The sequence below is a fragment of the Neoarius graeffei genome, chromosome 17 (genome assembly GCF_027579695.1).
Source record: "Neoarius graeffei isolate fNeoGra1 chromosome 17, fNeoGra1.pri, whole genome shotgun sequence".
NCBI classification, from domain to species: domain Eukaryota; kingdom Metazoa; phylum Chordata; class Actinopteri; order Siluriformes; family Ariidae; genus Neoarius; species Neoarius graeffei.
Window position 1 is genome coordinate 2,487,681 of NC_083585.1, and position 113,446 is coordinate 2,601,126.

Genomic DNA, 113,446 nt, shown 5'->3' on the forward strand with positions numbered 1-113,446 from the left:
TCTGCTGAGTCAGTCATGACAGAGTCTTTCTGTTAGGGTTTTGCTGGGATTCAAACCTGGTTCGCTGGTGTGATAATCCAGCAAAACCCCACTAGGCCACCAGGGGAATGACTCAAGTGCAGAGGCATGAGGCGGAAGTAGAAAAGTATCAAAAGGTTTATTTACAATATTTATAGTCCAAAAAAATATAATCCAAAAAACAGTCAGAAGATGAAGGGAAAAATAAAATATCCAAAAGTTCAAAGTCAAATACAAAACCCAAAAAACTAGAAACGAAAAGGCAAAAATACCAACGCTCAGAAGATCCAAAAAACAGTAAATACAAAGTCCAAAAAGAAAAGCAAAGTGCAAAACCAAAAAGACAAAGGCAAGGAACACGGAACAGAGGTAACTGGAGCTAAACATAACAGCACAAAGACTCCGTGACAAGAGGACTGAACTCAGGGGTATAAATACACAAACTAATTAAGGAAAGGGCGGGGCAGGAAACAGGCAATAAGACAAAAACAAAACACAGAACACAGTGGTGACCTCTAGAGGCCCAAAACAAACATGACCAGAAAAGGAAATAACAGTAGCCTCTAGAGGCCAAAACAGTCCCAGTCCTAACACCGTGGCCGGTGAGGGCCTTTCTGTGCGGCGTTTGCATGTCCTGTCTGTGTGGGTTTCCTCCGGGTGCTCCGGTTTCCCACACAGTCCAAAGACATGTAGGTTAGGTTAACTGGTGACTCTAAATTGACCGTAGGTGTGAATGATTGTTTGTCTTTATGTGTCAGCCCTGTGATGACCTAGCTACTTGTCCAGGGTGTACCCCGCCTTTTGCCCGTAGTCAGCTGGGATAGGCTCCAGCTTGCCTGTGACCCTGTAGAACAGGATAAAGTGGATAGAGATAATGAGATGAGATGAATTTAAGCTGTTCACAAGCCACAGTCCTTGATACTGAAACCTGGGATTGAACCACAGGTTTTAGATTTTTACTCTAACACTCTCCCTACTGAGCTATTTCAGCAACTCCTGGGGCAAGTACATCACGGCTCTATCCAAACAGTTGGATATAAAATTTGTCCCTTGTCACATACATACAGCAAGCCGAAATTTTGTTTTGAGATTACATTACAGGCAGTTAGCAGACACTCTTAATATGGGGCTGTGGTTACAGCATTGCTTTTTCCGGGTCACTCTTGAATGCTGGATCGGTGGAAAATATCGATGGAGAAAGAGTGCTTGGCCATCAATTGGGCAGTCCTCACTCTCCGGTACTACCTGCTCAGACACCCGTTCACCCTCTGTTCCAACCAGTGGGACCACCACGTGGATCACTCTGGGTATTGCCCATCAGCACTTTAAATTTGATTTGGCCCACAGGCCGAGGGCTGCATATGGTGGTGGCGGATTGCCTCTCCTGCCAGCAGTGGGGAGTTTTATAGATAAAATTAAGGCTGTTGAAGTTAATGCAAATTCCTTTTAACGCCACCATTTTTTCCCCACGTGTGATTAACGCATGCATTTTCTGTGCCCCTCCCCTGTTGTTTCAGAAATCAGGAAGTGACGTAGAGAGAGCGAGCAATGTAGTGAGTGGCTGGTCGGCATAAGTCGTGATAAAGTGCACTTATGTACAGAATCAACTTGTATCGTTGCATTCTGACTGTTTATATAAAATGTGTGTATTTTTATATGCTTTTGATGGTCCAATGGGGAGAAAAGATGTGTTAAGGTGTGTGTGTGTTTGTACAGTGGTGCTTGAAAGTTTGTGAACCCTTTAGAATTTTCTATATTTCTGCATAAATAGAACCTAAAACAGCATCAGATTTTCACACAAGTCCTAAAAGTAGATAAAGAGAACCCAGTTAAACAAATGAAACAAAAATATTATACTTGTTAATTTATTTATAGAGGAAAATGATCCAATATTACATATCTGTGAGTGGCAAAAATATGTGAACCTTTGCTTTCAGTATCTGGTGTGACCCCCTTGTGCAGCAATAACTGCAACTAAACATTTGCGGTAACTGTTGATCAGTCCTGCACACCGGCTTGGAGGAATTTTAGCCCGTTCCTCTGTACAGAACAGCTTCAACTCTGGGATGTTGGTGGGTTTCCTCACATGAACTGCTCACTTCAGGTCCTTCCACAACATTTCCATTGGATTAAGGTCAGGACTTTGACTTGGCCATTCCAAAACATTAACTTTACTCTTCTTTAACCATTCTTTGGTAGAACAACTTGTGTGCTTAGGGTCGTTGTCTTGCTGCATGACCCACCTTCTCTTGAGATTCAGTTCATGGACAGATGTCCTGTCATTTTCCTTTAGAATTCGCTGGTATAATGGCCCAGATGCAGCAAAACAGGCCCAAACCATGATACTACCACCATGTTTCACAGAGGGGATAAGGTTCTTATGTTGGAATGCAGTGTTTTCCTTTCTCCAAACATAACACTTTGCATTTAAACCAAAAAGTTCTATTTTGGTTTCATCCATCCACAAAACATTTTTCCAGTAGCCTTCTGGCTTGCCCACATGATCTTTAGCAAACTGCAGACGAGCAGCAATGTTCTTTTTGGAGAGCAGTGGCTTTCTCCTTGCAACCCTGCCATGTACACCATTGTTGTTCAGTGTTCTCCTGATGGTGGACTCATGAACATTAACATTAGCCAATGTGAGAGAGGCCTTTGGTTGCTTAGAAGTTACCCTGGGGTCCATTGTGACCTCGCCTACTATTACATGCCTTACTCTTGGAGTGATCTTTGTTGGTCGACCACTCCTGGGGAGGGTAACAATGGTCTTGAATTTCCTCCATTTGTACACAATTTGTCTGACTGTGGATTGGTGGAGTCCAAACTCTTTAGAGGTGGTTTTGTAACCTTTTCCAGCTCGATGAGCATCAACAATACTTTTTCTGAGGTCCTCAGAAATCTCCTTTGTTCGTGCCATGATACACTTCCACAAACATGTTTTGTGAAGATCAGACTTTGATAGATCCCTGTTCTTTAAATAAAACAGGGTGCCCACTCACACCTGATTGTCATCCCATTGATTGAAAACACCTGACTCTAATTTCACCTTCAAATTAACTGCTAATCCTAGAGGTTCACATACTTTTCCCACTCACAGATATGTAATATTGGATCATTTTCCTCAATAAATAAATGACCAAGTAGATTATTTTTGTCTCATTTGTTTAACTGGGTTCTCTTTATCTACTTTTAGGACGTGTGTGAAAATCTGATGATGTTTTAGGTCATATTTATGCAGAAATATAGAAAATTCTAAAGGTTTCACAAACTTTCAAGCACCACTGTAAGTGCGCAGGCTGCACACTGGAGTGAGAGTGTGTTTTATTCTGAGAAATTTGTGAGTTATTTAAAACTGTTTATAAATGCAGTTTTTGCTCATGAATGTTCTGTATATTTACCAGTTATTGCATTTTACTAGAAAACATCTTTATGAGCTGTGTGGTTTAACAAATGCATTGATTTGGGTTTTGTATTTTTATTTTCTTTATTTAAAGATTTCCAATATTGTTGTCCAGAGTCCACATCACATAGTTTCTTTAGTTTATTTTATTGCATAGTTTGAGGTTGGAAGCTAAATAGAGAACTCCAGGAAAATACTATATTGTTTTGTTCACACTGAATTGTGCTCAACCCTCAAAATTAACACTGCTTTGTTTTTTTCAAATCTCCGACAGGCAGAGTTGCAACGCGAGTCACTTTCTATCACGCACCACGTCTGAACGAACCCACATTTACCAGAACTCTACTGGTTATAAGTACAAACTGAAATATAAACAAACTTGAAGCTGAAGAAACCCAAAACGTTAACAGAAAAGAGCCACGAATCTGAGTGACAGACAGCGAGCTGTTCTCTGTGTGAGTGAGCAGAGCGCTGTGTAGGGGAGGGGTGCTGTGATGCTGTGTGAGGATTTTCATTCAGTCCGAGCACAGATATTGACTAGTATTACTCATATAATGCTCGTACTCGGCAAAAGTGCTTTATCCATACCGGATACTCGTTTCAGCTGAGTGTCCAGCTCAACTCTAACATTTAGTAATTCTTCCTCTGTTATTGGTGATAGCTTTATTAGCTTTATTTGTGATAAGTGCAGATTACTTAGCTCTCTGATGGAGAAGATTACAGTGCTAGAAGCGCGTGTCCAGGCTTTAGAGAAGGTCAGTGAGTGTGAGAACAGTGTAGTTTCTGTAGGGGAAAGTCTGGATGCCCTAGGTTGAGTTAGTAATCCCCCAACTCCGGCATTAGAGCCCTTACAGCGGGGGCAAATGGGTGACGACTCGGCGGCATAAGCGTAGAGCCAAAGCTACCACTGAGGCTCGCCCATGGGAGCACCACTCCTCTCCGCGTCACGTGTCGAACAGGTTTGCTCTCCTTAGTGATGCACCCACTGAGAAACCTGAAAGAGCTCTGGTTATAGGGGACTATCATACGGCACGTGAAATTAGCTCAGCCTTTAGGGGCACCAGCAGCTTTAGTCAGGTGTATGCCGGGAGCCAGGGTGCCGGACATAGCAGGTAATCTTAGGGTCCTAGGCAAGCACAGGTTCTCAAAGATAGTTATCCATGCAGGAGCTAATGATATATGCCTTCATCAGTCTGAGGTTACTAAGAGTAACTTTGTAGAAGTGTTTAAATTAGCAAAGGCGATGTCCGATGCTGTAGTATGCTCTGGCCCCATCCCAATGCGGCGTGGCAATATAGCTTACAGCAGGTTATGGTCGCTGAACTGCTGGCTGTCCAGGTGGTGCTCTGAAAACAGTGTGGGCTTTATAGATAATTGGGCTAATTTTGAGGGCACTGCTGGCCTGTTAGGGCAGGACGGTATCCATCCCACTCGGGAAGGTGTTGCTCTCATTTCCTGCAGCATAGGTCATAGTCTCAGGACAGGCCTAGTTAATTCCTGACAATCCAGAGCCAAGGCCAGGGAGAAGACGAACAGGCTAAACTGACTGTTTGCTAGCTGCACAGAGTCGTCACTCAGGGTCCACTACATTGAGATGGTGTCTGTTCCCCAAGCTCAACAAAAAGATAGAAATTTTCAGAGAGTTTGCTCCAGTAACCTAATCAATATAAAATTAGATCATACTGACTGTACAGCTGCTGCCAGCACCTTTGATCTAAAGGTGGGGCTATTAAATATTAGATCTCTTGCATCTAAAGCGCTAATGGTTAATGAGCTCATTACTGATCAGGAGTTTAATGTAATTTGTTTAACTGAAACATGGATTAAGCCAAATGAATATATAGCATTAAATGAAGTGAGTCCTCCTGGATACAGTTATATACACCAGCCTCGTCTAACTGGCAGAGGAGGAGGCGTTGTGGTTATTTATAATGATTATCTAGGTGTAACACAAAAACCTGGTTATAAATTTAATATATTTGAAGTTCTTCATACTCATATAATGTATGTAGCCTTGAAAAATAAGTCTACCCAGTTAATTCCATTGCTTATTATTTACAGGCTCCCGGGGCCATATTCTGAGTTTCTTTCTGAATTTGCAGATTTTATCTCAGATCTGGTTATTTCCTTAGACAAAGCTTTAGTTGTCAGAGATTTTAATATTCACTTCGATAACCCAGAAGACCCTTTAAAAACAGCATTTGTGTCCATTTTAGATTCAGTAGGGATTAATCAGAATGTCATAGGACTGACCCATAATGGTGGTCACACCCTTGATCTAATACTAACATTCAGGTTAAACATAGACAATATAGTCATACTTCCACAGTCTGAAGTTATCTCAGATCATTATCTCATCCCATTCAAACTATGTCTGAGTAATAATATATGCACTAGAGCCCTGCACTCCCGCGGGAGTCCCACGGGACTTGCGGGACCCGCCGCAAAGCAGTGCGGCGCGGGACAAATTTTGAAAGCTCATTGCAGGCGCGGGCGGGACCGGAAGTGCACATATGCACGCGCGGGCGGGAGCGGGAGTGCACATATGTAGCGCGGGCGGGACCGGTGATAAGCTGCAGTCCCGCTAACTAAAAATGTGTTTGAAATAAAATGTATAAATTATTAATTTATGTCTATCATATATAATTTGTGCTGGATATTTTATTTGGCATTAATAAAAACATTTTAAGATGCCTAAATTTGCAGAGAGAGTTAGAGTGCCAGAGGAATGGCATCTTAGGCTACATCCACATGACAACGGCAACGAGATGTTATTTAAAAATATATCACGTCCAAATGGGCAACAATCAGTAAAATATCAGGTCCATATGGCAACGCAACGCTTGCTGAAAACGATGCAATACACATGCCACACCTCTAGGGGCGCTGTAAGACGGTCCCTTCGGAGACACCAGAACAATAGAAGAAGTAACGACGCATGAGCATAAACTATTATGCGCGAGACTTCATATTAGCCACAAAGTCAGGAAAATCTGTTTGTAAAATTACATTATAATGACCAAATACAATGAAAAGTATTTTTCCAGTCTCACCTGTGAAAGGTAATCCCATGTGATCTTGTTTGGACAGAAAACCTGTTGGTACAGTTAAACGCAGCTAATCTTTATTCTCCGCTTTGACCTATCCAAAATGGCGGCAAGGATGACGTATGATTCTACGCGGAAGGCGGCGTCTTCAATGGTCCGGAATAAAGTGAATGATACACGTTGATGGAATTAATTTGTTGTTTCTCACCTGTGAAAGGTAATCCCATATGATCTCGTTTGGACAGTAAACCTGTTGGTACAGTTAAATGCAGCTAATCTTTATTCTCCGCTTTGACCTCTCCAATATGGCGGCGAGGATGACGTTTGATTCTACGCGGAAGGCGGCGTCTTTAATGGTCCAGAATAAATTGGATTAATTTGCTCCTCTACGCCCTTTTTAAGGAATGTATTGTCGGACTTAAATCAACATCTGAAGAGGTGAGATCGCTCCTTTTTTCCCCTACTTTTGCTGGCGAGATTGCACCATTACACAATAAATATTCACAGTGAAAATATTTTGTAAGCGCGTTTCATGAACCAAGTTATAGGATTTGTTGACAACTCGCATCGCAATGAGATCATTGGCACTACTGGTGTTAAGAATCAGACCATTTCATAAATGAATATTTTGCTGTAGAGCTGCAGTGTTTGTACAATTGCATGTTTTTGCTTCACTATTACTGTCACTATTCTGCTTCTTGCATTACTACTGTGAACTAACACTTAACATAATAATAATAATAATAATATCCAAGCTCGTGTTTCACTCTCACTAGTGCTCTGGAAGGCTTTTTCCTGGTGATATTCATTACACTTCTACCCGGAGTGTAGCACTCACAGTCATGTGGTTGTGACGTCATCGTAAACAAATCCGTTCTACTCATCCAGATGACTTCACAACGGCAACATTGCCAGATCTTTCCACTCTGGAACCCGTTCTCAAAAAGATTGCGTTTTGGGCACCCAAAACGCCGGTGCCGTGTGGACGCCAGGGCTAAACGATAAGCAATTTTATCGGAGTCACCTGAATCCGTTGCCGTGTGGACAGGGCCTTAAATTTGCCATTGATCACCCTAACGTGAAAGCCTTTGATCACTCTAATGACTTGCAGTTCACACCCAGCTAGCAAGAGAACCATGAGTGAAGTGGTTTACAGCTTGCGTTAGTCTACAACTTTAATCAGAGAGACATGTTACACAGTGACGGTAGGCTTGACTCAATGCTATCCCAGAAATCCTTCCTGTAATATACAAATTTGGCTGTCCAATCAGAGGCGGCCAAATTTGCATATTACAGGAAGGATTTCTGGGATAGCATTGAGTCAAGCCTACCGTCACTGTGTAACATGTCTCTCTGACTAAAGTTGTAGACTAACTCAAGCAGTAAAGCAATTCATTTCTCTTACTAGCTCTGCTTTGCAATAAAAAAAAACCACACCCACCATTGATACAACGCAAGCGCATTCACTTTTTTATGCTGATCAGAGAATTACAATGGTTTCTCATATGATAAAAATGTGTGATTCATGATTAAATATTTTAATCGTTTGACAGCACTAATTATTATTATTATTAGAGATAGTACATGCTGAATTCCGAAGCAAGGTAAATAATAACAACGTGAGCTGTAGATATTTATACTGAAATCCACTCAAAGTAGGGGGCGGGGAACCATCACGCTGTGTCAAGACAAGAACTTTCCTGAGAAATAACGCAAACGTCTGCATCATGCGGGATTTGCGGGCGGGAGCAGGACTGAAAATCATAATTTTTTTGTGGGCGAGGGTGGGAGCGGGACTGAAAATCATAATTCTTTGCGGGCGCGGGCGGGAGTGGGACTGCACAATGCGGGCACGGGCGGGAGCGGGACTGAAAAATCCGACCCGCGCAGACCTCTAATATGCACCTCACCATGCTACTGTATTAAATGTACATTCGCGTCAACTACTGCACAGAGCTTTATAAATGACCTCCCAGAGTTATCAACTTTGACTGGGTCACTGTCAGCACCTGCAGAACTTGATCAGGCAACTGAATGCTTAGAGTTAACATTCCGCCATACCTTAGATAATGTAGCTCCTCTATAAAGGAAAATGGTCAGAGACAAAAAATTAGCACCCTGGTATAATGATGACACTCACACTTTAAAACAGACCACTCGAAAATTGGAACGTAAATGGCATCAAACAAAACTGGTAGTGTTCAAATTAGTGTGGAAGGAGAGCTTCCTGAAGTATAGAAAAGCTCTTAGTGCTGCAAGATCAACATACTGTATCTCTCCTCCCTAATAGAAGATAACAAAAATAATCCTAGATTCCTATTTAATACTGTTGCAAAATTAACCAGGAATAAGTCCATTATAGACACATGCACACCTGCAGTATATAATAGTAACAATTTCATGATTTTTTTAATGACAAAATTGAGAATATCCGACAAAAAATTCAAACTACTAATTTAAGGTCAGACAATGAAAGTGACCCTGTAGTTAACAATATAACTGTATCAGATCATCAATTAGAATGTTTTACTCCCCTTAAAGAAACTGAATTACTTTCATTAATATCAGCATCAAAAGCCTCAACTTGCATACTAGATCCAATACCTACATGTCTATTCAAACAGATAATCCCTGAAGTAATTTAACCACTTCTAAAAATAATAAATTCTTCTCTCACAATTGGCTATGTACCCAAATCCTTTAAACTAGCAGTTATCAAACCCCTGATTAAAAAACCTGACCTTGATCCCTGTCAGCTGTCCAATTATAGGCCAACATCAAACCTCCCCTTTATCTCCAAGATCCTTGAAAAAGCTGTGGCACAGCAGTTATGCTCATATTTACATAGGAATAACATCCATGAAATGTATCAGTCAGGATTTAGACCTAATCATAGCACAGAGGCAGCTTTGGTTAAAGTAGTAAATGACCTACTGTTGGCGTCTGATCAGGGCTGTGTCTCGCTGCTTGTGTTGCTTGACCTTAATGCAGCATTTGATATCATTGATCATTCCATTCTTCTGGATAGACTAGAAAACGTTGTGGGAGTTAAGGGAACGGCCCTCTCCTGGCTCAGCTCTTATTTAATTGATCGTTATCAGTATGTTGATATAAATGGTGATAATTCTAGACATACTGAGGTAAAGTTCAGTGTTCCACAAGGTTCTGTCTTGGGTCCACTGCTTTTTTCTTTATATATGTTACCTCTGGGTGATATTATTAATAAACATTGTACAACCCCGATTCCAAAAAAGTTGGGACAAAGTACAAATTGTAAGTGAAAACGAAATGCAATAATTTACAAATCTCAAAAACTGATATTGTATTCACAATAGAACATAGACAACATATCAAATGTCGAAAGTGAGACATTTTGAAATTTCATGCCAAATACTGGCTCCTTTGAAATTTCATGACAGCAACACATCTCAAAAAAGTTGGGACAGGGGCAATAAGAGGCTGGAAAAGTTATAGTTACAAAAAAGGAAGAGCTGGAGGACCAAATTGCAACTCATTAGGTCAATTGCCAATAGGTCATTAACATGACTGGGTATAAAAAGAACATCTTCGAGTGGCAGCGGCTCTCAGAAGTAAAGATGGGAAGAGGATCACCAATCCCCCTAATTCTGTGCCAACAAATAGTGGAGCAATATCAGAAAGGAGTTCGACAGTGTAAAATTGCAAAGAGTTTGAACATATCATCATCTACAGTGCATAATATCATCAAAAGATTCAGAGAATCTGGAAGAATCTCTGTGCGTAAGGGTCAAGGCCGGAAAACCATACCAGGTGCCCGTGATCTTCGGGCCCTTAGACGGCACTGTTTCACATACCGGCATGCTTTTGTATTGGAAATCACAAAATGGGCTAAGGAATATTTCCAGAGAACATTATCTGTGAACACAATTCACCGTGCCATCCGCCGTTGCCAGCCAAAACTCTATAGTTCAAAGAAGAAGCCATATCTAAATATGATCCAGAAGCGCAGACGTCTTCTCTGGGCCAAGGCTCATTTAAAATGGACTGTGGCAAAGTAGAAAACTGTTCTGTGGTCAGACGAATCAAAATTTGAAGTTCTTTATGGAAATCAGGGACGCCATGTCATTCGGACTAAAGAGGAGAAGGACGACCCAAGTTGTTATTAGCGCTCAGTTCAGAAGCCTGCATCTCTGATGGTATGGGGTTGCATTAGTGCATGTGGCATGGGCAGCTTACACATCTGGAAAGACACCATCAATGCTGAAAGGTATATCCAGGTTCTAGAGCAACATATGCTCCCATCCAGACGACGTCTCTTTCAGGGAAGACCTTGCATTTTCCAATCTGACAATGGCAAACCACATACTGCATCAATTACAGCATCATGGCTGCATAGAAGAAGGGTCTGGGTACTGAACTGGCCAGCCTGCAGTCCAGATCTTTCACCCATAGAAAACATTTGGCGCATCATAAAATGGAAGATATGACAAAAAAGACCTAAGACAGTTGAGCAACTAGAATCCTACATTAGACAAGAATGGGTTAACATTCCTATCCCTAAACTTGAGCAACTTGTTTCCTCAGTCTCCAGACATTTACAGACTGTTGTAAAGAGAAAAGGGGATGTCTCACAGTGGTAAACATGGCCTTGTCCCAACTTTTTTGAGATGTGGTGTTGTCATGAAATTTAAAATCACCTAATTTTTCTCTTTAAATGATACATTTTCTCAATTTAAAACATTTGATATGTCATCTATGTTCTATTCTGAATAAAATATGGAATTTTGAAACTTCCACATCATTGCATCCCGTTTTTATTTACAATTTGTACTTTGTCCCAAATTTTTTGGAATCGGGGTTGTATTAGTTTCCACTGTTATGCTGATGACACATAATTGTATGTTTCTGCAAAACCTGATGAGAGACACCAGCTTAATAGAATTGAGGAATGTGTTAAGGATGTTAGACACTGGATGCTTATTAATTTCCTTCTGCTTAACTCTGACAAAACTGAAGTACTTGTACTAGGACCACATACAGCTCGAAGTAAGTTTTCTGATTACACAGTGACTCTGGATGGCCTTTCTGTTTCTTCACGTGCTGCAGTAAAAGACCTCGGGGTGATTATCGACCCCAGTCTTTCATTCGAAACTCACATTGATAACATTACCCAGATAGCTTTCTTTCATCTCAGAAATATTGCTAAGATAAGAAATTTAATGTCACTACATGACGCAGAAAAACTAGTTCATGCTTTTGTTACCTCCAGGTTGGATTATTGTAATGCTTTACTGTCTGGATGTTCCAATAAGTGCATAATCAAGCTCCAGTGAGTTCAAAATGCAGCTGCAAGAGTCCTTACTAGAACTAGAAAATATGACCACATCACCCCTGTCTTATCCACACTGTATTAGCTCCCAATCAAATTCCGTATTGATTATAAAATACTACTATTGACCTTTAAAGCACTAAATGGTCTCGCACCACAGTACCTGAGTGAACTTCTGTTCCTCTATGACCTGCCACGCCTACTTAGATCAAAAGGTGCAGGCTATCTGCTGGTACCTCATATAGTGAAGGCAACATTAGGGGGCAGAGCCTTTTCTTACAAAGCCCCACGGTTATGGAACAGCCTTCCAAGTAGTGTTTGGGAATCAGACACAGTCTCAGCGTTTAAGTCTCGGCTGAAAACATATCTGTTTAGTCAAGCCTTTTGTTAATAGTGTTTATGAGGTAAAGGTGTAGATCTGGATGGTCCTCAGACAGAATGTTTTGGTAAACTGGGATGTATGGATGCTGTCAGTCCCCCACTCGCTTGCTCACTTGAGTTTGTTGACGGTGTAATGGCTGGCTGCTTTATGTCTCGGGGCTCCCTCATGCCTGTGTTACCTTCTGGCTCTCCCCTTTTAGTTATGCTGTTATAGTTAGTTGCCGGAGTCCCTGCTTGTACTCAGTGCAATATGTATACTGTTCCTACTTATTCAGGTGACATTGGGCATACCTAGCAACCTGTGTTTTCTCTCCCTCTCTCTCTTCCCCCCTCCCCCCAAATCTGTCCCTCTGAGTTACATGCAGGGTTCCCGCAGGTCCTTAAAAAGTCTTAAAAAGCCTTAAATACAACTTTCGGTTTTCAAGGCCTAAAAACATCTTAAATTGTTTGGAATGACTGGAATTTTTGAAAGGGAGGTATTAAATTTAATATTGGACCGAACGAGTGAAATGTCTCCATCCAGTTTGGGGTATTTTTTTAACCGTAATTTTAAAAGTGACCAGCGTACCTTTTGGGGGCAGCATTGGTTCTGTGCGTTCTGTGCATTCCGTAGATCAAGAACTAACGTTAGGAGGCTACTGGAGGCAGTGTGGTGTGGTGTGGTGGTTGTGAAGAGTGAGAGATGCGCAGGTAGCTTACGTGGGCACTAGAAAGCGTTGATAATTATGGGAAGATGTCTGTTTAACGACAAGTGGTTGGGGGATGACAAATACCCCCACAATAAGGAGAAGAATCGTTTGCAATAAAAAGCGCTCGATCGCACAAATGTGTTTAAAGACGATAACGCAGTGCTGGGGACACGGCGGGAGGACTGGGAAACTGTTTTTTCACGGACACGAGGCGCGCGCCTGTGTGTTAGAAGTCAAGCGCTCCGGAGTGAAACGCAGGGGGGTTCGCACATGCGCACAAGAGTCAGGTGGAAAATGGGACTTATAGGACATAATACTACTAATAATAATGATTAGCATCATTTTTTACATAATTAACATTGTTCATTGTACTAAGTTTAATATAAATATATAAACAACCTTTATTTCAAAACTCAAAAAGAACTCCAGAAAATTCAATAATTCTAAATATAGTGCAATATAAATAATTTGTACAAAAAGTTTTTTAGTTTTATTACTTATCGTCTACAAGTGTTTTTAATATAATAAGAATAATATTAACAACCACTAATAATAATTAGTAGTAATAGTAATTATTATAGGCGGCACGGTGGTGTAGTGGTTAGCGCTGTCGCCTCACAGCAAGAAGGTCTGGGTTCGAGCCCGTGGCCGGCGAGGGCCTTTCTGTGTGGAGTTTGCATGTTCTCCCCATGTCCGCGTGGGTTTCCTCCGGGTGCTCCGGTTTCCCCCACAGTCCAAAGACATGCAGGTTAGGTTAACTGGTGACTCTAAATTGACCGTAGGTGTGAATGTGAGTGTGAATGGTTGTCTGTGTCTATGTGTCAGCCCTGTGATGACCTGGCGACTTGTCCAGGGTGTACCCCGCCTTTCGCCTGTAGTCAGCTGGGATAGGCTCCAGCTTGCCTGCGACCCTGTAGAACAGGATAAAGCAAATAGAGATAATGAGATGAGTAATTATTATTGACTACTAATCATTACTACTTACGAATTAGTGATTAATAAGTACTAGGGATTATTAAATGTTATAAAATTAAGTTATTACAAATTATTACAAATAATTATTAAAAAGTAGTAATTGGTAGAATAGAAACAAATACTCATGGATTATAGATAATTTTTTATGAATAATTGTATCAATTATTTTCATGAATAATTGTATCACTACGGCTACTACTACTACTACTAATAATAATAATAATAATAATAATTACTACTTTTTAATAATTATTTTAACTAATCTTATAACTCAATTTTATAGCATTTTAATAATCACTACTTATTATGTATTAGTATAATTTAGTAGTTGATAATAATTACTACTTATTATTAAATTACATTTTGATAATCACTGCTTATTAATTAACTAGTAATTAATAATACTGAATTATAATAATTGCTACTCTATTAATTATTAATTAATACAGCTAATAAGTAGTGATTATTTAAATGTTATAAAATTGAGTTAATTTTTTTATTATTAAAAAAGTAGTTATTATTATTATTAGTAGTAGTAGTAGTAGTAGTCGTAATACAAACAATATTCATGGATTATAGATAATTAATAATTATTTTTGAATAATGAACATTTATATAACAATTGCACTGATGATAATTAGTTTACAGTTATTACAACACATTGATTAATATTGATAATGGTTATGAAAGGTGACAGTTGTTTTTCTGTGTTTAACGTAACGCTCTGATGATTGTATGACTGCAGAAACAGGTTTATGCTATTACCGTACCTGCTATAATGTAGAAGATACTAGAGAACTTCCTCAGCCAGCTGTATACTGTACGACACTCAGACTGATTTTGCTGTCGGACACAAAAGCCTAGGTCACAACTGGGCGTACGATTTTTTTGGCTGTGCGATTTTTGGCATTTCCCAAATCGCTGCGTTTTTTTTTTTTTTTTGTTCGTGGAGAAAGACGCACGTTGGCCGTAAGTTTGTCTTGCAACCTGAAAAAATGTAAATGCCCGTAGAGTTTGTTTGACATGACAAAGAACCTCTGCAGCCGGTCTGCGGCCAGTCTACAGCTTGAAAATCAGCATGTCACACGTGCACCCTCCATGCGTTTCTTGCGTTTTTTGCACGTCGACCGGCCATAGGAGCACGTACAGCCGGTTGTGACCGAGGCTAAAATCACACATCATCAAAGATAATCTTTGGGAATTGAAATAATGCTGGCTAAGGTTGCTCAGCTGGTTCTACTTGCCGTTTATTGTTTTCGTTTTTGAAATGATTCATGGTGTTTTCTCCAGTAAACACGAGTCTTCTCCTTGCTGCTACAGTAGTTCTGCAGGCCCAAAACACACGACTTTGCTTCAGCTGTTTGCATGTCTAACAGTTGCCATTGATGCACCCTGTTGTTCACCAATTGTGTGCATTCTTCTTAAAGTTAGTAAAAAAAAATCTATTGCAGAAAACAGTTTTAAGTTGTCATATTTATCATTTTCTTTGCCATGGTACAGTCTTAATTTTTCCATTTAGAGGTCTTGAAAAGGTCTTAAAGGTCTTAAAAAAGGTCTTAAAAGTTACATGTTGGTCCTGGGATCGAGATGCTGAACCTCTTCTGCTCTTCTGACCTGCTTGATCCATCCTGGTGCCCTGGGTCTGGTTGGAGTCTCATCACATCGCTCCTGTGGAGGATGGCCCCATGAGGACAGTTGAAAGTCACACTTGGAGGATGCTCTGGACTCTTACAGTAATGCTTTTATGGCTGAGGACTACAGTTGACTCGCTAACTTTAGGACTGCAGTTGTCATGAACAGTTTTGCACTCAAGTTTCCATCAATGAAGAGTTTATAACATCAACGAAACTGACGTCATGTTAAAACTGTTAATATTATAGTTATGCTGTCTGTTGTTGCCCAAATGAGGATGGGTTCCCTTTCGTATCTGGTTCCTCTCGAGGTTTCTTCCTCATGTCGTCTGAGGGAGTTTTTCCTTGCCACCGTTGCCACAGGCTTGGTCATTGGGGATAGATTAGGGATAAAATTAGCTCATGTTTTAAGTCGTTCAAATTCTGTAAAGCTGCTTTGCGACAATGTTTATTGTTAAAAGCTCTATACAAATAAACGTGACTTGACTATTATGATATAAACAATTCCAATTTTGTTTATTTATTAATGAACAACACATTGCACTTTTTTTGTCTCATTAACTTACATTTGAGGCATTTAGCAGACAATCGTATCCAGAGTGGCAGACAACATACCCAGAGCAGCCTGGTGTTAGGTGCCTTACTCAAGGGCACTTCAGCCATTCCTGTTGGTGCAGGAAATTGAACCACCAACCTTTTGATCCCAAAGCTGCTTCTCTAATCATTTGGCCACAGCTTCACCCATGGCCTAAAGATTCGAGAGAAATGGTTACTTCAGGAGAAAGGGAAAAAAGAGAAGCTGGTAAGGGAATGATTGAAGCTACAGCTGAAATATTTCAAAAGGTGTATCCTAAACTATAGTGCCCACTATCCAGAATGCAAGGTGATTCTGAAGACCAGTTTTCTGAAAGTAATTCATTCCAAAAATAACAAATATTTTCAAATTGATACTTTGGGCGTTCAGTGAAGTCTCTTAAATGGTACACATGTAATTCTTTCTGCACTTGTCGTTGAAATTCACAGAGTTTGTAGAAAACCTGTAATCTCCCATAGAATTATATCTGTTTGATGTTACATCTATAATGCAAAAAAAGTGATGTATTTTTAGGATGTCCATAATGATATGAATTTTGAGGATTTATCTGTATTCATTAAAAGTTATGGAGATTAATCCACTAATGCTGAACTTGTCTAAGCTCTGAAGCATTTTGTTTTCCAATATGAGTGGAAATGTCACATCTATGACACTGAAAACACCCCAGAATGTAAAACTGGAAAACTTTCAATTGTGAAACTGACATGTTACCGACTGTACAACATCCAAATGTCATTGCTTGTTGATTTTTTTCTTGACATTTATATGACTAAATATGTACAGAGCCCGTCAAGGGACGTGTGAAAAAAGTGGAAAGTTTCTCATGTTCACGGTATACAGGGTGAATTATTTACAATTGTATTTAAAGTTGCTGTGGCAGCAGGGGCGTGGTCAAGCATCGGTCTGTGACCGGAGTGCGGAGTCGGGGAACATAAGTGGCAGAATCACTGCACCTGATGTTAATTAATGTGTTTGTGTGTCTTCTCCAGTGACCGCGCCCTATTTAAGGAGAGAGAGCGAGAGCAGAGGGAGCTCTCTCCCCAACCAGACGACTTGTGTGTGTGTGTGCGTGCGGGCGTGGCTGGGAGAGTTAGTGTTTGCACTGAAAAGTGAAAATAAAAAGAGCTTTGTGAACTCAGTTCTGGCCTGCTGTCCTTCTGTGCTCCACCCACCCATACAAACTGTCACAGTGGTGCCGAAACCCGGGATGAGCACAGAAGGACGGCAGGCCAGAACTGAGTTCACAAAGCTCTTTTTATTTTCACTTTTCAGTGCAAACACTAACTCTCCCAGCCACGCCCGCACGCACACACACACAAGTCGTCTGGTTGGGGAGAGAGCTCCCTCTGCTCTCGCTCTCTCTCCTTAAATAGGGCACGGTCACTGGGGAAGACACACAAACACATTAATTAACATCAGGTGCAGTGATTCTGCCACTTACCTTCCCCAACTCCGCCCTCCGGTCACAGACCGATGCTTGACCACGCCTCCGCTGCCACAGTTGCATTTTCTCACACACCAGTCTGCATATTCCAAAAGGAACCTCTTGCCTTGTAAAGGCTCAAAGGTCAAACAAATGCTCAAAATGTTCAGTAAATCACACAGTAAATAACAGACAGGACATCTATAGCCAATTCCTGAACAGAATCTGAAAATGGTCATTGATGGAACTCCTGAATTGTTGGTGTTGCCTGTATTTCACATCATTGCCCAAGGCAGCATATAAATAAAATTAAACAAAAGTGAACTTTTGAAAGATGGACACATCACCAGGTCATTGCAGGGCTGATACAGAGACAAACAACCATTCACACTCACAGGCAATTTAGAGCCATGAATTAATGTAACCTACATTTATTTGGACTGTGGGGGAAACAAGAGCACCCTGAGAAAACCCACCCAGACACTGGGAGAACATGCAAACTCCACACAGAAAGACCCTCACCAGGCTTGAACCCAGGACCTTCTTGCTGTGAAGCAACAGGGCTAACCACTACACCACCATAGCAAATGCAAGCATGACTAAATAAAAAATTCACTTTTCTCATGACACCAGGACAAACGTGGTCCTGTTCGTCCCACGCCACATCTAGCAGCTGAGTTTCTGTCAGAGTGAGGGTGTACTCTGCCTGTGGAGTGTCGTGATCATTTAGTGGTTAGTATTCTGTATTGTGGTCACAACAGCCCCAGCTTGAATCTATATCACAGCACTGCTTCTTCCATGTCACTCTTGAATAATGGATCAGTGGAAGATATGGGTGGAGAAAGAGTGTTTGCCCATCAAGTGGGCAGTCCTCACTCTCCCATACTACCTGCTTGGACACCTGTTCACTCTCTGTTCTGGCCAGTGGGACCAACGTGTGGATCCCTCTGGGTATTGCCCTTCAGCACTTTAAATCTGAGGTGGTCCACAGGCCAGGGGTTGCATATGGTGGTGGTGGACTACCTCCCCTGCCAGAAGGGGTGAGTGAGAAGTTTTATATATAAAATTGTGGCTGTTGAAGTTAATGCAATAATGTGTTCATGCAAATTCCTTTTAACACCACAAATTTTTTCCACGTGATTAATGCATGCATGTTCCGTGCCCCTCCCTCAGAGTTTAGGAAATCAGGAAGTGACATAGAGAGAGTGAGCAATGTAGTGAGTGGCTGGTCAGTGTAAGTCGTGATAAAGTGCACTTATGTACAGAATCAACTTATATTGTTGCATTCTGACAGTTTACATAAAATGTATTTTTTTATATGCTTTTGATGGCCCAGAGGGGAGAAAAGATGTGTTAAGGCCCAGGTGTGTGTGTGTGTGTCTACAGTAAGTGTACATGCTACATGCTGTAGTGAGAGAGTGTTTTATTCTGAGAAATTTGTGAGTTTTGTAAAAGTGTTTATAAATGCAGTTTTTGCTCATGAATGTTCCGTATATTTACCAGTGAGTGACTGCATTTTGCTTGAAACCATCTTTATGAGCTGTGTGGCTTAACTAATGTTATGGGTTTTGGATATGGATATGGGTTTTGTATTTTTATTTTCTTGATTTAAAGATTGCCAATACTTTTTTCCAGAGTCCATATCACATAGTTTGTTTAGTTTATTGCATATTTTGAGGCTGGAAGTTAAGGACAGAACTCGAGGAAAATATGAGATTGTTTTGTTCACAATTAATTGTGCTAAACTCTCAGAATTATAAAGTTAACCCAGTATCTGTGGGAGAGGTGGCTGAGCGGTTAAGGTGATGGACTGCTAATCCTTTGTGTGTTTGAATCCCACCCTTGTTGCAAGGTGAATCCTGAAGAGGCTGTGCATGACTCCTCATGTTTGAACAACACAATAGAACACTCAAGCAGATCTGTCTATTTAACAATAGGAGCATTTATTTGATTTTTTTTTTAAATTCGAGTCCAGTACTTGAGTGCACTTGAATTTCATTGTATGTTTTCTGTACAATGACAATAAAGAATCTTATTTTGTATACACAGGATGTCAATCTTTCTCTTCTCCATCAAATCAGCCAGTTCTCTTCCAATACCAGTCATTGTGCCAACATTTCAATTTCCAATTCCACTCTCCTGCCTTTTCTATTCTCACATTTTTTCCAAATTCACCTTCCACCTCTCTTTCTCCTCCTTTCCCCACCAGAAGCATCATTTCCATTGGTACCCTGCTGGGAAACAGTTTCAGTGGCGGTCTTGTTAAACCAGGCCTCGACCGATCCAGGATGAAAGCCCTCGTCATCTTCCGCATAGTTGATTTGGCATGAGTTTTATGCCAGATATTCTTCCTGACACAACCCTCCTCATTTCTCTGGGCTTGGGACCGGCACTAAGAATACACTGGTTTGTGCACCTCAGTGGCTGGATTGATTGCTGCTTGAACATAAATTGAATCAAATGTTATTCTTTGATATTAATTTGAATTACTTTGAGAATAATGACAAAAATTTGAATTACTTCCTGATTCTACCACACTTGTTTGAATTACTTCCTGGTTATTTGACACTAATTTGAATTACTTTGTAATTCAGTGACTTGAATTCAAATTATGTTCTTCATGTATGACTTCAGAGCCTTCATGGATGACATGACTATTACAACAAAGTCTGCTCCTGAAGGAAGATGGATGCTGGAGGACATTGGCAGACTGATGACATGGTCGAAGATGAACAAGCCATCCAAGTCTAGAAGCCTGGTTTTCAAGAAAGGCAAAGTTCAGGACAGCTTCAAATTCAGGATAGATGGTGAAGACATTCTGACAGTTTCTGAGAAGCCAGTCAAGAGCCTTGGCAAGTGGTTCAACAGCACACTGACAGACAAGGAGAGTATCTTTCAGATGAGACAACAAGCTGAAGAATGGATGTGCACTGTTGATAAGAGCAGTCTACCCAGGAAGTGCAAGGCTTGGTGTTACCAGCATGGGGTGCTTCCAAGACTCCCCTGGCCATTACTGGTGTATAACAACTCCACATCTTCTGTAGAAACTATGGAGAGGATGATCAACAGATACATCAGACGATGGCTGGGACTTCCCAGAAGTTTTTCCATCATTGGGCTTTACAGTACCAGTAGTAAGCTTCAATTACCACTATCATCACAGAGGAATTCAAGGTGACCAAGGTACATCAGGTGATGATGCTGAGGGAAAGCACAGACGAGAAAGTTAGGAAAGCAGGAATAGAGGTGCCCACTGGTCATAAGTGGCGAGCAGACCAAGATGTGAAGGATGCTGAAGAATGTCTCTGATATAGCAACATCATTGGTACAGTCAGGAGAGGACAGCTTGGGCTTGGATGTGTTACTAGGCCAAGCTGGAAGACAGTAACACCAACCCAGAGCAGAGAGATGGTCCAAAAAGAGGTTCACCAAGTAGAAGAGGAGGCACGTCAGACAAGAGCAGTTGCAAAAGAAACAGGGAGGTCGGTTATGTTGGAAGGTACACGTAATCAGATGCTTTCATGGAGCATCCTTTGGCATATGGAAGACAGTTGTATAGCCTTCTTGTTGAGGTCCACTTATGACACGCTTCCAACTCCAACTAACTTGAAGACATGGGGTCTGACAGATAACCCCACCTGCAAGTTATGTGGTGAACCTGCGAGCCTGGAACATATCCTGTGCTCCTGCAGCACGGCACTACTGAGTGAAATAGTCACAGTCATTGAAATAGCCAGAAGGAAGGTCCACTACAGAACCAAGGGGCCCACCTTTATTAAGTTTATAAAAGAGGGGGCTAATCCAGTGACTAGTGTCACCAAAGGAACTGGGATCCTTCCAACAGCACAAGACTGGGAGTTGAAGGTGGATCTGAAAGAACAACTGAAGTTTCTTTGAGACATTGCCACAACAAGGTGAAGACCAGATGCGCTGCTGTTTTCAAGGTCAACAAAGCAGCTTATGGTGCTTGAACTGACTGTACCATGGGAAGAAAGCACTGAAGAGGTGCACGAGAGGAAGTGGGGTAAATACCAGCTGCTACTAGAAGAGTGCCAGCAGAAAGGATGGAAGATGTGGAACCTGCCGGTAGAAGTAGGGTGCAGAGGATTTGTTGGTCAATCTTTGTGGAAAGCACTCAGCATCCTGGGCATCACAGGATCAACCCGCAGGAAAGTCGTATCTGACATCAGTAGACAGACTGAGTCAGCCCAGGGGCGTAGCACCAAATTTGGGGCCCCAGGAACCACCAGTTCCGTGGACCCCCCCTCCCTCCCCCACTGCAATTGCATTGATTCCTCAGAAAATATTGCACATGCACAGTTTTTTTTTTTTCATCACATTCTGTGACATTTTCTGAAACTGAGTGGGATTCATTTTATAAATTAGCTTTCCTAATATTTGGACAACATTTTGAACCAACATCGACCCTATGTTAGGCTTTTGGGACACACACTGTATCTACAATAGTAATTATGAAAATAAATTTAAGACAACCTGGCGACTTGTCCAGGGTGTACCCCGCCTTTCGCCTGTAGTCAGCTGGGATAGGCTCCAGCTTGCCTGCAACCCTGTAGAAGGATAAAGCGGCTAGAGATAATGAGATGAGATGAGATGAGATGAGATGAGATGAGATGAGATGAATTTAAGACAAGAATAGGGCTTCTATCACAATTATGTGGTAGCCTACAAAATGACAGATTATTTCATTTCGAATTATTTGATTTAGGCTACTATCACGGTGGTATGCAACTGAATGGGATAACCAGTTAGCTGTTGTTAATTTTCACATTTGGGTTCACCTTTCTTGGGAAAGAAATCAGTAAGCAGTTGCTTTCCTTCATCTTGTTTCCTCTGCCTTTCTTGCCTTTCTTTTCTTTTCTGAAAGCCTGATTTCTTCTTTGACGACATGATCCTTGTTGGCTAAGAACTGTCTGCTGCGTTTCATGCCGAAGCATAAAAAAATCCATTGCCCATACAATCAAAAGTCTGCGAGAGGGAGGACTAAACCAATGTGCATTGATAATGGGGGTGTCTGATATAGGTACTATTTGCAGGCTGGGACATACATTTCAACCGATGTATTCCCAGAGAACATTGAATTTGCATGAAATACCAACATATATTGACATTATTGAGAAAAAAAAATGAAAGGGGAAAAAATAGACTCCTTTTGGGGACCTCCCAGCCAGGGGCCCTCCCTGTAGTCAGGACCCTGTGAATCAGTCCTACTTTACCCCCCTCTACGACGTCCCTGAGTCAGCCTCTCACTGGTTGTGGGTTAAGAGAAAACAGTGATGGGACAGCTCACAGTTCCAGGTTGAGTAAACTAACTCAGTTTGTTCACCTCTGGAGGATGTAGTGGGTAGCGCCAAAATGTCTGATGAAGTAGATACCCACCTGATGATGGAACTGACTGCAGTGCCTCACCACTGTTTGGCTCTTTTCTGATTATACACATTAATTTGAATTACTTTCAGATTAATTTGAATTAATTGTGATCCTAAGATATTTATTTGAATTACTTCCTAGGTTTCTAATATTTATTTGAATTTATGATTGCTGCTGGAACATAAATTTGAATTAATAGTCATTTTATTATTTCAATTTGAATAATTTCCAGATTAATGACACTAATTTAAATCACTTCGTGACTCTGTCACATTCATTTGAATTACTTCTTGGTCATTTGACATGGATTTGAATTACAGGACTTAAACAGAAAACTCTATGGTTCAAACAGGACTTAAACAGAAAACCCTATGGTTCAAACATTCCGAATCTAGGGCATTATTCAAGAAGCCCACTGAAATGGGCTTCTTGAATAATGCCTGATCTAATACTAACATTTGGGTTAAACGTAGAAAATATAGTCACACTTCCACAGTCTGAAGTTATCTTCACAGTATGAAGTTATCATTCAAACTATGTCTGAGTAATAATATATGCACCTCACCACACCACTGTATTAAACGTACATTCACTTCAACTACTGCACAGAGCTTTATAAATGATCTCCCAGACTTATCAACTTTGATTCGGTCACTGTCAGCCCCTGCAGAACTTGATCAGGCAACTGAATGCTTAGAGTCAACATTCCGCCATACTTTAGATAATGTAGCTCCTCTTAAAAGGAAAATGGTCAGAGACAAAAAATTAGCACCTGGTTTAATGATGGCACTCACACATTAAAACAGACCACTCGAAAATTGGAACGTAAATGGCGTCAAACAAAATTGGTAGTGTTCAAATTAGCGTGGAAGGAGAGCTTCCTGAAGTATAGAAAAGCTCTTAGTGCTGCAAGATCAACATACTGTATCTCTCCTCCCTAATAGAAGATAACAAAAATAATCCTAGATTCCTATTTAATACTGTTGCAAAATTAACCAGGAATAAGTCCACTATAGACACATGCACACCTGCAGTATGTAATAGCAATGATTTCATTAATTTTTTTAATGACAAAATTAAGAATATCTGACAAAAAATTCAAACTACTAATTTAAGGTCAGACAATGAAAGTGACCTTATAGTTAACCATATAACTCTATCAGATCATCAATTAGAATGTTTTACTCTCCTTAAAGAAACTGAATTACTTTCATTAATCTCGGCATCAAAAGCCTCAACTTGCGTACTAGATCCCTTACCTACACGTCTATTCAAACAGATAATACCTGAAGTAATTGAACCGCTTCTAAAAATAATAAATTCTTCTCTCACGATTGGCTATGTACCCAAATCCTTTAAACTAGCAGTTATCAAACCCCTGATTAAAAAACCTGACCTTGATCCCTGTCAGCTGTCCAATTATCGGCCGATATCAAACCTCCCCTTTATCTCCAAGATCCTTGAAAAAGCTGTGGCACAGCAGTTATGCTCATATTTACATAGGAATAACATCCATGAAATGTATCAGTCAGGATTTAGACCTAATCACAGCACAGAAACAGCTTTGGTTAAAGTAGTAAACAACCTACTGTTGGCGTCTGATCAGGGCTGTGTCTCGCTGCTTGTGTTGCTTGACCTTAATGCAGCATTTGATACCATTGATCATTCCATTCTTCTGGATAGACTAGAAAATGTTGTGGGAGTTAAGGGAACGGCCCTCTCCTAGCTCAGCTCTTATTTAACTGATTGTTATTAGTATGTTGATATAAATGGTGATATTTCTAGATGTACTGAGGTAAAGTTTGGTATTCCACAAGGTTCTGTCTTGGGTCCACTGCTTTTTTCTTTATATATGTTACCTCTGGTGATATTATTCGTAAACATTGTATTAGTTTCCGCTGTTATGCTGATGACACACAGTTGTATGTTTCTGCAAAACCTGATGAGAGACACCAGCTTTATAGAATTGAGGAATGTGTTAAGGACATTAGACACTGGATGCTTATTAACTTCCTCCTGCAACCCGCTGGAAATGCACAATGGGCTCTGCACTCAGCACTTGACTTTTACGGACTGTCCACTGAAGATGGTGTCTGAGGAACACCAAATTCAGGTAAGGTCACTGCCTTTATATTTACTATTCTACACACTCTATTCGTGCACTTTTAGAGCTAGAAACACCTCGTTTTGTTTGTAGGAACCCTCTACTCACTTCCACAGAACTGTCATGTTGTTTTGAGCTTTGCAATGGTTTTAAAACTAGTGTTTTGTATCAGCAAAAAGACATGCCCCGTGCACTGCCGTGTTAGCACTTTCCGGTTGAAATCACAAAAAACTAATTTTCTCAAAACACATCCGATTGATGTGATTGTGATAGCAACTCAACGTATGCACTCCCAATAATGCGAGAATAGACCTAAAAAGCATTTCACTCCGGAGTTTTCCTTTAAAGTAGTAAATTACCTTCTGTTGGCGTCTGATCAGGGCTGTGTCTCGCTGCTTGTGTTGCTTGACCTCAGTGCAGCATTTGATACCATTGACCATTCCATTCTTCTGGATAGACTAGAAAATGTTGTGGGAATTAAGGGAACAGCTCTCTCCTGGCTCAGGTCTTATTTAAGTGATCGCTATCAGTATGTTGATATAAATGGTGATATTTCTAGACGTACTGAGGTAAAGTTTGGTATTCCATAAGGTTCTGTCTTGGGTCCACTGCTTTTTTCTTTATATATGTTATCTCTGGGTAATATTATTCATGAACATTGTATTAGTTTCCACTGTTATGCTGATGAGACACAGTTGTATGTTTCTGCAAAACCTGATGAGAGACACCAGCTTAATAGAACTGAGGAATGTGTGAAGGACATTAGACACTGGATGCTTATTAACTTCCTTCTGTTTAACTCTGACAAGACTGAAGTACTTGTACTCGGACCACATGCAGCTAGAAGTAAGTTTTCTGATTGCACAGTAACTCTGGATGGCCTTTCTGTTTCTTCAGGTGCAGTAGTAAAAGACCTCAGAGTTATTGACCCCAGTCTTTCATTCGAAACTCACATTGATAACATTACCCAGATAGCCTTCTTTCATCCCAGAAATACTGCTAAGATAAGAAATTTAATGTCACTACATGATGTGGAAAAAACTAGTTCATACTTTTGTTACCTCCAGGTTGGATTATTGTAATGCCTTACTGTCTGGATGTTCCAAGAAGTGCATAAACAATTTCCAGTTAGTTCAAAATGCAGCAGCAAGAGTCCTTACTAGAACTAGAAAATATGACCACATCACCCCTGTCTTATCCACACTGCATTGGCTCCTAATCAAATTTCGTATTGATTATAAAATACTACTATTGACCTTTAAAGCACTGAATGGTCTCATCACAGTACCTGAGTGAACTTCTGCTCCTCTATGTCCCGCCACGCCTACTTAGATCAAAAGGTGCAGGCTATCTGCTGGTACCTCCCATAGTGAAGGCTACATCAGGGGGCAGAGTTTTTTCATATAAAGCCTCACAGTTATGGAACAGCCTTCCAAGTAATGTTCAGGAATCAGACACAGTCTCAGTGTTTAAGTCTAGGCTGAAAACATATCTGTTTAGTCAAGCCTTTTGTTAATGGTGTTTATGAGGTAAAGGTGTAGATCTGGAGGGTCCTCAGACAGAGTGTTTTGGTAAACTGGGATGTATGGATGCTGTCAGTCCCTACTCGCTTGCTCACTTGAGTTTGTTGACAGTGTAGTGGCTGGCTGCTTTATGTTCTGGGACTCCCTCATGCCTGTGTTACTTTCAGGCTCTCCCCTTTTAGTTATGCTGTCATAGTTAGTTGCCAGAGTCCCTGCTTGTACTCAGTGCAATATGTATACTGTTCCTACTTATTCAGGTGACATTGGGCATACCCAACAACCTGTGTTTTTATCTCAGTTGTCTCCCTCCCCCAAAATCTGTCCCTCTGAGTTACATGTCGGTCCTGGGATCGAGATGCTGAACCTCTTCTGCTCCTCAGACCTGCCTGATCCATCCTGGTGCCCTGTGTCTGGTTGGAGTCTCATTGCATCGCTCCTGTGGAGGGCGGCCCCATGTGGACAGTTGGGGGTCACACCTGGAGGACGCTCTGGACTCTTGCAGTGGTGCTTTTGTGGCTGGGGACTGCAGTTGACTTGTTGACTTTGGGACTGTGGTTGTTGTGAACGGTTTTGCTCTCGGGTCTCCATCGGTGGGGGTTTATAGCATCAACAAAGCTGACTTTATGTTAGGACTGTTAATTTTATAGTCATGTTGTCTGTTGTTGCCCGGATGGGGATGGGTTCCCTTTTGAGTCTGGTTCCTCTCGAGGTTTCTTCCTCATGTCGTCTGAGGGAGTTTTTCCTTGCCATCGTCGCAACAGGCATGCTCGTTGGGGATAGATTAGAGATAAAATTAGCTCATATTTTAAGTCATTCAAATTCTGTAAAGCTGCTTTGCGACAACGTTTATTGTTAAAAGCGCTATACAAATAAACTTGATTTGACTTTCAGGAAATGCACCTTCCAAGAGCAATCCTATTCAGCCATGTACCAGAAGAGGGAAATTGGAGGGTCTTGGATGCAGATCACGAATGCAAAATTCCAAGTTCCTTCTACTTAATACTGGCTTCCTTTGCATTCTTTGTCTCATCCTGGGACTTGAGCATATCTCAGTAAAATAAACAAATTAATAAATAAGTAAATAAATGAATGACTGATAAACTTAAAGTCTTCTGGGCAAATGCTGATCTCATCTCATTATCTGTAGCCACTTTATCCTGTTCTACAGGGTCGCAGGCAAGCTGGAGCCTATCCCAGCTGACTACGGGCAAAAGGCGGGGTACACCCTGGACAAGTCGCCAGGTCATCACAGGGCTGACACACAGACACAGACAACCATTCACACTCATACCTATGGTCAATTTAGAGTCACCAGTTAACCTAACCTGCATGTCTTTGGACTGTGGGGGAAACCGGAGCACCCGGCGGAAACCCACGCGGACACGGGGAGAACATGCAAACTCCGCACAGAAAGGCCCTCGCCGGCCACGGGGCTCAAATCCGGACCTTCTTGCTGTGAGGCGACAGCGCTAACCACTACACCACCGTGCCGCCCCGCAAATGCTGATATTTTTTTCAATATTTCCTTTTATTGTGAAGGATAATGTTTATGTCCAATTTATCATAGAATAACTGAGATGAGACTGAACTGGCTGCATCAACTGCTAAACTGACCGTATTGCAGGCCTCAGATCTGTAAAGTTCTTCTCAAGCACCCTCAGATGGCATGAACTATCTCAAAAGGGAAAAATGGAAATGGCAATCCAACAACGTCTTAAATCCTATAGTGAAGGAATACAATCTGTGATTCTGGAAGCCAACAAAACAAATCAGTGCGATGAAGGGATCATTTCAATCTAATGACCCACAATTACCAGATGTGCAAAGAAAGGAAATGGAACAGTGGTCTGAGGCTGCCTCAAAGCAGTGGGACAATCCCAATGAGCAACAGCAAGAAACCAATACTATGGGAACATTATAACAAATTTGTTGCCAGCCAACAATGGCACCAATGGAGGGTGAGCAGAGGCAATTCTCATATCAGCAAATTGGTCAATATTCATCTAGTGACCTCCTTACCATCATGCACAGACAAAATGACTGCATCTTGAGTGTGACAACAGTACATTGTCCCTGCCACCCCAAGAAATTCCCATATTTGAAAGGAATCCACTCCAGTAAAGGGCATTTATCAAAGCCTTTGAACAAGGAATGGAGCAAAAGGCAAGAAAGGCAGACTGCTTGTACCATTTGGAGCAGTTTACAAGAGGACGACCACAAGAACTAGCGCACAGCTGACAGCAGATAGCTCCTGAGCGAGGCTACAGTGCTCAGCTTAAATGAGTACACCCCCTTTGAAAAGTAACATTTTAAACAATATCTCAATGAACACAATTTCCAAAATGTTGAAAAGATAAAGTTTAGTATAACATCTGTTTAACTTATAACGGGAAAGTAAGGTTAATAATATAACTTAGATTACACATTTTTCAGTTTTACTCAAATTAGGGTGGTGCAAAAATGAGTACACCCCACAACAAAAACTACTACATCTAGTACTTTGTATGGCCTCCATGATTTTTAATGACATCACAAAGTCTTAATAATGTCTCTGACAATTAATTTGTTGTCTAAAGATACAACCAGGTTTGAGAAATTCCGCAAATTCAGAAACAACTTCAGAATTTAAACCACGGGTCTGTAAATAATTAGTTGAATCAACTGCGTAGATTTTTTTTTTTTTAGCGACATACATTAGGATAAAGAACTTCAAGCATACTGAATTTTTGTTCAGGGTTTTGTACAATTCCTAGATTATAAACAACTTTGATGCCTTGTCCTCAACCAGTGAGACGAGGTGGATGCATATAGTTGGACGAGCTTCATTTAAGTGCTCCGTACTCATTTGGTTTGATTGACATTTCCATTAAACATTAAAATCCTGATCAGTAATAATTCCATGAACAATTAGTCTCATGCTGCAGTACTACACTGATGTTACAGTTAATTCATTAATTGTATGGTGGTAAGTAATGACTACTTACGAGCAAAAGAAAACATTAACAGTCTCATTTTAAACATCACTATAAGGTTACATATTTTAAAACAGTCATAGAACACAGATCTACAGCCAAAATGCTTCTGAAATAAATATAGTCAAACTTTACTAATTCTGGATCGCTGAGAACGAAAATGAAACTTAAAATTGTTCATTGGCTTGTTTTCAAGATTGGCTCTATGAATAAATCTGAGTGGGTTTGGATAGAACTTACTTTTTTGGCAAAACAATGAATGATGCAATCTGAAGCCGGTATTGCATCATACATGACATTAGGTTATTCTTAGAAGTCACTGATGATGCAATCATACGTCAACTGACATCACTCTGCTGAACAAACTGGTCTTATATCAGCTCAAAAAAAAAAAAAAAATTCATACAGTGCTAGGCACTCGAGATCAAGTCTTTGCTTGACAAGAGATGCTCCGTTTCATGAATACAAGAGACAAGCTGCCAATAAATAAATAAAAACCCACTGTGTACACACAGAATAAGGACGAAACCTATAGAGTACTTATACATAATTGGTTTTTGCAATTTGGTTCATAATACATTTTATTTATATGAACCTTTTGCTGATTTTCTAGTGTTACATAAAGAGAACAGGTGAAACATGTAAACGGACCATAAACACATGAAGAGACCTAGTTTTACAATTTGTATTTAAAACATTATGATCCACACAATGTACATAAGTATAAAATTTAAAATCTTAAATATCTTGGAAGCCATAGCCAATCAGCTGATTAACTGTCACTTCTAATTCAACACACCAAATTTCATAATAGCCAATTTAATCTCTGAAGCAGACAACTTCTGAAAAATTGCTGACCAGTGTAACATGAACAATAAAGTTCAAAGTACAGGCCATTTTCAGTCAAAACTGGAACAACCATATTTAATTTGACAATTTTAAATCATGCAATGTCTCTGAGTTAGTGCACTTGAAGGTCTTAAATGTAACTAAACAAGCAAAAACATCTTTCCACACTGTGAGCAGTGATACGGCATCTCTCCTGAGTGAATGTGCTGGTGTTGCTGGAGATTACTCTGATGAGTAAAACTCTTCCCACACTGTAAGCAGTGATACAGTTTCTATCCTGTGTGAATGCGCTGGTGTGTTTGGAGATTACTCTGCTGAGTAAAACACTTCCAACACTGTGAGCAGTGAAACGGCTTCTCCCGTGTGAATGCGCTGGTGTGTTTGGAGATGACTCTAATGAGTAAAACTCTTCCCACACTGTGAGCAGTGATACGGTTTCTATCCTGTGTGAATGTACTGGTGTGTTTGGAGATGACTATGCTGAGTAAAACTCTTCCCACACTGTGAGCAGTGATATGGCTTCTCCCCTGTGTGAATGCGCTGGTGTGTTTGGAGATTACTCTGACGAGTAAAACTCTTTCCACACTGTGAGCAGTGAAACGGCATCTCCCCTGTGTGAATGCGCTGGTGTCGGTGGAGATGACTCTGCTGAGTAAAACTCTTCCCACACTGTGAGCAGTGAAACGGCATCTCCCATGTGAATGCGCTGGTGTGTTTGGAGAGCACTCTGATGAGTAAAACTCTTTCCACACTGTGAGCAGTGATGCGGCTTCTCTCCTGTGTGAATGCGCTGGTGTTGCTGGAGATTACTCTGACGAGTAAAACTCTTTCCACACTGTGAGCAGTGATGCGGCATCTCTCCTGTGTGAATGAGCTGGTGTTGTCGGAGATGACTCTGATGAGTAAAACTCTTTCCACACTGTGAGCAGTGATAAGGCTTCTCTCCTGTGTGAATGCGCTGGTGTGTTTGGAGATTACTCTGATGAGTAAAACTCTTCCCACACTGTGAGCAGTGAAATGGCTTCTCTCCTGTGTGAATGCGCTGGTGTCGTTGGAGATTACTCTGCTGAGTAAAACTCTTCCCACACTGTGAGCAGTGAAACGGCATCTCCCATGTGAATGCGCTGGTGTGTTTGGAGATTACTCTGATGAGTAAAAATCTTCCCACACTGTGAGCAGTGATATGGCTTCTCCCCTGTGTGAATGCGCTGGTGTTGCTGGAGATTACTTTGCTGAGTAAAACTCTTCCCACACTGTGAGCAGTGAAACGGCTTCTCCCCTGTGTGAATGCGCTGGTGTCTTTGGAGATTACTCTGATGAGGAAAACTCTTCCCACACTGTGAGCAGTGAAACGGCATCTCACCTGTGTGAATGCGCTGGTGTGTTTGGACATTAGTCTGAGGAGTAAAACTCTTCCCACACTGTGAGCAGTGATACGGCTTCTCTCCTGTGTGAATGCGCTGGTGTGTTTGGAGAGCACTCTGACGAGTAAAACTCTTTCCACACTGTGAGCAGTGATACGGCTTCTCTCCTGTGTGAATGCGCTGGTGTGTTTGGAGAGCACTCTGACGAGTAAAACTCTTTCCACACTGTGAGCAGTGATGCGGCTTCTCTCCTGTGTGAATGAGCTGGTGTTGTCGGAGATGACTCTGATGAGTAAAACTCTTCCCACACTGTGAGCAGTGATACGGCTTATCTCCTGTGTGAATGCGCTGGTGTCGTTGAAGATGACTCTGCTGAGTAAAACTCTTTCCAAACTGTGAGCAGTGATGCGGCTTCTCTCCTGTGTGAATGCGCTGGTGTCGTTGGAGATGACTCTGCTGAGTAAAACTCTTTCCACACTGTGAGCAGTGATACGGCTTCTCTCCTGTGTGAATGCGCTGGTGTCGTTGGAGATGACTCTGCTGAGAAAAACTCTTCCCACACTGTGAGCAGTGATGAGGCTTCTCTCCAGTGTGAATGCGCTGGTGCTGTTGGAGATGACTCTACTGAGTAAAACTCTTCCCACACTGTGAGCAGTGATAAGGCTTCTCTCCTGTGTGAATGTGCTGGTGTTGTTGGAGATGACTCTACTGAGTAAAACTCTTCCCACACTGTGAGCAGTGAAACGGCATCTCCCATGTGAAGGCGCTGGTGTGTTTGGAGATTACTCTGATGAGTAAAACTCTTTCCACACTGTGAGCAGTGATACGGCTTCTCTCCTGTGTGAATGCGCTGGTGTTGCTGGAGATTACTCTGACGAGTAAAACTCTTTCCACACTGTGAGCAGTGATGCGGCTTCTCTCCTGTGTGAATGCGCTGGTGTTGCTGGAGATTACTCTGACGAGTAAAACTCTTTCCACACTGTGAGCAGTGATGCGGCTACACTCCTGTGTGAATGCGCTGGTGTTGCTGGAGATTACTCTGACGAGTAAAACTCTTTCCACACTGTGAGCAGTGAAATGGCTTCTCTCCTGTGTGAATGCGCTGGTGTCGTTGGAGATTACTCTGATGAGTAAAACTCTTTCCACACTGTGAGCAGTGATATGGCTTCTCTCCTGTGTGAAAGCGCTGGTGTCGTTGGAGATGACTCTGCTGAGTAAAACTCTTCCCACACTGTGAGCAGTGAAACGGCATCTCCCATGTGAAGGCGCTGGTGTGTTTGGAGATTACTCTGATGAGTAAAACTCTTTCCACACTGTGAGCAGTGATACGGCTTCTCTCCTGTGTGAATGCGCTGGTTTAGTTGGAGATGACTCTGATGAGTAAAACTCTTCCCACACTGAGCAGTGAAACGGCTTCTCTCCTGTGTGAATGCGCTGGTGTCGTTGGAGATTACGCTGATGAGTAAAACTATTCCCACACTGTGAGCAGGGAAACGGCTTCTCTCCTGTGTGAATGCGCTGGTGTCGTTGGAGATGACTCTGCTGAGTAAAACTCTTCCCACACTGTGAGCAGTGAAACAGTGTCTCCCATGTGTGAATGCGCTGGTGTGTTTGGAGAGCACTCTGACGAGTAAAACTCTTTCCACACTGTGAGCAGTGATGCGGCTTCTCTCCTGTGTGAATGCGCTGGTGTTGCTGGAGATTACTCTGACGAGTAAAACTCTTTCCACACTGTGAGCAGTGATGCGGCTACTCTCCTGTGTGAATGCGCTGGTGTTGCTGGAGATTACTCTGACGAGTAAAATTCTTTCCACACTGTGAGCAGTGATGCGGCTTCTCCCGTGTGAATGCGCTGGTGTGTTTGGAGTTTACTCTGATGAGGAAAACTCTTCCCAGACTGTGAGCAGTGATGCGGCTTCTCTCCTGTGTGAATACGCTGGTGTTGCTGGAGATTACTTTGCTGAGTAAAACTCTTCCCACACTGTGAGCAGTGAAACGGCTTCTCCCGTGTGAATGCGCTGGTGTCTTTGGAGATTACTCTGATGAGTAAAACTCGTTCCACACTGTGAGCAGTGATGCGGCTTCTCTCCTGTGTGAATGAGCTGGTGTTGTCGGAGATGACTCTGTTGAGTAAAACTCGTCCCACACTGTGAGCAGTGATACGGCTTATCTCCTGTGTGAATGCGCTGGTGTCGTTGAAGATGACTCTGCTGAGTAAAACTCTTTCCACACTGTGAGCAGTGATGCGGCTTCTCTCCTGTGTGAATGCGCTGGTGTTGTTGGAGATGACTCTGCTGAGTAAAACTCTTTCCACACTGTGAGCAGTGATACGGCTTCTCTCCTGTGTGAATGCGCTGGTGTCGTTGGAGATGACTCTGCTGAGTAAAACTCTTCCCACACTGTGAGCAGTGATGCGGCGTCGCTCCTCTGTGAATGCGCTGGTGTGTTTGGAGAGCACTCTGCTGAGTAAAACTCTTTCCACACTGTGAGCAGTGATGTGGCTTCTCTCCTGTGTGAAAGCGCTGGTGTCGTTGGAGATGACTCTGCTGAGTAAAACTCTTTCCACACTGTGAGCAGTGATAAGGCTTCTCTCCTGTGTGAATGTGCTGGTGTTGTTGGAGATGACTCTACTGAGTAAAACTCTTCCCACACTGTGAGCAGTGAAACGGCATCTCCCATGTGAAGGCGCTGGTGTGTTTGGAGATTACTCTGATGAGTAAAACTCTTTCCACACTGTGAGCAGTGATACGGCTTCTCTCCTGTGTGAATGCGCTGGTGCTGTTGGAGATGACTCTGCTGAGTAAAACTCTTCCCACAGTGAGCAGTGAAACGGCTTCTCTCCTGTGTGAATGCGCTGGTGTCGATGGAGATTACGCTGATGAGTAAAACTATTCCCACACTGTGAGCAGTGAAACGGCTTCTCTCCTGTGTGAATGCGCTGGTGTCGTTGGAGATGACTCTGCTGAGTAAAACTCTTCCCACATTGTGAGCAGTGATATGGCTTCTCTCCTGTGTGAAAGCGCTGGTGTCGTTGGAGATGACTCTGCTGAGTAAAACTCTTCCCAGACTGTGAGCAGTGAAACGGCATCTCTCCTGTGTGAATGCGCTGGTGTCGCTGGAGATGACTCTGATGAGTAAAAATCTTCCCAGACTGTGAGCAGTGAAACGGCATCTCTCCTGTGTGAATGCGCTGGTGTTGCTGGAGATTACTTTGCTGAGTAAAACTCTTCCCACACTGTGAGCAGTGAAACGGCTTCTCCCCTGTGTGAATGCGCTGGTGTCTTTGGAGATTACTCTGATGAGTAAAACTCTTTCCACACTGTGAGCAGTGATACGGCTTCTCTCCTGTGTGAATGCGCTGGTGCTGTTGGAGATGACTCTGCTGAGTAAAACTCTTCCCACACTGAGCAGTGAAACGGCTTCTCTCCTGTGTGAATGCGCTGGTGTCGATGGAGATTACTCTGACGAGTAAAACTCTTTCCACACTGTGAGCAGTGATGCGGCTTCTCTCCTGTGTGAATGAGCTGGTGTTGTCGGAGATGACTCTGACGAGTAAAACTCTTTCCACACTGTGAGCAGTGATAAGGCTTCTCTCCTGTGTGAATGCGCTGGTGTGTTTGGAGATTACTCTGATGAGTAAAACTCTTCCCACACTGTGAGCAGGGAAATGGCTTCTCTCCTGTGTGAATGCGCTGGTGTCGTTGGAGATTACTCTGATGAGTAAAACTCTTTCCACACTGTGAGCAGTGATATGGCTTCTCTCCTGTGTGAAAGCGCTGGTGTCGTTGGAGATGACTCTGCTGAGTAAAACTCTTCCCACACTGTGAGCAGTGAAACGGCATCTCCCATGTGAATGCGCTGGTGTGATTGGAGATTACTCTGATGAGTAAAAATCTTCCCACACTGTGAGCAGTGAAACGGCTTCTCCCCTGTGTGAATACGCTGGTGTGTTTGGAGATTACTCTGATGAGGAAAACTCTTCCCAGACTGTGAGCAGTGAAACGGCATCTCTCCTGTGTGAATGCGCTGGTGTCGCTGGAGATTACTCTGATGAGTAAAAATCTTCCCACACTGTGAGCAGTGAAACGGCTTCACCCCTGTGTGAATGCGCTGGAGTGTTTGGAGATTACTCTGATGAGGAAAACTCTTCCCAGACTGTGAGCAGTGAAACGGCATCTCTCCTGTGTGAATGCGCTGGTGTTGCTGGAGATTACTTTGCTGAGTAAAACTCTTCCCACACTGTGAGCAGTGAAACGGCTTCTTCCCTGTGTGAATGCGCTGGTGTCTTTGGAGATTACTCTGATGAGTAAAACTCTTTCCACACTGTGAGCAGTGATGCGGCTTCTCTCCTGTGTGAATGAGCTGGTGTTGTCGGAAATGACTCTGTTGAGTAAAACTCTTCCCACACTGTGAGCAGTGATGCGGCTTCTCTCCTGTGTGAATGCGCTGGTGTCGTTGGAGATGACTCTGCTGAGTAAAACTCTTTCCACACTGTGAGCAGTGATGCGGCTTCTCTCCTGTGTGAATGCGCTGGTGTCGTTGGAGATGACTCTGCTGAGTAAAACTCTTTCCACACTGTGAGCAGTGATGCGGCTTCTCTCCTGTGTGAATGCGCTGGTGTCGTTGGAGATGACTCTGCTGAGTAAAACTCTTCCCACACTGTGAGCAGTGATACGGCTTCTCTCCTGTGTGAATGCGCTGGTGTCGTTGGAGATGACTCTGCTGAGTAAAACTCTTTCCACACTGTGAGCAGTGATGCGGCTTCTCTCCTGTGTGAATGCGCTGGTGTGTTTGGAGATTACTCTGCTGAGTAAAACTCTTCCCACACTGTGAGCAGTGATACGGCTTCTCCCGTGTGAATCCGCTGGTGTTGCTGGAGATTACTTTGCTGAGTAAAACTCTTCCCAGACTGTGAGCAGTGATACGGCTTCACCCCTGTGTGAATGCGCTGGTGCTGTTGGACATGACTCTGCTGAGTAAAACACTTCCCACACTGTGAGCAGTGAAACGGCTTCTCTCCTGTGTGAATGAGCTGGTGTCGTCGGAGATTACTCTGATGAGTAAAACTCTTTCCACACTGTGAGCAGTGATAAGGCTCCTCTCTTGTGTGAATGCGCTGGTGTCGTTGGAGATGACTCTGCTGAGTAAAACTCTTCCCACACTGTGAGCAGTGATACGGCTTCTCTCCTGTGTGAATGCGCTGGTGTCGTTGGAGATTACGCTGATGAGTAAAACTATTCCCACACTGTGAGCAGTGAAACGGCTTCTCTCCTGTGTGAATGCGCTGGTGTCGTTGGAGATGACTCTGCTGAGTAAAACTCTTCCCACACTGTGAGCAGTGAAACAGTGTCTCCCATGTGTGAATGCGCTGGTGTGTTTGGAGAGCACTCTGACGAGTAAAACTCTTTCCACACTGTGAGCAGTGATGCGGCTTCTCTCCTGTGTGAATGCGCTGGTGTTGCTGGAGATTACTCTGACGAGTAAAACTCTTTCCACACTGTGAGCAGTGATGCGGCTTCTCTCCTGTGTGAATGCGCTGGTGTCGTTGGAGATGACTCTGCTGAGTAAAATTCTTCCCACACTGTGAGCAGTGATGCGGCTTCGCTCCTCTGTGAATGCGCTGGTGAGTTTGGAGAGCACTCTGCTGAGTAAAACTCTTTCCACACTGTGAGCAGTGAAACGGCTTCTCTCCTGTGTGAATGCGCTGGTGTCGTGGGAGATGACTCTGCTGAGTAAAATTCTTCCCACACTGTGAGCAGTGATGCGGCTTCGCTCCTCTGTGAATGCGCTGGTGAGTTTGGAGAGCACTCTGCTGAGTAAAACTCTTTCCACACTGTGAGCAGTGATACGGCTTCTCTCCAGTGTGAATGCGCTGGTGTCGTTGGAGATGACTCTGCTGAGTAAAACTCTTTCCACACTGTGAGCAGTGATACGGCTTCTCTCCTGTGTGAATGCGCTGGTGTCGTTGGAGATGACTCTGCTGAGTAAAACTCTTCCCACACTGTGAGCAGTGATACGGCTTCTCCCCTGTGTGAATCCGCTGGTGTTGCTGGAGATTACTTTGCTGAGTAAAACTCTTCCCAGACTGTGAGCAGTGATACGGCTTCTCCCCTGTGTGAATGCGCTGGTGTGTTTGGAGATTACTCTGATGAGGAAAACTCTTCCCAGACTGTGAGAAGTGAAACGGCATCTCACCTGTGTGAATGCGCTGGTGTGTTTGGAGATTACTCTGATGAGTAAAACTCTTCCCACACTGTGAGCATTGATACGGCTTCTCCCGTGTGAATGCGCTGGTGTGTTTGGAGAGCACTCTGACGAGTAAAACTTTCCACACTGTGAGCAGTGATGCGGCTTCTCTCCTGTGTGAATGCGCTGGTGTGTTTGGAGAGCACTCTGACGAGTAAAACTTTCCACACTGTGAGCAGTGATGCGGCTTCTCTCCTGTGTGAATGAGCTGGTGTTGTCGGAGATGACTCTGATGAGTACAACTCTTCCCACACTGTGAGCAGTGATACGGCTTCTCTCCTGTGTGAATGCGCTGGTGTGTTTGGAGATTACTCTGATGAGTAAAACTCTTCCCACACTGTGAGCAGTGAAACGGCTTCTCTCCTGTGTGAATGCGCTGGTGTGTTTGGAGAGCACTCTGACGAGTAAAACTTTCCACACTGTGAGCAGTGATGCGGCTTCTCTCCTGTGTGAATGAGCTGGTGTTGTCGGAGATGACTCTGATGAGTAAAACTCTTCCCACACTGTGAGCAGTGATACGGCTTCTCTCCTGTGTGAATGCGCTGGTGTCGTTGGAGATGACTCTGCTGAGTAAAAATCTTCCCACTCCTGTGAGCAGTGATACGGCTTCTCTCCTGTGTGAATGCGCTGGTGTCGTTGGAGATGACTCTGCTGAGTAAAACTCTTCCCACACTGTGAGCAGTGATACGGCTTCTCCCGTGTGAATGCGCTGGTGTCGTTGGAGATGAGACTGCTGAGTAAAACCCTTCCCACACTGTGAGCAGTGAAACGGCTTCTCCCGTGTGAATGTGCTGGTGTGTTTGGAGATTACTCTGATGAGTAAAACTCTTCCCACACTGTGAGCAGTGAAACGGCTTCTCTCCTGTGTGAATGCGCTGGTGTCGTTGGAGATTAGTCTGATGAGTAAAACTCTTTCCACACTGTGAGCAGTGATACGGCTTCTCTCCTGTGTGAATGCGCTGGTGTCGTTGGAGATGACTCTGATGAGTAAAACTATTCCCACACTGTGAGCAGTGATACGGCTTCTCTCCTGTGTGAATGCGCTGGTGTGTTTGGAGATTACTCTGATGAGGAAAACTCTTCCCAGACTGTGAGAAGTGAAACGGCATCTCACCTGTGTGAATGCGCTGGTGTCTTTGGAGATTACTCTGATGAGTAAAACTCTTCCCACACTGTGAGCAGTGATACGGCTTCTCCCCTGTGTGAATGCGCTGGTGTGTTTGAAGATTACTCGGATGAGTAAAACTCTTTCCACATTGTGAGCAGTGATACGGCTTCTCTCCTGTGTGAATGAGCTGGTGTGTTTGGAGATTACTCTGATGAGGAAAACTCTTCCCACACTGTGAGCAGTGATACGGCTTCTCCCGTGTGAATGCGCTGGTGTGTTTGGAGATTACTCTGATGAGGAAAACTCTTCCCAGACTGTGAGAAGTGAAACGGCATCTCACCTGTGTGAATGCGCTGGTGTGTTTGGAGATTACTCTGATGAGTAAAATTCTTCCCACACTGTGAGCAGTGATACGGCTTCTCCACTGTGTGAATGCGCTGGTGTGTTTGGAGATTACTCTGACGAGTAAAACTTTCCACACTGTGAGCAGTGATGCGGCTTCTCTCCTGTGTGAATGAGCTGGTGTTGTCGGAGATGACTCTGATGAGTACAACTCTTCCCACACTGTGAGCAGTGATACGGCTTCTCTCCTGTGTGAATGCGCTGGTGTGTTTGGAGATTACTCTGATGAGTAAAACTCTTCCCACACTGTGAGCAGTGATGCGGCTTCTCTCCTCTGTGAATGCGCTGGTGTGTTTGGAGAGCACTCTGCTGAGTAAAACTCCTTCCACACTGTGAGCAGTGAAACGGCTTCTCTCCTGTGTGAATGCGCTGGTGTCGTTGGAGAGGACTCTGCTGAGTAAAACTCTTTCCCCACTGTTAGCAGTGATACGGCTTCTCTCCTGTGTGAATGCGCTGGTGTCGTGGGAGATGACTCTGCTGAGTAAAAATCTTCCCACACTGTGAGCAGTGATGCGGCTTCTCTCCTCTGTGAATGCGCTGGTGTGTTTGGAGAGCACTCTGCTGAGTAAAACTCCTTCCACACTGTGAGCAGTGATACGGCTTCTCTCCTGTGTGAATGCGCTGGTGTCGTTGGAGATGACTCTGCTGAGTAAAACTCTTTCCACACTGTGAGCATTGATACGGCATCTCTCCTGTGTGAATGCGCTGGTGTCGTTGGAGATGATTCTGCTGAGTAAAACTCTTTCCACACTGTGAGAAGTGATACGGCTTCTCTCCTGTGTGAATGCTCTGGTGTGTTTGGAGAGCACTCTGCTGAGTAAAACTCTTTCCACACTGTGAGCAGTGATACGGCTTCTCTCCTGTGTGAATGCGCTGGTGTCGTTGGAGATGACTCTGCTGAGTAAATCTCTTCCCACACTGTGAGCAGTGATGCGGCTTCTCACCTGTGTGAATGCGCTGGTGTCGTTGGAGATGAGACTGCTGAGTAAAACCCTTCCCACACTGTGAGCAGTGAAACGGCTTCTCCCGTGTGAATGTGCTGGTGTGTTTGGAGATTACTCTGATGAGTAAAACTCTTCCCACACTGTGAGCAGTGAAACGGCTTCTCTCCTGTGTGAATGCGCTGGTGTCGTTGGAGATGAGACTGCTGAGTAAAACCCTTCCCACACTGTGAGCAGTGAAACGGCTTCTCCCGTGTGAATGTGCTGGTGTGTTTGGAGATTACTCTGATGAGTAAAACTCTTCCCACACTGTGAGCAGTGAAACGGCTTCTCTCCTGTGTGAATGCACTGGTGTCGTTGGAGATGACTCTGATGAGTAAAACTATTCCCACACTGTGAGCAGTGATACGGCTTCTCTCCTGTGTGAATGCGCTGGTGTGTTTGGAGAGTACTCTGATGAGTAAAACTCTTTCCACACTGTGAGCAGTGAAACGGCTTCTCTCCTGTGTGAATGCGCTGGTGTGTTTGGAGAGCACTCTGACGAGTAAAACTTTCCACACTGTGAGCAGTTATGCGGCTTCTCTCCTGTGTGAATGAGCTGGTGTTGTTGGAGATGACTCTGATGAGTAAAACTCATCCCACATTGTGAGCAGTGATACGGCTTCTCTCCTGTGTGAATGCGCTGGTGTGTTTGGAGATGACTCTGATGAGTAAAACTCATCCCACATTGTGAGCAGTGATACGGCTTCTCTCCTGTGTGAATGCGCTGGTGTGTTTGGAGATGACTCTGATGAGTAAAACTCATCCCACATTGTGAGCAGTGATACGGCTTCTCTCCTGTGTGAATGCGCTGGTGTTATTGGAGATCACTCTGATGAGTAAAACTCTTCCCACACTGTGAGCAGTGATACAGCTTCTCTCCTGTGTGAATGCGCTGGTGTCGTCGAAGATAACTCTGACTGGTAAAACCCATCCCACACTGTGAGCAGTGAAACGGCTTCTCTCCTGTGTGAATGCGCTGGTGTCGTTGGAGATGACTCTGCTGAGTAAAACTCTTCCCACACTGTGAGCAGTGAAATGTCTTCTCTCCTGTGTGAATGCGCTGGTGTGTTTGGAGATGACTCTGATGATTAAAACTCATCCCACATTGTGAGCAGTGATACGGCTTCTCTCCTGTGCGAATGCGCTGGTGTGTTTGGAGATTACTCTGATGAGTAAAACTCTTCCCATACTGTGAGCAGTGAAATGGCTTCTCTCCTGTGTGAATGCGCTGGTGTGTTTGGAGATGACTCTGATGAGGAAAACTCTTCCCACACTGTGAGCAGTGATACGGCTTCTCCCCTGTGTGAATGCGCTGGTGTGTTTGGAGATTACTCTGATGAGGAAAACTCTTCCCAGACTGTGAGAAGTGAAACGGCATCTCACCTGTGTGAATGCGCTGGTGTGTTTGGAGATTACTCTGATGAGTAAAACTCTTCCCACACTGTGAGCAGTGATACGGCTTCTCTCCTGTGTGAATGCGCTGGTGTGTTTGGAGAGCACTCTGACGAGTAAAACTTTCCACACTGTGAGCAGTGATGCGGCTTCTCTCCTGTGTGAATGAGCTGGTGTTGTCGGAGATGACTCTGATGAGTAAAACTCTTCCCACACTGTGAGCAGTGATACGGCTTCTCTCCAGTGTGAATGCGCTGGTGTGTTTGGAGATTACTCTGATGAGTAAAACTCTTCCCACACTGTGAGCAGTGAAACGGCTTCTCTCCTGTGTGAATGCGCTGGTGTATTTGGAGATAACTCTGATGAGTAAAACTCTTTCCCCACTGTTAGCAGTGATACGGCTTCTCTCCTGTGTGAATGCGCTGGTGTCGTTGGAGATGACTCTGCTGAGTAAAAATCTTCCCACACTGTGAGCAGTGATGCGGCTTCTCTCCTCTGTGAATGCGCTGGTGTGTTTGGAGAGCACTCTGCTGAGTAAAACTCCTTCCACACTGTGAGCAGTGATACGGCTTCTCTCCTGTGTGAATGCGCTGGTGTCGTTGGAGATGACTCTGCTGAGTAAAAATCTTTCCACACTGTGAGCATTGATACGGCTTCTCTCCTGTGTGAATGCGCTGGTGTCGTTGGAGATGACTCTGCTGAGTAAAACTCTTCCCACACTGTGAGAAGTGATACGGCTTCTCTCCTGTGTGAATGCGCTGGTGTTGTTGGAGATGACTCTGCTGAGTAAAACTCTTTCCACACTGTGAGCAGTGATACGGCTTCTCTCCTGTGTGAATGCGCTGGTGTCGTTGGAGATGACTCTGCTGAGTAAATCTCTTCCCACACTGTGAGCAGTGATGCGGCTTCTCTCCTGTGTGAATGCGCTGGTGTTGTTGGAGATGACTCTGCTGAGTAAAACTCTTTCCACACTGTGAGCAGTGATACGGCTTCTCTCCTGTGTGAATGCGCTGGTGTCGTTGGAGATGACTCTGCTGAGTAAAACTCTTTCCACACTGTGAGCAGTGATACGGCTTCTCTCCTGTGTGAATGCGCTGGTGTCATTGGAGATGACTCTGCTGAGTAAAACTCTTCCCACACTGTGAGCAGTGATACGGCTTCTCCCGTGTGAATGCGCTGGTGTCGTTGGAGATGAGACTGCTGAGTAAAACCCTTCCCACACTGTGAGCAGTGATACAGCATCTCTCCTGTGTGAATGCGCTGGTGTCATTGGAGATGACTCTGCTGAGTAAAACCCTTCCCACACTGTGAGCAGTGATACAGCATCTCTCCTGTGTGAATGCGCTGGTGTCGTTGGAGATGACTCTGCTGAGTAAAACTCTTCCCACACTGTGAGCAGTGAAACGGCTTCTCCCGTGTGAATGTGCTGGTGTGTTTGGAGATTACTCTGATGAGTAAAACTCTTCCCACACTGTGAGCAGTGAAACGGCTTCTCTCCTGTGTCAATGCGCTGGTGTCGTTGGAGATTAGTCTGATGAGTAAAACTCTTTCCACACTGTGAGCAGTGATACAGCATCTCTCCTGTGTGAATGCGCCGGTGTCGTTGGAGATGACTCTGATGAGTAAAACTATTCCCACACTGTGAGCAGTGATACGGCTTCTCCCCTGTGTGAATGCGCTGGTGTGTTTGAAGATTACTCGGATGAGTAAAACTCTTCCCACACTGTGAGCAGTGATACGGCTTCTCTCCTGTGTGAATGCGCTGGTGTCGTTGGAGATGACTCTGCTGAGTAAATCTCTTCCCACACTGTGAGCAGTGATGCGGCTTCTCTCCTCTGTGAATGCTCTGGTGTGTTTGGAGAGCACTCTGCTGAGTAAAACTCTTTCCACACTGTGAGCAGTGATACGGCTTCTCTCCTGTGTGAATGCGCTGGTGTCGTTGGAGATGACTCTGCTGAGTAAAACTCTTTCCACACTGTGAGCAGTGATACGGCTTCTCTCCTGTGTGAATGCGCTGGTGTCGTTGGAGATGACTCTGCTGAGTAAAACTCTTCCCACACTGTGAGCAGTGATACGGCTTCTCCCCTGTGTGAATGCGCTGGTGTCGTTGGAGATGAGACTGCTGAGTAAAACCCTTCCCACACTGTGAGCAGTGAAACGGCTTCTCCCGTTTGAATGTGCTGGTGTGTTTGGAGATTACTCTGATGAGTAAAACTCTTCCCACACTGTGAGCAGTGAAACGGCTTCTCTCCTGTGTGAATGCGCTGGTGTCGTTGGAGATTAGTCTGATGAGTAAAACTCTTTCCACACTGTGAGCAGTGATACAGCTTCTCTCCTGTGTGAATGCGCTGGTGTGTTTGGAGATTACTCTGATGAGGAAAACTCTTCCCAGACTGTGAGAAGTGAAACGGCATCTCACCTGTGTGAATGCGCTGGTGTCTTTGGAGATTACTCTGATGAGTAAAACTCTTCCCACACTGTGAGCAGTGATACGGCTTCTCCCCTGTGTGAATGCGCTGGTGTGTTTGAAGATTACTCGGATGAGTAAAACTCTTTCCACATTGTGAGCAGTGATACGGCTTCTCTCCTGTGTGAATGAGCTGGTGTGTTTGGAGATTACTCTGATGAGGAAAACTCTTCCCACACTGTGAGCAGTGATACGGCTTCTCCCCTGTGTGAATGCGCTGGTGTTTGGAGATTACTCTGATGAGGAAAACTCTTCCCACACTGTGAGCAGTGATACGGCTTCTCTCCTGTGTGAATGCGCTGGTGTGTTTGGAGAGCACTCTGACGAGTAAAACTTTCCACACTGTGAGCAGTGATGCGGCTTCTCTCCTGTGTGAATGAGCTGGTGTTGTCGGAGATGACTCTGATGAGTAAAACTCTTCCCACACTGTGAGCAGTGATACGGCTTCTCCCCTGTGTGAATGCGCTGGTGTGTTTGGAGATTACTCTGATGAGTAAAACTCTTCCCACACTGTGAGCAGTGAAACGGCATCTCTCCTGTGTGAATGCGCTGGTGTCGTTGGAGAGGACTCTGCTGAGTAAAACTCTTTCCCCACTGTTAGCAGTGATACGGCTTCTCTCCTGTGTGAATGCGCTGGTGTCGTGGGAGATGACTCTGCTGAGTAAAAATCTTCCCACACTGTTAGCAGTGATGCGGCTTCTCTCCTCTGTGAATGCGCTGGTGTGTTTGGAGAGCACTCTGCTGAGTAAAACTCCTTCCACACTGTGAGCAGTGATACGGCTTCTCTCCTGTGTGAATGCGCTGGTGTCGTTGGAGATGACTCTGCTGAGTAAAACTCTTTCCACACTGTGAGCAGTGATACGGCATCTCTCCTGTGTGAATGCGCTGGTGTCGTTGGAGATGATTCTGCTGAGTAAAACTCTTTCCACACTGTGAGCAGTGATACGGCTTCTCTCCTGTGTGAATGCGCTGGTGTCGTTGGAGATGACTCTGCTGAGTAAAACTCTTCCCACACTGAGAGAAGTGATACGGCTTCTCTCCTGTGTGAATGCGCTGGTGTTGTTGGAGATGACTCTGCTGAGTAAAACTCTTTCCACACTGTGAGCAGTGATACGGCTTCTCTCCTGTGTGAATGCGCTGGTGTCGTTGGAGATGACTCTGCTGAGTAAATCTCTTCCCACACTGTGAGCAGTGATGCGGCTTCTCTCCTCTGTGAATGCTCTGGTGTGTTTGGAGAGCACTCTGCTGAGTAAAACTCTTTCCACACTGTGAGCAGTGATACGGCTTCTCTCCTGTGTGAATGCGCTGGTGTCGTTGGAGATGACTCTGCTGAGTAAAACTCTTTCCACACTGTGAGCAGTGATACGGCTTCTCTCCTGTGTGAATGCGCTGGTGTCGTTGGAGATGACTCTGCTGAGTAAAACTCTTCCCACACTGTGAGCAGTGATACGGCTTCTCCCCTGTGTGAATGCGCTGGTGTCGTTGGAGATGAGACTGCTGAGTAAAACCCTTCCCACACTGTGAGCAGTGAAACGGCTTCTCCCGTTTGAATGTGCTGGTGTGTTTGGAGATTACTCTGATGAGTAAAACTCTTCCCACACTGTGAGCAGTGAAACGGCTTCTCTCCTGTGTGAATGCGCTGGTGTCGTTGGAGATTAGTCTGATGAGTAAAACTCTTTCCACACTGTGAGCAGTGATACAGCTTCTCTCCTGTGTGAATGCGCTGGTGTCGTTGGAGATGACTCTGATGAGTAAAACTATTCCCACACTGTGAGCAGTGATACGGCTTCTCTCCTGTGTGAATGCGCTGGTGTGTTTGGAGAGTACTCTGATGAGTAAAACTCTTTCCACACTGTGAGCAGTGAAACGGCTTCTCTCCTGTGTGAATGCGCTGGTGTGTTTGGAGAGCACTCTGACGAGTAAAACTTTCCACACTGTGAGCAGTGATGCGGCTTCTCTCCTGTGTGAATGAGTTGGTGTTGTTGGAGATGACTCTGATGAGTAAAACTCATCCCACATTGTGAGCAGTGATACGGCTTCTCTCCTGTGTGAATGCGCTGGTGTGTTTGGAGATGACTCTGATGAGTAAAACTCATCCCACATTGTGAGCAGTGATACGGCTTCTCTCCTGTGTGAATGCGCTGGTGTGTTTGGAGATTACTCTGATGAGTAAAACTCTTCCCACACTGTGAGCAGTGAAATGGCTTCTCTCCTGTGTGAATGCGCTGGTGTGTTTGGAGATGACTCTGATGAGTAAAACTCATCCCACATTGTGAGCAGTGATACGGCTTCTCTCCTGTGTGAATGCGCTGGTGTGTTTGGAGATTACTCTGATGAGTAAAACTCTTCCCACACTGTGAGCAGTGAAACGGCTTTTCTCCTGTGTGAATGCGCTGGTGTGTTTGGAGATGACTCTGCTGAGTAAAACTCTTTCCACTCTGTGAGCAGTGATACGGCTTCTCTCCTGTGTGAATGTGCTGGTGTTGTCGGAGATGACTCTGCCGAGTAAAACTCTTCCCACACTGTGAGCAGTGATACGGCTTCTCTCCTGTGTGAATGCGCTGGTGTCGTTGGAGATTACTCTGATGAGTAAAACTCTTCTCACACTGTGATGAGTGATGCGGTTTCTTTCCTAAGTGAATGCGCTGGTGTGTTTGGAGATCAATCTGTTGAGTAAAACTCTTTCCACACTGTGAGCAGTGATACGGCTTCTCTCCTGTGTGAACGCGCTGGTGTCGTTGGAGAGTACTCTGCTGAGTAAAACTCTTCCCACACTGTGAGCAGTGAAACGGCTTCTCTCCTGTGTGAATGCGCTGGTGTGTTTGGAGAGCACTCTGACGAGTAAAACTCTTCCCACACTGTGAGCAGTGAAACGGCTTCTCTCCTGTGTGAATGCGCTGGTGTGTTTGGAGATGACTCTGCTGAGTAAAACTCTTTCCACTCTGTGAGCAGTGATACGGCTTCTCTCCTGTGTGAATGCGCTGGTGTTGCTGGAGATTACTCTGATGAGTAAAACTCTGCCCACACTCTGAGCAGTGAAACGGCTTCTCTCCTGTGTGAATGCGCTGGTGTCGTTGGAGATTACTCTGATGAGTAAAACTCTTCCCACACTCTGAGCAGTGATACGGCTTCTCTCCTGTGTGAATGCGCTGGTGTTGCTGGAGATTACTCTGATGAGTAAAACTCTTCCCACACTGTGAGCAGTGATACGGCTTCTCTCCTGTGTGAATGCGCTGGTGTCGTTGGAGATGACTCTGATGAGTAAAACTCTTCCCACACTGTGAGCAGTGATACGGCTTCTCTCCTGTGTGAATGCGCTGGTGTCGTTGGAGATTACTCTGATGAGTAAAACTCTTCTCACACTGTGATGAGTGATGCGGTTTCTTTCCTAAGTGAATGCGCTGGTGTGTTTGGAGATCAATCTGTTGTGTAAAACTCTTTCCACACTGTGAGCAGTGATACGGCTTCCCTCCTGTGTGAACGCGCTGGTGTCGTTGGAGAGTACTCTGCTGAGTAAAACTCTTCCCACACTGTGAGCAGTGAAACGGCTTCTCTCCTGTGTGAATGCGCTGGTGTCGTCGGAGATGACTCTGATGAGTAAAACTCTTCCCACACTGTGAGCAGTGATACGACTTCTCTCCTGTGTGAATGCGCTGGTGTCGTCGGAGATGACTCTGATGAGTAAAACTCTTCCCACACTGTGAGCAGTGATACGGCTTCTCTCCTCTGTGAATGTGCTGGTGTTGTCGGAGATGACTCTGCCGAGTAAAACTCTTCCCACACTGTGAGCAGTGAAACGGCTTCTCTCCTGTGTGAATGCACTGGTGTGTTTGGAGAGTACTCTGACGAGTAAAACTCTTTCCACACTGTGAGCAGTGAAACGGCTTCTCTCCTGTGTGAATGCGCTGGTGTCGTCGGAGAGTACTCTGCTGAGTAAAACTCTTCCCACACTGTGAGCAGTGAAACGGCTTCTCTCCTGTGTGAATGCGCTGGTGTTGCTGGAGATTACTCTGCTGAGTAAAACTCTTCCCACACTGTGATCAGTGATACGGTTTCTCTCCTGTGTGAATCCGCTGGTGTGTTTGGAGATTACTCTGCTGAGTAAAACTCTTCCCACACTGTGAGCAGTGATACGGCTTCTCTCCTGTGTGAATGCGCTGGTGTCGTCGGAGAGTACTCTGCTGAGTAAAACTCTTCCCACACTGTGAGCAGTGAAACGGCTTCTCTCCTGTGTGAATGCGCTGGTGTTGCTGGCGATTACTCTGCTGAGTAAAACTCTTCCCACACTGATCAGTGATACGGTTTCTCTCCTGTGTGAATCCGCTGGTGTGTTTGGAGATTACTCTGCTGAGTAAAACTCTTCCCACACTGTGGGCAGTGATACGGCTTCTCTCCTGTGTGAATGCGCTGGTGTGTTTGGAGAGTACTCTGACGAGTAAAACTCTTTCCACACTGTGAGCAGTGATACGGCTTCTCTCCTGTGTGAATGCGCTGGTGTCGTCGGAGATGACTCTGATGAGTAAAACTCTTCCCACACTGTGAGCAGTGATACGGCTTCTCTCCTGTGTGAATCCGCTGGTGCTGTCGGAGATGACTCTGATGAGTAAAACTCTTCCCACACTGTGAGCATAGATATGGTTTCTCTCCTGTGTGAATGCGCTGGTGTGTTTGGAGAGTACTCTGACGAGTAAAACTCTTTCCACACTGTGAGCAGTGATACGGCTTCTCTCCTGTGTGAATGCGCTGGTGTCGTCGGAGATGACTCTGATGAGTAAAACTCTTCTCACACTGTGAGCAGTGATACGGCTTCTCTCCTGTGTGAATGCGCTGGTGTCGTCGGAGGGTACTCTGATGAGTAAAACTCTTCCCACACTGTGAGCAGTGATACGGCTTCTCTCCTGTGTGAATGCGCTGGTGTCGTCGGAGAGTACTCTGATTAGTAAAACTCTTTCCACACTGTGAGCAGTGAAACGGCTTCTCTCCTGTGTGAATGCGCTGGTGTTTTTGGAGATCACTCTGATGAGTAAAACTCTTCCCACACTGTGAGCAGTGAAAGGGCTTCTCTCCTGTGTGAATGCGCTGGTGTTTTTGGAGATCACTCTGATGAGTAAAACTCTTCCCACACTGTGAGCAGTGATACGGCTTCTCTCCTGTGTGAATGCGCTGGTGTCGTCGTTGATAACTCTGACTTGTAAAACCCTTCCCACACTGTGAGCAGTGAAACGGCTTCTCTCCTGTGTGAATGCGCTGGTGTCGTCGTTGATAACTCTGACTAGTAAAACCCTTCCCACACTGTGAGCAGTGAAAGGGCTTCTCTCCTGTGTGAATGCGCTGGTTTAGTTGGAGATTACTCTGATGAGTAAAACTCTTTCCACACTGTGAGCAGTGATGCGGCTTCTCTCCTTTGTGAATGCGCTGGTGTATTTGGAAGTGATTCTGATGAGTAAAACTCTTCCCACACTGTGAGCAGTGATATGGCTTCTCTCCTGTGTGAATGCGCTGGTGTCGTCCGAGAGCACTCCGCTGAGTAAAACTCTTCCCACACTGTGAGCAGTGAAACGGCTTCTCTCCTGTGTGAATGCGCTGGTGTCGCCGGAGAGCACTCTGACGAGTAAAACTCTTCCCACAGTGTGAGCAGTGATACGGTTTTTCCCCTGTGTGAATGCGCTGGTGTGTCTTGAGTGCATTCTGATAACTAAAACTCTTTCTACCATCTGAGCAGTGGTGAATTTCCTTCTGTACATCATTATGGGAAGTATCAGAATGGATAATATCAGTTGATGTTGGTTGACGACTGGAGCATTTGGAGGGGATCTGAAGCTTATATTTAATCTCTCCTGATTCTCGCAGTCTCACGTACTCTTCATAGTGGCATCTCTGGATATGCTTGTCAAGGTAAATTGGAGATGCATCGGAACGAGGGCATGTGGAGCATGAAAAGACTTGCAGCAGAGCGTTCTTTACTTCTGGAGAAATGAAAGGACAAAAATAAATTGAACATGAAATGCAACAAGATTATAAAATATAACACTACTAACCCAATGTAAGGAGTGCTTTTACTGAAACTTAATCAAGATTCTACATGAATTAAGACTGAGACAAAAACAAAAGGTTGCAGACTAAGATATAGCAGCCTCTAGCTTGGAATACCGGGAGATTCAATAAGGTCCTGGAACAGCAGCTATGCACAGCATTGGCCATCACTCCGTGGGTCTGAGCGACCAAAGGGGAGTTGTTGGTTCCTGTTGGACATCATGTCAAGTCTAGGTAATGGCAAGCCTAGCCTTATTTATATCTCATCCAGGATTGAGAAGGAAACTCAGCCCTCACATTCAAGGTTCTAAAAGATCCAAAAATGGGCCTTATTTATCAAACTGGATATGGGTAGATTTATTTGCAAATAGTTTCTAGTAGCATTTACACAAGCAAATATGTGTTTTCTATCTGGATTTTTATATGGATTAGGCTGTCAAGTTTAAAACACTTATTAATTTCAATTACACACTAATTTCATGAAATTAAGTTTTGTGGGATTTTGTGAAGCCCAGTTGATTCATATTAATGTAATTGATGAAAGCAAGCCAACATCCATAAATTAAGACACATAACAATAGTCATTTAATTTAAATGTAGGCGTATAAAAAAAAGGGACACACTGCATCAGTTCAGATGGCATTCAAGTAGGTCTGCAGCAGTAGGAATTTCCTTACGGCAGTATTTGAAGAACGCCACAGTGTGATTTGTAGTAATAAAGCAACCAAACCTCCATGTGTTTAATTGTTTGTTAATTCATCAGACGCTATTTGTTCCTTAACATGTTGAAGTTCTTCAGCTGCAAGAGTTTAAAGTGCATATCCTGGACCAATTTATTAATTTTTTTTTTTATATATGAAAAGTATGTCCCTTTACACACTCATCCAGAAGGGTAATTTTGCCCAAGGCCATCTGTCGACAGCAGAAAAAAAACAAAACAAAATGCATCTGGAAAAATCCCAAGGGAGTCTGGAGCCAGATTCGTGACGTCACCTGCGGAAGCACCAGCAGGCTGCGAGAGCTTGCACAGTTTCAGTGCACAGCCTGTGTAGACCAAGCGCTCCCATTTCTCTCTCACTGTCCGGTCTTTTGGGAAACGATGAGTACTAATCCCATTATGACTGGTGTTGCTACACCCTCCTACGATACATCTGTTAACCATTTTAATAAATTACGTGATAACGTTGAAGAAATTTGCAGAAAACCACCAGGTCGTTTTCTCATAAACAAACCAGTGCTGACGTAGGATTCAGAGGGAGGCATTCCGCACACGACATCACGAAGATCAGTGTTTGCCGGGAAATTCAAATGCCAAGTTTTTCCAGAGGCGGACCGATTCGCCTCAAATGGCTTGATTTCAACTGAATTTTTCTGGTATTGTGCAAGGTAAAAAAATTTCAGAGAATGCAGAATGTTATAGATATTTGACCAAAGTTTAATATAAAATAGGAGAATTACATTGATCTTGCTCCTGAATTTACCCGTGATATGCACTTTAAGGAGCTAAAATTTAACATAATTAAACAGATAAGTTCTCCATGGTATGACTCTTGTGGAATTATTGAATTCCATAAAAATACTAAAATTGTTATTGCTTGTTAAATTGCTTGACAATATAACCATCACATATGCTCCTGAAATAAAGCAAATGCGTTGCAATTGATTTTTATAATGGTTGATGGGTTTGACTGACATCTGCATTATCCAATTAACAACTTCCCTTGGTTCAGACACACTGCATGTGTGTTTTCAACTAACTTCTTTCCAGCCAGCTGGTTATATTGCACTGTAGTTATTATAATGCCCCCCCAGTGTTTCTGTAACATGGGGAGGTCTGACATTATCCTATATTATGTGTTTGCTGTGACAGGGCATTTCCCCCCGATTTTCTCCCTAATTTAGCCATGGCCAATTCCCACCCATCAGACTCCTCTCCAGTATCACATAACAGCTACCAACCAGGGAGGGCTATCATGTGCTTCCTCCAAGACAAGAAACACCAGCTGACCACATTTTACTCGTACAACGTCAGGGGGCTGCAAAGCACACTCGGACGAAAGCCCAATCCACTTACTTCCTATTAAATGTGCTCTCACACACCCATGACTGGCCATTGTAACTGACAGGGCAGAGAAGAGCATGAGAAGAGAGCATGCCATCTCTCCCTCCCAGAGAGCCCAGACAATTTTGCTCTCTTGAGCTCCCAACCACAGATGATTGTGGCGTCATCAGGATTTGAAAGTGGCAATATCTGGATGATGGGGAGGATGACGGGGACAACACTTTTCTGCTGTGCCACTCGGGATCCACAGGGCATGCATTTTACGCTACTTCTGGTTAAACTGGGCATGATGAATAAAACTACAACAATATCTTGGGGTTTACTATAATACAGTGGTGCTTGAAAGTTTGTGAACCCTTTAGAATTTTCTATATTTCTGCATAAATATGACCTAAAACATGATCAGATTTTCACACAAGTCCTAAAAGTAGATAAAGAGAACCCAGTTAAACAAATGAGACAACAATATTATACTTAGTCATTTATTCATTGAGGAAAGTGATCCAATATTACATATCTGTGAGTGGCAAAAGTATGTAAACCTCTAGGATTAGCAGTTAATTTGAAGGTGAAATTAGAGTCAGGTGTTTTCAATCAATGGGATGACAATCAGGTGTGAGTGGGCACCCTGTTTTATTTAAAAAAAAAGGGATATATTAAAGTCTGACCTTCACAACACATGTTTGTGGAAGTGTATCATGGCATGAACAAAGGAGATTTCTGAGGACCTCAGAAAAAGCGTTGTTGATGCTCATCAGGCTGGAAAAGGTTACAAAACCATCTCTAAAGAGTTTGGACTCCACCAATCCACAGTCAGACAGATTGTGTACAAGTAGAGGAAATTCAAGACCGTTGTTACCCTCCCCAGGAGTGGTCAACCAACAGAGATCACTCCAAGAGCAAGGCGTGTAATAGTCGGCGAAGTCACAAAGGACCCCAGAGTAACTTCTAAGGAACTGAAGGCCTCTCTCACATCGGCTAATGTTACTGTTCATGAGTCCACCATCAGGAGAACACAGAACAACAATGGTGTGCATGGTAGGGCTGCAAGGAGAATGCCACTGCTCTCCAAAAAGAACATTGCTGCTCGTCTGCAGTTTGCTAAAGATCATGTGGACAAACCAGAAAGCTATTGGAAAAATGTTTTGTGGATGGATGAGACCAAAATAGAATTTTTTGGTTTAAATGAGAAGCGTTATGTTTGGAGAAAGGAAAACACTGCATTCCAGCATAAGAACCTTATCCCATCTGTGAAACATGGTGGTGGTACTATCATGGTTTGGGCCTGTTTTGATGCATCTGGGCCAGGACAGCTTGCCATCATTGATGGAACAATGAATTCTGAATTATACCAGTGAATTCTAAAGGACAGGGTTCCCACTCCAAGTCAGATTTAAAATTCCATGACTTTTCCATGACTTTCCATGACCACTTCCGTGAAAGGAAATGACGTTTAAGTTAAAAAAAACAAAAAGGGCAAAAACTGAACATTATTTTCACCCCTTGAGCTGTTCTTTGTCTGTATGAAGTTATACACAAACACACACATGCAAAACTTAAGTGTAAATGTCAGAAATGACCACCCTTTTCGGCTGAAAGCCCTGTAAGTATAAGGTAAAGAAAAACAATTAAAACAATTTAATCTTATTTACAATCATTTATTCTGCAAAAAATTCATACACAATGTCAACACTGCACCCATCAAATGCACAGTGTAAATGTAATGTCAACATCACAGCATGGCAACAAACATTGAACATGAGAAATGATAACCTATTTACATGTTTTCCCTTTGGTGTAATTTAAATGTTTGCAAGAAGTTTTTGCTTTTCAACAAGTGCCTCGTTTAGTTTTTTCATTTCTTCATGTTTTGTTTTAGCGGACTGCCTAAGGCTATTTGATTTGGCAATGTAAGTAAGATCGCCAAGATCATCTGCTTTTTGTGCAAAGTCATCCGCAGATTTCTGCAAAGATGCAGCATCTTTCTCTAGTCGTGCTTTCTTTCGTTTCAGTTCATCAATCCCATCAAAAACAGCCTTCCTTTTTGCATGCAGTATTTCTTTTTCTTTGTCTTTTTTTCTGTTCCTCAAGATGGTGTAGATATCGTTGCCTCGCTCGGGATGCCGATTTAAGTAAGGCCTTTGTGACCACAAAATTGTCGATCCGCCCCACCGACCTCAAATGGTCACAGACCAGTCTCTGTGCACTGTAGCTGCCTTCCTTCATATTTTCAACTTCTATTTGTCTATTAATCGAAAAACCCCTTTCGACTGGCGCATTGCCGTGTGACAGCAATAACAGAGGTGCTACCACACTCCAGAGTTTGTCATAATTTTTGTCCCCTGCCATAGTTGTGTACAAAAGGGCATCTACCCTGCCTGTGGCAGGATTGAAATCAGCAAAATCTGAATTTCTTGACACAACATCACGCACGAACACCCTGTATTGTTTTACCACATCATCACAGTTATTTTCATCCAATCTTTTTACGTCAGTCATGACTTTCAGAATTCTTTTCAGTTTTGTGATGCAGGCTTCCCCATTCTCTGCCATTCTCCTAGGATCTAGGCAATCCATGTTACGTACTAGACTGTAATGCAGGGGTGACTTTTCTTGTAATTTCCCTGCAAGGGACTGCAAGAATTTCCTGCACTCGTTCCTAAACTCCAATTCTGCCCTTTCTGAGATATTTTTTGTGGACACAAGGTTTTTCAGCATCTTTTCGGCACAGAAGCCAACATCAACTTTACTTGCATGCGCAAGATTGTTTTTGTCAGTGATGTCTAATGACATCACTTTACCAACTGTGTTGGCATTAGCCATTACATCAGACTTCATAAAGTGTGCCATAATTGAGGACATTAAATTAAACAGATCTTCCCCCAGAAACGGGATCATAGGGCGGTCTGTTTGGTACTGAGTCAAAAACGGTGCAACCTCTTTTGAGAATGATAAAAGAAATGCCAGCTTTGCAGGCATGAGGGGATCTGTGCACCCCTCTTTGACAGTAAGGTAGCTCTTAGTTGCTGGCTTTGAGAATTTGCCAGCCTCGACTGCATGGACATATGTCATCAAATCAGGAAGAATCCTTAACATTGTCAGTAACAGGCACATTTTCGACCCATCTAATTTTGCAGAACTTCAGTGGCATTAAGGGAGAGTGCGGCAGTTCGGAGCAGGTGGGTGGAGCACAGAGGACAGCAGGACAGAGAGTAGGTTCAAATTTAGCGTTTATTGTCACACTTTTCAGTATAACAGTCACTCAGACACACACACACGACGGGTGTCTGTTCAGGGAAGAGCCCCTCTGCTCTCCCTCCTTATATAGGGCGCGGTCACTGGGAAGACACACAAACACAGGTTAATTGCTCTCAGGTGTAGTGATTCTGCCACTCACCTTCCCTGACTCCGCCCTCCTGTCACAGACCGGCGCTTGACCACGCCTCCGCTGCCACATACCCCCACCGCCCGACTCAGTCCGGGCGGCCTGCAGCCGACTCCCCCCCCCCCCCGACGGGACAGGAAGTCCGCCACAACCATCTGTGCCCCCAGCCTGTGGACCACCTTGAAATTGAAGGGTTGGAGTGCCAGATACCAACGGGTGATCCGCGCGTTGGCATCTTTCATGCGGTGGAGCCACTGGAGGGGCGCGTGGTCCGAACAGAGGGTGAAAGGGCGCCCCAGCAGGTAGTACCGGAGGGCGAGGACCGCCCACTTGATGGCCAGACACTCTTTCTCTATGGTGCTGTAGCACCCCTCACGCACCGACAGCTTCCTGCTGATATACAGGACGGGGCGGTCCTCCCCCTCCACCTCCTGGGACAAAACCGCCCCCAGCCCTCTGTCCGACGCATCGGTCTGCAACATAAAGGGGAGAGAAAAGTCAGGGGAGTGTAGAAGTGGCCCCCCACACAGTACAGCCTTTACCTCCGAAAAAGCCCGCTGGCATTGCTCCGTCCACTGGACCGGATCTGGCACCCCCTTTTTAGTGAGATCAGTCAGCGGGCTGGTGATGTCCGAATAATTAGGTATAAACCTACGATAATAGCCAGCCAGCCCCAGGAACTGTCTCACCCCCTTTTTGGTCTTGGGCCTCGGGCAGGCCGCAATTGCTGCGGTCTTGTTAATTTGGGGACGCACCTGCCCGTTGCCCAAGTGGAAGCCCAGATACCGAACTTCCATCCGCCCAATCGCACACTTCTTTGGGTTGGCTGTAAGACCCGCTCGCCTCAGCGACCTAAGGACGGCCCTTAGGTCTTCCAAGTGCCTCGGCCAGTCATTACTATATATGATGATGTCATCAAGATAGGCGGCCGCATAGGTGGCATGGGGGCCGAGGACCCGGTCCATCAGCCGCTGAAACGTAGCGGGCACCCCAAACAGCCCAAACGGAAGTGTGACGAATTGGTGTAACCCAAACGGTGTGGAAAAGGCTGTTTTTTCTTGGGATAGTGGAGTCAAAGGGATCTGCCAATATCCCTTCGTCAAATCCAGTGTCGAATAAAAGCGAGCCGTGCCTAGTCGATCGAGCAGCTCGTCAATACGAGGCATTGGGTACGCGTCGAATTTAGACACCGCGTTGACTTTTCTATAGTCCACACAGAACCGGACCGACCCATCGGCCTTGGGTACCAAGACCACCGGGCTGCTCCAGTCACTGTGGGACTCCTCGACGATGCCCATTTCGAGCATGGTCTGAAGTTCTTCCCGAACCACCTTTTTTTTGTGTTCGGGTAGCCTGTAAGGGCGGCTACGCACTACCACCCCCGGGGGCGTCTCTATGTGGTGCTCTATGAGGTTAGTGCAACCGGGCACGGGCGAGAACACATCCGAAAACTCGGTCTGCAACTGGGCGACCTCCGTGAGTTGGGTCGGGGAGAGGTGGTCTCCACAGGGGACCGGAGAGGTACGTGATGCCAATATCCCTTTTTGAACCTCCAGCCCCAGCTCCGCCTTCTCTGGAACCACCGACACCAATGCCACGGGGACCTCCTCATTCCAGAGTTTAAGCAGATTGAGGTGGTAAATCTGTAGCGCCCCACCCCTGTCCATTCGCCTCACCTCATAGTCAACGTCCCCGACTCGCCGTGTGACCTCAAAGGGTCCTTGCCACTTGGCGATCAATTTGGAGCTCGACGTGGGCAACAGTACGAGTACCTTATCTCCCGGAGTGAACTATCTAAGGCGCGTACCCTTGCTGTACAGGCGGGCTTGCCGTTCCTGGGCCTGCTGCAAATTCTCCTGAGTTAGGTGGGTGAGCGTGTGGAGTTTTGCGCACAGGTCCATAACGTACTCAATTTCGTTTTTGCTTTGTGAAGGTCCCTCCTCCTCCCAATTTTCCCGCAGCACATCTAGGATGCCGCGCGGCTTATGCCCATATAATAATTTGAACGGGGAGAACCCCGTGGAGGCTTGGGGGACCTCTCGCACTGAGAACAGCAAGGGTTCAAGTCACTTATCCCAATTACGTGCGTCCTCACTTACGAATTTTTTAATAATATTTTTGAGGGTGCGGTTGAACCATTCTACTAAACCGTCCGTTTGTGGGTGATGCACACTGGTGCGGATCGGCTTAATCCCCAATAACCCATACAGTTCGCGCAGTGTCCGTGACAAATGTAGTGCCTTGATCAGTCAGAATCTCTTTCGGGATTCCAACTCGGGAGATGACGCGGAAGAGCGCCTCTGCAATACTGCGTGCTGAGATATTGCGCAGAGGCACTGCTTCCCGGTATCGCGTTGCATAGTCCACCAGAACGAATATAAAGTGGTACCCTCGTGCTGACCGATCTAATGGCCCGACGGGATCCATCCCAATTCTCTCAAACAGGGTCTCGATTAATGGAAGAGGGCGCAAAGGCGCTTTTGGAATGGCCGCTGGATTTACTAACTGGCATTCGCGGCATGCCGTACACCACCTACGAACATCGCCGCGAATCCCCGGCCAATAGAATCGGGCCATTATTCGGGCTAGTGTTTTATCCTGCCCTAAGTGTCCAGCCATGGGATTAAAGTGAGCCGCCTGGAATACCAATTCCCGGCGGCTCTTCGGAATTAAAAGCTGCATGACTCGCTCTTTAGTTTGAGTGTCCTGCGTCACTCGGTATAACCCATCCTTCATAATTGCGAAGTAGGGGAAGAACGGGGTGGCGTTCGGCTGGAGCGCTTGACCATCGATTACTCTCACTTGGTCAAACGCATGTCGCAGAGTCTCATCTCGTGATTGTTCTAATTGGAAATCCGCGAGGGATTCTCCAATAGAGAGAGGAGGAGCCGGCGGCTCCTCACTCTGATGCGGAGATGACGTAGACGGCTCTGTGACAGCTGCTCCCGCCAAAGCGACACCGGGACCTCCCCCTGTTAAATGGCAGGACCCACTCTTTATCAGGCGTGTCATTAAACCCCGAAATCCCGGCCAATCAGTCCCCAAAATTAAAGTGGGTAAGGCGGGGATTAACCACCGCCTTCACTATAAATTTTTCCCCTTTGAAAACAATGTGGACCGACACCAAAGGGTAGCGGTGAACATCCCGGTGCACACACAACACCTTCACCCTCTGTGCTCCCCCCAATGCCTCGTTTTGTACCAGGCTTTGGTGAATTGAGGTCAGGTTACAACCCGAATCCACCAACGCCTGATATGTATCCCCTTGGATACTCACCGGTATGCGATACGCTCCGGCCCGATCGAGGGCGGCCTCTGGCGCGTCGGGGATCCGAACCACCGCGCCCACTTCCATTGCCGTGCACTGCTGTTGAAGGTGGCCCGGCTCCCCGCAGCGCCAGCAAACCGGCCCGGGCTTTCCCTCTGCACCGGTGATCTGGGGCTCACTCACATGAGGTGGGGGAGAGACAGACACAGAAGGGAGAAACGGGAGGGCACCGCGCGTGCGGCGGGCCGGCTGGGGTGGTGCCGGCCTCCGCGGTGGGGGAATGGGGCGAGGACGGGACACAGGAGGAGGGGGGGGGGGAGAGAGAGAGAGAGAGAGAGAGAGAGAGAGAAGAGGAGAGAAGAGAAGAGAAGATGCCATCTGCTGTCCTGCCGCCGGGACAGCCGCCAAATGGTCCTCCGCCAGCTCGACTGCCTGATCCAGCGACGCCGGGCGGTGGCACCGGACCCACTCCGCAGTTCCTGCTGGCAAGCGAGCGACGAACTGTTCCAGCACCACCTGGTCGAGGATTCCTTTGGCGTCGCGGTTGTTGGCCCTCAGCCACCGCCAGCAGGCGTCCCAGAGCTGCTAGCCATACACGAATGGCCGGCCGACTTCCTCCAAACGCAGCGCGTGGAAGCGCTGGCGCTGCTGTTCTGGAGTGCGCCCCACGCGCTGGAGGATGGCCCGGCGCAGGTCCGCGTAGGCCAGCCGGCGGGGAGCTGTAGCGCGGCCAGCTGTGCTTCTCCCGTGAGCAGGGGGAGGAGGCGCGCCGCGCGCTGCTCCATCGGCCACCCTGAGGCTTCGGCGACTTGCTCAAAGAGCATGATGAATGCCTCAGGGTCGTCCTGCGGGCCCATCTTGGTGACGGTGAGGGGAGACGGGCCCGCGGTAGGAGCGCTGGTGGGCCCCACCGACGCGAGGAGGTGCCGGAACGCCTGTCGATCTTCTTGTTGGGCCAACACCAGGGCCTCGAACCGCTCTTCTTGCTCCTTTCAGAGGGTGAGTAGCGCCTGGTGCTGGCTTTGCTGGGCCGTGGCAAGGGCGTGGACCAGTTCAGCGAATGGGGAGGACTCCATGGGGCTGTGAGGCTGCTGTGCTCCAGATCCCAGGTTCCGGCACCACTGTGGCAGTTCGGAGCAGGTGGATGGAGCACAGAGGACGGCAGGACAGAGAGTAGGTTCAAATTTAGCATTTATTGTCACACTTTTCAGTATAACAGTCACTCAGACACACACACGACGGGTGTCTGTTCAGGGAAGAGCCCCTCTGCTCTCTGCTCTCCCTCCTTATATAGGGCGCAGTCACTGGGAAGACACACAAACACAGGTTAATTGCTCTCAGGTGTAGTGATTCTGCCACTCACCTTCCCTGACTCCGCCCTCCTGTCACAGACCGGTGCTTGACCACGCCCTCGCTGCCACAGAGAGGTTTGTCCTATGGCTTTTGCATAATCCTCTCTCCGTGCAGGAGAATCTTTCAGTAGCCAGTATGCACTGCTGAGAAACTGGTCTAAATTCCATTGGGCAGCATCTGCACCCTTTTTGAAAGCGCCATGTAAAATATGTAAGCCACAGCTACCCACATTTAGTAGGCATGTGTTCACATCATTCTCCATTTCTGTTTGTATGAGTTTGTGGAATTTCAAATTTACATTAGGTCCATCCATTGACAGTTGTACAATATTTTTGTAAGTTAACCCTTCTGTTGCCTTGTGGAAGACCTCCACCATGTCCTCAGCAGTAGAGTGTCCCATGAAGTCAGAACTGAAATAACGGGTAGCCACAATATCACTGTCCCAAAATTTCACGTGTATGTCCATCTGCTTGGATTGTGTTTTCTGATTCAGGCTCTCATCAAACAGCAAAACATACCCATTCTGTGCTGATTTAATCCTGTCCATTACCAGTGACTTGCAGTATGGTGCAAGACCAAAAACAGTCAAATAAGAGGACTTTGTCTCTCCACATTGAAAGCTGCTGGCAATGTTGCTGTCTGGAAACATCCTCCTGAACAGAGAACCTGCAAACACCAACAAGGAAAAAAGATATACAAGGACATAATATAACTCTGCAATATTAATTGAAATGCACTGCATAATCATAACAGCTATTCCACTTACATGTCACACTCAAAATAATTAACTTCAGTGTTTTAATGTTTTTAATATGACAATGATTGGGGCGCTAGAGCTGTGGCTCTGTGAGATTTTTTTGTGCTGGCCCACATAATTTATTAAATAAATAATTCTTACATTAAGTTGAATCACCTTGTGTTATAGCACAGTAAACTAGACGAACGATTGTATCAATATAGACATACACATCTTTAAGTTTAATAGTAGCAGTGCATTTCTGTGTCTAAAATCTTGGATGCTACTTCTGAAACCAACCGTGACTGTATTACATGTTTCCAGTGAATGTGGTTAATACAGCACGGAGAAGGGGAGTTGCAACTTTGATCTGAAAGTGGCCGCTGAGTTTAGCTTAGATTCATATAAATTTCGTGACCTTAATGTTTCCTTGCGCTAATTAGTCCTACCAGGTAGCCCGCTGCGTTCGTCATTTCAACAGAGAATACCGCACTATGGTTGTAAAAAAAAAAAAAACTGAGCACTTCACTCTTGATAAACGACAGCTCGGAACGAACGGTTTGAAAGTCAGAGCTGCTTGACAGTGTTGCCAGTTTCCCGCCCAATTGGGCTGTTTAGGATGGCCGTCTGCCGGTAAAAAAGGGCATTGGGTGGGTTTTTCTGTAGATTTATGGCCATAGAAATCAATAGAATTTGGTTTAAATTGGGCAGGATTTGGTGCCTCCAGGCGGTTTTTGAGCATTTTTTGGGCTGGAAATCATCAGTCACATCTGGCAACCGTGCTGCTTGAGCCACTCTCGGAGTGGCAGTTTATGAACATACCCAACCATTTAGCTAGCCAAGATAACAGCCCATGGAAGCATGGTTGATGGTTTATGCTTGCGTCTACATTTAAAACGATGGTCATACAGATCACTAACGTTACCGTGCATATTCTGTCAGATTTGCCCAGCAAAATTAATGGCCAATGTTTTTGACACCACCAACGCCACCACTGAAGCACTCTTGGAGTTGGAGTTCATGAACATGCCAAACCTTTTAGCTAGCTAACACTCCATGGAAGCATGGTTGGTGGTTTGCTTGCATCGACATTTAAATCGATGTTCATTCAGACCACTAACACTACTGTGCATATTCTGTCAGATTTACCAAGCGAAATTAATCGCCAATGTTTTTGACACCACCAAACATAGTACTACTAATGCATCAAAAGTTATGGGCTAAGTTGGCTAACATTAGGTGCTACATTGCATATGTACCGCTCTTTTCCGAGGACCTGTATGACCAGTGGGACTCTGTCAGCTTCAGACACCACAGGATTTCAGCCTCCAGAGTTTTTGCTGGTATTAGACCCAGGTGTTCTCAGCTGCTGCTGCTGCTGAGTCGCGTGGTGCCGACATCACTGGAGGAGGGGGTGGGAGCAGCTTCAGGCTCAGGCTCTCTTCTTGTTGATGGCTGAACTAGCATCGCTGTTATGCTAGGCTGTGACGAGGTCGATGCTCTCACCGCCCAGAGCCATGCAGCATGTTTTTTTCCAGTCGCATGGCTCCGCAGTGCGTACTCTCCCATATTTGAGAGAAATATGACTGTTTTACAAACACTACATTTAGCCCTGTGGTCGTCAATTCGCAATAGCCAGCCTTTGAACGAGTCATTTTCGAGCCAGCTTTCTTGGAACCTGCATTTGCCAGGCATGTTTGCCTCAACTGACAGAGTCCCGGGCTTCTGTGGGCTCAAAGATTTTGCATTCTAGAATGTTGCACATTTTAGAGCGTGAAACGTTGTAGACTAAACGAAAACCTTAAGAAACAACGTTGGAGACTAAACAAAAATAAGAAACAAACTATACTCAAATTTTGCTTCTATACTACTGTTGAGAAAATTCCATGATATTCCATGACTGTGCATGCAAAATGGTCAAATTCCATAACTTTCCATGACTGGAAAACCTTTATTGAAATTCCATGATATTCCAGAAATTCCATGACCCGTGGGAACCCTGAAAGGAAAATGTCAGGACATCTGTCCATAAACTGAGTCTCAAGAGAAGGTGGGTCATGCAGCAAGACAACGACCCTAAGCACACAAGTTGTTCTACCAAAGAATGGTTAAAGAAAAATAAAGTTAATGTTTTGGAATGGCCAAGTCAAAGTCCTGACCTTAATCCAATTGAAATGTTGTGGAATGACCTGAAGCGAGCAGTTCATGTGAGGAAACCCACCAACATCCCAGAGTTGAAGCTGTTCTGTATGGAGGAATGGGCTAAAATTCCTCCAAGCCAGTGTGCAGGACTGATCAACAGTTACCAGAAATGTTTAGTTGCAGTTATTGCTGCACAAGGGGGTCACACCAGATACTGAAAGCAAAGGGTCACATATTTTTGCCACTTACAGATATGTAATATTGGATAATTTTCCTCAATAAATAAATGACCAAGTATAATATTTTTGTCTCACTTGTTTAACTGGGTTCTCTTTATCTACTTTTAGGACTTGGGTGAAAATCTGATGATGTTTTAGGTCATATTTATGCAGAAATATAGAAAATTCTAAAGGGTTCACAAACTTTCAAGCACCACTGTAGTCAGTTTTGCAATAGCAAGAGGTGCAGTGGGCTGACTTCATGTGTCTCAAAGGAAGCTGATAGACTTCACCCTCTCTGGTTGGTCACGGTCATATGATCAAGAAGACCTACCTGGTTGGTGGAACAGGCCAAAATGAGTTCTCTGGGGAATGCTCTAGTTATTGCAGACTGCATTGTACAACAGCTTTCATCCCAGAAACACTGGTAGGCTCAGAAACATCACGAAATGATGCAGAAAATAACCTCTATAACCTCTTAGACAAAAGTAACACCTTGCTGTCTGGTTGTTCCTGTAGGTGCAGGACTGAGTTCTTTGGTGTACTCCTCTTCATACCACACCAAGAGCTCGTGTCCTGGGTTAATGGATCGACAGCAACGATACAGAATTCCCCCTTGATACTCAAATGCCACAAGATTCTGTTCTTCTTCATTACGGGCACAATTCACATACCTAAAAGAGTGAGGCAATGTTTCAGAAAAAGGTAAAAAAAATCAGATCAGAGTTACAGACTTGGAGAAAGCATGGCGGAGATATCAATGACATGAAGATAAAAGTTCTTCCAACAAATGAGGAGCTGTAAAATCAAATCACTAAAACGACCCAACAGCTAGTGCACTGCTCACCTCATCCAATTCACATGTGTCTCTCTTTTGGCATCGATGTATTCTTCACACTGCATGCTCCTGTATACCTGCAGAAAAATACCACATTTACTTTTTTTTTTTTACACGAAATCAATACAGTGGGGCAAAAAAGTATTTAGTCAGCCACCAATTGTGCAAGTTCTCCCACTTAAAAAGATGACAGAGGCCTGTAATTTTCATCATAGGTGCACTTTAACTATGAGAGACAGAATGGGGGGAAAGAATCCAGGAAATCACATTGTAGGATTTTTAATGAATTAATTGGTAAATTCCTCGGTAAAATAAGTATTTGGTCACCTACAAGCAAGCAAGATTTCTGGTTCTCACAGATCTGTAACTTCTTTAAGAGGCTCCTCTGTCCTCCACTCATTATCTGTATTAATGGCACCTGTCTGAACTCGTTATCAGTATAAAAGACACCTGTCCACAACCTCAAACAGTCACACTCCAAACTCCACTATAGCCAAGACCAAAGAGCTGTCAAAGGACACCAGAAACAAAATTGTAGACCTGCACCAGGCTGGGAAGACTGAATCTGCAATAGGTAAGTAACTTGGTGTGAAGAAATCAACTGTGGGAGCAATTATTAGAAAATGGAAGACATACAAGACCACTGATAATCTCCCTCGATCTGGGGCTCCATGCAAGATCTCACCCCGTGGGGTCAAAATGATCACAAGAACGGTGAACAAAAATCCCAGAACCACACAGGGGGACCTAGTGAATGACCTGCAGAAAGCTGGGACCAAAGTAACAAAGGCTACCATCAGTAACACACTACGCCGCCAGGGACTCAAATCCTGCAGTGCCAGACGTGTCCCCCTGCTTAAGCCAGTACATGTCCAGGCCTGTCTGAAGTTTGCTAGAGAGCATTTGGATGATCCAGAAGAGGATTGGGAGAATGTCATATGGTCAGATGAAACCAAAATAGAACTTTTTGGTAAAAACTCAACTTGTCGTGTTTGGAGGAGAAAGAATGCTGAGTTGCATCCAAAGAACACCATACCTACTGTGAAGCATGGGGGTGGAAACATCATGCTTTGGGGCTGTTTTTCTGCAAAGGGACCAGGACGACTGATCCGTGTAAAGGAAAGAATGAATGGGGCCATGTATCATGAGATTTTGAGTGAAAACCTCCTTCCATCAGCAAGGGCATTGAAGTGAAACGTGGCTGGGCCTTTCAGCATGACAATGATCCCAAACACACCGCCCGGGCAACGAAGGAGTGGCTTCGTAAGAAGCATTTCAAGGTCCTGGAGTGGCCTAGCCAGTCTCCAGATCTCAACCCCATAGAAAATCTTTGGAGGGAGTTGAAAGTCCGTGTTGCCCAGCGACAGCCCCAAAACATCACTGCTCTAGAGGAGATCTGCATGGAGGAATGGGCCAAAATACCAGCAACAATGTGTGAAAACCTTGTGAAGACTTACAGAAAACGTTTGACCTCTGTCATTGCCAACAAAGGGTATATAACAAAGTATTGAGATGAACTTGTGTTATTGACCAAATACTTATGTTCCACCATAATTTGCAAATAAATTCTTTCAAAATCAGGCAATGTGATTTTCTGGATTTTTTTTTCTCATTTTGTCTCTCATAGTTGAGGTATACCTATGATGAAAATTACAGGCCTCTCTCATCTTTTTAAGTGGGAGAACTTGCACAATTGGTGACTGACTAAATACTTAAGCCCCACTGTATATGGCTTTAAATGAGGTTTACAGAAACAAGAACAATGGCTAATGCCAATATTATTAAGCCTCGTGAAGGCTGAATTAAAGGTTTTTGACTGTATCGTAAGATTCACAAAACAGCTGACAAGCTCCGAGATGAATTTAGTAACTATAGGAAAATGCAGGCAAGGCTTTATCAGAATTTAGGCAAAGGAAAGGTTTCTCATAAAAGGCTTTACTTCTGACATGGCAAAGCTGTGCTGTGAATCAGACCTCTCTGATAAATATCTATCTGTCCCTTGTGTTTTGGTCTCTAAACAGACAGCTACAAAAATACACAACTTTAAAAGTCAGTTCTGTCTCTAAATGGGTTTTATATAAAATATGTTTGATCTGTACAAGTAATATTTATTTGGGTGCCAATGTTGTTTTAGTTCAGTGTAGCAGTGTTCATCTTTAATTTAAATGATTTTAAATTTACTTTTAGTCTTATGTCCTGAAAATAGTAGTTACATTTTAGTCTTTTATTTTTGGTCAAGATTTCATCAATGGAACTCAATTTTAGTCTAATTCTACCAATGTTTTAATCATAATTTCCTCAGATAGTTGCATGGTACTTGTAAAATATGCCCTGCAGTTTTAAGAGGGCCTGTTGCAGCAGGGGATTAGCCGGATCCCCCCCAGCATATGGCTGGTTTTGTCACTATGCAGAAGTTACAGTACTCAGCGTAAATGAGTACACCCCCTTTGAAAAGTAACATTTTAAACAATCTCAATGAACACAATTTCCAAAATGTTGACAAGACAAAGTTTAATATAACATCTGTTTAACTTATAACGTGAAAGTAAGGTTAATAATATAAATTAGATTACACGGTTTTTTTCAGTTTTACTCAAATTAGGGTGGTGCAAAAATGAGTACACCCCACAACAAAAACTACTACATCTAGTACTTTGTATGGCCTCCATGATTTTTAATGACAGCACCAAGTCTTCTAGGTATGGAATGAACAAGTTGGCGATATTTTGCAACAATCTTTTTCCATTCTTCAACAATGACCTCTTTTAGTGACTGGATGCTGGATGGACAGTGATGCTCAACTTGTCTCTTCAGAATTCCCCAAAGAAAATAATTTCTTTACACCACAAAGGTGAAGGCTACAAGATAATAAGTAAAGCTTTACTTATCAGTCAGAATACTGTAGCAAAAGTGGGACAAAAATTTAAGAAAGATGGAATTGCAACCATCTCACAGAGATGTCCAGGTCGTCCACGGAAGTTAACACCTCAACAGGAGCGTCTTCTGATGAGAAGGGTTGAAGAAAATTGGCATGCAAGTTCACTGCAGTTACCTAAAGAAGTCGAAAGCCAAACTGGGGTGACTATTTCCCGTGACACAATACGGCGTACACTGCAGAGGAATGGCATGCATGGATGCCGTCCACGAAAGAAGCCTCTCCTAAAGCCCAGGCACAAAAAAGCCCACCTAGAGTTTGCCAGGGCCCATGCTGACAAAGATGAAGCCTACTGGGACTCTATACTCTGGAGTGAGGAGACCAAGATAAATGTTTTTGGAACTGATGGCTTCAAAACTGTATGGCGTCGCAAAGGTGAGGAATGTAAAGAAAAATGCATGGTGCCTACAGTGAAACATGGTGGTGGCAGTGTCCTTATGTGGGGCTACATGAGTGCTGCTGGTGTCGGGGAGCTGCATTTCATTGATGGCATCATGAATTCACAGATGTATTGCTCTATACTGAAAGAGAAGATGCTACCATCACTCCATGCCCTTGGCCGTCATGCACTTTTCCAACATGACAATGATCCTAAACACACATCTAAGGCCACTGTTGGATTTCTGAAGAAGAACAGGGTGAAAGTGATTCAGTGGCCAAGTATGTCTCCTGATCTGAACCCAATCGAACACCTATGGGGAATTCTGAAGAGACAAGTTGAGCATCACTCTCCATCCAGCATCCGGTCACTTAAAGAGGTCATTGTTGAAGAATGGAAAAAGATTGATGTTGCAAAATGTCGCCAACTTGTTCATTCCATGCCTAGAAGACTTGGTGTTGTCATTAAAAATCATGGAGGCCATACAAAGTACTAGATGTAGTAGTTTTTGTTGTGGGGTGTACTCTTTTGTGCACCACCCTAATTTGAGTAAAACTGAAAAATGTGTAATCTAATTTATATTATTAACCTTACTTTCACGTTATAAAGTTACAGATGTTATTTTAAACTTTGTCTTGTCAACATTTTGGAAATTGTGTTCATTGCGATATTGTTTAAAATGTTACTTTTCAAAGGGGGTGTACACATTTACGCTGAGCACTGTATGTGGAGTTAGCCACGACTGTAATGGTGATGAGCGCTATTTTCATATGAAGACGTTACTTTGTTCAGACCAATGCCGTGTGTGTGTCCTGACTCATATACCCGTTAGAATCCAGGAGCATTATGAAAGCCATGCGAGCAGGGAAGTGACTGAGTCTAGCAAACCGGATTCCCTCCCGCTTCCAAACTACGGTCAGGAACGTGAAAAAGAGGGAAGGCAACATACTGGAATGGATTTTGCTAAGGATATTTCCCCTAGCTGTAAAAATTCCCTTGAGAAGTAAGCTAGGATGACTGTCTGAACAGAACCAGCTATCTTGGGTCACGTTTATTCGTCAGGGCATAATGAACAGAGATTTTGTTTTGCCATGCTTTTACCGGCCCTCTCTGTGGGCCTGTCATTTCAGGTTCACATGACAGCATACGTGTTCTCACCGGTCAATCACAACCAAGTTAGCTAATGCACATTAACATTTTACACTAATGCAAAAGCAGTGTGCAGCAGTGAAACAAAAGTCATGGAAAGGTCAAAAATTAAAGGAGGAGTTAAAAAAAAACCAAACAAACCAGGCATAGGCTTCCAAATGTTTAAAAAAAATAAATCTACAAACTGTTTGGGCATCAGCACCCTGAATTGGCCTGCAATGCCATTTTCAAGGACCAGAATGAAGAGCTTAAAATGGACATTAAAACAGCTATAGACTAGGCTGTTGCCTCTCGCAGTTACCAGACGACTAGCCCCCCTGTAACCCTAGCTGTATAGAGAGCGTGCACATGACGTCACGAGGTCAAGTGATATTTGTTTATCTGCCATCTTGGACGGCATGGCCGCGCATAGAACTTAGACGAACCCGTTCTAATTATCAAGTGTGTGGGAGTAGATCTTTCGAGAATGGTTATATCTTGTTCAGCATTTGGTTGTACCAATAGACAGGGCCAAAAGGAGGGCCTGTCATTTTATAGATTCCCCGCAGACGAGGAGAGACGCGCAAAATGGGTGTCCGCTGTGCGAAGAGAAAACTGGTACCCCAGTTCTACCAGCTGAATTTGTAGTGAACACTTCATATCAGGTAGGTGTAATCTTCTAATTCAGTACTCCTAGTACATCTGTTAAGTTGATTTTCGGATTGAATGATAACTGCATAGTCGGTGATTTGTGATTTATTTTTTCAGACAAAAACATACATATTTACAACCCTGTCATTATCTGGAACCGAGTTTAGATTTCGAACATTCTTACGATAAACTGTCCTGCATAGTCTCTTTATGATAGACGTCTTAATGCCACTTACCCGTGAGGTTATCAAGTAGACATTCTTCTTCGGAACCTTCCAGAGGTATAGTTGGGATACCCATCCCGCAACAAAATATTTATAAGCTTCCAGGCTCTTGTAAGCTTTGAGGGCTTTGCCAGTGTAACACGATTCACAATTAACAAGAAAATTGTAAATGTCGTGGTAGGCCAGATCGGGCAAATCGCCGGCACCGCAGCTCCGAATTTCCCTGAACAAGGATTGCGGCAAGTTGTACGGATCTGCAATCCCCAACCTGGAACACTTTTCCACGTAACGCTGCCTCACGTCACCTTCAAGATGCTGAACAAACTTAGACAAGTTATTGCGCGATGTAGATGGGGTATTTTCCAAATTTTCTTGGGGATTACTCCCTGGATCCATTACGCTCGCGCAAGATAAACAATCCTGAAGCCATCCAATATGGCGGAGTAAGCACAGACGGGTCACGTGACTGCACATCCTCTATAGGTGAGAGGCCGAGGGCTATGGAAACGAAGGTCAGAGCCGCCCAATGTGCCTGACTGCATGGAGCGGGAAGGACTTTAGAGATGGGCTAGACTACATGTTCATTTAAAACTGCTGTAACTTGCCCAATCATAACTGACTATCATATGTACCAGAGATTTCCAAGCTTGTTGGGGCTGAAGCACATCAAAAGGTCAAATAAGAATGTCAAGGCACACCAAATTAAAAGTTGGCTATCGATTATGAAGAATGTCACACACATTATGATGGGCTAGAAGGTCATTTGCAAAGTTTGATCCAGATTGCACTACAGCAGATTGTCAAATAATTATTAAAACAGATAGGTAAATCAGACAGGCAGTTGTATAATTTATTAAAAACGTGAGGCAATGCTCATTATAGTGTTTTCCATGAGTTACCTAGACTGTAGTGAGTGAAGGAAGCATTTTCAGAACACAAACACCATTTGATTTGAGAATCAGTGCGTTTACATGCACATCCAAATCAAGCTACTGTCGGTAATCGAGCTAAGGGTCCCAGCAGGGGTGCCAGAGAAATCCAATCCTACATGCACACAAGGAAATCGAGCTATTGTGTGAGGTACATTGTGCACCCGAGCCACAGGTGGCGCTACACGCCCCATCATGTTGGTACACTTCCGGTTGTCGTCATGAAGAGCTATTCAAGAGTATAAACAAAGTTATCAGTTCCGTGTTCACAAGAAGTGTTCCTAATAAAATGGCCACTAAGTTGAAGTTGATCTGTAATGGTGAACATATTAACTGTTAGCCTGCTAACATGCTAATAACTTACCAACTAATTGGAAAATGGGTGCGTACATGCCCAGACACAAGTGTTCCTAATAAAGTGGCAGCTAAGGTGAAGTGTCATGCCGACCGAGGCTGTTGTGTTTCCCGCTTGTGGTCTCGTCACTCGTCGCTTCCGGAAGGTGCAGTGCTGAAGTAAGTAGCTCGACTACGTAGCTCGGTAGGGTTTACATGCACTAAGTATCTCGGCTACAATCGCATAATCTAGGTCGCGTAGCTCGATTACGAGAAATCCAGTTCGGTTAGATTTCAGCCGAGCTAAGGTGTTTCCATGGCATTTAGAACTTCGATTTCAGTCGAGCTACGGCAGAAATTCGATTTTCTCTATGTGCATGTAAACGCACTGACTGATAACATTAAGTGTCCACTCCAGTCATCCACTAGTCCAAACACAATACGATGGTTATCAATTTAAAACAGCAAACAGATAACATCAATGGAGAAGTTAGCATTGATAATTAGCATTCATCAAACTTGAGCTTAGAGAACGTTAACATCAGCATGTCCGACTCTCATCTCCTCGCTTTAAAACAGTGCACGGTTAAATTTGTAGAGTTTTAGCTTATTTGAGTCAGAAAAGCTGCTAACACATCCGGGAGCATGTATTCGTCATTCAAAACACAAGTGCATGCTCTAACCAGAGTTCAAAATAGGTTTATTTTTGGCTAAAATGAAATTATTCTGCATGTTCTCTATTCAATATTTTACATTTTCTAAAAATATAAATAAACCAGTTGAAAACAGGTAACCACTTCTGCTTCATTTCTTTGAGGGCTGAAATGTACGCTCTAGTCATTTTTTAACCGTTTATGAACTGTTAAAACTCCTTAACCATGCTTTGTGGGTGTGGCCTTTTTGCTGTGGCATCACCATTCATATCGATACAACCAGTGTGTTTATGCTTAAATTACTAAAACACAAAATTGTTTTGTGCAAGGTCTTCATAGATCTAAAATTCTTAATTTTGCTCGCAAGGTGCACCAGTTTGATACATTTAATTTTAAAATAAACAAAATTATCTCACAGGGGAGCATGCCCCCAGAGCGAGGGCCACTGACCCTAGTTTCACAAAATCCTGAGGGAAACACTATTATTCTGTCTTTTTTTTTTTTTTAATAACTACTGCCAGAGGAAAAGCTACCTGTTCTTTTGCAAGTTAGGGTAGCTGTGAAAGAAATCTCTCTCAGCTCAAACGTAGAAGTAGGTGACAGTGATTATGCAACATATCCTAGAAGCATGTTGATGTTCAAAAATAAACTTGACGGGTAGTGAAATAATGTGGCAAGTGTGTGTGGAAGGAGAAATCATGAGACGGAGAGCTCCACTTTTGAATGTAAAAGTGTGTCATTGCATATCGTACAACGAAATTGGACGCCATCCTACCAGTGCAACATCTGCTTATTTTAGATTTAATTATTTATTTCGGTCATTTCAACTTTCAATAACATACACACTGGTTACATACATATCAGCAAGAAAGACCGAAAAGGATTAGACTGAAGCAAAAGCTTAATGCGTCTACCCTCATCACATTTCATAAATTAATGAATCTTTTTTTTTATGTCAAAGGAATTAAGGAAAGAAACAAAAAGGGAAAAAAATAAAATAATAGTAACAATAGTATCTGTTACATTTTGTTCAATATAATTTTACAGCTTTCAATTTCAAATGAACACCAAAACATACATATTGGATTTTGACATTTTCGTATTCTGTAGCGTTACATATCAAGTAGCTGGATCAAATTTAAATCAAACCATTTTTTTCCAAACATATTTCATATCTCAGTTTTGTATTTACTGATAATCTTATGTTTGTATGCTTTTTTAAGGCCTTTAAGTGTGTTACACAGTTTAATTTCATTTTCAAGACTATTCCATAAATTAACTCCTGTTATAGATATACACCTCTGTTTCACATTTGTTCTGAACTTTGTTTTAACAAACATATATGAGTTCCTCTCAATTCATAATGACTCTCTCTGATTTGAAAGAACCTCTGAATACAGTCAGGGATAGTTTTGTTTTTGATTTTAAACATTAATTGAGCAATTTTGTAATCCACAAAATCACAAAATTTAAGGCCATTCAAGTTTATAAACAACTGATTGGTTGGTTCACTATAACATACGTTGTGTATGATCCTAATAGCTCTTTTCTGCAATATGAAGATCGGGTTTGTGATTGTTTTACATGCATTTCCCCAGACCTCCACACAATAAGTTATGTATGGAACAAGCAGAGAATTATAAAGGGCGTGCAATGATTTTTGGCTTAGAATGTGTTTAGTTTTATGAAGTATTGCAATAGACTTGGACATTTTTGTTTTTACATGTTTAACTTGACTTGACGGGTAGTGAACTAATGTGGCAAGTGTGTGTGGAAGGAGAAATCATGAGACGGAGAGCTCCACTTTTGAATATAAAAACGCGTCATTGCATATCATACAACGAAATTGGATGCCATCCTACCAGTGCAACATCTGCTTATTAAAAATAAAGAAATAAAATGTGTCCATATAATATATATTAACAACTCAGAAACTCTAAAAAGACATACACGCACAAAACATTCACACACTGCTGGTTTTTTTTTTTAATTGCACGATCCCTTTAAAACAAGCAGTGTTTAGTGCAGTTATGGCTCTTGGGTAGAAGCTCTTTTTCGGTCTATAGACCCCTTACACTGACATCACATTTACGTTAGCAACAGTCACTACCCTACCCTATACCTGGGGGACAAGCAAACTTTGTTTATATACTGTTCACATACTGAAGCCAAGCAAAGATGTCAGACGTCCGTTGCTGTTGTCTGAAGAAAACTACAGCTAAAAATCTCTACTAACGGATTACTTGGATAATCTTAGTTATAAAGAAGTGAAGGATACATGGAAATTAGAGTTTATTAGTGGCTATGATCTGTACAAAATTCCTCAAAACCAATGGAGTGACGGTGCAGATTTGTGGCCTAGTGTTAGCTACATGTTGGAATGTACTTTCCTTTTCCAGAAGAATCCGGACATGGAAGAACAGTTTAAAAAAAAAAAAAACCTGCACACCCCACTATATAAACAAGAAAACCTTTGTGTAAAGAATTTTTACCGACATCAGCTTTAGGGAACAGAATGCTGCAAAAGCCTGAGCATTTACTCTCAAAGGACTACTACTTGAACTGTGGGCTAGATGGTATTCCCGGCCCACCATGTCTCAACAACCTCAAGGACATCAAGTTACAGATTAATTTGCACTCATTTATACATTGATATTTATGATTTGTTAAAAAAGAAACAAATCTCTGAAGTATTATTATTTATAAAATAACGTTATCTTGCTCTAGACTTTCAAACAATGTTGTAAGATTTTATTTTAATTTTATCTAATAGTGGATGGTGCAATAATTACAAATGCAAACAGAATCGGCACATTCCAGTTGTAGCTGTAGTCATATAGCTAACTATAATCATATAGTTAACTATAATCACCCTTGTAATAATAATTTCAATAAACTGTTCATGTTCAGTTCCCTCTTCATTTATTCTCTATTCAAAAGGCACAACTGAGTCACACAGGTTGATGTGTGCAACAGACAGTAACAATTTTATCCAAAATAGTTTTTCCTGCCTTAGTCGATTTATTTCCATTTCACATGCCTGCAGCTGTTGTAAAGTTCAGTGCGTTTGTGTAGAACTCTCTCAAACTGTAGGTTTATTACTACACTCTGGCTCCAGGTTGACATTTTGCACAGGACTGAGTTCCTCTGATAACAGAAGCAAAGCTTCAGCGCTTTTTGCTCTTAATCTTTTCTGTTCTTTCAGGATGCATCAGGAGCATGTCGCTCCTTATTGGTTTTTTTAACGAATTATGTCAGCGTTGTTTGTTTGGTGCCCAATCTGGGTTTTCCATGTCGAATAAGGAAGTTGGTTCATCTGGAAGAAAAATCATTTGATTTTGTCTGAACACCTTCATGAAGAAGCTAATTCAAATGTGAGCAGAAATAAAAGGAGATTCTTAAACAAACTCTTCCATACTCTGTTGTGCCTGTCTATTTTTAAAAAAATACATTTTAAGTAGTCGCAAATTTCTCTGCAATTTTCAGGGTTAGCTCCTCTCGCTGTATTCTCTTTAACCACTCATTTCTTCATTGTTCTTGAAGCATTTGCTTCTCTTTAACATTTTTCTTCATAGCAGGGAAATGGTAAGATCTTTTATCAATTCCTCGATTTAAATGATTGGAACAACCAAAAACAGCGCAAAAATGAACCATATTTAAGACTGGTTAAGCCTTGCTTACACGAAAACTGGTGTCTTTTCACCTGGGGGTCAATTATCATGTGATGCGTAACGTCATGTGCAAGGGGTCTATTTGTCCATTTCTTAATTGACCTGAACTGCATGCCCAAGGGCAGCAGTTCAAACAGAGAATTTCTGGGGTGGGACGGATCTTTTAATATACTGAGGGTTCTTTTGAGGCAGCAGGAACTGTAAAGCTCTTCCAGGCAGGGAAGAGGGCATCCGATGATCATCTGGGTGGTGGTGACAACTCTCTGGAGAACTTTTCTCTCTGCTCCTGTGCAGCTGACAAACCACACACTGATGCAGTATGCATGCAAGTATGTTCTCTATGGAGCAACAATAGAAGGACACAAGCAGTTTTTGAGGGAGGTCGTTCATCCTGAGGATCATCAGGAAGTAAAGTCTCTGCTGTGCGTTCTTTATCACTTGTGTGGCATTAGAGCTCTAGGTCAGCTCCTCCTCTATGTGCACCCCAAGGAACCACAAGTCCAGGATCCTCTCCACATATTGCGCACTGATGAAAATAGGTTGAAAGTCCGTTTTCTTTTTCCTGAAGTCTATGATCAGCTCCTTGGTTTTGGTGGTTGAGGACCAGGTTTGTTGACTCAGCACCACCCAGACAACTGCTCAACCTTGTGCTGATAAGCAGACTCCTTCCCCCCCAGAGATGAGCCCCACTATGGTAGTATCATCCACAAATATGATGCCATTACGGGAGCGAGCAGGGTGCAGTTGTAAGTGTAGAAGAACAACTTGTTTAATCCTAGATAAAGCCGTGACACAGCAGTTTTGCTCATATTTACATAGGAATAACATCCATGAAATATATCAGTCAGGATTTAGACCTCATCATAGCAAAGAGACAGCTCTGGTTAAAGTAGTAAACGACCTACTGTTGGCGTCTGATCAGGGCTGTGTCTCGCTGCTTCTGTTGCTTGACCTTAGTGCAGCATTTGATACCATTGATCATTCCATTCTTCTGGATAGACTAGAAAATGTTGTGGGAGTTAAGGGAACGGCCCTCTCCTGGCTCAGCTCTTATTTAACTGATCACTATCAGTATGCTGATGTAAATGGTGATTTTTCTAGACTAACTGCATTTTTTATATCTCAGGGCTTTACATTAGCACCCGCCAAATGCGGGTAAAATTCGGCTTTGGCGGGTAATAACTTTAGTCTCACTAGCCACTTTGGCGGGTGGTTTATTCTGTGGTATGTAGGGTTGGGCGGTATCCAAATTTTGATACCTTTAAACTGTCTCTGTGTTTTCCCGGGGTATACGGTATTACCGAGAAAAAAATAATATTTTGTTTCGGCCTACTGTGTAACGTGCGCCTATGCCTCAAATGTACCATTTAAAAGCAGCATAGCGAATTGTGTGCATTGTGGTATGGATTAAGCAGCAAAGCGAATTTTGTGCATTGATGAATGGATTAAGAGATATTTCAAAGCATCACGCAACTCTTCCTTCATCTTGAAAATAGCATTTAACTGTCGTTTACACATGTCTGCGTTGAAACGCCATTTGCAGCACTATTTCACCTACTCCATCAAAAAAAAGTACACGATGAGCAGGATCATACCCTTTCAAGCATGGGAAATAAAAAAAAGAAAAAGAATCAACCAACACCCAAGTCCGTTTAGACTGCGCGATAAACCATATTCTTCAGCGCAAATGAGGCGAACCTAATTCAAATGCGTGATAGCTGCACAAGGCAAAATCATATGGGCCCACGTCATGCCATGGCGGGGAAATTAATAATCAAATGGCCTTACCTTGCTTAAAACGTTGTCTTGATCACATAACTCCTTACAATTATTCCACTTAAATCCATACGGTTTAACACACCCAACAAAGATAGCAAGCGCATTGCTAATTCCCACCAGGAACCTAACAGTTTACGCTACAATGTTTTCTTCTGTTTCTTCAGTAGATGACATTTCAAACGTTTATTACCCACATCCCAAATGTCATACGTTATATTATTTTACCTTGTTGTTACTCATGTAACCTACTCAAAACACAACTCATTGGAGAGATCTCGTGGAAGTGGAGTACCCCAGGCTATGGTGTGCCTTAGGGGACATATTAGATTTTTCGTTTGGTTTGAAACCAAAATACTGCTACACTGCCAATGTTGTATTTTTTTTTGCCACTAACTCATTATCTTGACTTGCCATCTTTCAACCGCAGTCTCAGTCTCTCTTTTTTTTTTAGATAGGACAGTATAGAGAGACAGGAAATGAGCGGGAGAGAGAGAGAGACGGGAAATAACCTCAGGTCGGAATCGAACCCGGGTCCCCGGATTTATGGTACGGTGCCTTAGCCATCTGAGCCATGACACCCCCGATCTCAGTCTCTTGCGAAGCTTTCTGTCAGACTCCAAATGTCACGCAGGGTTGCCATGGTAACGACATAACCCTGCACGCGATGAGAACTTCTTTAGGAAATTGATAGAATTAGTGAAAATACGATCACACAGTTATTCGGGATGATCTTCAATTTATTATTTTATATTATGACCTCATGTACTCCATATTTATTTAGATATTATATATTTTTTTAAAATGACGGTAATGAGACCGATACCGTTGGTACTTTTGGATACCTCGGGATACCTTCTTACCGTAATACCGCCCAACCCTAGTGGTATGACAATATATTTTAATTGTAGTTTTCTCTGAAGGCATCTGATATACAGTGGGGAAAACAAGTATTTGATCCCTTGCTGATTTTGTTGGTTTACCCACTAAGAAAGACTTGATCAGTCTGTAATTTTAATGGTAGGTGTATTCTAACATGTGGAGACAAAATATCAAAAAGAAAATCCAGAAAATAACTTTTAAATATCTATATTAATTTATTTGTATTTTATTGAGAAAAAAGTAGTATTTGATCCCCTAGTAACCATCAAGAGTTCTTGTTAATACAGACAAGTTAGACTCTCCAAATTACCTTGTCACCTAAATTGAAGACACCTGATATCACTAATGACTTGTATAAAAGCCACCTGGCCACAGAATCAATCAGTTTGTCAGACTCCAAACTCTCCAACATGGGAAAGACTAAAGAGCTTTCTGTGGATTTAAGGGAGAAGATTGTAGACCTGCACAAGACCGGTATGGGCTACAAAACCATTAGCAAGAAGCTGGGCGTTAAGGTGACAACTGTTGGTGCAATTGTGCGCAAGTACAAGACTCACAGCATGATCATCAGTCGACCTAGGTCTGGGGCTCCAAACAAGATCTCACCTCGTGGGGTTTCCAGGATCATGAGAACGGTGAGAAATAGACCTAATACAACACGGGCAGAGTTAGTGGATAATCTTAAAGCAGCTGGGATCACAGTCACCAAGCAAACAGTTGGTAACACTTTACACCGCAATGGTCTAACATCTTGCAGTGCTCGCAAAGTACCCCTGCTTAAGAAAGCACATGTGCAGGCCCACTTGAACTTTGCCAATGAACATCTGAATGACTTGGAGAGTGACTGGGAGAAGGTGTTATGGTCAGATGAGACCAAAATTGAGCTCTTTGGCATCAATTCAACCCGTCGTGTCTGGAGGGAGAGACATGCTGCTTATGACCCCAAGAACACCATCCCCACTGTCAAGCATGGAGGTGGTAACATTATGCTTTGGGGGTGTTTTTCTCCACAGGGCTACTTCACCGCATCAATGGGGGGATGGACGGAGCCATGTACCGTACAATCCTAAGTGAAAACCTCCTTCCCTCTGCCAGGAAGCTTAAAATGGGTCGTGGATGGGTCTTCCAGCAGGATAATGACCCAAAGCATACAGCCAAGGCAACCAAGGAATGGCTGAAGAAGAAACATATCAAGGTCATGGAGTGGCCCAGCCAGTCTCCAGACCTGAATCCTATAGAAAATCTATGGAGAGAGCTGAAGCTCAGAGTTGCCAAGCGACAGCCACGGAATCTTGATGATTTAGAGGTCATTTGCAAAGAAGAGTGGACCAAAATTCCTCCTAATATGTGCAGAAACCTGGTCATCAACTACAAAAAACGTCTGACCTCTGTGCTTGCTAATAAGGGGTTTTCCACAAAGTACCAGGTCCTTTTGGCAAGAGGGTTCAAATACTTATTTTCCTCAATAAAATGCAAATAAATTAATACAAATTCTTTAAAGTCGATTTCTTGATTTTCTTTGTGATATTCTGTCTCAGCATGTTAGACTACACCTACCATTAATATTACAGACTGATCGAGTCTTTCTTAGTGGGTAAACCAACAAAATCAGCAAGGGATCAAATACTTGTTTTCCCCACTGTAATAAACACATTGCAATGTAATATTACACGCCTACAACTCCCATGAGCACCTGCATAAACATTCTGACAACGTTAGAATAGCTTAGAACGTTCGTTAACGTCTCAGATAAAATCAAATGATACGGTAACCTGCGGTTAATGAACAAAGCAACAAAAGTTGCTGACGACTGACAAGCACACTGTGTGGCAGCATATAGCTGGAGTTTCAAACCCTGCTGCTCAGGAAAAAAGAGGCAGAAATTACACACCACACAAGATCTCATCTCATCTCATTATCTCTAGCCGCTTTATCCTGTTCTACAGGGTCGCAGGCAAGCTGGAGCCTATCCCAGCTGACTACGGGCGAAAGGTAGGGTACACACTGGACAAGTTGCCAGGTCATCACAGGGCTGACACATAGACACAGACAACCATTCACACTCACATTCACACCTACGGTCAATTTAGAGTCACCAGTTAACCTAACCTGCATGTCTTTGGACCGTGGGGGAAACCGGAGCACCCGGAGGAAACCCACGCGGACACGGGGAGAACATGCAAACTCCGCACAGAAACAGAAAGGCCCTCGCCGGCCACGGGGCTCGAACCCGGACCTTCTTGCTGTGAGGCAACAGCGCTAACCACTACACCACCGTGCCGCCCAGATTGGCTCCTTCATAGCAAAACCAAAAATACCATGTACTGCAAAGACTGTAGAAAGTCTGGCAAAGACAGGCACCAGAAATTTTAAACTCGAAACTATAAAGGACCACGAAAAGTCAAATGCACACATCGGTACTATAACATCAAAACCGGCGAAGATGGCTGGTTCACTACAGGACAGCATTGCTTTCAGTCCCTGGCTGTCATGAAGTCGGCTGAGCTGGAGAGGATGGAGCTGCCGTTTAGAAACGTTCACGTGATTGTAAAGAAGTTGATCCCGCCCCAGCTATCAACTTATGACCTGCTGGAAGCCTCAGGTCACAAAGACCATTTTTCATGGACCATTCAGACTCATCTGATGATGAATGTAATGAGGACATTTAATGTCTCTCTCGACACATGTTCGTACACACACACAATTAACAGATAATAGATAATATACATAATAATACTTGCATATCAAAACATCAAATGTTTTTCAATGATAAATGTTTTGAATTGGACTTTTAATATTAGAATCAGTTCAGTTGTACTGAATGTTATTTTTCATATACGATATTTCATATTGTAAGGGGCTTTAATTTGAGTTCAATTAACAGAATAGTCTGCTTATATTTTTGTCTGAATTGGTTCCATGTTTTCATAGAGAGAGCTACCTTAACAGCACTGAATACTTGAGTGCTACTGTACAGATACATTATACGCTGCCATTCATGATTAAATCTAGATCTTCCGAACTATAACGTATCATGGTGAAGAAAAAACTACGATTTCCTGGCAACAAAATTGTGGCTAGTGAAAAGGCTGAATGGCTAGTGACTCAGGAAAACCACTAGCCACAGTGGCCGGTGAGCAAAAAACTTAATGTAAAGCCCTGATTATATATATTACCTCTGGGTGATATTATTCTTAAACATGATATAAGTTTCCACTGTTATGCTGATGACACATAGTTGTATGTTTCTGCAAAACCAGATGAGAGACACCAGCTTAATAGAATTGAGGAATGTGTGAAGGACATTAGACACTGGATGCTTATTAACTTCCTTCTGCTTAACTCTGACAAGACTGAAGTACTTGTACTCGGACCACATGCAGCTAGAAGTAAGTTTTCTGATTCCACAGTAACTCTGGATGGCCTTTCTGTTTCTTCACATGCAGCAGTAAAAGACCTCGGAGTGATTATTGACCCCGGACTTTCATTCGAAACTCACATCAATAACATTACCCGGTTAGCTTTCTTTCATCTCAGAAATATTTCTAAGAGAAGAAATTCAATGTCACTACAAGACGCAGAAAAATTAGTTCATGCTTTTGTTACCTCCAGGTTGGATTATTGTAATGCCTTACTGTCTGGATGTTCCAATAAGTGGATAAACAAGCTCCAGTTAGTTCAAAATGCAGCAGCAAGAGTCCTTACTAGAACTAGAAAATATGACCACATCACCCGTCTTATCCACACTGCATTGGCTCCCAATCAAATTTCACATTGATTGTAAAATACTATTCTTGACCTTGAAAGCACTGAATGGTCTCGCGCCACAGTACCCGAGTGAACTTCTGCTCCTCTATGACCCACCATGCCTACTTAGATCAAAAGGTGCAGGCTATCTGCTGGTACCTTGTATAGTGAAGGCTACATCAGGGGGCAGAGCCTTTTCTTACAAAGCTCCACAGTTATGGAACAGCCTTCCAAGTAGTGTTCGGGAATCAGAAACAGTCCATGTTGAAGTCAAGGCTGAACGCATATCTGTTTAGCCAAGCCTTTTGTTAAGAGTGTTTATGAGGGAAAGGAGTAGATCTGGAGGGTCCTCAGACTGTGTTTTGGTAAACTGGGATGTATGGATGTTGTCAGTTCCCCACTCACTTGCTCGTTCAAGTTTGTTGATCCTGTAGTGGCTGCTGCTTTAGGTCCCGGGGCTCCCTCATGCCTGTGCTACCTTCTGGCTCTCCCCTTTTAGTTATGCCATCATAGTTAGTTGCCGGAGTCCCTGCTTGTACTCAGTGCAAAATGTATACTGTTCCTATTCATCAGGTGACATTGGACATACCCAACAACCTGTGTTTTCTCTCTTTCTCTCCCCCTCCCCCCATCTGTCCCACTGAGTTACATGGCAATCCTGACCTCTTCTGCTCCTCAGACCTGCCTGATCCATTCTGATGCCCTACATCTGGTTGGAGTCTCATCATGTCGCTCCTGTGGAGGATGGCCCCATATGGACAGTTGAAAGTCACACTTGGAAGATACTCTGGACTCTTACAGTAATGCTTTTATGGCTGAGGACTACAGCTGACTTGCTAACTTTAGGACTGCAGTTGTCATGAACAGTTTTGCACTCAAGTATCCATCAATGAAGAGTTATCAACAAAACTGATTTAATGTTAAAAATGTTAGAATCACATTGTTTCTTATCACCCAAATGAGGATGGATTCCCTTTTGAGTCTGGTTCCTCTCGAGGTTTCTTTCTCATGTCGTCTGAGGGAGTTTTTCCTTGCCACCGTTGCCACAGGTTTGCTCATTGGGGATAGATTAGGGATAAAATTAGCTCATGTTTTAAGTCGTTCAAATTCTGTAGAGCTGCTTTGCGACAATGTCTATTGTTAAAAGCGCTATACAAATAAACTTGACTAGAAGGTGAAGAGTGGGGAGGCATTGCTGAGGAAATCAGACAGGAAGTCCTTTATCCAGAAGCAGATGGATTAAGACAGTCTCAGGTCTGTCAGGTTGGACACCAGTCTGTGAGGGAGAATGGTGTTGAATACTGAGCTAAAGTCCACAAAGAACAGCCTAGCATAGCTCTCCTGCTGCTCAAGGTGAGTGAGGGCAGTCTGGAGAGTTGTTGCTATGGCGTCCTCTGTAGACCCATTAGCTCTACAAGTATACTGGTGTCTAACATGGGTGGGGGACTTGAGATGATGCAAGTCTGAACCAGTTGCTCAAAGCGCTTCATGATGACGGGAGTAAGTGCCACTGGTCAGTGGTCATTCAGGCTGCTAATGGTCTTTTTTTGGCAATGGAAGATGGTAGAGGACTTCAGGCAGGGTGGGATGGTGGACTGGGATAGGGACTGATTGACTTATGTGACATCCTATGTTCTGTACAACCCTGATTCCAAAAAAGTTGGGACAAAGTACAAATTGTAAATAAACATAATGCAATGATGTGGAAGTTTCAAAATTCCATATTTTATTCAGAATAGAACATAGATGACATATCAAATGTTTAAACTGAGAATGTATATTTAAAGAGAAAAATGAGGCGATTTTAAAATTTCATAACACATCACAAAAAAGTTGGGACAAGGCCATGTTTACCACTGTGAGACATCCCCTTTTCTCATTACAACAGTCTGTAAACGTCTGGGGACTGAGGAGACAAGTTGCTCAAGTTTAGGGATAGGAATGTTAACCCATTCTTGTCTAATGTAGGATTCTAGTTGCTCGACTGTCTGAGGTCTTTTTTGTCGTATCTTCCGTTTTATGATGCGCCAAATGTTTTCTATGGGTGAAAGATCTGGACTGCAGGCTGGCCAGTTCAGTACCCAGACCCTTCTTCTACACAGCCATGATGCTGTAATTGATGCAGTATGTGGTTTGGCATTGTCATGTTGGAAAATGCAAGGTCTTCCCTTAAAGAGACGTCGTCTGGATGGGAGCAAATATTGCTCTAGAACCTGGATATACCTTTCAGCATTGATGGTGTCTTTCCAGATGTGTAAGCTGCCCATGCCACACGCACTTATGCAACCCCATACCATCAGAGATGCAGGCTTCTGAACTGAGCGCTAACAACAACTTGGGTCGTCCTTCTCCTCTTTAGTCCGAATGACACGGCGTCCCTGATTTCCATAAAGAACTTCAAATTTTGATTCGTCTGACCACAGAACAGTTTTCCACTTTGCCACAGTCCATTTTAAATGAGCCTTGGCCCAGAGAAGACATCTGCGCTTCTGGATCATGTTTTGATACGGCTTCTTCTTTGAACTATCGAGTTTTAGCTGGCAACGGTGGATGGCACGGTGAATTGTGTTCACAGATAATGTTCTCTGGAAATATTCCTTAGCCCATTTTGTGATTTCCAACACAGAAGCATGCCTGTATGTGATGCAGTGCCGTCTAAGGGCCCGAAGATCACGGGCACCCAGTATGGTTTTCCGGCCTTGACCCTTACGCACAGAGATTCTTCCAGATTCTCTGAATCTTTTGATATTATGCACTGTAGATGATGATATGTTCAAACTCTTTGCAATTTTACACTGTCGAACTCCTTTCTGATATTGCTCCACTATTTGTCGGCGCAGAATTAGGGGGATTGGTGATCCTCTTCCCATCTTTACTTCTGAGAGCTGCTGCCACTCCAAGATGCTCTTTTTATACCCTGTCATGTTAATGACCTATTGCCAATTGACCTAATGAGTTGCAATTTGGTCCTCCAGCTGTTCCTTTTTTGTACCTTTAACTTTTCCAGCCTCTTATTGCCCCTGTCCCAACTTTTTTGAGATGTGTTGCTGTCATGAAATTTCAAATGAGCCAATATTTGGCATGAAATTTCAAAATGTCTCACTTTCGACATTTGATATGTTGTCTATGTTCTATTGTGAATACAATATCAGTTTTTGAGATTTGTAAATCATTGCATTCCATTTTTATTTACAATTTGTACTTTGTCCCAACTTTTTTGGAATCGGGGTTGTACATAACATGGTTCTAGATGTTTTATTTTACTACAAGATACATGCCTATCAGAAATACTGGACAGAGGTGGTCAATTACTGCAGGAGTCTTGGTCAAGGTGGCTCATTGCTATTTAGCCCCTAATGTTCTCCAAGCTTTAACATTAACAGCCCCATGAGCCTTTGCACTCTGGCAAGGCTCCGTGGAACTGGCAACAACTAAAGCGACTGCCTTTTCTGGTTGCTACAATAATAATCCTCCTCCCTGGAACCAAATGTATTTTCAAAATGGAATTAAAGGCCATTTAGATAATAAAGTGACTACCTACAAACATTTTTAATGAAAAAGTACATTGTTGTATTTAAAAAAAATATTATTTCATGAGCCTGCATGAAAATGCATGGGATTGCTCAAAATTCCACAGCACACTTCACTTTGTCTCACAGCACACCGGGTATATACCGTCTCATCTCATCATCTCTAGCCGCTTTATCCTGTTCTACAGGGTCGCAGGCAAGCTGGAGCCTATCCCAGCTGACTACGGGCAAAAGGCGGGGTACACCCTGGACAAGTCGCCAGGTCATCACAGGGCTGACGCACAGACACAGACAACTTGAGCACTGAGGTGTTACTAGTATTTTTTTATTAACAGGCAAGTTCCACCACACTGGCTAAAAGAACCGATGTCGGACCGCATTGTGCTCAAACTTGCGATTTACACCACTACTCCACATATCATCTGCAAGAAGAAATTGATATTAATTGGAGCTACCTTCATCTAGTCATCATATTTTGTTACATAAAAATATACAATCTTTATAATAAAATTTATGACAAACTCACAACCGAGGAGTCTCCACTGTTCTTGGCTTCCTCTCGGTTCACCAGCTCTCCCTGGCAGGGGCCGAAGTGTGCACCTACTGGAACAGTCTCCCCCTTATTAAACACTCCCAGGCCTGCATCAGGAATACTGGACTTCTGGATTTCTAGCCCAGGAGGAAGTGTTTGTCTGGCTCGGTCAGGGACTCCCATGGGAACAGGAGTATCGGGGATGAAGAGGGGTGGTCCATGAACCTCGCATTTGTTGAGGAAGAAGGATTTGCAAACTTCACAGTCTAGGAGTAGAGAAAACACAACAGGAAGAAATGAGGCCCAAATGTGTGTGCAATCTGTGTGTGTCTATCTAAGACCATATACGGTACATTAGTACTGTATAAAGATTATCCTAAGAAAGCTTGCCAGTAAGGTTCACTGAGCATCTGGTTGAGACTAGGTGTCCATCAGGACTGGGATCAAACAGGACACAACAAAGTACCAGTATTGGCAAAAAATATGGAAACACCTACCAAAATGACAAAACACCACAATTTGACCTTTTGTTCTCAAGTTCTCTTAATAAACTAAACATTTTCATCATAACAAACAAATGTTACAAGTAACCAGAGTTAGGCCGAATCCCATTTCACCCCTTGGACCAACCCCTTAGCCCTTCCCCTCCATTTTGCGCGTTCACGTGAAGGGGTAGGGGTATCCCAATCCCAGTTAACGTGGAGGGGTAGGGGAAGGGGGAGGGCTTCTGTACCCCTCCAAACGGAGATTTTCCTGGAGCTGACTCCGAACGAAGGGGTTTGAGTGATTTCCCACAATGCCATGCGGATTTCAGCGAGATTTCATGCGGATTTCAGAAAGATGGCGGTTCCCGCGGCGAAAGATTGTCATAAATGTATTTTCTCCATTATTTACGTGTTTTAAGTTGTTATCCAGAGGAAACACGCCGCTTGATTCGCTTTCGAGCTGAGAATGAGCAGCGATTTCTGAAATCCAAGCTGCTGCTAAAAAGCTTTGGGAGTGAGTATTGTTTTCGGTTGCTTTACTGCGTACGTTTTGTTCTGTTATTCTCGCTTTTATTGTTTACATGAGTGTTCTGACACCTCATTCTGTCGGATGTGGTGCACGAAGCGCCAAAGATATCCCATTCAGTGGTGTTAGTTAACAAATCACACCCTGCCAGCAGAGATTTCTGTTCTGGCTCTGACTGTAGCGGCTGGTCGCAGCCAATGACGCATTTGGTCGCGTTTTGCTAACGTAAACGCTGACGGAGGTACGCGATGACGTATGCGATCGTTGAAGGGCTATCCCAATACGTAAGGGTTGAATTTCAAGCCCTATCCCTTGTAGCTCAGTTTCAAGGGGAAGGGCCAAGGGGAAGGCGGAAGGGAAGGCGGAGGGGTAGGGGTAGAAATTAGAATTGGGATTGGGCCTAAATCATTCTAAAATATTATCAATATTTGGTATGGAACCCCTTGACACTGAAGTGCACTGACACGATCAGGCATGCCATCATAAAATTTATGAATAAAATCAAGTGGAATTGATCTCCATATGTCTTGCAATACTTCCCAGAGCTGTGGCAGGTTTGAAGGAGCCCTTTTCACCTTCTCTCGCTCCATGTAGTTCCAGACTTGCTCAATTATATTCATGTCAGGACTTTGGGCTGGCCAATCAAGAATTGCCAAGCTGCCATCTTGTTCTTTGTTTTGTAAATACTGTTTAACCATCCCAGCTGTGTGTTTTGGGTCATTATCTTACTGGAAGATCAAGTTGTTGCCAATGGAGCACTTGCATGTGACGTCACAGCCGATCCAGATTGTGACAGACGCCATCTTGTCGGTCAAACGCCACATTTCTGCCTTCTACTTCTGGTTCTACTTCTGCTTCTACCTTTTCTTCTGGAAAACCCTACTATATACAATTCTACTACAACGGCTGCGGCTACAAGCTCTCCCTACCTGTGCACGTTTATGTTTTTTGTGTGTATTTTTGCGTGTTGTTCGTCTGTACCGGACTTCAATATCCACTACAACCATATGGACTTACTGGACATTGGTTTCAAGCAGAAAATGACAGTTTGTAGCGATTTCCATCGCATGTAAAACATTCCGGATGAGATAGCGAGACCAGCGGGGTCTCCGTGGATTGTTATTGGAAGCAAAGCGAAGGAGGCGGTGCCGGGAGCGGAAGCAAAAGCGAGGCTGCAGAGCCGGCCTGTTGACTAAGCTCAGAAAACAGCCACTCAAACCTCCACTGCTAAGCCTCTACCTCTCCAACGCCAGATCCATGGTAAACAGCACGGACGATTTGGAATTACAGCTGGAATTACCTTAATCTATAATCGGCTGGTCAGTGCTATACTCAATACTTAAGTGACTTACCCATCCAATGAGGATTCTTGTTTACAAGATGCCACATCTGAATCGCTGACAAATCCTGAATTTCTGTAAAGATAACTCATCTCATCTCATTATCTCTAGCCGCTTTATCCTTCTACAGGGTCACAGGCAAGCTGGAGCCTATCCCAGCTGACTACGGGCGAAAGGCGGGGTACACCCTGGACAAGTCGCCAGGTCATCACAGGGCTGACACATAGACACAGACAACCATTCACACTCACATTCACACCTACGGTCAATTTAGAGTCACCGGTTAACCTAACCTGCATGTCTTTGGACTGTGGGGGAAACCGGAGCACCCGGAGGAAACCCACGCAGACACGGGAAGAACATGCAAACTCCACACAGAAAGGCCCTCGCCAGCCCCGGGGCTCGAACCCAGGACCTTCTTGCTGTGAGGCGACAGCGCTAACCACTACACCACCGTGCCGCCTGTAAAGATAACTGTCCAGAGATTTATAAGCATGCAGTGCTTCACCACTGAACAGCGAGGGAAAGTTAATGAGGTAATTATACACGTCTGGGTATTCCGCTGGCAGTTTAAAATCCGGTCGTGAAAACTCCGTCCGGTAAGCCATAAGGGTCACTAATCTGTAGATCGTTTATTTTAGACATATATCTAGTTATCTGTTCATTAGAAAAATGAGCCGTGTAGTCCGTCTTTTGAAATTGATCCATTCTGTACACGAGTGCAGCAGTATTCAGCTGTGTTTTTTACCGACAAGATGGCGGCTGTGTACTTTCCGGTCGCGTGACTGCAAGATCTCTATGAGAGCTCTTCCAGAAGGCACAGCATGATGGATAAGGATTTGTCTGTACTTGTCAGCAGTGAGGGTCCCATCTATTTTGTAGAGATGACCAACTCCATTGTAGGCAATAGCTCCCCATACTTGCAGGACCCCTCTGCCATGTTTTACTGTGGGAGAAATACAGTTTGCCTTGTATCTTTCTCCCTTTCTGCACCTGACTTACTGTTGCATAGCGTTGCCAAATAATTCAAAATTTCTTCTCATCTGAGAACATGACCCTTTTCCACTGCTCAGAAGTCCAACTCCTGTGAATTTTTGCCCAGTTAAGTCTCTTCTGCTTATTTCCACCTCTCAACAAATGTTTTGCGCACTGACACATGACCTTTGAGGCCTTCTGCTGACAGCATCTTCCTAACCAGGTGTGGGGAGACATCCTTGCCTGTAGCATCTTGGAGGTCCTGTGCCAGTTCCTTGCTGGATTTCTTCCTCTCTCGTAGGGATGTAGTCTTGAGGTACTGGACATCAGCTTTAGTCAACTTTTTCTTCCTTCCTCTGCCTGAAATGTTCTTGATGTTCCCAGTCTTCTGGTGATGCTTGAGGCATTTCCAGACAGCACTGTGGGTCACATGCAGTTTCTTTGCTATGGCTCATTATGAATGGCCCTCCTCCCGCAAAACTTTCATCCTAATACGCTGCTCTTCTGTAGTTTCTCTCTCTGATGCCATTTCTGCCTGTTGCCTGGCTGTAGTCAGAGGATAAATACTTTTTCTAATGAATTATTTGTAGAGACCACATGATTTAGTTAATGGTTTTCACCTGTGGAATAATTAGCATATCATGGTAGGATTGCCCAACAAGGAGTGATTAAGGTGGTTTTTGGGGCTAAATTAAACAAAAAGAGATACTATTTCCAATATTTTTATGATGTTTATCACACAACGATGGCCAAAACTGCTAGTATTTTCATGGTTAAAGTATAAAATTGTGGTTAAAAAGTGTCTCTGTATCTTCATAATGTATTTCAATTGCCTTCAGTGCAGATTCTGATGTCATTTGCACGGATTAAGTATGCAAAATCGATCTTTTCCTAGGCATTTCCATATTTTGTGCCAGCACTGGATACGAGTATGAGGTTTTTTTTTACTTCCTTGTGGGAGTAAACAAATGGTCAGATACAAAGCTTGCAGGGCAAAATAAAACGAATGTTCATTAACATGACTGTGGCACTGCATGATGTATTTACAGTATTCTCTTAGGACTTGCCTGGTCAGGGTTGTTTTAAATTCAGCTACTTGTTTGCTTATCTTCTGGGGAACAGAATTTCCCAAATTTGTTATGAAAAATCACATGCAGGTACAAACAAAATTAATTGCAGCACGGTGGTGTAATGGTTAGCACGGTTGCCTCACAGCAAGAAGGTTCTGGGTTCCAACCCAGCGGCCGGCGAGGGCCTTTCTGTGTGGAGTTTGCATGTTCTCCCCGTGTCTGCGTGGGTTTCCTCCGGGTGCTCTGGTTTCCCCCACAATCCAAAGACATGCAGTTAGGTTAACGTGGGACGGTCTTGGGCTGAGGTGCCCTTGAGCATGGTACCTGACCCCTGACTGCTCCCCGGGCGCTCTGGTGTGGCTGCCCACTGCCCTGGGTGTGTGCGCGCGTGTGTTCACTGCTTCAGATGGTTAAATGCAGAGGATGAATTTCACTGTGCTTGAAGTGTGCATGTGACAAATAAGTTTCTTCTTCTTCTGTCCACACAATAAGTAAGTAAATAAATAAATAGTCCAACGCAGTCCAACGAGGAGGAGAACTTGCAAAACTTCACACAGACAGCAACCCGAGCTTAAAATCGAATCCAGGACCCCGGAGCTGCGCCACTGTGATGCCCCGAAATCCGTATATTTGGACTCCTGTCTCTCACACCCACTGTCTTTTATTGAACATTCCATTCCAGAGGCATAATGAGGGGCATACTCTCTGTCCTCTATTAAATCACAGCTGGTTGGGATCTTCTGCGAACTTATGCATGTGGGGAACAGAGCACATAACATTGTCCTCCATGTGTGTTTTGCTATCATGTGACACAGCATGAGCTGCAATTGAAAAAGAGGAGTTTGATGGCTTTACATGTACTTCCTCCAAGACGTGTTAGCCTTCACTCACATGGTTAGAGAGACCTGGCTAGTGGGTGGATACTAGCAGGTGACCACACTGGATGACAAATGGGTGGAAGAAAGAGGGGGAGAAAAAAAAACCTATAATCTTCTAATGTGGTGAAGACGTTACGACACATTTATTTAACATTTATGGAAGGAGACCCAGGTATCAGTCAGTAAGTTTCCCAAGATGGAAGAGTCTTCAGGACAGAGGGCTTTATGCTTTCTGGTTTCTCAGTTATACGACATCCCACATTTTTTTTTGTCTCAGAATAAAACAAAGGAGTGGCTGGAGAGAATGACAGGCATTCTGCAACATTAAATGTAAACAGAAACAAATTAAACATTGAATGTGTCATTCATTAATAAATTCAAAATTGCAATAACAAGCAAATCACTATGATTTGAGGGGAATCATACATTTTGGGCCATGCTGTAATATGAAAATAAAACCACGCAGCATAGATTTTTTTAATACACACCCATCGTGTGATATTCCATGCTTTTTTTTTTGTTCAGGTTAACATCCTCGGTTTAGAACGACTAAAGTATTTTAAATAAATAAATAAATAAAGTTTCTCTCACTCCTTGCTACCATGTTACACGCTCTATAAACAAAGTTCATACTTTAATCAATAAAAAAATCTAAATTTCAATGTCAAATTTTTGATTAAAATTATAAGAGAGACTGAGGCTACATGCCAAATATACTGTATTGCACTTTTAGTGCACCAGATAGTGTGCAAGGTAGAATAAACAGTGAGTGTTACTGAGCACCAGAGTGGCCTAATGTCTTACAGAGATAGTCTTTATCGTCAGGATCTTCCACTTTAACGGAGAGACCTTCAGGTGGGTTGTCGAGATCGTCTCCATAGCTGTCGATATTCAGCTCCAGCGTCTCCTCTTTCTTCACACAGGCTTCTGAGGTCTCTCCATCCATGGATGTCTCCGTTTTCATGTCCTCACACAGCTAAAAATCAAACAAATCTGTTAGGGCGGGACGGTATCCATCCCACTCGGGAAGATGCTGCTCTCATTTCTCGCAGCATAGCTCATAGTCTCAGAACAGGCCTAGCTAATCCACGACAATCCAGAGCCAAGGCCAGGGAGCAGACGGACAGGCTAAACTGTCTGTCTGCTACCTGCACAGAATCATCACACAGGTTTCATTACATTGAGACTGTGCCTGTTCCCCGAGCTATACAAAAAAGTAGAAATACTCAGAGTTTGTTCTAATAATCTAATTAATATAAAATTAGATCATACTGACTGTACAGCCGCTGCCAGCACCTTTCACCTACTGTAAAAGGTAAGACTTTTAAATATTTTCTCTCATGTCTGAAGCACGAACTGTTAATGAACTTCTTACTGATCAACAGTTTAATGTACTGTGTTTAAACAGAAACATGGATTAAACCAAAGGACACTGTAGCATTAAATGAAACTAGTCCTCCTGGTTGCAGTTATATACACCAGCCTCGTCTAACTGGCAGAGAAGGCATCGCAATTCTTTATAATGATTATCTCGGCATGACACAAAAACCTGGACAGTTAGTATGAAGAACTTCAAATGCATTTGTGGCAGTGGGGGCGTGGCTTAGTGTCAGTTTGTGAATGTAGGGCGGGGCCAGGGAAGGTGAGTGGCAAAGTCAATGCACCTGTTGTCAATTAAATGTGCGCGCGCGCGCGCATGTGTATTCGTTGCAGTGACTGTGGAGAACAGAAAAAGAGGGAAAGAGCAGACAGAAGAGATTTCCCCAGACCAAAACACAACTGTGTGTACGCACACGTCTGTGTACCTAAATGGACATTAAAGCTGAAAAACAACATGAAAATAAAAAGGTGTGTGTGAACATCATCTCTCGCCTGCCATGCTTCTGTACTCCACCCACATGAGGGATGTATTAGAGTGGTGCCGAAACCCGGGAGTACAGAAGGGAACCACCACATGAAGTCTTCCCCATTGAAGGATCTCATCCATGCCCTCGCTACTGCCCAGCAGAACCAGAATCAAGCGCTGACCGCCCTCCGGAAGGAACAAGAGCAATGCTTTGAAGCCTTGATACTGGCCCAGCAGGAAGATCGCCAAGCGTTCCGGCATCTGCTTGTGTTGTCGGGGACCTCAACCACAGCGGACCCTCCCCACAGCACCCTCACAAAGATGGGCCCGTACAACGATCCGGAAGGCTATAATTGCTCACTTCAAGCCAGCAGCCGAAGTGTGGGGGTGGCCAGTCAAGCAGCGCACAGCATGCCTACTTCCGCTCCTGACTGGTGAGGCACAGCCCGCCACACAGCAGCTCACTGCCGGCAGCCAGCTCATATACACCGACCTGAAGAGAGCCATCCTGCAGTGTGTCGGCCACTCTCCGGAACAACATCGCCAGTGCTTCTGGACACGGACATTGGAGGAGGTCAGCCGGCCGTTCTCATTCGACCAATAGTGGCTGAGGGTGGAAGACCATGACACTAACAGGATCATCGATCTGGTGACACTGGAACAGTTTATCGCTCAACTTCTGGAAGGAACGGCAGACTGGGTCCAGCGTCATCGCTCAGTGTCCCTGGAGCAAGCCATCAAATTGGTGGAGGGCCATCTGATGCTGGTTCCGACAGCAGGCGGATGGGTCGCCTCTTCTCCCTTCTCTTCCTGTCCCCACCCCATTCCCCCACCACAGAGATGGGGGCTGGCTCCCCACAGCTGGCCCACTGCACCAGTGGTGTCCTCCCGTATTCTCCTTCCGCGTCTGTGATTGAGGAATCACACAGTGACTGGAGCAGCCCGGCGGTCCTGGTACCCAAGACTGATAGATTGGTCCGGTTCTTTGTAAACTATAGAAAAAAGTCAAATGTGGTGTCTAAATTCGACACATACCCATTGCCTCGCATTGATGAGTTGCTTGATCGGTTAGATGCTGCTCACTTTTATTCGACACTGGATTTAACAAGGGGATATTGGCAGATCCCCTTGACTCCTCTATCCTGAGAGAAAATGGCCTTTTCCACACCATTTGGATTACACCAGTTTGTCACGCTTCTTTCTGGGTTATTTGGGGCTCCTGCCACATTCCAGCAGCTCATGGAGAATATCCTCAATCCCCACACTGCCTATGTGGCAATGTACCTTGATGACATTATCGCGTACAGCAACGATTGGCCTCGGCACCTTGAACACCTTAGGGCTGTCCTAGAGTCACTGAGGCATGTGGGTCTCACAGCTAACCCCAAAAAAATGTGCAATTGGGTGGGTGGAAGTACGGTATCTGGGTCATGGGCAGGTGTATCCCCAAATTGACAAGACTGCTGCGATTGCGGCTTGCCCGAGGCCCAAGACCAAAAAGGGGGTGAGCCAGTTCCTGGGGCTGGCTGGCTAATTATCCTAGGTTCATACCTAATTATTCAGATGTCACTAGCCCACTGACTGATCTCACTAAAAAGGGAGCACCAGATCCGGTCCAGTGGACAGAGCAGTGCCAACAGGCATTCACCAAGGTAAAAGCTGCAGAGTGTGTGTGTGTGTGTGTGGGGGGGGGGGGACTTTTACACTCCCCTGACTTCTCTCTCCCCTTCATTTTACAGACAGACGCATCGGACAGAAGGCTGGAGGCCGTTTTGTACCAGAAGGTGGAGAGCAAGGAACTGTAAATCAGCTGCAAGCTCTCGATGCACGAAAGTATGTACAGCACCATTAAAAAGGAGTGCCTGGCCATCAAGTGGCCAGTCCTCACCTTCCAATACTACCTGCTGGGGTGCCCTTTCACTCTCTGTTCGGACCACGTGCCCCTCCAGTGACTCCACCGCATGATGGATGCCAATGTGCGGATCACCCATTGGTATCTCACCCTCCAGGAGGTTACATGGTTACATTCGAGGTGGTCCACAGGCCAGGGCACAGATGGTGGTGGCAGACTTCCTGTTCCATTGAAGGGGGAGTCCACTGCAGGATGGATGGCTCCCTGGCCCGAGTCGACCGGTGGGGGTATGTGGCAGTGGGGACATGGCCTAGCAGCAGTTTGAGAATGGAGGGCGGGTCCAAGGTTTCTTTATTTGTACCATACCATAGTACTGGTAAATTCATTGTGCAGGCAGGAATTCAGCGATCCCAATACAAAATAACAGCTATGTAAAATATATTGTAACAGACAAGACAACAACAGTACACACATCCTAACATATACAATCCTTAAAAGTGTGATCTTTAAAAAGTGCTTCATCATCAATTGTTCAGTATGAACAAAATTATTCACCTCTGGGCCTTACTGTTCAGAAATACAATTGCTGTTGGTACAAAGCTCTTTCTGTACCGTTTTGTCCTTCCCTTAGGGACCCCAAAACGACAACCAAAGCGAAGGAGCTGGAACTCACCATGCAAAGGGTGTAAGCCATCTTTAAGAATACAGGTAGCTTTACGTTGTAACTATGTCATAAAGAGAAGACATAGTGGGTTGAGGCTTCCCAATTAGCCACCCAGCCCATTTATTTGGTTCAGGGAGTTTTTGTCCTGTAGTGACAGATTACCAAACCAAGACATGAAGGCAAAAGATAACAATGACTCAGTAAAAGCATGATAAAATAGGGTCAGCATAGTTTTATCAATGTTAAAACGGAACAATTTCCGAAGATAAAACAACCGCTGATGTCCCCTCTTGCATACTGCTTTGCAGTTCTTGTTAAAAGTCAATTTATCGTCAATGACAATCCCAAGATACTTGTAATTATCCACGCGTTCAACAGATTGGCCCTTGATGACTGTGGGATCATGGTTTGGAGCCTGATTTCTAAAATCAATAATCATGTCCTTTGTTTTGGATGTATTAAGCACCAAGAAAGAAAGATCACACCACCTAATAAAATCCTCCAAGACTGGACCATGGCTATATTCATTATTGTGTAACAAACTTACAATGATGGTATCGTCTGCAAATTTTAAAATGTGCCTGTTTTCATAGACACTCTTACACATATTTGTATAAAGGATAAAAAGTGAGAGAGAACACATCCCTGAATGAATAAGTTTAACTCGACAATTCCCCTGTGGGAAATCGTGTGATGCAGTGGGTGTAGCAGTCGCTATTGCAGGAGTTGTACTGCACTGTGTGAATGTGTGACTTGCTATGATGCTGCGATGCTACGATCATGTGTGTGTTTGAGAGAAAGAGAGCAGCCCCTCCCCCATCTGCTCCGTGACTGGAGCTGGCTGCTTTGGTGACGGTGCTCAGGTGCAGAGCAGAGACATAAGATTACAGGCAAAGAGAGCTTTTTCTCAGATTTCCTTCTCATCGAACAACGGCGATTTACACAAAAATGAAAGGAGGTATTCACAAAATTCTTTCACATTGAGCGCTACAAGGCTCTCATGAACACATTGATGTAATTTTTTGTCCCTAGTGTAAAAAATGTGAACAACAGAGCGAGTTGAAAACAACTGACATTTCTGATTTTGTAGTAAAAGCACTGTCGGGATTATAATGGGAGTCAATGGAGCAGTTGGGCTGTGAACCTGTCACTTTGAGGCTTTTTGTGCGAAAACTGTAAATCCTATCGTTTAGGTGGACACATCGTGTGAATCAAGACAAGTGTGACTCCAACTTTTGAGAAAATTATGTGTGTAGAGTGCAGAGCATTTTTTAAGGATTTTCCACTAGGAGACCAAATGGTCTGGGCAATACAATCACAGGCCCCAGAGTCCATGCGGCTGCACCGCTGCGGCATATTCTGTGATGCAAAGACAGGTTTTTAATTTGGGCACCATGGCGAGCCTAAAATTTTTTTTTTTTTACTATTTTCACGCGTAGCGTGCCGAAAATTTTTGACGCATCATTTTTAGTAATTTTTTTTAACCAATTATAAATATATCGAGCAATAAAAATAATAGAAATTACATAACCATGTGCAAGTATAAAGTAGTGCTGTATCTAAAAAGTCAAAAGTTTTCTCCAACATTCTGAATAAATAAAAAAGATAAAAATATTTTGTAAGCCTAATTATGATCACAGCATCTATTTGGGCACACATCTATTTCAATTCAACTTCCAATATAATTTGGTATAAATTAATTTGGGCATAAATGGGATAAAAATAATTTTCACTTAAGTTTAAAAATAAGCTGGTACAAAGCAGATTACATAAAAGTCTCACATAAAATATGTAATAAAAATCCATAACGTACCTGGCAACTGTAAGGCAGCTGTTGCAGACGACAAGTCAATGACCTCGACCTTGTCAACAATATCGTCTGATGTCTTCTGACTGTTCTGTCGTGTGATAAACCTCCCCATTCCCCCGCCTGTAGACTTAATAATGCCATCGATTGTGCGTTTTCCATGAATATATGAACTACTGTTCTTATTATGTGATTTACCAGTTGTCTTAAGGGCTCTGCATGCTCTTGCGACAAGGCTTTCGCAGATAGCTTTTCACAGACAGTTGTAATTTATCGTTGAGCGGGGAGTAATAGGCATGCACGATGTTATTCACCGCCACAACGCAAGGGGGCGTGAAGTCGCGAAATCGCTAGGAGTAGTTGGTGGATGTGGTTAGTGGAGTGTTTATCCTCGCTGTCCTTATAATGACTAGAACTGGAGTCGTATAGATGTACGTACTTCCTCACTTCCTCGATCAACCGCTCTTCGTGCTGCTCCATCTTTGCTCGTGTTTTTAAAAATGGCGGTCGTGAAAACAAAAACTGGGAAAGTAGGGAAGCGGAAGTGCGTGTACAGCGGATGTAGAGTGGACCAATCAGAGCCCTCTTGTCTGCGATGCTGTCTGCGAGGCTGTCTGTGGTGGTCACAATTTTTGGGAGGTGCACGCAGAGCATCTGCGAGGGGGGGGGGGGGCTTCGCAGACGCCATCTGCGAGGACTGGGTTGTCAGCATAAATTGGCCTTTAGGTCTACCACGACCCAGCATGACGACCACTTGTCAATCTATACTATCAACAGTATCACAAACCGACAGCCACGTGTTATCATGAATCGTTGAGAATTTCACAACATAAACAAAGGAAGTATATTTTATGACATTCAGACATCAGAGACTCAGACACGGTTTACCGTAATCGCTAGACGCATTTCATGTTCACTTCATGTTATGAAGCGACTGAACAACAAATTGAAATATATATGCCAAAAAATGACATTTAACAATAATTTAAAAATATTTTGGGTTCTCCACCCTTATGAAACAGGATATTTTCTTCTAATTTGGCCGATTTTCGTAAGTTCTATTTTGGGCCTTTTGACAAGCCCGTAATTTGGGCGCCGTTATACGGTATGTAATTGGGTCCGTATTTGCCCTTGTGTTATGTCAAAGACACTCAAAGTTACACAGTAATGACATCGGATTCTGACATCAGCCATCTCAGTAACCAAATTTTAGTTTTGTTTTTCTTAACCAACATGATTGTGTGTATATCTTATAACATACATCTTCATTTTCCTTGTTAAATGTATACTTACATGGTACTTGGTTAATTAATTGCAACTGATTGAACCAAATGATAAGACATAACTTGGTTTAAAATTTGGTCTCCCAGTGAAGCTGGTTTTGCATTGACTAGGAGACCAAATCTGGCCACTGGGAGAACATTTGGTCTCCCAGTAACTATGTTAAAAAATGCTCTGGTAGAGTCAAATTTGTGGCTGAAAACACAGTTTTAATGAGAAATGTAGAGCATTTTTTTAAAAGCTGTGTACACTCTAGCTCACTCTAGCTCGACTGCATAGACCAGACTTACTCAACTGGTGGATCTGGGTCCACGTACGGACCCAAACGCAATGTCATCCGGACCGAGACAAAAGCTGTCTTTAATAAATATTACTATTAAATTATTATTATTATTATTATTATTATTATTGTTATTATTTTATTTTCATAGTGTTTCAGGCGTAATTAATTGCCATACTATTTCTGGATGTATTTCCACGTAGCCAATCTCGCGACAAATGAAGAAAACAAAATATAAGATTGTTTATCATCACTATGACAACTCAGTGAAGCAGCGAACATGAGGTCAGCGTGCGAGTTTGTTTTCTGTCTGTCGGTCAGTGATTTACGAGTTATCAGTTAGTTTTCAAACAGAAATAAACATGGCGTGCTCCAAACTGGAAAAGAAAAGAAAGGTGGATTCAGAAAACCGAGAATTTAAGGCGGAGTGGACAGACAAATATGCATTTGTGCTGCCTGCAGGGAGCACAAAACCAATGTGTTTAATCTGCAATGAGATGGTTGCACTCATCAAAAGTGGAAACGTGAAGCGTCATTATGAAACAAAGCATGGGCACTTCGAACAAAACTATCCACAAAACACTGCGGTAAGAACCAGAAAAATAAATCAAATGCAAGAAGCATATCAAGCGTCACGAACTGTGATAGTCAGGTCAGCAACCCAGCAAGAGCGCATGACTGAAGCCTCACTGCGAGTGGTATGGGTCTTAGGCAAGCACAAAAAGCCATTCACTGACGCCAAAGTTGTGAAAGAGTGCATGAGCGAGATGGCGATCGCTCTATATGAGGGAACCCCGTTAAAAGATGACATCACCCAAAAAATAAGTCAAATATCCCTCTCCGATTCCACTGCAGCGAGACGAACCGAAATGCTTGCCGACGATTTATTGGACCAAATGAAAACTGCGGTGAAAAATGCTAATTGCATTTCATTGGCTTTGGACGAATCTACTGACAACACAGATAATGCCCAACTGATGGTGTTTGTCAGATTTTTTGATGCAGAAAAGGGGGAATTCATCGAAGATGTGTTAGGTCCCAAAACACTTCATGGTCATACAAGAGGCAGTGACATTTATGATGCAGTGATGGAGCCCCAAGTATGACTGGGAGAGAGAGGGGATTAGTCTCCCTCTTAAAGGCACATCACCCTGACCTCATCGCATGCCACTGTGTCATTCATCAGATGGTTTTGTGTGCCAGCCTGGGAAAGGAGTTTTCAGAAATCATGTCAACAGTGATGAAGCTCATCAACTTTTTGAGGGCATCCTCTGCTTTGCAGCATCGCCTGCTACGTTCATTCCTCACAGAGGTGGATGCAGAATTTGATGAGTTACTTCTCCACAATAATGTCAGGTGGCTTAGTAAGGGGAAGGTGTTGGAGCATTTTTGGGCACTGAGGAAGGAGTTAGAAACGTTTCTACTGAATCAGACCAGTCCAAAAGCAAAACCATATGTGGAATTTCTCCAAAACAATGAAAATATGGAAATTGCTGCATTTCTGACAGACATCACTTCCCACCTCAATTATTTGAATTTGAAGCTCCAGGGCAAAAATAACAGTGTGTAATCTCATGTCAGCTATCCGTGCTTTTCAAAGGAAGCTGGAAATCTTCAAAAGTGACCTACAGGAGGGGAGCCTGCTTCACTTCCCAAATCTGAAAAGCCAAGCTTCAGATCCACATCACTACAATTATGTGGAATTCCTGGACAAGTTGATTGAAAATTTTGAAACCCGGTTTGGAGATTTCCCCGTGGGAAAACAGGTCTTGCTGTGTATTGAAAACCCATTCCTGGTGAAAAATGTGACAGAATTCTCAAATGAAGCCCTGAAGGTCTGCCCATGGGCTAGTGCTGCTTCTCTACAATCAGAGCTGATTGAGCTTCAAGAAAACCTTGCCCTGCAGGAATTTCTCTGTGACCCTGCCACCTTCTGGACAAAGATGGCCCCTGCAGGTGTCTTGCAGAAAATGGCCCTGCAGATTCTTACTATGTTTCCTTCAACTTACTCCTGCGAGTCAGCCTTTTCAACAATGACAATGGTGAAGAACAAATACAGGGGCAAACTTACCAATGAACATTTGCACCAGTGCCTACACCTGGCTTTCACACCTTTTGTGCCCAAGTTTAAAGAACTGGTGGCACAGAAGAAGTGTAACTTTTCACACTGACTTGGACAGAACCCATCCTTTGTGCATAGTTCAAATGTTCCTTGTGGATTTATTACCTTTTTCGTTGGGAGTTCGAATTTTGGATGCACTGCGACTGTTACACTGCGACTGTTTCGGACCATGGAAACATTGGAAATTTGGTGAGTGGACCTTTTCAGTTTCTAGTTGAGTACCCCTGGCATAGACACTCATTATAAAGTCTGAATTTCTCCAGAATTGATCATGGTGATTGATCTGTGACTGATAAAGTATAGAACCCAGCAAAAAAGTTGAATGCCAGATCCACACAGGAGAATTTTGTCTCCGTTTTAAAGTTTGAATCATGTCTCCAGGTGAAAGCATGCCAGAGCAGCGGATGTTTGAAAAACGTTGAAAATGTGCGATTTTTTTTTCCATTTATTCCCATAGAAATTAATGGGAAATTTTGCGTGATTTTTTCGCGACTAAAAATCGTAGAATTCTGAACAAAGTAATAGCACACCGAGTCCGATCGAGCCGCACGTTTTGATGTATTGTTTGCCTGTGTGCGATGTACGGTTATTGGGTTATTCGAAATTTGTACGGAAGATGAATAAGTTTAAGAAGAAGAAGAAACACGCAGAAGAAGAGTTTGCAGTGCCTAATAAAGCCCTGCGTATAAAACCAGCCCTGAGTTAAAGTAAGAGGTTTCATTGCTGCCAGAGCTAATTGTTAGACACAGTTCTCTCTCTGCAGGGATCAGAGGCTTCGAGCTCAACACCATACGATTCTTCCAACAACAAGACCTCCCGGTTCGGGAAACCATGCCTAAAACAGTCCCCTATGATTTCATCCATTTTCATTTTCAGTGTGTAAAGCTTTCTGCTCAACACACTGCAGAGGGGGTGATTCTGCCTGATCAGCTTAATAATAATAATAATAATAATAATAATAAATAAAAACCCCGAGGGAAAAAAAGTCCGTGAGAAATCAAGTCGGAATTTTGAGAAATAAAAAGTTGGAATTGCGAGGAAGTTGCAATTTAGAAGAAAAAAGAAAGCGATGGAAATGAACTTGAAGTGAAGATTTAAATACTTTCAATATACAACTAAACAGGTTAGCCAAACTACAACTCTCTCCTGAGTGGATAAATAGTGCACTATCTAGGGTGCACACGGCATTATTTCATACTGAACGGAGTTCCTAAAACAGTAAAGTGGAGATATATTTGGGATTCGACCACACACCTTCAGTTTAACTTACCTCAGGGTTTTAAATCCTCAGAGCCAGACACAATAATGTGTTTTTATTTTTATAACTCGAGGGGCTAAAGGGTTTTAAATCCTCAGAGCCAGACACAATAACGGGTTTTTATTTTTATAACTCGAGGGGCTAAAGGGTTTTAAATCCTCAGAGCCAGACACAATAACGGGTTTTTATTTTTATAACTCGAGGGGCTAAAGGGTTTTAAATCCTCAGAGCCAGACACAAACACGCGTTTTTATTTTTATAACTCGAGGGGCTAAAGCGGTTCAGACGAGCAGCGGCTTTTTCTTCTCCAGTCTTTTCTGGCGGTTGGAGAAGCAGCTACTGGACGCGTTACCGCCACCACCTGGACTGGAGCGGAGTTTCAGGGTGAAGGACGCCGATCCCAGCCGAACCCAAAAGCCAGTATCTCACTGGGCTGCGACAAATTGCGAACGTCATGCGCGAGAGCATAGTTCGAATTACGGGGGGTACTGGGGGGTACTATACCCCCCAATGAAGACCCAGTACCCCCCAAAGAGACAAAAATATAAGTTTTTTTTTGGGGGGGTCCGATATTTTTTTCTGATATTGTGAAAAGGAATATATAATTCAAACCAACTCCCATTCGGCATTCTTATTGTAGGAACATTTTAATGTAAATCGATTTCAGACAGACACCCCTATTGTGGACCGTACCATTTTTAGTCACCGCAGCGCTAGAACGCGCTAGAAGCAACAGCTTCTAGCCCGCACTATTGGTGGGACATGGCGATTCATTTCCGCCAGTTCGTTCATGTCGGTCAGTTCAGCAAAGAAATTCGTTCGTTCAGTTCGTTCACTCGTTCATTTTGATGACGTCACACCAAAGCGGCACAACAATGGCTGTCGTCCGAAGTTTAGTTCATCTTGAGTGAACAAGAGGCGGCAGAGGTGCCATCCACAATAGATTTTCATACATTACAATGTGCTTGAGAAAAAGATGGAAGAAAAACATTATCCTAGCATTATCTGAAAAAGACTACATAAACAAAGCTCTGAAAGTTAATTAAATGTAGATGAGAATAAAGCTGTTTTTATATTTATTATATTTATTTTAGTAGAGCCATGGTCTAACGGCTATGCAGTTGTTCTCTCAAACCCATTAAGCAAAAAAAAAAAAAAAATTGCTTATTTAACAGCAACACTCATTTCAGAGAATAAACAACTTTACAAGTCATCGTATTCAGCGAACAGTAGCTTGCGATGTCTCTCTGCTGCATTCATGATCATTCATTGTTTGGCCTGGTCATGGACATGGAAACGGTTGTTATGCACATATCTGTGAAGATACTCAGTCATCCAGGTACATAGTAATCTGTGGTTGGTAGAAGAGAGCAACTGGACCTTTTCCAGCTGTTCGAGCAAGAGACCTCCTTTAAACCCATTAAGTAACACCCATTTTGCTCATATTCAACAGCAACGCTCATTACAAAGAACAAACCACTTTATTACAAATTGCATTAACATTAAAAAAACGAACACAGTATGCCGCGATCTCCAGAGCCACGTTCTTCATTGTTTATCACAGTCATGGAAACCGTTGCTATGCGCCCAGCCCAGTATGGCAGCAGGCAGGCTGGCTGCTGGCTGTTCGTTCGTTAGCGAACTGCTGAGCTCGTTCGCTGTGAACTGAAATGTATTGCTGAGTGAGAGCTCTAAATTGTAAACTAAAGACCTGGCATGTGTCAACGCTCTGATAATAGGGCTCAGATAGCCCTTAAAGAAGTAAAGTGGCGCTGCTCTGCACAGATCAAAATGCAAGTTGGACGCCCTTCTGCTACTGAACAGATCCTGCTGGTTCGCCAACGACCGAGATTCAGCGACCGCCCTGCTGCCAGCGAGCAGAGACTGCTGATTCGCGAACGACCGAGAACGAGAGGCAGCGCGAACTAGTTCTAGTCATTCACTTCGAAGACTCGTTCAAAAAGAACGGTTCGTTCGTGAACGACACACCACTAGTCCACACCGTATTCAGTTGATTCATCAGATACAGTCCATGGGTTTGCAGCAATGTATACAGTCTATGGTTTGCAGCAGAAGACGTGCATTGGTAATGTTAGTTGCTAACCAACTTTTAGCCTGTTGAAAGTGTGTTATTTTACAACTTTCATTTATTAAAGTGATTTGTTCTTTCAGCTCATGTCACGTCTTTATACGTTGAATTACTTACTCACTGAGGCCAGAAGGCTACAGTGGACGGACGTTAACGTTAGTTAGCAAGATAAGCTAAGTCTTTATTTAAATCAAGCTTATTACAGTGTGGTATAGAAACGATTCTCATTTCAAAGGAGAAGAACTCCATATGTTTCCATTCTCATTTTATCATGAATAAATTGTGCCCTTCTGAAATTCATTTGGCACATAGGCCCATCCTGTGTGTGTGATTAGGCACAAGAAGTTCTGATGTAGGCCTAGCTAAGCCTATGTAAAATTACAATCAGAACCTCTGGAGGCAACATAAAAAGAGCCAGGCAGTAGGCTAGCCTAGGCAAAATAGCCTAGTACATATGCTAGTATTTGAATTTGTTTTCTATTGTTTTTACTTACATTCTTTTTGTATTATTTTTAAGATATTCATAGTTTCATCTCAGTACCCTGTTTGATTTTATTCACAGAGACAGTAGGCCAAACATGAGGAAAAGAAAAGGGCCAGACATCAGGCATTTTTTTGGTGCTAAAAGAGTAAGTAGTAAATATTAGCACTAAGATCTACAGACAATTACAGTACAAGTGTAGGTGCAGTTAGGTTTACACTGTTCATGTGAATAAAGAAAATGGGTTCCCAGCAGACAGGCGAGGCACAGCAGGACGAAAGAGAGCAAGACATTCAGCAGGACTGTTCTGCATGTGTGTATATACTGTATGTGACTCATTTGTAGTGTTGATACCCAGTTTGTTCTGACAAAGAAGGTTATCAGGTTGTACTGCTGTTTTTCTTCTGTGGTCGTACTGTATGGTTTGTCATGCTTCTTAATGACATTAAAAATTATTGTTCAGAGTTATTGTGTTGAGTTACTGACACCGACTTCCATAGACGAGACGGGATGGGACCGGGGTGGGGGGGGGGGGCGATTGATATGATAGTAGACCATGATGGTACCCCCTAATTATGGTGGGGTAATTCGCACTCTGCGCAAGAGAGTTTCAAAAGTGTCTCGAAACATTCGCGGGGCTTCTCAATTTCCTCGCATGAGTCGCAAAGTGTCGCTCCTTCATCGCTGATATTTTGAACATGTTCAAAAAATGAGTGTGACAAAATTTCTCTCAAAATAGCTGCAAATGCATCGCTGGTGTCGCAAAGCTGTCACGAACCCTTCTCAAGTCAGTTTCCGTGAGACAGGAAGTGCGAGTTCTTCAGCCAGTATCTCACTGGGCTGTGACAGCCTGCGGCTAGTTGGAGACACAACAATTGCGATAAAATATGTGAATATCAATTCAGTGTGATTCCAAGTGAAAATTGTCGCTAATCCATATATTTTATCACAATTGTTGTGTCTCCAACTAGTCGCAGGCTATCGCAGCCCAGTGAGATAGAGTAGAGTGGGGGATAAAGCCCCCCCTTAAGGAAAATTCAGTTTTTCTCCAAGTTGAAATGAACCATGTGTTTAGTTTTATCATCATACAGCATCACACACCTGCTATCTACCCATTTCTATATGTAGGAACTCATAGACATTTGGCTAGTGTTACTTGCAGTTGACACCTCTCCCTTCCTGACTTGTGACAACATCAGGATTTGGACTCGCAATCTCTAGATGATAGGGTGAATGCTTCTCTGTTGCACCAATGCCCAAGAAGCTCCATCCATCCATTATCTGTTGCTGCTTATCCTGTCCTACAGGGTCGCAGGCAAGCTGGAGCCTATCCCAGCTGACTATAGGCAAGAGGCATGGTACACCCTGGACAAGTTGCCAGGTCATTGCAGGGCCGACACATAGACACAAACAACCATTCACACTCACATTTAGAGCCACCAATTAGCCTAACCTGCATGCCTTTGGGGGAAACTGGAGCACCCAGAGGAAACCCATGCAGACACAGGGAGAACATGCAAACTTCACACAGAAAGGCCCCCATCAGCTGCTGGGCTCGAACCCAGGACCTTCTTGCTGTGAGGTGACAGTGCTAACCACTACACCACCGTGCCGCCCCCTGTCCAAGAAGCTTTCTGTCAAAATGTTGTTGATGTCTTCAAAAAGTGTCCGTCCAAAGGGATATTCAGTGATGGGCAGTAGCGTCACTACAAGTAGCATCATTAGTAGCTTAACTAAATTTCTCAGTAACATCATTATTTACTAAATCAAATAGCTTTTCAGTAGCTTAACTCTTTTATTGATCAAGTAGCATGGTAATGGCCAAACAAGCTACTTTTTTATTGGGTATTTCTGTGATAAACACAGTGGAGCAGTGGAGCAGCTGCCTGCAGTCTAAAATTATCTAAAATAACAGCAGGAACTTATGTATAACAAATACTTATTTCCCAAACAAGGAAAAGCACAAAGTCTCCTGGATGCAACCCAGATCACATCGATGGCACCAGCTTGACCTCATCATTACCAGAAGGAAAACCCTCCAAACGGTGCACAGCATACAGAGCTATCACAGCGCTGACTGTGACTCCGATCATTCCCTTGTTATCAGCAAAATAGTGCTACAAGGAAGAAAACTGCTGCACCATGTGAGGCCTAGGAGTCTCCCAAGGATAAATACTGCCCGTACTAAAGACACTGACAGCAAAAACAAATTCCATTCCCTTATCAACGGCCTTAGACTGGCCAGGGATGTTGTGTCAGCAGAAACACAATGGCAGCACCTCAGCGCTGCTATATACAAGTCTGCTATAGATAGTTTTCATATGACGTCACAGAGTCAGGGATTCCCTGGTGGCAGCCATCTTGGGGGGCTAGCTTACCATACGGGTCACTGAGCACACATTGTAGCGCGCGAGTTACATTCATTTATATATTATTTACATTTATAGTTACATTACTACTATTTAAAGCTAGCAATGGTGCACACCTGTTGTATTCACGGCTGTCGTAATAGGTCAAATGATGAAGTCAAGCGGAGTTTTTATGTAATTCCTACTGTACGGGAGCACGAAGGCGAGCAGACAAAGAAACTCAGCATACAAAGGACGAATCAATGGCTTGCGAAAATCAACTGCAAGGATTTTCAGCCTTCCAAACACAGCAGAGTCTGCTCCGATCATTTTATAAGTGGTAAGTTGTTTAAATAAACAATCAATTGTGTTTAAGTTTGTTTTTGGAAACCAAAACATCATGTAAACAATCTCTAGAGAATGCCTAACTGTAACCGCTGAGTGTACATTTACATTGTAATGTACACTAATATCGCTCATGCAAGGGTAATTTTTGAAAAACATTTTAGGTCTATTCTGTATTATTTGATTTGTGTTTAATCAACTTATTACGGTTGCATAACATTCAGCAGTCTATTTAATGCTAGAATATATAAAGTTGTATATATCAGACAGCCTTTAAAGTTTGATGAAGTCAGTTTCAGGCTTTGGAGTTTGGTTAGGCTAAATCATATTAAACCATAGAGAAATATGGGCCTTCTATTCAGCCACCAGATGCAAAGTAATATTGCACAGTATTCATAATAGTAGTAAGACAGTTTCAGTAAGTAAAATACACGAGTGTGCCAAGTGATTGATAATTAAAAAAACAGGCTCAGATCAGTATGTCTCACGATTAGCAAATTGTCTTTTTTTGTTTCTTTTGCTTTTGTTTTTTTAACACCAATTTATTTATTTTTCAGGAGCATCGAGTGACTTGTATGACACAACCAATCCTGATTGGGCACCTTCACGAAAACTGGCTCCAGAAAGTGTTAGTCCAGATCCAAAAGCAACCATGAAAAAGGTCACCAGGTATGAGAGGGCTAAAGCCAGGAAAGCAAAGAAGGAGCAGTTTGAAGCAGCTGGTGCACTTCTACAGTTGGCTTCATTCGTAGAAGAGCCTCAACACTTTGCCGAGTCCACACCAAGTACATGCAAGGAAGAAACAGTGGATGTGGGTACAGAAAGCACAAAAGACACTGCAGCCTCCATATGTAATCTTGACATTTGCCAGAAAACTGCAACAGAGTGTCAAAGACTGCTCAGTGAAAATTTAGAACTGAAATCCATGGTTGACGATTCAAAAATAACACTGGACTCTTTCCGTGACAATAACGTCAAAGTGAACTATTACACAGGACTTCCAAGTTTTCAGACTTTGCTTGTTTTGTTTGAATTTATTTCTCCTTTTTTTTCCAGAGAGCTCCAGATCAACACTAAGTAAATTTCAAAAAACGTTACTGGTTCTAATGAAATTAAGACACAACTTTCCTGTGCAAGACTTGGGTTATAGGTTTGGTGTTTCACAAGCAACTGTTTCTCGGACTTTTGTCACTGTGGTTCATGTAATGTATGAAAGATTGAAATCCTTTATTTACTGGCCAGAGAGAGAACATTTGTAGTTATCTATGCCAATGGAGTTTAGAAAACATTTTGGTGTAAAAGTCTGTGTCATTATAGATTGTTTTTAGATATTTATCGAACGACCATCAAATTTGTCAGCAAGAGCAAAAACCTGGTCTTCATATAAACACCACAACACCGTGAAATATCTCATTGGGGTAACACCACAGGGTTCAGTGTCATTTTTGTCAAAGGGCTGGGGTGGACGTGCAAGTGACAAGTATCTCATCTCATCTCATTATCTCTAGCCACTTTATCCTGTTCTACAGGGTCACAGGCAAGCTGGAGCCTAGCCCAGCTGACTACAGGCGAAAGGCGGGGTACACCCTGGACAAGTCACCAGGTCATCACAGGGCTGACACATAGACACAGACAACCATTCACACCTACGGTCAATTTAGAGTCACCAGTTAACCTAACCTGCATGTCTTTGGACTGTGGGGGAAACCGGAGCACCCGGAGGAAACCCACACGGACACGGGGAGAACATGCAAACTCCACACAGAAAGGCCCTCGCCGGCCACGGGGCTCGAACCCGGACCTTCTTGCTGTGAGGCGACAGTGCTAACCACTACACCACCGTGCCGCCCAGTGACAAGCATATTACTGAAAATAGTGGAATTTTAGAGAAATTGTTGCCTGGGGATCTAATTTTGGCAGACAGGGGTTTTGACATTGCAGACAGTGTCGGGCTAAAGTGTGCACAGGTTAAATTTCCTGCCTTCACAAAGGGTAGATCCCAACTGTCTGCACTTGATGTTGAAAACACAAGGAATATTTCTCATGTTCGCATACATGTCAAGCGAGTAATAGGGTTAGTGAGAAATAAGTACACCATATTGTCTTGTACGGTACCTATTGATTATTTGTTGACATCAGAAAATGAAATCCCAACTATTGACAAGATTGTTACAGTCTGTTGTTGTCTAGGAAATTTATGTGGTTCTGTTGTGCCTTTCAATTAAAAGGAAAAAAACACAGCGAGTAACAGACTGAAGATGTTCATTTATTTTACAGGTACAAAATGTTAGAATGATATATTAATGTTAACAATATTGGGTCATTTCTGATGTACATATATGCAGTGCAAAGTGTCAGATGGTTTGAATAAAGATATTACATTTCATATATACAATCTTGCAGGGTTCATTTTGTGGAATTTTTCACACCTTTAGTTTTCTTGAACTGGGGAAGTTTTCTACAGTCAGGACAATACCAGCCAGTTTTAATACTTGGCACGTGCTTATAATTCATGCATTTCACATGGAATGAACCATACACACAGTTTTCATTTCTGCAAGATACTATTCGATCACCTGTTGGCTGGTACGGCTGTTTACAATAACAGATTATTTGAGACACATTTGGCTGTTGAACAAACTCAATTTGTTTTGAGGCAGACAATGAACCAAATGCATGAGCATTAAAATCTCTCAAAATGTTACATGTGTTCTGATCTTGGGGAATGTTTACTTTACAAGGCTGGGGTCTGGAATAAAATTTGCCAACAAGCTCAGGCAGTAATACCTGCACAAAGAATTTCTTGGATTTTTCAATGATGTTGTTCCACAAATCTTCATCTGGTTCAAGTCTTTCAACATGCATGTCTTTCCCTGTCCAAACAACAAAATAACCAAATTCTTTGTTGCTAACAAATATTTGAGTTTGAACTTGGTAATAATATTGGTGAAACTTTTTGAGCATCAGTGAACTATTACTTTGTTCCAAACAGGACTTTTCTTCAGGAATATCTGTAAATGATGACTCCTTATAACAATAAGGACATTTGACTTCTACTATACCATTTCCACAGCAGTTACATGATATAACAGCATCTGGGGTTGCACCCATATATGGATATTTCGGATTCAGCATTAGCCCACTTTTCTCGCATTTGAAATTCTCATGAGAATTATTCATAACTTCACAGAAAGCATCAAGTGCAATTTTTTCATGTTCACAACCCCATTTTGTTGCTTTTGTGGCAAAAGATACAGAATTTGGATAACAGATAGCCTTGATCAGACTCTTGGAAGGATTTTCAACATTAGTTGAACACACCGCTTTCATACAAGAGGCTGTGATTCTCCCAGCCCTAAACCTAAACCACAATTTACTACAGGACTGATCCTTCGTTTCTAATTCTACATTAATACATTGACTTTCAGACACATTTATTGTTTCAAATTTGTTCATACAATGTTCAATTAATTTCTCTTTTGATGCTCCAGCATACTCTTCATTATAAAGTTCTGTCAGAATACCTGGGAATGTTTCTCCAAGTGATGATGGGACAAAATGTTCTGAATAACTTGGCATGACTGACAGAAGCACAGCATTATCGTTTGTTGCAAAGACAGTGTCTAAAAACACTGCAGATTCTTCACTAGTGGGTTGTAGGATTTCTGGAAGTTTCTGTGATCCTTGGTCAGTTGAAGGCGTTTGAGGTGTTCCACTTGATAGTGTGTTGTCCAGCTTCCTCTTCAATGATTGTCGAGACTGGAAGTCAATGTTTTGAATTTCACTATACTCCACCTTCGACAGACTACTTGGAAGAAGCCAGTAAGCAGGCACCTGTGTCACGGTTTGGGAATTTCGGACCTGCACTGCAGCATCAACTGCAAAAATGAATGCCCCAACATGACTGCACACCTCACCCAAACCGGCCATGCATGTGCAGTGTCCTGCAAGGATGACCCCATCCTCTTGCACAATTGCCCATGGTAATAAGGGTGGGTCACTCAATCGCTGGGAATGTTTTACCTGCAAAATGTGAAAAATACAATGTGTAAGCTGTCATTCACATTTTCACACCAAAAAATTAGGGGCTTATATTTAGATTATAATTATGTAGAATATTTGATACGTATATACATATTCATGTATTATGATATAAATTTAAATTTATAAAAACATTTGGTACAAGGCTGCAAGCATATGATTATTACTGGCCTATAAATTTGTCATATTTATGATAAAAACACAAAATGTAACAAGCCTACATAACAGTTAATTATATTACAAAGTTTATACTGACATGGTGCTGTAATACCACTAATGGATGTAAAATTTGTCTGAAATCAACTCGATATTATACACACATATATTTATATGCAGTGTTGAGAGGTCTAAAATTCCAATGTTTACATACCTTGGCTGTAATTAGGACATGGCTCTCACTGGTTTTTATATGGCGGACCCAGCCACAGATAAAATAATTGTATGACTCCAGCGACTTGTATGCTTTGAGGTCGTCAAGTGTGTAGGCGCTTTTAGTATTTACAAAATAGTTCACAATATCAGGGTACAATATGGATGGCAGCCCTGCATAGTCACTGGAAAATGCTTCTTTGTCCACTTTGTAGGGGTCAATTCCCCCAATCAAGGACAGTTTGGCTGCATACCATTGTCGTGAGATGTCGTCCAAAGTATCCATATACTTCCGTTTGCTTGATTTTGCTGACATTGTTCTTTATTTTAGAAAACTGACTATATAACTTAATAAATTCATCCGAGATAATGTAGTGGCGATGGTCCATTTTGTTTGCCCCCCAAGATGGCGGCTGGGGGGCGTTCCCTGGGATGCTGTGACGTCAGTGAAAACTATCTATTGCCGCATTTGGGAGGAAGGAAAAGAGAAATGTTGTCTGGAACGAAGTCAACCTTATGGTTATGGAGCCAGCAACCCGGGCCAAAAAAGAAGCATTAGTTAAATGGAAGAGGGACCCCACTTTGCAGAACTTACTCTTGCTAAAGAACGCTAAGGCTAGTCGTCAAAAACTAGCAAGGAAATGCGCAAATGACTATTGGCTACAGCTTTGCTCCTCCATAGAACATGCATCCTTGACTGGCAATGTTAGGGCCATGTACGACGGCATTAAGCAGGCCACTGGTCCAACCATAAAGAAAACAGCCCCCTTAAAAGCAAAAACTGGCGACACCATCACTGACCGACAGGGACAGATGGATCGGTGGGTTGAACATTACTTGGAGCTGTACTCCATGGAAAACACAGTATCCGAGGAGGCCATAAACAGCATTCCATCAATGACAGTCCTCGAAGAACTAGATACAGAGCCTACTATGGCAGAGATAGAGAAGGCAATTGATGCCCTCTCTAGTGGAAAAGCACCAGGGAACGATGCAATCCCACCAGAGGTAGTTAAGGAAGGAAAACCAGCGCTTCTCCCACACCTTTATGAACTTCTTTGCTGATGCTGGAACGAAGGTGAGGTGCCACAGAGCATGCGGGATGCCAATATTGTGACTTTGTATAAAAACAAAGGGGATAGAACCGATTGCAACAACTATCGTGGGATTTCGCTTCTCAACATACAACCCCGATTCCAAAAAAGTTGGGACAAAGTACAAATTGTAAATAAAAACAGAAAGCAATGATGTGGAAGTTTCAAAATTCCATATTTTTTTCAGAATAGAACATAGATGACAAATCAAATGTTTAAACTGAGAAAATGTGTCATTTAAAGAGAAAAATTAGGTGATTTTAAATTTCATAACACATCACAAAAAAGTTGGGACAAGGCCATGTTTACCACTGTGAGACATCCCCTTTTCTCATTACAACAGTCTGTAAACGTCTGGGGACTGAGGAGACAAGTTGCTCAAGTTTAGGGATAGGAATGTTAACCCATTCTTGTCTCATGTAGGATTCTAGTTGCTCAACTGTCTTAGGTCTTTTTTGTCATATCTTCCGTTTTATGATGTGCCAAATGTTTTCTATGGGTGAAAGATCTGGACTGCAGGCTGGCCAGTTCAGTACCCGGACCCTTCTTCTATGCAGCCATGATGCTGTAATTGATGCAGTATGTGGTTTGGCATTGTCATGTTGGAAAATCAAATCAAATCAAGTTT

At 43.4% G+C, this 113,446-nt stretch overlaps 4 pseudogenes; all 4 read right to left on the reverse strand.

Moving 5' to 3' along the window:
• Positions 1-30,091: 30,091 nt before the first annotated feature.
• LOC132864586 (zinc finger protein 239-like) lies at positions 30,092-31,738 on the reverse strand (annotated as a pseudogene).
• Positions 31,739-32,076: 338 nt separating this feature from the next.
• LOC132864585 (zinc finger protein 850-like) lies at positions 32,077-35,561 on the reverse strand (annotated as a pseudogene).
• A 441-nt stretch (positions 35,562-36,002) lies between these two features.
• Positions 36,003-39,019, reverse strand: LOC132864556 (zinc finger protein 271-like; annotated as a pseudogene).
• A 284-nt stretch (positions 39,020-39,303) lies between these two features.
• Positions 39,304-97,267, reverse strand: LOC132864557 (uncharacterized; annotated as a pseudogene).
• Positions 97,268-113,446: the final 16,179 nt, after the last annotated feature.